This window comes from Xenopus laevis, chromosome 2S (genome assembly GCF_017654675.1).
Source record: "Xenopus laevis strain J_2021 chromosome 2S, Xenopus_laevis_v10.1, whole genome shotgun sequence".
NCBI classification, from domain to species: domain Eukaryota; kingdom Metazoa; phylum Chordata; class Amphibia; order Anura; family Pipidae; genus Xenopus; species Xenopus laevis.
Window position 1 is genome coordinate 41861687 of NC_054374.1, and position 140000 is coordinate 42001686.

Sequence of the window (140000 nt, forward strand, 5' to 3'; positions counted from 1 at the left end):
GGTCTGGAGGAGTTATGCTTATAAAAGTGAATTGTTTACTATAGATTACCATACACAAACAACGTAGAGTTTATTTTCCCCCATTCTGGCAGCTCTTCTGTTTGAGAAGGATGTGAGGTCTTTTAATATACATGGTATTTATAATGCCAACTTCTACATTGCTTTACAGAGATTGTTCATCATACATTTCAGTCCCTGCCACAGTGGAGCATACAAGCTATCTATTACATTTACACTACAGTCAGTTCTATCAGGAACCAATTACTTGTATGTTTTTGAGTAAAATCCATGCAGCCAGAAGAAGAACATATAAACACTTCGGAATCAAACCTTAGCTCTATAGGTATCAGTGTCAACCCTTGATGGTATCCGTTATCTGGAAGCCCGTTATCCAGAAAGCTCCAAATTATGGAAAGACTGTCTCCCATAGACTCCGTTTTATCCAATTTTAATGATTTTATTTTATTCTCTAATAATAATAAAACAGTATATGGTACTTGATCCCAACTAAGATATAATTAATCCCTTTTGGAAGCAGAACCAGCCTGTTGGGTTTATTTAATGTTTACATGATTTTCTAGTGGACTTAAGTTACGAAGATCCAACTTATGGAGATATCCGTTATGCGGAAAACTTCAGGTCCTGATCATACTGGATAACAGATCTCATACCTGTACTGGTATGGTGGTTACATTTTACCATTGGGTTTGTAGGTTTGATTCCAGCCAGGGCATAAGGAGTTTTTATGTTTTCCATGGGCTTGCCTAGTTTTCCTCCCACACAGAATAATTAGATCTTGATTAAAAAAAACCTACCATAGTACTTGAAAGGGATGTATAATCGCTGTAAAGAGCTATGGAATATGTTGGCATTAGACATATGACAGATGATGAATAAAAGGAATGGTTTATATTTCTTTAAGTGAAGCAATTATGTTGCAAGTGTTTTTTATGAACCAAGCTTTCTTGAACTGATACAATAACATTTTTGTAAAACAGGGCCACACAGAAAAAGTTAATGAAAAAACACCCAGGAGGATAACTAGATGATGTAATTATAAATAAGTATAAATAATCATAAATAGTGTGAAAATACTAGTGTCAATAATAGGCATTAGTAATAAGTGCTATACCTGCTGTCATCAGCCTTTCTTTAACAAAAAACGCCTATCAGGCCTTGGCAAAAGGTAACTTAATAGTACAGTGTGTACTTTTTATAAACAAACCTCCATGTGCTCTAAACCACAGAATGTTATTTTTAAGGGCATCTATCACATCAATATTGTTTCCTAACAGGATGTAATAACTTACCCTGGTGGTCTAGTGGGAGGTGGTCTGCAGGGACGCCCGCCATGCTGCTGCTCCTCTAAAGGTTCTGTTTCTTAAGGCTCCCACAGCGCACAACTTTCCCTATGTGTGGGCGCATGCATGCTGGTGTCATTGGCTCAAAGTTTAAAAGTATATAAAGCCACAGAATGTATTTTTTCTTGCCCATTATAGGTTCTAACTTTGTGAGTTCTTGGTGCTTCTGTGCTGTTATCCTGCCTGATATCTGGTTCCTGTTGTGACCCCTGCCTGTTTTTGACGATTCTGACTTCTGTTTCCTGACCCCTGCCTGGTAACCGACTCTGCTGTATCCGTATCCCTTCTGATTGATCTCCTGGTTTGACCCTTGCCTGCCTGACTCCGCTTGTACTCTGCCTGCCCCGACCCGGCCTGATTTGACTACGCTTTCTGTCTACGCCTTGTACAGTGACCTTCTACCCAAAAGACTTTGCCTTACAGTCGTGCCCCTTTGCTTGTTCAGAACCCTTCGCTTGGCACCGCTCTTAATAAGACCTGCGGCATCCGATTAGCCGAGGGCTCCTCCTGAGGTGAAAGGCGGCTGTTAAAGGCAGAAGCAAGAGCCAAGAACAGGGTGCTTAGCATTGGTTCTGAATTTAGGGTGACGACCGTGACACAGGAGTATTTACCAAAAAAAAAACTTTGTTAGTATTATGCCCCCCCCACACTGAAAGGAAGGTCCTGATGCAGGCAGTCATGTTATAGGCATGTGTGTGCCCAAATATGGCTGCATGCACCGGGAGTATCCTACCAGTGCAAATAGCAATGGAGGGGGTATTCTGGAAAAAACTATTGTTCTCCCAAGTGGAGGTTGTGGGTTGTTAGTCCACACCTCTGGTGAGGGAAACAATTTTGATTTAATAGGTACCCTTTAATTTCTTAATGTCAATTAAGGCACTATGGGGGGTGAAAATCTAAATGTAGTTTGGTTACTGTAATAGTAAATGCCCTATAGGTCTCAAACTTATTTATCTGTGCTAACTTTTGTATTAACATTACTGTATACATTTTTTTGGTTTATTTTAAACAATGTTGCTGTTTCTGCACACTGTTCAATTACTTAAAAAAAAACATAAGCCCAGGCGAGTTGCAGCTACCCCTGATTTAGAGGTAGATGACCATTTTGCTGCTAGAACTGCAATATGAGTACCAACATGGAGCAGCAAGCAACCTCTTTGATTCTAAAAATAAACTTCTGATCCATTTCTGATGCAGAAAGAGAATGAATGAGGTAGGGGCAATTTTACTGGTTATTACTTCTAATTTTTCCTAAATGTTTTATAGCCTAGTCATGACTATCCCAAAATATTCAAATCACACTTGTTTTGTAGGTGGCAGGTATGTTTGTCCCAAAACATTTTTATTTCTAATTTGTCATAAAGTTATTTTCAACCAACCAAAGATCTATTTTTTATTTTAACACATCTGACAGCTTTGTCATATGTATCTCTTAACTGGATACTTCTCATCTGGTGTACTGGGATAGCAATTAGTGTTTCTGAATGAGAAAGCTAAGGGGCAGTGGTAAGGCCATTCTCTTGGCTAATACTAATTGGAACGTATTAATAGGCAGGGCCGGCCTTAGGCCTATTGGACCAATTGGGCCCAATAGGGCCCCGCACCTCTGGGGGCCCCGCACCAGAGGGCAGCACAGATAGTATTTCCCCCAGCACATGATGCTGCCTGGCCTGCCCCCAACTTTGAGAGTCCAGCCCATCCCCAAATCCATAGGTCCAGCCCACCCCCAACTATGATAAGCCAGCCTATGCCCCAACTCCATAGGTCTAGCCCGCCTCCAACTTTGATAGGCCCTGCCTGCCCCCAATCCAACCAAGCCTGCCCCCAAGCTGAATCGGCCCAGCCTGCCACAAACTAATTGGTCCAGTCCACTCTCCTATTTCCTCCCTCTCTCTCTTACCCTGTGTGCCCCTTTTATGTGCCCCTATTTCATCCCTCTCACTCTCTTACCTTGTCTGCCCCTTTCCTTTCTATTTTGTGCCTGTATGCCCTTATTTTCCTAAATACTTGTCGTGTCAGTAGCCAGCAACACTTTGTCTAGGGGCCCCGCCAACATGGTTCCAATTGGGCCCCACATTTGATAGGACCAGCCCTGTTAATAGGCCAAACATTATAATGAGTTTTCAAACTGTAAACCTAGAATTCAATTATCAGATGCTTGAGGGTCAGTCAGCCCAAAAGCTGGTACATTTCTCTAAACATTGAGTGGCAACACAAAGTAACAAGATTGAGATAAAATGTCCCTATGGATTAGTATTACTTGTTTTAACTTATTTAAAGCCCAGAACCATATTTACCTTCTAAGATGTACAGAAAGCATAACTATGAAAGGCTGGATCACAGATCACAGATATACAGCACCTCCAATACTCAGTCCTCTTACACAAAATCATTTCTGCCTGCGTTCCCCAGCAGGGGATTTTTCCTGTGTTCCAGCACAGGGAAATTTGATGTGTTCCAATTGCATTTGGCACTTGCCTGTGCCACAATGTGTATGATCTAATTCTAATAGTAAATACAGGCCTGCACTCGAACACAGAAAAAATCCACCGCAGGGAATGCCAGCAGAACAGTTGCATTTTTCTAAGGGGTCAGGTAAGTCTGACTGACTATTTGGTAACGTTTGTCCTTGGATAAATCTAGGGTTTAAGGCTACTGGGATAAAACTGGAATTGGTCAACTAATGGTGATGTTCAATACATTACCAGATACATGACATACAATGATGTAACTTTGTGCCAAAGTAATCCCTTTCCTCTATATACCAGTGTTCTACAACCTCTTCATTTAGAATAAGTTATTCCATTCCTTATCTAGCATTTTTGTTTTGTCTAAGTAATAATTATGTGCCTTTGGCCATGATGAGATCCAAACTCTAGTCCCATTCCTGGTAAAGTATTCTATTACCTATCATTGCTTCTGTTCAAGTCACATTTATTTTTAGGGGGGAATTTACATTGTTTTATTTAAATGTTGTTTTATCCTCCATTTAACAAAAACATACATGCACACATGTATATTAAACAATCTAAGCTTTTCTTATTGTGGGGAATAGGAGTGCCTAGTAGCCTAGCTATCTGTATACATAGCAGTTAGGCCTCTCTGATCTATATTCCCCTGTCCCCCTGTTCCAAAGACTGCTTTGGGTTTGATTCTAAATTCTATAGGGTATTCTGCTCCAATTTATTTTTTATCTAGAGAAGAGTGAGAAGAATGTCTACCTACTAAAGTGCTGTGGTAACTAATGCAGTCCTTGATCCAATGGAAAAATCAACCTGCCTGATCTACATTTGGTCAGATGAACCCTCAACACAGGCAGAAAAGCTGCCTAATCAGTCTAAGGGACCCAAATTGCCATGTAAAAGCTGCCCCTGTATGGCCACCTTTAAGCCTTTGAAGTACATTATTTCCTATTCTGTAACATTTTCACTGCATGCTCCACCTAGTGGCAACATGCACAGTATATTAATATAAAATAATGCTTAATAGTATAAAGCAGTCTATCATAATAATAAAATCGATACATCTGATTAATCCATTCCACTTTTCCATGCATTCCCCCCCCCCCCCCCAAACATAGGATATAATCTCTTAAACACTGTCAATGAAACAAAACAGGCTGGCATTTCAGACAAGTCATGAGAGATACAATTACTGTAGTTTCAAGTTGTAGAAAACGATCTAAATTTATTTGCAATCCAAAGAAAAAAGAGAAAACAGTGTTATCAATGACAAAACACCTGAAGTAAAGGTGGTCACTAATGACCTTTTGTACATACTGGATGTGCACATCTAGATGCATGCTGATGCTGAAACTGACTTGTGTGTCAGCAATTCCATCACCATGTCCCCAACACGTCCCAATAGTACTTGGTTATACTGTAAATATTGACTGTTGATTAGTTTATCACCTTCTGCCTGCCTGCTCGATTCAGCTTGAACTCTGTCTTTCCTGACCTCGGCCTGTTTTGGATTTGATGCCCTCCTGCATCTCCCCCACTACACTCAGCTCTAGGTCAACCTTACACACTGCTTTGTTCATGGTGAGGAGCAAGAGATGCTCTCTTCTTCATTGAGAGCTGCAAACATTTTTTGGCTACATGCACTTTGTGAACACATCCTACAACACCCTTTTTACCAGATGTGACAGTATAATTACTACAGAAAATGTATAATGCGTATATTAAGCCCTGATAAGCCAGTATCATTACTAAATAATACAGCATTTTAAACCAGTATAATTATGGAAAATATGCATATAATCAAACAGATAATAAGCATATTAACCCAAAAGGTTCCACTATAATTGCTACAGAAAATGGATAATCTGCATATTAATCTGAGATGTCAGTGTAATTACTGTAGATAATGGATAATCTGCATATTAACCTTGAGATTTGCAGAGATTTCTACAGACATATAATGACTGTAGAAATGGTCAGTGAGCATTCCATTGAGAAATGGATAGATTGAAAGCATTAACTCTCCTACACTTGCAAACGCCAAAGTTATTTTTTTCTTCTGCTCCCATGTTGCTTGCCTCTCTCTCTCTCTCTCTCCTCCTCACTCTGCCCAGCTCATTTTAAATATCCAAGATGGCTGTGCATTCCATGGTGACAGGTAGCTAAAAAGAACCGATGACAAGCAGGGCAACGTGGGCTGTGAGCTGTCATGTATACAAAAATCACAAAATTCCTGGGGGAGGCAAGGTGGGCACTCTTCTTTTCCCAATTCCAATTTCATATAACCTACAAGCCTGGTTTAAAAAATCGAAAGCAGATGTTTGTCTCATTGCTTAATAAGGAGAAAGCATCAGCTGTTTCAGATACTATTCTGTAAAATGTTCATGTTACAGATGATTTTTTGTCACGTTCGGCACCCTAAATCCAGAACCGATGCTAAGCTCCCTGGTCTCGGCTCTTGCTTCTGCATTTAACAGCCGCCTTTCTCCTTGGGAGGAGCCCTCAGCTAATTGGATGCCGCCAGGTCTTACTAAGAGAGGAGCAGAGCTAAAGGTTCTGGACGAGCAAAGGGGCATGATCGTTTCACAAAGACACTGGAAATGGAAGATTATACAGCTTGGAAGGCAGGCCAGATAACTCAGCATGGAACAAGCAGGCCGGGCCAGCACAAGCAGAGCTAAGAATAGTCAGACAGGCCAGAATCAGGAATGGAGAGCGTAGAATAGTCAGACAGGCCGGAATCAGGATTGAAGAGCGTAGAATAAACAGGCAGGTAATGGTCAGATAGGAGAGTTCAGAATAAACAGCCAGGCAAGGGTCAGGATACAGAGTTCGGAATAGTCAGGCAAGGCAAGGGTCAATAACCAGAAGATCAATAGAATACACATAGCAATAGCACCAGGAACAAACTAATTGAACCTACCAACAGGCAAGGTCTATAGCACTGAATTCCCCTTAAGTACTATTTGAATTTTGCGCCATTGCATGATGATGTCATCACGCCGGAGCATAAACCCGGAAGCGCGTGGCCACGCACACCTTAGGGGAACCGGTGCTGGAGGAAGACAGACACATGCGGCAGGCGTCCCTGCTAGAGATGCCCCGTCGGACAGTAGCCCACCAGGGAGAGCCACTGGACACGTGTATCATTGGAAAAGAGCCGACCGATATCGGCAGAAGACTTGGATATCGGTCTGCTCGTTGATCGGGCTGGATGGAAAATTTTGATCGGGGGCCTTTGAAGGCACCCAAACATCGGCCATTGTTAGTGCTGAATCGTCAGATACAGGTAGAATTCTACTATTTCTACCTGTATATCTGACGATTCAGCTCTACACGTGTGTATTGAAACAAACAATCTTTCTTGGTAGGATCTTTTCCAAGCAATTTCATAATTGTTACGTCTATGCCCACCTTTATCCAGCAGTTAAGCATCGGCGGGGCAGCCAATCAATCACTAGCGAGCAGGACGTCCAGGGCCGCTGAACTTTGAAGGAGATCAAAACAAGACGGAGAAGAGAAAGACAGAAAGCAGGTGTATCTCAAAGCAGGTACAAACATTTTTATCGACATATTACAAAATTATTTTATTTAGTGATAAGATTTTAAAAATTGACTTTAGATCCCCTTTATAGGAAAAGTAAAGTTACTATGATTGCGGGGTGCCAAATGTGAGGCACATCCAGTGATTATAATAGCTTCCCTAATACACCAGGCCGGTGCTCCTGTTTGCTCAAACTGTACGAGCCCAGAATACTTTCTACAAGCACCACAAGAGTGATCTTTTTCTTCCTTCTATGGATGATTCGGGGCCTCTGGCCACGCTAAAGGTGGCCATAGATGTTACAATTATGATCTTTCCTGGAAAAGATCTTTCCAAGAAAGATTGTTTGTTTCAATACAGACGTGTAGAGCTATATCTTCAGATACACAGGTAGAAACAATAGAATTCTATCTGTATTTGACTATTCAGCAATAACAATCTGCAATGTTCAAATGTTCATAGGCACCCGATCAAAATTTTCCGGCCAGCCGATCTACAAGTCGACTGTTATCCAAATCTTCTGCCAATATCGGTCGGCTCTTTTCCCACCATACATACACCGAATAGTGTATGCAAATTAATTTTGTACGAAATTATCTGTGCCTCTATGGCCTCCTTAAAGCAGATTAATAACCCAAATGTTGCCTCTAAAAATTACCAGGAGTGGTTTAATGCCACCCATTATAACCTTAGGGGAGCTGCCACCTGAGGCAAGATTCTCACCTTGGCTTATGGTGCTTCCTTCTTTCTTCTTGTGCACCTGATTCTAAGAAGAAACAGAGACCCTGCTCTACTGAAGTAACCCTGGGCCAGTGCAGTTGTCAGTTAACATGACCTGGGGTATAAGGTAAATTATTTTATTCACTGTGGGGTGCTTAATATTTGGCGCTCCACAGGTGATTATATCTTTCCTTTCTCCTTAGTTCATTCATGACCATCCCATGGCAGGTCATTTTGGTATTCAGAAAACCTTAGATATGCTTTGACTTCTTTGTGATGGCCCTCTATTGTCAAGCAGAAATCCCACTTCAAAACATATCCAATTTGCACTACAGTCAGACTGCAACTGGAGACTGTGGTGTGGACAAATTATCAGCAATCTGTGATGCTTTCCCAACATTTAATTTTGATCATTTGTGCACAGCATAGTGTTGTATTTAGCTGTAAGAAATCCTTTACTTGTTATATAACAGTATTTCAAATATTAATTTTTTTTTAATTAATATTATTTTATATACGGTTTAGAAAAGTATTTTTAGAAAGACTGGTCATTTTTACGAAACCCTTATAAGTTGCGCAATCTTTTCCTAAACTCTAATCTTACCATTTATTAATTGTTTATTTTTCAGCACCCTAAAATGTACCTTTCATTGTAGTATTGAGTGGTTGTTTTGTAAATAAAATGTTTTAAACTGACAGAGATGCTAAGAAGAGGCTCACAGCTTTGTTTATAACAATACAGCATGGAAAACTTTCCATAACTTTACAGAGGTCTGTGTCTTTTCTCTCAACACCACTCCTGCATCCCATGAGCTTTCCAGATTTGTTCATTTTAGAACCTTCTTTTTTTCTGTGCCAAACAGCTAATACTACTCCATTATAGAAAAACTCACACCCATAGTAGGTGTTGGTGAGTAAGAACCCAGGTTTAATCAAACTAGCACAACAACACAAAGGCTTAACCAAGACATCTGTATGTTGGCAAGACCACTTATAGCTACTAATTGGAATCATACCAGTTATCCATTTGTACTCAAAAGTAAAAATCTCATAAATAATGGCTAATAAAAAATATCACTATATCCTATTTTTTCATTAGGTATTTATTAGTGATGAATGAACTTTCGCCCCTGATATGGTTTTGAGGAGCCATGCGGTCTGCATTCATGATACAGCAGGAAAAACTGTGTAAGTAGTTTTAGCTACTCCCCCTCTTGGTGACATCTGTGCTGCTGCTACTGGTGTTGTGTTGTCTACAAATATTTTTCTTTTGGTGGGACCTGGCTGTCACTCAAGGTGGGTCATACTGTCTGCCTATTCTGGTGGTTATTGATCTTATGGGTTAAACCCGAATAAAATAACAAACGATACCAACTGATAAGTTTCTTTTAGAAATATTTATTGTGAGGTCCTTGAAGGTGAATGTTGCACACGGCTTGTTATATCTAGTGGAGAGTAGTTAAATCTATCAAAACACAATAATAAGCAACATTGTAGTTTGCTAACCTGGTGTTATCAGTTCATCTTAAAGACTGCAAACATAGTTTCAATTCGGACTACTGCAATAGGATAAGGGTATCCTTTTCTAAACCATACAACGAATTGAAACCAAATTATTCTTTTGAGGGAAGTGTTGAAATTATAGAGGTGTAGTAATTGATACAGTTACAAAACAAGGTTCTTTTCTTCTCCTTTTTTATATAATTGACTCATACCTTGTGTGGCTGTAGAGTCTGAGCATTTAATTACTCATTGCAAGAGTTAACCTTTTCCTTCTAATAAAATACTGTCTGCCTATGGCTGTTTGTCTGTCTGCCATCTGTAAAAGCTGGCTGGTAAAATGGACGAGAGCACAATGCTACAGTCCTACTGCCTATTCTGCTTTTCTAAAAAGTATAGAAGGCACCTTCATTTACACAAATAATAGTCTCAATCTTTGTCTATACTGTTGAGACCTACTACTAATAGCCACATCACCAAAGCATTATAAAGAGACTCACCGCGTATATGAGGAGGCCCAGGTGCTCTGCCCGAGCCTTCAGCCAAATGGATCGGAAATCACCATATTGTTTGCAGGGTAGGCACTCAAAGAGTGATCCTACAGCCAGTTGTAGTAAAAAAAGGTCTTTATTGAAGTACACTTGTACTGGTCTTTCACTGCCTACCCTACAAACAATATGGTGATACTTATAGCCACACTCTAATGTCATGCTGACTATATTCATATGTGTATTGAAAGCTTTTCGAATGTTTTGAACGCTGACTGGAATTTGATTTCTATTTTTTGAATAGCAGATGCATAAATTAGTCTAATAGTGTCTATGTATATGTAAAAGTAATAGAAAATCGATGGACATACAAAGAAATAAGATAAAAATCCTATCTCACTAATATTTTGCCTAATTTTCTGGGGTCAAATGTTAAGTTAATATATAAGGGGAAATATAATTAGGTGAATTCAAATGGGAAAATGAAGAGATAAGTTTTGCCCACCTAGTAATTACCCTTATAGCTTAGTATGTCATATTAATGGTTCCATTAGTAATTAACAGACTTTTTCAAGGATATTGTTGTTAACTGTACTCAAACCTGGTTTGGGAGCTGCTATTTTAGCATTATTTGATAACTAATATACAGTTGTGAGAAGCTGAGAAGTACTTAATTTATTGTCTGGGGCAGAGCTTGGACTATTTTATATAACAATCCTGTGTAAGACTATTTTAAATTAGTAATTTAGAACTTTGATAAAATCAGAGTGGTGAAGCAGGTGCAAGTGCACATGGAATGCTCTGAGAGACCATCAGTGCAGCAGCTGTGGTGCGTAGAGGTGATTGGGCAATAAGTACAATGGAGAGTTCTGCAAAGGGTGGAGGGATGTAAACATTTGCCCTGCTGTCAGTGGGGTTTAACATTTTGCTTACATTTGCCAACTATATAGGTGGTTATAGATCACATTTAAATCTTTTTCTTTTTTTTTAAGTATTTATGTATTTAACATATTTAAATACATTTTAAATCCATATGTATGTATTTAAAGGGGTAGTTCAAATTTAGGTTAACTTTTAGTATGTTTTAGTCATGGTTAATTCTAAGCAAATTTTCAATTGCCCTTCATTTTTTCTTTTTTATATATTTTTTTTAATTATTTGCCTTCTTCTGAATGCTTTCCAGTTTTCAAATAGGGGCCATTGACCCCCATCTAAAAACAAATGCTCTTTAAGGCTACACATTTATTGTTATTGCTACTTTTTATTACTCATATTTCTATTCAGGCCTCTCCTATTCATATATCAAATCAATGCATGGTTGCTAGGGGAATTTGTCCCCTATCTAGAGGAATTTTATTCCCCTTCTGAGGCAAATGTGTTTGAAAGTTTAACCTCATAAGTGTAGTCTTCTTTCTAGGATGTATTGGTGGTGTTGCAGGAGTGGTGGCTGACACTCACACGGTTAAAAAAAATCCAGAAAAGAAGAATTTACTGTGCAAGTTGGCAGGAGAAGGGTGTGAATGTTTTAACAAAAAAATAATAAACTCTTCTTTGTGTCTCCTGGATCCATTTGAAGAGAATCATGTGTGCGAACAGTGGTCACGAGTGAGTGCACGTGGATCATAGGTTGCACGCTAGTGTACAGACATTGTGAGTTGTGCACCGAAGAGTGTGCATGTGACAGCGGGGCCCAACATTTTTTACTGGGAGGCACTGGGACAGAGAGTTACACCCCTGTCTGTAAGCAAATAAGGATCCATTGCATCAATAGTGAAGCTCTTGACTTGGCAGCAGATTAAAGATATAAAATCCCTTTAAATCTGAACTTTTTACAGCTTTAATCTTTAAAGATTTTATAGGCTATTTGGATTAATGCTCACTATGTGATTTTATGCAGGAAAGGCAAATTGTACCCAAGTGTAGTTTGGAATGAACGTGTATGTGTGTATCTTGCTATGAAAGGTCTGTGAATGTTAGAACAAAAATTCTGTTGAGTTAGACCTGACATTTTTCGTACCACGGCGATAGTTGTTTAATCGATCAGACAGGCTAGAAGATTTCTTTAGGCTAACGATAATTTTTCTGCAGGTATGGGATCCGTTATCCGGAAACTCTTTATCCAGAAAGCTCCGAATTATGGAAAGGCCATCTCCCATAGACCCCATTTTATCCAAATAATTCACATTTTTAAAAATAATTTCATTTCTGCTCTGTAATAATAAAACATTACCTTCTACTTGATCTCAACTAAGATATAATTAATTATCATTGGAAACAAAACCAGCCTATTTGGGTTTATTTAATGTTAACAGGATTGTCTAAGCAATCCAAATTACAGAAAGATCCATTATCCAGAAAACCCCAGGTGCTGAGCATTATGGATATCTGATGATATCAATGGATGACTCACTAGAATTTGTCAGACATAACTTTTGTACGGTTGCTGTCATGCCCAGAGAATAATCATCTGTTTGTTTACTAATTTATTTAATCTGAATGGTTAGTGGCAGGTCAGAAGATTGGGAGGTTCGATAATTCGTCAAATACAAGGCTAAAATCTGCATGTCTATGGCCAGCTTTATTTAGGCTTACCAGTGCCTGACCTAATAGGGAACTGCATGTCAGGGAGCCGGGAGATCCCTCCAGGGAGGTAGTCAGGATCGAGGAGGAAGCCCTCTTGAGGGAGCAAGGTTGCGGTGTCCAAATTAGTCTGGGGATGATAAGCGGAGGAGAACTGGAGAGTAATACCCAGATCTTTGCACAGGGAACGCCAAAACTTAGCATTAAACTGAGAACCTCTGTCAGAGACCACTTCCACAGGAAAACCATGCAGACGGAAAATATACTGGATGAAGAGCTGAGACAACTCCACAGCAAAGGGAAGCTTCCGCAGGGGAATGAAATGGGCCATCTTGCTAAAGCGGTCAATCACCACCTAAATCACAGTGTTTCCACTAGAGGGGGGAAGTTCAACAATAAAGTCCATTGCTAAATGAGTCCATGGACGAGATGGGATAGGCAATGGTTGTAATAACCCACTGGGGCGAGAATGGCTAGTTTTGGATGTGGCAAAAACGGTACAGCCAGCAACAAAGTCTTTGACATCTTTACGAATAGTCGGCCACCAGACTAAACGTCTAAGGAGTTCAAGAGTCTTTTCAGGACCAGGGTGTCCTGCTTGCTTGGAGCAGTGGGTTTGTTGAAGAATAGGAAGACGTAACTCGGAGGGAACAAAAGCCATCCCAATGGGAGTATCTGGAGGAGCAGAAGACTGTCCAGCCAAGATTCGTTCGGCAAATTGGGGAAATAGAGATGCAATAATCTTGGTGGGGGGAATAATAGGTTCAAGTCTTTCTGGTAGACGATCGCCCGAAGCGAAACTTCTGGAAAGCGCATCGGCCTTCCGATTCTTGGAGCCAGGATGATAGGTCAGAACAAAGTTAAAGCGGGAGAAGAACAGGGCCCACCTGGCCTGACGAGGATTCAGTCTCTTGAGAGAATGTGTCACGGCCGGCACCCAATACCAGAACTAGAGCCAAGCACCGTGGTCAGAGCTCTCTTCACCAGTATGTGTGACCACTTTTGGGCTTCGGGAAGGCCCTCCGCCTACTGGGGTGCCACCTGGACTTATGAGTGGGCAAGGCTAGAGTTCTGGCAGGCAATGGGGCACGGCAGGTATCTAGAGTCTTTTGGGCCGAGGATCACGGTTACAGGCAAGGTTGAGGCAGAGAGGATAGTCAGACAGGCTGGGTCGAGGCAGGCAGATAGCAAGGATCGTCAGGCAGGCAAGGGTCAAAACCGGGTATCAAGCAGAAGGGGTTCAGGCAATAGAGTAGTCGGGTAACAGGCACAGGTCAGGATTCAGATGGGAGCGTCATCAGGAAACAGGCAGAGGTCAAAAACCGGATAACTAGCAGAATAAACACGGACAAACAGCACAAGGCTTCAGGCAAAACCACAGGATAAATCCTATCACGGGCAACCAGCAGTATCAATGAATGGCTTAAATACATTTTGAATTTCGCGCCATTGCGCGCTGACGTCATTACGCCAGCGCGCCTGCGCCTTTAAATAATGCGCATGCGCGCCGCGCGCGCACTAGGACCCGGAAGCCGACGGAGAAGGAGCGCGGCGGCGTGGCGGCCGTCCACGCCGCCGCGACTCAGGTAATTTACTTACATTACCCCCCTCTCTAGGGGGGGCCACTGGACCCCCAGGCTTCCCAGGAAACTTAATATGAAATTGCCTCCTGAGGCGGTCAGCCTTGATGTCATCAACTGAGACCCAGGAGTTCTCCTCAGGACCAAATCCCTTCCATCTAGTGAGGTACTGGAGTTTGTTACGTACCAAACGGGAATCAAGGAACTCCTGGATCTCAAATTCAGGCTGACCGTCAACTTGCACTGGAGGAGGAACAGAAACAAGGCGGGTGTTAGAAGCAGGTTTTAGTAGCGAGACATGAAAGGAATCAGAAATTTTGAAATTAACAGGTAACTTAAGACGAACAGAAGAAGGGTTGATAACAGAAGTGATGGGATATGGACCAATGAAACGGGGACCCAATTTTAGGGAAGGAACTTTCAATTTAATGTTCTTGGTGGAGAGCCACACCAAGTCTCCCACCTTATATTGGGGTGCCTCCCTACGTCTCCTATCGGCAGCCCTCTTCTGAGAGGATGTAGCCGTCTTAAGAGAGTTGTGAACTTGTGACCAGACTTTAGAAAACTGTTCGACAGAGGAGTTGGCAGATGGAACAGAGGAACCAGACCCTGAAAAAGAAAATGCCTTGGGGTGCAACCCATTAACAATAAAAAACGGAGACTCCCCAGTGGAGGAGTGTGAAGCATTATTGTAGGCAAATTCTGCCCAGGGTAACAATTCTGCCCAAAAGACTGATTCTCAGAGACATAGCACCTTAGAAATTGTTCTAAGGTCTGATTTACCCTTTCAGTTTGCCCGTTGGTTTGTGGGTGATAAGCAGTAGAAAAAGAAAGATTAATCCCCACTAAAGAGCAAAATGCTCGCCAAAACTTGGAGACAAACTGAACCCCTCTGTCAGAAACAATATTAACAGGAAAACCATGTAACTTGAATATGTGCTGAATAAAAAGCTCAGATAAAGTTTTAGCGGAAGGGAGATGTGGAAGTGCGATAAAATGACCCATTTTGCTAAATCTGTCCACGACCACCCAAATTACTGTTTTCCCCACTATAAAATCCATCGAAAGATGGGTCCACGGTCTCTCAGGAATAGGCAGGGGAATGAGTAATCCCTGGGACAAATTTTTAGAAGATTTAGAGCGTTGGCAAACAGGGCAAGAGTCTACAAACGATTTTACATCTTGCTTGAAAGTTGGCCACCACACACTTCTGGACAACAAAGATGTAGTTTTACTTACACCGGAGTGTCCTGTCATTTTGGAATCATGAACCTCTCTTAACACCTGTTCTCTGAGATTTTCAGGAACAAAAAGCCTCCCCTCAGGAGTGTTGGAGGGAGCATCAGTTTGAACAGAGGACAATAAGGAAGAGAGGTCAGATTCCAATGTGGCTACAATACATTCACTTGGGATAATAGAAGAATTATCATCTGAGTCAGAACAGATTGAGTCGAAGCTCCTAGAGAGAGCATCTGCCTTGATGTTCTTTGTACCAGGTCTAAAGGTTAAAGAAAAATCAAACCTGGTGAAGAACAGAGCCCACCTAGCCTCTCTAGGGTTTAATCGCTTAGCTGACTCAATATAGAGCAAATTCTTATGGTCAGTATAGACCGTAATCTGGTGTTTAGCCCCCTCCAGTAGGTGCCGCCATTCCTCAAAGGCCCACTTGACTGCCAACAATTCACGATTCCCTATATCATAGTTTACCTCAGCGGGCAGGAACTTCCTAGAGAAGAACGCACAGGGATGCAATTTGTTGGTAGTCGGGTGCCTTTGGGAAAGAACCGCCCCTGCTCCTACCTCAGAAGCATCTACCTCCACAATGAAAGGTAAAGCAGTATCAGGATGGCGTAGAATTGGGGCGGAACTGAATTCCCTCTTGAGGGTTTCAAAAGCTTGAATAGCTTCAGGGGGCCACATGCTGGGATCAGCACCTTTTTTGGTTAAATTAGTGATGGGCGCCACTATGACAGAAAAGTTTTTGATGAATTGCCTGTAATAATTTGCGAACCCCAAGAATCTCTGGGTTGCACGCAGTGAAAGGGGTTGAGTCCAATCCAGGACAGCTCTCACCTTGCCCGGATCCATTTCAAGACCCTTATAAGAAATGTTGAACCCCAGAAATTGGACAGAGGTTACCTCGAATGTGCATTTCTCCAACTTAGCATACAGACAATTCACCCTTAACCTACGTAATACCTCACAGACATGAATGCGATGTTCGCAAAGGTTTGCAGAAAAAATTAGTATGTCGTCAAGATAAACCACAACATATACCCCCAACAGGTCCCGGAAGATGTCATTGACAAATTCCTGAAACACTGCTGGGGCGTTACATAGACCAAAGGGCATTACGAGGTACTCATAGTGGCCATCCCTGGTATTGAAAGCAGTTTTCCACTCATCCCCCTCCCTGATCCGTATGAGATTGTAAGCTCCCCTCAGGTCTAATTTGGAGAAGATTTTAGCATCCTTGACCTGGTCAAACAATTCAGAGATAAGGGGTAAGGGATAGCGGTTTTTCACAGTGATCTTGTTCAAGCCCCTATAATCAATACAGGGGCGTAAACCACCGTCTTTCTTGCCTACAAAGAAAAACCCTGCCCCCGCAGGGGAACTGGAAGGCCTAATAAACCCTCTATCAAGGTTCTCTTGAATATACTCTCTCATTGCCTGGGCCTCAGGCAATGAAAGGGGAAAGGTTCTGCCTCGAGGGGGAGATGATCCCGGAAGCAGATCAATAGGGCAGTCATACTGCCGATGTGGGGGTAGTGTCTCAGCTGCCTTTTTGGAAAATACGTCAGAATAGGCAGTGTAGGCAGATGGTAACCCCTCAAGGATGGTATTACCCACTACAGATGGAGTACACACCCCACTATAACCAGAACCCCACTGAATAACCTCCCTAGTAACCCAATCTATCAGAGGGTTATGCCTCTGGAGCCAGGGTAAACCCAGAATGAGAGGTCAGGAAGCTCCCTCAATGAGGTACAAAGCTATTTCTTCAGAATGCAGATTACTTATACACAAGCACAGGTTGATGGTCTTTTGGGAAACCACCCCAGACCCCAAGGGTCTTTTGTCTACAGCAAGGATTCTCATGGGCGGATTAAGGGCAACCAGTGGAATTTTGAATTTTGCAGCAAAAGCCGCGTCCAAGAAATTACCCTCTGCCCCAGAATCAATGAAAGCCGACACTTTGATAGTGCCCGTAGGCCAGGTCAATTTAACTGGTAATAGAACCTTAGAGGCAGATTGGGGAGAGGAAACGCCTGCACCCAAATGGAGCTCCCCTTCTCCATTTAGGCTTGGGCGTTTCCCGGCCTCTTGGTGCATTGATTGAGAAAGTGACCCTTCTCCCCACAATAAATACACAGCCCAAGGGACCGCCTGCGTGCCTTTGCCTCAGGAGTAAGGTGTGAGATGCCTAGCTACATAGGCTCCTCCTGAGGTTGAGACACAGAGGGGTTTGAAAACTTAGCACTATGAACATGTTTATACCCAACATAAGTATCCTGTTCATCCCTATTCACCCTTTGTCTCCTATCTATCTGGATGGCCAAAGACATAAGGTCATCCAGACTAGAAGATAGGGGATAGTTAACAAGGCTGTCTTTGACAGATTTGGCCAGACCAATGCGAAACTGACTCCGTAGAGCCGTATCATTCCACCCCGTTTCCACCGCCCACCTACGAAACTCAGTACAATAAGTTTCCACCTCCCGTTTACCTTGACGTAATTTACGAATCGCGGAGTCGGCCGAAGAGGCGCGATCCGGGTCATCGTATAGAATAGCCATAGAACGGAAGAACTGGTCTAAAGAAAAACGGGCAGGATCGGTGGCTGGCAGTCTAAGTGCCCAGATTTGGGGGTCACCCACTAATAGGGTCATAACGAATCTGACCTTTTCCTCATCAGAGGGAAAAGAATGGGGAAAAAAGCTGAGGTACAGCTTGCAGGCTTCTTGAAAAACAAAAAACTGGGTTCTGTCCCCACCGAACTTGGCAGGAAATGCGATCTTGGGTTCCTGGGGTCTGGATGTAGAACCCCTATCTGGCGGGGAACCCACAGAGGATGTAGGAACAGAACTAGCTGACTGCTGCGAGGATCCCAGCTGGCGGGTTAGATTATGGAACCCCTGGAGCAGATAATTTTGCTTTTGCTCCTGGTCCTCCATTCGTTGCAGCAAAGTAGTAAGCAACAGATCAGTGGATGTTGGGAGAGGAGCAGCAGCAGCAGCAGCTTCAATGTGATCGTCGTCCTCCATGGCCCGTGATAATGTCACGGCCGGCACCCAATACCAGAACTAGAGCCAAGCACCGTGGTCAGAGCTCTCTTCACCAGTATGTGTGACCACTTTTGGGCTTCGGGAAGGCCCTCCGCCTACTGGGGTGCCACCTGGACTTATGAGTGGGCAAGGCTAGAGTTCTGGCAGGCAATGGGGCACGGCAGGTATCTAGAGTCTTTTGGGCCGAGGATCACGGTTACAGGCAAGGATGAGGCAGAGAGGATAGTCAGACAGGCTGGGTCGAGGCAGGCAGATAGCAAGGATCGTCAGGCAGGCAAGGGTCAAAACCGGGTATCAAGCAGAAGGGGTTCAGGCAATAGAGTAGTCGGGTAACAGGCACAGGTCAGGATTCAGATGGGAGCGTCGTCAGGAAACAGGCAGAGGTCAAAAACCGGATAACTAGCAGAATAAACACGGACAAACAGCACAAGGCTTCAGGCAAAACCACAGGATAAATCCTATCACGGGCAACCAGCAGTATCAATGAATGGCTTAAATACATTTTGAATTTCGCGCCATTGCGCGCTGACGTCATTACGCCAGCGCGCCTTTAAATAATGCGCGCCGCGCGCGCACTAGGACCCGGAAGCCGACGGAGAAGGAGCGCGGCGGCGTGGCGGCCGTCCACGCCGCCGCGACTCAGGTAATTTACTTACAGAATGTATGAACTCCAAGTTCTTATGATCAGTATAAATCGTGACCGGAATTGAAGAACCCTCTAGGAGGTGACGCCACTCTTCAAGAGCAAGTTTGACTGCCCGAAGTTCTTGATTCCCTACATCGTAATTCTGTTCTGCAGGAGAAAACTTTCTGGAGAAAAAGGCACAGGGGTGCAACTTCCCATCAGCAGAATGTCTCTGGGATAGAATAGCCCCAGCACCTACTTCAGATGCATCCACCTCAATGCAAAAGGGTAACTTAGGATCCGGATGATCCGGACTGGGGCAGAAGAAAATGCGTCCTTTAGGGCCTGAAAAGCTTCTACAGCAACTGGAGGCCAAGACCTGGGATTACCCCCTTTTCGGATGAGAGTAAGGATAGGTGCAATACGGGATGAGAACCCCCTGATGAATTGCCGGTAGTAGTTGGCAAATCCGATGAACCTTTGAATAGCCTTGGTGCTCAAGGGAAGGGGCCACTCTTGGATTGCTGACACCTTAATGGGATCCATCTTGAAACCTTCTGGAGAGATGATATAACCCAAGAAAGGAATCTTAGACAACTCAAAGACAGATTTCTCCAACTTGGCGAAGAGATCAGGATGTCATTCAGGTACACGACCACAGACTTTCCCAAGAGATCCCGGAAGATGTCATTCACGAGCTCTTGAAAGACAGCGGGAGCATTACAGAGGCCAAAGGGCATTACGAGATATTCATAGTGCCCATCCCGAGTGTTGAATGCCGTCTTCCATTCGTCCCCTTCACGGATGCGGATGAGGTTGTACGCCCCACGGAGATCTAATTTAGTGAAAATTTTAGCCCCTTTCAATCGGTCAAAGAGTTCAGCAATCAGAGGCAAGGGGTACCGGTTTTTAACAGTGATTTTATTAAGGCCCCGGTAGTCAATGCAAGGACGAAGGCCCCCATCCTTCTTTTCCACGAAGAAGAAACCTGCCCCGGCAGGGGAAGTAGAAGGGCGGATAAACCCCCGCTGGAGATTCTCCTGAATATAATCTTTCATAGCGGAAGTCTCCGCTGGAGAAAGAGGATAGGTGCGGCCTCTAGGGGGCATGGTTCCAGGCAGAAGATCGATAGGACAATCGTATGGTCGATGTGGAGGGAGGAATTCTGCAGACTTCTTACAGAAAACATCGGAGAATTCCTTGTAGAAGGAGGGTAGAGTCTTCAGAACAGACGTAGAGATATTTACCCTCTGGAGGGGTTCAGCAGGAAGACAGTGCTGCTGGCAGAATGGACTCCAACGCGAAATCTGCCCTGCGGACCAATCAATGGTGGGATTATGCAGGCGCAGCCAAGGAAGACCCAAAACAACTGGAAAGGAGGGGCAGGAAATAATTAGGAACGATAGTCTTTCTTTATGCAAAGTCCCAACCTGCACAGGCAATTCCCCAGTCGTCATGGAAATAAACTCAGCCTCCAGGGGTCTGTCGTCAATGGCAGTGACACGAAGAGGAGTAGACAAAGGAAATAAGGGAACTTCCATATATTTGGCAAATAGAGCGTCCATGAAGTTCCCAGCAGCTCCAGAATCAATGAACGCTGATCCGACAATGGTCTTAGTGGCCAGACGAATCTGTAAAGGAAGGAGAAACCTGTGAGTGTTCTCTTGAGACTTCGGAGTAGTGCCCCCTACATGAGTTACCCTAGATATACCTCGGGGAACAGAACTCATAGGCTTCACCGGACAAGAGTTCGCAAAATGAGATTGTCCACCACAATACAGACATAGGCCAGCCATCCGTCTTCGGAGTCTTTCTTGCTCAGAAAGACGAGCTCTTCCAACTTGCATAGGCTCCTCCGAGGGAGAAGTAGAAGCTTGAGTAGCTGGAGTAAGCAAGAGAGGTCTTTGGAAGCGGGGTGCCAACAAGGGTTGAAATTTTTTACTGCGCTCCTTCTCTACTAGATGCTCTCTGAGACGAGTGTCCACCTTAATGGATAGCGCAATCAGATCTTCCAGCAGGTCAGGGAACTCCCTGGAGACAAGATCATCTTTAATACGGATAGACAGACCTTGATAGAATACGGCCTTATAGGCATCGTCGTTCCAGGAAGTCTCAGCCATCAAAGTTCTAAAGTCAATAGCATAGTCACTGACACTGCGGTTTCCCTGTCGGAGTTGCAGAAGACGAGAAGGGGCATTTGTGACCCGACCCGGGGCATCAAACACAGTACGAAATGCTTGAAGAAAAGCCTTGGCATCAAAAGTCAGTGGAGAATTCTTCTCCCAAAGAGATGTTGCCCACTCAAGCGGTTTGCCCACCAAACGAGACATCACATACCCCACCTTGGAACGTTCATTGGGGAAGTGCGAGGGTTGAAACTCGAACTGGATCTGGCACTGTGTAGCGAAACCTCTGCAGGCCTGTGGGTCCCCACTGAAGCGAGGAGGAGGCGGAATACGAGGCTCACCAGACGAGAAACCTGTGCTAGACGAGACGACCGTCATGGGAGGATTTTCAACCGCTTGGGAAGCAGGAGGCGCTGGAGGCACCCGGGAGAGAAGGGTATCGAGTGCCTGTCCTATGCAGTACTGCTGGGCTTCATATTCCTCCATGCGGGATGCCAGTCCACGGAGCGCTCGTCCGACATCAGGCGTAGCTTCCTCAGTAGGATCCATGGCCCAAGTATAATATCAGGGAGCCGGGAGATCCCTCCAGGGAGGTAGTCAGGATCGAGGAGGAAGCCCTCTTGAGGGAGCAAGGGCGCGGTGTCCAAAGGGTTAATCCAAAGAGTAGTCAGAATCCAGGCAAGAGTTCAGGGGCAGGCAGATAACAGCAAAGTCCAAAGTCCAGGCAGCGGTCAAGATAAGTAATCAGGAACAGTATTAGCAATATCAGCACACAGGAAACCCAGGATACACTTAGGAAATGTATTCCTATACTTGGGCGCCATTCTGGCATCTAGATAGCGTTTTTATTTTGAATTTGGCGCCATTGTGGCGTCATTTGCGTCCTTGCGCCGACGTCGGCGCGTTGACGTCATCGCGCCGGCGCCGCTACCCACGTGGCGGCCATGGGCGCCACCATTTTGGGAGCGACGCCGGCAGGGGAGGACGCGCCGCCCGGAGCTCCAGGACCTGCTCCGGGCGGCGATCGTGACACTGCAGATGCAGCCATAATTATCTCAAACTCTAATTGGTCATAACTTAGTTAGTAAGAATATGAGAACCATTGTTGTGTAAGGTGTCTGCAGTACAGCAAATAACACGATGATTGGCACCAAGTGGATTTTAAATCCCCTAGAACCTGCTGTGGGCAATGAAGTTTAAAGGGATTTAATGCCATTGTCTGTCATGTTCAACATGCAGTTTGTTGGAAGAAAGTGCAAATGGTTTGTGAATTTTCAGTTACAAGGGTTGAAGCCTTGGGTGGCATTAATGTTCAGTTGTATAAACCTGCTAATTTAACCTGTTGTGAATGTGTATGTACTGTTTAAGATCCTGGAAGAATTCCAGTTGTCTATTTTGGTTGAGAAACATTTAGATACAATTTCTAATGTCTCTTTAGGATTTGTTTGTTTATATTCTTCTGGAAAAATATAATTCCAGCTAGGATCATTAAAGCATGGAATTTGTGTTTTTACAGCCTTGGGTACTTCACAAAAAATAACGAAGAAATTGCACATTGGCCAAAGATATCAATTCCATTACCATTACCAATTCCATTACCGTTCGTGTCTCTGATATCAGAGATATCAGAGAGACATAAATGTTAATTACTGTATTGAAAACAAAACACTTTATTTATGCATATCATTAGCATCAGAGTGTTAACACACAGGTGCACTTGGTGCACTTATCCAGGTGGTAGAGGGATAAACCTGTATTGTTAAAGTTTGATTTTGTGTAAACTTGTGAAAATGGTAGATAATCCTCTAGAAATGTATTATAAAATTTCTAGTTAGGTTGGATTGTCCCATGTCTCATGTATGTGCATAGGCAGAGCCCTTTCTTGCAATCAATTTAAAAACATACAACAGACCCTGTTTGTACTGAATCAAGTACATGTTTATTTCTCTATGTGACCCTCAAGGCAGTGTGAGCTTAGGGCTACAATAAGTAACCAACCTGTGTAACAACTTTTTCCATGAATTTGTAAATACAGTCTGTTACAATACGTATAACTGTAAAACAACTTTAGCTCATGTGTTATTCTTAACAAGAAACCCACACCTTAGTCTGGGAAAACAAATTATTTGGAATTTGAAATCCTAAGAATAACTCAGGGTCATATCTTCATAATACAGGAACTTGTGACACATTTGGGTCTCACCCACAGATATCACCCCTACTGGGGGAAGTGATAACCCTCAGTTCAGTGGAAGGGAACTGGGGAAGCAAGGTGGTACTCTGATCTCCTTCTGAGTTTCACTGTCTGTGTTTATTGGGATGTTAACCAACCAGATGCGTTATATCGGTGCTGTGCATCATTTTACATACAGTAGATTAATTCTCATACCGCTCATATGTTCAATGTCTTCACAAATAAGTCTACAGAACCCTTGAGCACAAAAAAGCCCTTCAAGAGCCACATCCAGCTTTCAGGCCTCAAATCGGACAATCCTGATCCTGATTATCACTTAAGTCCTTCTCCCACTGGGGGCTTATATTCTGATATCAAAGCTATACTATCACATTATTTCATCAGAAGCTAGTTTACCTACAGGAAGGTTTTGGCATGTGCAAGAAAACCTAAGCACCCAATGGAAACCTACGTGGAAATAGGTAGGGCAATTAAATCCCATGTTAGTGCCTTGGGCAAAGTCGAACCCAGACTCCAGTGCTGCAAGGCAGCAGTGCTAATCACTGTGACACACTACTATTAACTGTATATTTGTTTAGTTACCATCTCTTGTATGTTTTTTGGGAATCAAAAGTGCGGTAAAGTGTTATGCCACATTATGCTGAATAAGGTTATAGAAAATATCAAGGCCATTGAAGCTTTACTAAGGAATATTGCAGAAACAAGGTGGAATTGTTAGGAAAGATAAGGATATGAAGATCCAAATTAATGAAAGATCACTTATCTGGAAACCCCCAGGTCCAGCGCTTTCTGGGTAACAGGTCCCATACCTGTACTAATAGATTCAGTACATAATTAAGAATATTTTAGAAATGAAGTATAAATTATTTTGATAAAAGTGTAAACTTGATGGATGTGTAACTTTTTTGCAAATCTTTATGTATTTGAAATGTCTTAGGCTTTGTAGGGGCAGGGAGTTTTATTCAAACCAATGTAAGTTCTAAAATCACAGTATGTTTTCATATGAACTACATATAAACTGACATTGCCCACAATACATGGTTTCAAGGCTTATAAAATGCAATACACATCCAAATCCACCTATGATCAAAGGGCTCAATAGCGCTTTTTAATTATTGGTAGCCAAGAAAGCAAATCTGGTTAAAGGAAAACTATACCCCCCAAACAATGTAGGTCTCTATAAAAAGATATTGCATAAAACAGCTCATATGTAAAACCCTGCTTCATGTAAATAAACCATTTTCATAATAATATACTTTTCTAGTAGTATGTGCCATTGGGTAATCATAAATAGAAAATTGCCATTTTAAAAAATAAGGGCCGCCCCCAGGGATCGTAGGATTCACTGTACTCACACACATACCAACAAACTATACATGTTAGGTCACATGAGCCAATTAACAGACAGAGTTGTGTATTTTGCTTCCACACTTCTTCCTGTTACAGTTAAAGTTGAAGTATTTCTGGTCAGGTGATCTCTGCTTAAGTGTTCATTTTGGGGGTATAGTTTTCGTTTAATGGGTACAAACATGCAACAATTAAAATGTTATTAATGTGCTTGGTTGCAAAGAGGTTTGCACTCAATGCGGGTCTTGTACTTAACTTGCTTGTACTTAATTTTACTTAACAACTAAGAAAGGGTGTCCTGGACATGAAGCACCCATAATTGTAGTCTCTTTATGACTACTGAATAGAAAGTGATGATGGACGTTGATGGAAATGTGCACTATTCATTAGCAGGAGCAAATTTTTGCATGACAGTGGCAGGTACAATAATTGTACATGCTTAACACATGGCAATTAGCTCCAGTGTTTGCACCCTGCTGTATATGTCTAAAATACAGTATGTAGTCATACATGAGATTATTTGCAGTTTGTTTCTTTACTCTTAAAATGGAAACCATGGGGCAAATTCACTAAAAAGGGCAAATTTTCGCCAGCGACCGTTTCGCCACATTCTGCACCACTTTGCCAGGCGCAAATTCATTACCACTAAGCTAATTCAATAAAATGTGAAGTTGCGTCTCAGCAGCTGAACGCTGGCTAATGTTTGTCAGCGTTACTTTGGCTGGGCGAACATTTTTCAAATTCAGCAAATTTTTGATAATGTTCATTTCTGCCTGGCGAAACTTCACTAGCACTTTTACACTTAGGTTAATTTGAATAGGGCAGGTACCTAAAAGTTATACGTCTTTATTAGTAATGTTGGTACAAATGCTTGAAGTGGCCACTTTTTCAAACACATGTCCAATGAGATGAGCCATAATAAAGACAGAAGAGATCCTCTAATGCCCTAGATATGAGCGCACCCTTAAACAAATGTTGCATGCCCCTCAAATTTTTCAAAAAAATTGTTCACACATAAATAGTTCTGATTTTTCATAGAATAAGATTAAGGAGGATGTAGCTTTGTTTTATCAGTTCGCCTGGTCTGAGGTGGCGAAGTAAACTCTGACGAAAGAGGTAGCATTCAGTAGCATCTCAGTGAATTTTCAGAGTTACGCCCGTTCGCTAGAGTGAAAAGTCACCTGGCGATAGAGTAAGAACAAATGTTAGCGACGGTCTCGCTCGCTAGCGAATTGTCCTCTATGCCTGTTAGTGAATTGGCAAAGTCCCTGCAGATAGGATTTCTGGCGAATTTTTGCTAGTGTCGGACACTTCGCCCTTAGTGAATCTGCCCCCTTATTTCATAGATCAGAATAAAACAGCAACTTATATGTGGTCATGTTTTCTGAATATGTATTTGTCCATTGAATGAATGTAGGGTTGCCACCTGGCCAGTATTTTACCAGCCTGGCCGGTAAAAATTATGGTTGATCCCAATGTTATTAACAGGGAAAAAAGATAAATATATAGCAAGGCCGGTATTTTTTTCCAGAAAAGGTGGCAACCCTAAATGAATGTGAGTACAGAGTATTAGGATCATGTGTTAAGGGTGTATTACACTGATTAGCAACTACAGTGAATGCTGTAATGCAATTTTTGGTTTCTTAAAAAAACAGATCTGTAATAAGGAACTGCATTACAGCCACCAGTGTAGTGATATGTAAGTGTTGCAGTAATTTTTCCTCTATAGTTTCAATCCACCCGCATTACACAAATACCAACTTTGCATAAACATCACCAGCCAATATACAGGAATTCCTTAATTTATTTAACATTTGCCTTACCATGATTTCTATGATGAAAAACAGTCTAGATATCTTCTAATCTAAGCACAATCAGCAAAATTGCAACGATGACAAAAGAGCACTGTTATATTCCTGTTTAGGAAAAGCTTGAAGAAAACTTTAAATGCTGCATTTTCCCTGGTTTTGCAAAGATAAATTTATGTATTCATCTTACAGAAGCTCTTAAGGGAACATGTGCAGGGGTAAAAACAGATCAAGGAACCAACAGTCTGCTAGTTTGATTTAATTAGATATACTGTAAATTGCCACTCTCCATGTTAATACACAAATAGCTATCACTTGCTCAATGGCTGTAAAACAAGAAAATAATATAAAGAAAAAACATGTCCTTTAAACAATCTTTAGAGTAGTCAGATGGATGTGCTTGAAATGTCTGGTGTCAAATACCAGAAGCCATTCAAGGAAAAACAGTAGCAAGTTTACTTCCCGGAAACCTAAAGTAAGGGGGTTCAGCGTAGGATAGGTCTGAACCTTACACTTTGCATTGATATGGTTACAAGAAAATATTACTATGTCAGATCATCATCGGACTGGTGCATTGGGGGCACACCTGGGCTGCAACATCAAGGACTCTTGTCAAAACCACCAGGGCCCCCTCCTAGCATCCACTCACTTATGCTACTCACTGGGGTGCAAAAGACATTAGTGGGGCAATCGTTAGGCACTATAGTTTCTACATCTATGGAGGAAGCAGACCCCTATCCTATGTGCTAAGGGATTTGCTTCCTCTATAGCTAAGCCACTATAGCTAAGCCATAATACATATTTTGGCATATTACGGAGCTGTAAGAAACAATTGCAAAACAATTGGATGAAGGCTCAAGAACAGGATGTAGCATTTTGGAGGTCCCTAAAATTAATATGCAGTGTAGCCTAGTAACAGCTAATAATGCCACTGAGCAAGTAATATCGAGTACACAGAATGAAGCAACTAATATATTAGAGGCTCTGTACACAATCACAAAATGTCACCTAAATTAGATCTGGGAGGGGGACTGAGAAGTATAAAAAGCTGAGCTGCCATATGCTTAGAGTCAGTCACTCCAGTATGGCGTGAGTCATTTCGACTGGGGTCCTTGCAGCAAAAACGGACGCCGGTGTCAAAAATGTATGCCGGCGTTAAAAACGAGACGCCCGCGCCGTTTTGCAAATTTTTCACAAAAAGCCCCAAATTCGCCCATCACTATACATGTGGTGTTAAAATATGATTATACAGGTATCACTACCAATATTAACTGGCCCCTGCATTGTTTACCTCAAATATAGACTGTAGAATTCTGCATTATTCACACCTGTAATCCACGCTTGTAACACCTCTATTGTTCACACCCCTAAAACCCTGTATCATTCACAGCTGTACAGCCCTGTGCTGTTCTCTCCTCAGACCCAAACTGAAAGGACCCACATTGTTCACCTGTTCACACCTTATAAAAACTGCTGGGGGCACCAGCATGTCACTGTATGTAGCACATTATGAACTTTAAGTGGCCCTGATAGGTTTCCCTATCTATTGTTGTATTCTGCCTTCCCCATGCTCCTTGTTTGTGTGTCATACTTTGTTTGCCCTATGCTCCTTGTGTGTTCCATATTCTGCCTGCCCTATGCTCCTTGTGTGTGCCATACTCTGCCTGCCCTATACTCCCTGTGTGTGCCATACTCTGCCTTCCCTATGCTCCCTTTTTGTGCCATACTCTGCCTGCCCTACATTCCTTGTGTGCCATACTTTGCCTGCCCCATGCTCCCTGTGTGTGCCAAACTCATCCTACCTTACGCTGCCTGTGTGTGTCATACCCTGCCTGCCCTTCTCTGCCTGTGGGAGGTGAGTCTGGTGGGGGTTTGTTAGCATTTGGAAAAATCATGCTCCTTGTTTGTGTGTCATACTTTGTTTGCCCTATGCTCCTTGTGTGTTCCATATTCTGCCTGCCCTATGCTCCTTGTGTGTGCCATACTCTGCCTGCCCTATACTCCCTGTGTGTGCCATACTCTGCCTTCCCTATGCTCCCTTTTTGTGCCATACTCTGCCTGCCCTACATTCCTTGTGTGCCATACTTTGCCTGCCCCATGCTCCCTGTGTGTGCCAAACTCATCCTACCTTACGCTGCCTGTGTGTGTCATACCCTGCCTGCCCTTCTCTGCCTGTGGGAGGTGAGCCTGGTGGGGGTTTGTTAGCATTTGGAAAAAGTTGTTGGGGGTTCTAAGGTGTAATGTGCTGGGGGTGCTGCATTATCCACACAGGAGGAGGAGGAATGTGGATTTAAGGGAATGTATTAATGAACTCTTTTTTTACTTATGTGTGTTGCCCCCCTGCAGTGAGCACTAACAATTTGTTTTTTTTTGGTGTGCTATCACCATTAATGTGCATATGGTCTTAGACGTTAATGTGATGACATGGGTGTGGTATAAAAAAGGGGAGTGGTTAACACTGGCTTTATTTATTTGCCCTCCAACACATAGGCCAGAAAAATGTTGGCACTCGGTACCACTAAAGTTGGACAGCACTGACCTACAGTATACAGTATGTTAGCATATAAACAACACCAACGAGCTGAAAGTGCAGTGTGGGCACCAAACAATAATGCTAATAATATTTGGGGGCAGATGGACTGGGGTGTCCTCCAACAGTTAATGACATATAAGTACAACAGGAATGGGACTTATCCCCCTGCCCATGTGACCCCAAATTCCTCAATTGTAAATAAGTACTACCAAATAGATAAAAGGCAATATTTATTATTCAACACTATGCCGATATCAAATTAAAACCAATTAAAATAAAACTAAGCAGCGCTGCATGTGCAAGAGGGATCCCTTGTAATGGTCTCTAAATATACCACAGCATGAATGGCAATTTATATATTGAAATGTAAAAGTAGCATGTCTGGAACCAAGAACGGAGCGCTCCAATAATAAACCACAATCTCAGTTTGTTGAGAGAATAAACAGTCCCAGGCAATCCGGTATTGATGTTCAATTAGTTGTGGCCAAAACAAGGTATTCAAATATCCCCAGGTCTAGAAAGTGCCAAATTCGCCAAATATGTGTGGGGCACCCCTCTAACACGAGTCTCTTCAAAATAGTAAGCTGCGGCCAGGTCAAAAGTGCCGGGACTGCCGCAGCTTACTATCACGGAACTGCAGTGGAGACTACACCACACGTTATCTCACGGACTCATAGTGGGGCCGCTCTTGGACTTCCGCTTGGTCGGTAATATCTTTACATTTATTGAGCGGGTCACGCTGGGAGATATTAATATCCTCGGATACGCCATTGAGGCGTTCGTTGGTTAATCCAAATGTCTGCATCTACCCACACTTGATTGGGTCCTCCGTGAAGGCTCTGGCATACACTGCGGGTGCATTCCCCTCTCCTGATACTTAACGGTGCAAATACACTGACATTTTGAAGAGACTCGTGTTAGAGGGGTGCCCCACACATATTTGGCGAATTTGGCACTTTCTAGACCTGGGGATATTTGAATACCTTGTTTTGGCCACAACTAATTGAACATCAATACCGGATTGCCTGGGACTGTTTATTCTCTCAACAAACTGAGATTGTGGTTTATTATTGGAGCGCTCCGTTCTTGGTTCCAGACATGCTACTTTTACATTTCAATATATAAATTGCCATTCATGCTGTGGTATATTTAGAGACCATTACAAGGGATCCCTCTTGCACATGCAGCGCTGCTTAGTTTTATTTTAATTGGTTTTAATTTGATATCGGCATAGTGTTGAATAATAAATATTGCCTTTTATCTATTTGGTAGTACTTATTTACAATTGAGGAATTTGGGGTCACATGGGCAGGGGGATAAGTCCCATTCCTGTCGTGTTTATATGTCAGTATGTTAGCATGTATGAAAGCATTTAGGATATTAACACTGTTTATGTAAGCCTACAGAAGCGCGTTAATGGCACTGGCATAACATGCAGGTCTGCTTCCTCTATAGTTAAGAAAATCCCCCTTCAGCGGTTGCTTGTTTACCTTTTTAAACGCAAGTGGCTGGGGAGCAGGGCCACAACTGGATGAGGCGGATGAATGGAGTCTCAGGCTGAAGGTGCGACGTGCTTTGTTTTCACTGGGGCCCGACGCAACTTTGTTACACCGCTGGTTAACAGGCAAGACCCTATTAATACATAGGCCCCCAAGGACCCTCACTGCCATCAGATTTGCTGCTTAATGCAACAACTGGGCTGCAGGGAATCAGTGAAAAGGGGCACAGTTGTTGGTCTGCAGGAACAAAGTACAGCACCAAACCGAAATGTGTCTTTGGTAACAGCCTCTGGTTAAGGATATACAATTTTTATACTATTCTAAATAGGAAGTAACTAAAACTTAGGAAATACTTTGTATGCTATTACCCATAGGCATTACCCAGCTTAATCCGATATTGCTAAACTGTTTATCAACTAATTCCATTCTTCAAATATGGTCATTGTGAGGCCACGAAGAACTGAGAAATTTTATATGCTAATATTTTAAAAGATTTTAAGAATACCTGTGACCGGGTCACATTTGATAGTAAATTCATATGTTTTATTATATACAATTTACAAATATAGAGAATACATAATATTAATTAAATATGTAAATAGGTTTATTCAATTCTAAGAAGAAGCTATTCTGAGGGCTTTTGTCATTACTGTTATTGATACTTCAACATACCTTTGTCAATTTAAAGAATAAGCAAAGTATCTTGTGTGGCTGTGTCCTTAAAGAAGTAAAATAAAAGGGGAGAAAAAAATAGAAAGCAGAGAAATTTGGCATCTTCAAGTTGAGTGAAGTAAGTTTTTGGCCTGGAGCTGAGATGAGGTCATAGAATACACTTCCCTCTTCCCTGAAGTGCAGTGATATAGACAGAGAACCTAATCCACTGGAACAGGAATAATCTCCCTCTGTCATTTATCAAATGCTTGGCTGGACGTGGACCATTCCTCGTCGTTGGGCAGCAAGTTCATACCATGCATCTTCTCTTTCAGGACATATGACTTTATCCTAAGCCAGAATATTCAGGCATGATGCTTTTATCTATTCCTCTGTAAAAGCAATTATCCTGCTGGATGCTTCCAAGGATAAAATGAAGCCAAACCTTCTGAGGTGGCTGAAATAAGATTCTGCAAATCCTCCCCTGTTAAATAAAGTCTCTGAACTACTTAAAACAATATCTTTGCAGATGCCTAATGCTGCAGTCGCCTTTAGCCAGCCCTTAATAACCGGAAGCACTTTGAATCATCACTTTTCTAAATTAACTACTTATCCCACCACAAGGAAAAAACTGTCCTTCAGATTTCAGCTCTTAGGGCTTATTAACCAAGTGCATGGCAGGGTGCAAAGGGCAAAATGAGCACAAAAGGCCAGGTTTTTGGATATTTGCACCATACCCTGTACTTCACAGAATGGCTGCAAGTCTTTGTGCTTCAAAACAGTGATCCGCATCCAGAGAAGGAACTAAGGAGTAGGGCACAATGGTACTGGGCCACTGGCATGTACAGTACCTCTTCTGTCTGCTTGCCTACTCCTCATTCCGGCCTTCTGCAACTCCAGCAGTTAATGCAGTCTGTACATCTGAAGTTAGGTCTTCATGTGGTGAATCATCAAGCGAGGGGGATCGGAAGGAGGTGTGGTTTACAAGTAGGTGTTGCCAGAGGGGGGAGCTGTTGATGATGATGTCCATTGTGTGGGAGGGAGGGGGAGGACACTCAAAGATGGAAGATTGTGTTAGGTTGGGGTGTCCAACATTTTTTACCCATGAGCCATATTCAAATGTAAAAGGAGTTGGAGAGCAACATAACATGCAGAAAATTCCTAGGGTGGCAAATAACGTCTGTGATTGGTTATTTGGTAGCCCCTATGTGGACTGGCAGCCTACAGGTAGATCTGGTTGGCAGTACATCTGTTTTTTATGCAACTAAAACTTTGCTCCAAGACAGGAATTCAAAATAAGCACTTGCTTCGAGGCCACTGGGTGCAACATTCAAGGGTTTGGTGATCAACATGTTGCTGGGGAGCCACTGGTCGTGGATCACTGCATAACTGCAAATAAGCCCCTGCAACAGGAGAATAAATAAATGACTCTTGTCTACTAAAATATATACTTCTTGTCTGCTAAAACAAAAAGAATTAAGCAAGGTTTTTATAGTGATGTCACTTTAGGTGCCTAGGCCCCCATGCAACAGAAAAAAAATTCAGAAGCCTCACTCCACCTCATCAACAAAATCTTGCAGGGCCACCATCAGAAACACCCACCACCACAGGCCCTACCCTAGACCCCACACACCACAGTAAAAAAGCCATTCAAACATGGGAGCTAGGCACCCCTTTCAAGTTAAAAATACAATCGGTGGTCATGGGCCCAATACAAAATTTTAAAAAAACAACGATGGCCAGGAACTCCCCCATACAAGTAAAAAAAAACATTGGTGGTCAGGGCGCCCATAGAATATTGTTTAAAAAATTGGTGACAGGGGCCTATAGAGGATTAAAATAATACACTGGTGGCCAGGTCTCCCCCTACAAGTTAAAAAAAAAATTGGTGGCCAGGGACCCCTCTACAAGTGAAAAAAATGATTGGTGGCCACGGCCCCCTCTACAAGTTAAACAAAAATCTTTGGTGATCAAGCACCCCCTCTACAAGTGAAAAAATTACCCCCCCCACAAGTTAAAAAAAAAAACTGGTGGCCAGGGTTCCCCCTACATTTTGATAAAAAACATTGGTGGACAGGGTTCCACCATACTTACTTCATTAACAGTCCCCAGTGCTGTCCGAGAAATGCAGACTTCAAAAGGGAGGGCGAGAACTTAGGTGCCTCTTTCTGTACTGCCGATTGGTCACTGAAGTCTAAGTCCCGGTACAGCAGCACAGGGATTGGATGGGTCAAGTTTGAAATCCCCCTCCAGCCTATCCAATCCAGCTTTGCCGGGACTTAGTCTTCAGTGACCAATCAGCAATAAAGAAAAGTTGCTAGCATGAAAATGATGCAGGCGTGTGAGCTCCTGCCCTCCTTTCTTATGTCTGCAGCCTGGCTGAACAAGTACAGTAGGGCCGGGCCCCCCCCTAAGCCACAAAGACCCACAGTGCCCTGGACAACTGTCCCCCCCCTGATGGCAGCTCTGAAATCTTGACTCATCTGTGACATGAAATACTGCATTTGAGTTAGCAGTAAGGAAAAGGTGTGCCATGGGCTATTTAAATGGGTTCTTTCTTTAGATAAGTTTAAATGCCATTAAAAGCAGCATTTGTCCGTCTGTTTCCATTTTTTTGTACTCCTAGCGCTGACTCTTGAAACAATATTGTCACTAGGTTTAGTGTGTGTGCGACATAACCACTTAATCACGCAAAATTTCCTTGGAGGGTATTTTCATTCGATTGCCTGAATTGAATCCTTTACCTGCAGGGCATTCAAGGTTGTCTCCTTTAATGCAGACAACAAAATGACCCATGTGTCAGACGAAAGGAACAGAAAGGGATAAACAACCACTACTTTAACTGCAATTAAGGGGGATAAGCACTTTCTGGATCTATACAGGGCATGGTAAAGGTTTCAATTAAGCCAAAGTATAGCGCATCTAGTATGGAGGTAGGGTTTTATTTTCGAATTAGCGGCATGTATAGATTTGGGGGCTAAGTAGTATAGTTCAAAACTAGGCATAGCCAGACCTAATTGGGAGTTCAGGTGAGTCTGGTAGGCTCTGGCTACTATTGCCGTTTTATGGGCCCAGACACAATCTGATTGGATGCAATCATTTATTTGTAGAGTGACTTTAGAAATATAGTGAATCACTATAAGTGTGGTATGTATGATATTTCCTGCAGGCATGAAGCTCTAAATCATATATTTATCATTCTGTTTAAACTGCCTTTCCAATGGACCTTGAGTGCTCCTTTCCTTAAGGTGAGTACAAAAAAGCATTGTCACATGTTTAATAATATTTTAGCAATTGGGCAGTGTTACATAGGAGTTCATTTGTGAAATTTCAATTTATCTTACTAGAACAAAACATATGGCAGCTCAGAGAAGTATTAAAACATTCTATAAATACCCAGTAGTGTTTCATGCTTCAGGATTTAAAAATTGCTTACTTTCCCTGACCTAATACTGTTTAATGTGACGTTTCCACCATAAAACCAACGAAGGCCTTGCCATCTTGTGTTGGCTCCTGCTAATTCCCCAAGTATTGGATGAAAGCATTGTACACAATAAGCAATCATTTCTACATCTAATCAAAAGAAAATCAATCTGATATAAACCATAACTTAAATATGTATTCTTTATAAGATGTTACAGATAAATGCGGGATTTTGTGAGAATGATGGTCACCATCTCAAGTAAGAGGATTATTTATTACTATAGTATTTCCAAATAGACATGTGAAACTGCACAGCAGAGAAATGTATAACAAAGGCAACTACATGATAAACAAAGCCAGAATTAAGAAGAAGTGGATAAGAGGGTGCGTGGCTTGACGTTTTCCTGAATGGCAGCATAGTAACAGAGCTCTGCAGCTACAAGATCCCTGTGAACAGATCAAACCTGCATTTTGAATCCAAAAACGATGGGAAAGCATGGTAAGACACCAAATCAACCCTCTAAAGCAAAATCTAGCAAAATCGCTAGGGATTTGCTGGAGTCTGATGAGCTATTTGATCCAGACTGTAATGATCAGTTAAAATTCAAGATGGCGGCCGCAAAGAAAAGAGAACAGATTCAACCCAGAAGTCAGCCCATGGAACTGCCTAACATAAAAGAGGGCTATGCTGACCGTTCTGAATCAGAGGAGGAAGATATCCGCTCCTATTTAAAGTGCCTTCCATCCAAGTCAGAGATTAAAAATATGTTACAAAAATAGACGGGTTTCGATTCCCCTTTTTTCTTTCTGTACCCTTTGGAAAATTTAAAAATTTAATAAAAAAAAAGAAGTGGATAAGAGCAGTAATTAAATGGAAGCATTGAATAAACTAGGAAAGGAAAAGTGAGAGGGCATTATGGTTTTTCTGCAATCCTTAATATTATTAGATCCTCCTATTTAATATCTAAGCCGCATTACAATAATGGTGAAACTGGCACATAAAACATGAACAAAGCTCCTGAGTTCTGCAGTGGTATCATTTCCCTCAACAGAACACAGGCTTGTTGTTGATGATCACTTTATTATTTTACAGTGTGCGGTTTCCTTTTATTATGCGGAAATAAGAGCCCAAACGAAAGAGTGCTTTGTTACAATGGATTTGCTTTGCCAGCAGGGAGTGATGTACTTACCTCCAAGCATAAAACATTTTAATCATTAGTTAACCATAATACTCCCTGCACTAATTTACTGCTAAAGTAGGTCCAGCCTGCAGCGAAACTGTGAACTCCAGTAATCTGACTCTGGGAGTTGAAGTATCAGATCAAACCATGGTGTAATGTTAAAAAGCCTAAGTGGCCTTCAGAAAGGTTTTAGGCCAGTAAACTTGCCCTGAGACTGGTAACTGCCCCAAGCATCTCCAGCTGTAGAGACAATGTTATTCCTTTCTTGGCTTTTAGAACACGGACAGTTGTTATATTAAAATATAAGCATATTATTACTGTCTGTTTCCTGTACATATAGGTAGGGATGTAGTAAAATCTCATAGAATACCCCTAGTAGAGCTAAGAAGCACTGACCACAAATCTCACAATAAATGCAGTCCAGCACCAACTAGTTTGGCGACAAAAGAGTGGTAGAGGCCAATGCATTTTTGCCTTGGGCGATTTCAGCTATCTCCCAAAATTGGAAATAGCTGAAATCATTGGCAGTAAAGCACATTGCTCTGTTCTGAAGTCACCCGAAGTTGCCTTGGGAGGAAACTTTGAGCGACTTTGCGATATACGTTTTACAGTCGGAAATTTCATTTATTTCCAACGGAGACACATTTTTGGGAGATTTGCCGCCTGCAGTTGTGCATAAATAATCGCAAGCTACAAATCTTCCTGCTGGCCACAGCCCTTAGGTAACTTTAAGTATGTAATACTGTAGAATGGTCAATTCTTAGCAGCTCGTCAGTCACTTTTTGGTTTTTTTTATAGAAAATTTGCCTCCTTCAAGCTTTCAAATCTTTGTCACTGACCCTGGCAGCTAAAACACTATTGATTTGTGAGGCTACATTTTTATTGTTACTTTTTATTAACGGTATGTGTGTTTCTATTCAGGAACCTTCAATTCATATTCAAGTCTCTTATTCAAACCACAGCTTCATTGCTACGGTAATATGGACCCAAGCAACCAAATAGCTTCTGTAATTCCCAACTGGAGAGGTTCTGAACAAAAAGCTAAATAATGCAAAAAACTCATTAATGCAATACAAAATATTACATGTTTATTACTTGGTTTCCGCTACTTTTCCATACCCTTAAATGTACTGTAAGCCTTTCCTGCCAGAGTCCCTACAACAGATTTTAGGGTTCCCAACAGGCCCAGATTTGTGGAAAGACTACAAAAGCCCTGGCCTAGGACGGCAGAATTTTAGAACAGCATGCCGCCTAGTTGTATCTGAATGGGTTCTGAAGCAATGGGGACATGCAGAATATTTGCTAGCTCTTTAAATCTCCTGTGCGACAATTTCCAGTGCTCCAGACTCAACAAGATAAGACTTGCTCATGCCTGCTCGCACACATGAAGGTGGAGCGACAAGTGGTCCCAGCCCAGTGTCACCAGATGTGTAAATAGGGGCCTGTTACCCAGAATTGGGGTCCTACATATTATTTTTGCTCTGCAATACAGAAACTTTAAGTTATATAGTTGTCCTTGTTCCTTTAAAGCTTGTGAAGATTTACACTTTCACTATTCGTGGTGTGTTACAGTAGTTCCTATTGCAACACTGTGAATGCACATGTTGAGAATAAAGAACATGATTTCTAACTTCTTGAAGTAATAATATAGTGAATAAAGTACTCCCTTTTGTAAAATATAAGGATATTATAAGTTACCGAGGAGTTTCATGACCATATAAAAACACGAGGCCGAAGGCCGAGTGTTTTTATACAGGTCATGGAACTCCGAGGTAACTTCTAATATCCTCATATTTTACAACTGGGGGTACTTTATTTATTATAATACACAAATTTTAGTGAGTCATGTGACAGAAATGACATCACTACTCACCGTTTATAACTGATGACATCACTACTCACCGTTTATAAGGATATAATTTACAGGATATTCATGGCTTTTGTGTATTATAAAGGTGTTAAAGTGACACTATATCAATAAATTATGACACTTGACAAAAACACCAGTTTTATATGTAGGTGGTATATTCAGAGCTGACTCGCTAAAATCTTTTAACACATTCAACATGTTCATGTTTGGCAAGCACAAGCCTCTGCATTAATTGAGTCTATGTATGAGATTCATTAGGTTGCTTTGAAAAGCAACACTATGGCAAGCTCTTACCACAAATATGCTTATAAATATAGCTTCAAGAGCAAAATCTTACATGCCTCTGTATCTTATTTGATAGAGAAAAATAAAGCTCTTCAATAAAAAAAAAGTTGAACACATTGTGAAGAACATCAGCTCTTTGTATTCACTGCAACACAACTCAGTAAAGATCAATGCATACTCTCCTCAGATCAGAAAGAGACAGCTCCAGGGGTCAGTCTCTAGGCCCTGTATCAGTTATGACAGGAGACCCATCTTAAATATTGTTAAGTCTGTTCCTCTTAGGCTAAATTCAATACAAAGGAATACAATACAAAAAATTTTTATTAGTGGCCTTTTACCAGACAGGGCTGCCATCAGGGGGGCACAGGGGGTACAAGTGTACCGGGCCCAGGCCGAAGCCGTGCTGCCCTTTCCGAAGTCCCGAAAAGCCGAAGTGCCGAAGTGGCAAAAATGACCCAAAGTCACGAAAACAGCCGACATTGAAGTCCTGAAGCGGCGAAAAGACCCAAAGTCACGATAGGAGGCGAAGTTGAAGTCCTGAAGCCAAAAGTTCAATTCTACTGGCCACCAATGTATTATTTTAATACTCTATAGGCCCCTGCCACCAATGTTTTTTTAAAAAAAATATTCTTTGGGGCCCCAATTCTTTTAACTTTTTTTTTTTACTTCTAAGGGGGGAACTGGCACCAATGTTTTTTAAAAAACCTTTTATGTGGGGCCCTGGTCACCAATTTTTTTTTAACTTGTAGGGGAGCCCTGACCACCAATTATTTAAAAAAAAAAACGTTTATGGGGGGGCCTTGGCACCACAGTTTTTTTTTAAACTTATAAGGGGGCCCTAACCATAGGACCTGTTATCCAGAATGCCCAGGACCACAGGGCTTTCTGGATAATGGATCTTTCTGGACTGGATTTTCATACCTTAAATATACTAGAAAATCATGTAAACATTAAATCAACTCAACTGGCTGGTTTTGCTTCCAATAAGGATTAATCATATCTTATTACAGAGAGAAAAAAATAAATAATTTCAAAAACATGAATTATTTGATGAAAATTGAGTCTATGTGCGATGGTCTTCATGTAATTTGGAGCTTTCTGGATAATGGGTTCCCAGATAATGGATCCCATACCTATTATATTAGCTTTGCAGGAAAATATGAAGGTATGGTGATCCTTTAAAGGTAAAAAGACCCAGTAATTATTTTGAGCAACAGTTTTCAGTTTTGTAGGCCGTGTCCCCTATCTACATTTACTAAATAAATTTAAGGCAGTACTAAAACAGATAGTGTGGCTTTTGGAGGCAGCATTGAAGATTTTGGAACAAAAAAAGCAAAACAATAGCTTCAATAGGCAAGGCATGATCTGCAAGTAAAGTATTTCTAGATGAAAAACACAATTTTCAAAAACAAACAATGCATTGTAACTGACCAAACATTAGTATTAAATACTTTTAATATTTTGATGTGTTTTACATTAGATTCTGAGCATTCTGCATTATAGAAGCCATAAATTTAAAATTGTATTTCAGTTTTTCTATATAGAACTTAAAGAATAAGGAAAGTGACCAGGGTGCTAATTTGTCATGGGCTTATACGCTACTCCTACTGTACGTATCTTACACTGATAATTTTATTTTAAATGAGTAATTGCAGTGCCATAAGATAAAGTGAAATTTGGAAAGTAATCTTGCTACAGCCCACAGAGATATTGGTGCCATTCTGTCTGCTAAATTTATCACCTTTCAACAAGGAAACTTCATACCATACTGTATCTCCTGTGCACACACTTTGTCTACCTTATAGTCCAAGATGGGTTTTAGACAAGGGAATCTCTACTGTCTGCCTAATAAGAGGCCATGTTATACTTGTGAGTATCTCACAAATGGAGGGAGGATGCTACTAGCATTGTGTGAGGCATGAGGGGCTTTACTTAAAATGTTTTATCACCCAAGATGCTGCAACTTAGTGATCTGGGAAACAAGGCACTGCAATTTAGGGCTGGCAGAGCTAGGTTAGTGGAGTAATTTGTGGCTTTGCAAAGCAGGCAGGGGGGTCAGCTCTCTGGTGGGTACTGCACCAAAGAGTGAGTGTATAGCATAGTCTTGGGTACAACCGCTGGCATGCCAATGAGCTTGATGGACGAAGCTGTAAACCTGCAGGGCATAGATACTATTTTGCAGGTAACAAATCTATCAAAGTAAAACTGGAAGACAGCTGGAAGAGGCTGGAATAAAAGAGAACCCATGTGAGAGACTGGGCAAAGAGAGAGAGCTATATATTCAGTGTCAGTGCTTTATCAGTGCATGCACAATGTATGCCCTGCATAAGACAGGCACACCTGGGAAACCTTGCAGAAGAAGAGTGAGGGATCAGCTACACGGCTGTGAAATATGTCCAACCAGTGGGGTCCAATGTCTACATGATAGGGTCTCCCACAAGGAAATAAATTATTAATGCCCAATAACTATGTTTTTGTATGAATTCAAAACTATATTTATATTATTGCAATGTTCTGCTTGTGGCACTTCCCATTTACACAATCAAAACGTTTGTTTTGGGTGAAATGTCGCCCATGGGGAGAGCAGTTTAACAGGAGGAACATAGTTCCTTGTGTGCCATCAACCTAAAGAAGATAACTGTGCTCTCCTCATGATAAATATGCTGTACGTTGGAAACAAATAGGAAGAAATACATCATAACCACAAGAGGATGCTAGGTTGTGTCAGAAAGAGAGATTATTCACATTATTAACTTTATAGCAGAGTTTTGTGTTTAAAGGATTTTCATTGTCCCATGCATTTTTTTTCTATAGGTAACACTTCTCTATGTAGCCAGCAAGCCACACCTTAAAATGAGGCCACTTTGCTATTGTAAATCAGATGATTAAAGGGCCAGTAACAGCATAAAGATTAAAAGTACTTAACATACATTTTGCTACACTGCACAATACCTTTTTTTTAAAAAAACATGCTAATTAAAGAACTAAACTCCATTGTTGCAGTGGAGGAAGCCCTGTCAGTCTGCAATAAACCTATTAACAACACAATAGTTTTATTTCTTAATTGTGATAAACAGGGATCAGATCAATCACACTGCTCTAAACACCAGGCATTTACAGAAGCATAGGAGCTGATTCATCAACTATCATTTATCTCTGAGGAATTGTGACACTGGGTAGATTAAACGAGGGTAGAAATCTGCCTGTCACTGCTGGTGACAGTGTTTGCCATTACTTTCACTGGCACACAGCCTGATTGGTGACAGTCGTTTCACTGGTGGAGAAAATGATTGGTGTGTCTCATGGGCCTTAAGGTGGCCATAGACGCAAAGATCCGCTCATTTGGCAACATCGCCAAACAAGCGGATCTTTCCCCGATATGCCATTAACGAGCATGGCTATATCGGGGGTAATCTGATTACGATGCGCAATGGGCTCCGGACCGGACGAAAGATGTCGGCATATGCCACACACGATCCGAAAATCATACGAATCCTCGATTGTGGTGGATCTATCATGCATTCCACAGCAAGGAACCGCATAGAGAAAAACAGCCTTTGAAAGAATTTGTATTGAGTTTGCCGAAAGGAAGCACCAAACCACGGTTGATCTTTTGTAAAAGACACACACAGGTAAAAAGATTAAAAATTTTTCTTACTGGGGCTACCCAACATATGGGATCCCACAGTGTTTTAAAGGAGACATATAGGATATGTAAATAAAACCCTAATTTTGTAGGCAATAATGGGTAATATATGATGCTCATTTTACTTGGGGCTAAAAATTAATATTAACTTCTAAAATACCCCCTTTAATGGAGATCCCTATAGTTCTGCTACTGTCCATGTTTCAAATGAAGGGTAGGTATGTCCTAACAGTCACTACCAGAAGTACAGTTGGAGGGGGACAGCCAATCACAGCCCTGCAGTCACACAAGCAAAGACATGCTTCAGTTCCCTACCAGGGCAGCTTAGTTGCTGATTGGTTCCTGTCCTACAGTGCAGTGTGCCGAGTTGTGCCTGCTCCCCTGCACAGCCTGGGAAAAGAGGCAGCAGGAAGTAAAAGAGATAGGTGGGACTAGTAGGGTTTTGACAGAAATATTCAATAAATCAACCTTAAACACTACTTTTTTAAGCACACTCCTTCTATATTTAGGAGTATAATACACTGGTATTTAAACCTTTACATCTCCTTTACAACATAGGCTTAATTTAGTGCCCACCCTTGGCACAAAACATGCCAGGCTTAATTATGTCCTAAATAAACATTTTCTAATTTTTATACATCATTTTGGCTCCTCTTTTTCAAGTAACAGTAAGTCTCTCCCAACTTTTGCTTTAATGTAAAAGGTAAAACACACCCTCAACCCTGGATTTGTTAACACAGGTTTGCGTCTCCCCTTTAAGTGAACCAGAGAGAACCTTTAGACTAAAAAGTGCTGAATGCAATAAAGAAAATGCTTCTTCTGCATGAAAATGCCCATAAATATATTTATAGTTTCTGTGAAGGTATGTCATATTTCGCATGTCTCTGTGATTGTGATAAAATGCCCCTTTTCATTTTGCCATGTTTTAGTAAGAAGCACTCTGGAAGGAAATTAATCTGTAAACCTGGGAGTTTCTGGTGGGTAACAGGTAAGTGGGATAGGTGAGGTGGAACCATAAGGAAAGTGAAATCACACTGAGAGGTAACATGCTGAAAGTCAGCAAGCGATGCTCACGAAAATATACAGCAGCAAATCCACGGTAAATTAACCATGAAATTAAATGAAGACAAATAGCCCATCTGGATATGCGTGAGATCATTTTTACCTAACTTAACTTACTAACATTACTCTCTAGATTATTTACTGAGAGAGGACATGTCCTCTACTGCTGGCAGCTTAGTAAGCGAAGAACCAATTAGAAATTCCATACTAATGCACACTAGTACAACTGCCAAGGTGGCCTCTATCCAAGGGACAATATAAACATTATTACAATTCAAGTGTTTGGGTTAATTTAGCAATAAACTCCTGTTCTGCAAAACCCCTGTTGACTTTGCAGAATAAATGAAGGGAATAGCACAGGCAGGGGCGTAACTACAGAGGAAGCAGACCCTGAGGCTGCAGGGAGGCCCAGTAGGTATAGGGGCCCCATGAGGCCCTAATTCACATACAATTTCCATAAATATTGGTAGAACAGGTCAACCTCTAGACATTTTGGAGGCCTCAAAAATAATTTTGCAGTGGGGCACAGTAATTTAGTTACGCCACTGGACACAGGATAATTATATACTTCCCTAGTAGTATTTGCCATTGGATAATCCCATATAAAAACAACCACTGCCATTTTAGAGTTCTAAACCTATTTAGGGCCCTTAAGGTGGCCATACACGGGCCGATAAAAGCTGCCGACAGACCGTGTCGGCAGCTTATTGGCCCGTGTATGGGGGCCCCCGACGGGCTTCCCCGATCGAGATCTGGCCGAAAGTCGGCCAGATCTCGATCGGATGGGATTAAAAATCCCGTCGGATCGCGGCCGCATCTGTTCGTTGATGCGGTCCCGCGATCCGACCGCCCGTTTGGTGAACGCTAGGATCCGATCGTTGGGCCCTAGGGCCCACAATCGGATCAGCCCGATATTGCCCACCTCAAGGTGGGCATATCGGAGGGAGATCCGCTCGTTTGGCGACATCGCCAAACGAGCGGATCTATCCGTGTATGGCCACCTTTACACAAGGGCATTTTAGGATGTATTTCACTGCAGCCTCAGCACAGGACTTAAGGTAGCCCATTATTTTTAATGCAGGCTGTACTGATGTCTACAAAACACAGGTGACATGCTGCAGGTTATGTCTCACTTGCAATTGGTGGTTCAGCAACCTTAATAAACAATAGTGGGTCCTGTCATAGAACACATAAAAATGCTGCCATGCAGCAATGCATTAACCCCCTGTAACTAAGAGCTCTTAGGATTGGAAATTACCCCCTGTGAACACACATAGGAGAGCACTGAACCCTTTGTGTTCTAGGTCTATGGGCTGGCTGTTTAGGCATTGTCTAGAACATTAACCAGATTGTGGCACCTGAAGAACTACAACTCTCAGCATCTGCCTCCAGCTTTTATGAAAAAACAGGCTTTGCGTTGGCCAGAGCCATTGAGACCTGCATCACATTAAGGACTCTTGCATTTGAGTGTTTCACACCTGCAATTGGCAGTCCCCAGCAGCAAGTGAGTACAAATACATAGCAAACACTGGCCTGCGTTAAGGCCTGAAAAAGCCCACAAAGAAACGCTGAATACAAAATCTGGGATCCTTGCATGCAGGAATGTGAGCAGCAGTCACTGAACATTAGCCTTCTGAATGTATACACCATCCCTGTTATAAATAACTAAAGGATAGGATTGCTGACATAAGGATGTGCCCACACTTTGCCTTTAATAGTGATCTTAGGCACTGCTGAACATTAAATTACAAGGCATCTAGCTTTACCAAGTGACTTCAATTGCACATTGTTCATTCTGCAAGATGAATACAGGAAAACAGATTAGCCTTTGCAAAGAAAGTGCAACTTCTGTAAAAAAAAGATTTCAAATTAAAACAAACAACATAATTTGATATGCATGGGAATATTTGAATATAAAGTCAATGTTTCCTTCAGCAAACAAGGCTGGGGTTATCTTTATATTTCTACCCCACACACAAATCCTAATATTCTCAGAGAAATTAAATAAAATAATCCATGAACATATTCGTTTTTCCCATTAAAGTTTTGGGGGCAAGGAAAGCCATAGTGGAGAATTATAAAAGTCTGGGGGTCATTTATCAACACTGGGCAAATTTGCCTGGGGCAGTAACCCGTGGCAACCAATCAGATTGCTGTATTCACTGTTCTACTTGCAGCTGGCTGATTGGTTGCAATGTGTAACTGCCCATCAGAGTTGCCAGGTTTGCAGTTTTCCAGCCAAATTGGGCTACTAATTTAAAGCCCAGGCGGATTTTAAAACTAGCCATGGTATGGATTTCGGCTACTTTTTGGGGCTTTGGCTGGTTTGCACTTTGGAAACCAGCCAAAGTGTTTTTCATGCCCTAATGTGCCGAGCCTGCATCTACCAGTGAATGTTTGGGTAATGTAGTTTTTGTTTAACAATTTGCAGTCTGACAAGTTTAATGTAAGACTACAATACCCAGCATGCAAGGGACTGACTTGTGTAGAAGTCGGGAGTTACCAGATTTTGGGCTCTGTACCCCAATCTCTCATCACTCTTAAGTGATGACTTTCCGATGACTTTACTCAATTTCAGACAATTCTGGGGCAAAAAACTGCAGGCCACCATCATGTTTTACCAATATTTATTGAAATTGTATATATATATTAAGGCCTTATGGGGCCCTATACCTCCTGGGCCCCCCTCTGCAGTTATGCCCCCTGGTGATGGGCAAATCTTTCCCATTTTGCCTCATGGGAAAATTTGAAATATATTTTTTCATTGTGCTATTTTTGTGCTACTTTGTATAGCCTCTTGGCTAGTTTTGTAGCCGACTTGGTTGGTTTTGAAAATGGTGTTTTTGTACAAGTGTTGATAAATGAGTGTCAGCGGAGAGGTTGCATTCACCTCACCCCCTTCCCCTTTGCTAAAGATAAGGAGTCTGTTTATTTTGGCACAGCCTAGTTACACAGGAGAGAAGACAAGATTGCAGTTGAACTCCCCCCACACCCTCCCCGTTGTAAGCATCTCCCTCCAGCTGCTCTGAATCAGACATCAGCATGCAGGGAGGGAAGAAGTCAGTCGGTCTGTGCTAAGGAAACAGCAGCGGTACCTGTCCTTTCACACCTACAAGAGCAGGAGGGTGGAAGTCAGTGAAAAGGGAGAGTAGCACCACCCAGTCGCAGGCTCACTGACACCTACACAAGCAGTAGCGCCGGCACATTGACACCTGCAGCAGGAGGAGGAGGCGCAGAACTAAGTTGCCGCTGTAGAGCAAGTGATCCCTGTGCGAATAGCGACTGCAGCTTTGCTCTAGTACTGAATGCTGCTCTGTGAAGGTCTGTAGGGGTTGGCCCATAGTGCCGCAGATCTCCCATCACCCTGTCCACTGGAAACGATCATTTTTGTTTGAAGCCCACACAGAGCGACAGTCCATTAGAGTTGCGTCAGTCGCACCTGAGATCATAACTACGAGGCTGCGCGCACGATGCTCTGTCGATCTACTACTTATCGCACCAGCTCAGTTTAAACAATCGCATCGAGGCCGCTAATTAGACTTTCCAAGCGGTCCTCATGGAGCCCGCGCTAGAGGTGTCGGGATGGCCCTGCGCTGGGCGCAAGAGCGATGACAATGCGGTGTTACACGGCGCCATGCTGGAACTGCGCTCCGAGATGAACAACTTCAGGCACGGGGTAGAGCGGCAGCTGGAGGACGTGCTAAGACTTGCCGGGCCGCTTTCTAGGTCGGTCACTGATCTGCAGTGCGAGAACCGGCGGCTCCGGGAGCAAGTGGACAGGTTGAGCCGACAGGTGGAGCTGCTGAGTCGGGCTGCGGGGCTAAATGAGGAAGGACCGACCCGCTTCTCTAGCCACGCCCTGCTGTCACTGTCCCCAAAGGTGCAGGTGAGTGGGAACGTCACTTCCTGGCACTGGCCGAGAAACACTTCCAATAGGATAGATAGACCATTTAGCTTGGGGCCTAGTATTACAGGTGGCCAGTGGTTGAGAAAAAGAAATATCAAAGGGCCAATAATATTATTTCATAATAATTTTTTTTTATATATATTATTTTTAATATTATTTATTTTATTATTATTTTCAGTATATAGCTCATACCCAAAAAAAAAATTTCCGCATGTAGCGCAGCAATTTTTTGACCACACCCTTTCTGTGGCCACACCCCCTAATTACCATGTTTGTTTTACAAAATTTGGTAGGTTATGAAAGTGAAAATATTTCTCCTTATCTAAACTGTGTTTTTGTGTCTCAAAATTGTTACAAAGTATCTTATTTGCACCTGTTAGCTGTTCTGGGCTCTCTGCTAAAAGCCAATTAAGTGAGAAACTTTGTTTCTTTTTCTGGCTGTTCAGTGCAGAGAAAAGAGGGACAAATCCAGTACAAATGAGGGACTGCGGGTTGAGCTGTCAAAAGAGGGACTGTCCCTCGGAAAAAGGGACAGTTGGGAGGTATGTATAGCTGTTTGCCAGGGCCTCCTCTTTTCTCTTAACTCCTGGTTAGGAAACTTTCAGTTGTCAGTTGGCTCCATCCAACTCTTCTTCTGATTCTTTTCAGCTCTCAAATGGGGGTCACTGACCCCATCTAAAAAACGAACGCTCTGTAAGGCTACAAATGTATTGTTATTGCTACTTTTTATTACTCGTTGTTCTATTCAGGCCTCTCCTATTCATATTCCAGTCTCTTATTCAAATCCCTGTGTGGTTAATAGGGTAATTTGGACCCTAGCAACCAGATGGCTGAAATTACAAACTAGAGAGATGCTGAATTAAAAGCTAAATAACTCAAAAACCACAAGTAGTAAAAAATGAAAACCAATTGCAAATTGTCTCCGAATATCACTCTCTACACCATGTTAACCGTTAATTCAAAGCTGGAGAACCCATTTAAAACCCCAGTTATTTATCAATGGGTGAAAGTGAAAGTTTATCCTTTGAAAAATCCGCCTTCCAAAATCCCATAGAAATGAATGGAGAGTGGCAGAATTTCACTCTAAAGGACTGTGGCAATCTCTAAACTTAACTTTTTCATAAATATACCCCCTAGCCCTGCTCTAGATCATGCTATGGGAAGATGCTGGGAGTTGGACATCAACAAGCTGGAGGGCTGCAGGTTAATCACCCATGGTTTTCTTTTCTATGTGTTATAGAACACCACAGCTAGGGTTTCTTTAGATTGCTTATTTAATAGGAACAAGTGGACATGCTCATGGTTGATAGGCATTCATAAAGCTCATGTGTTTGTGTTACTGGCCCTTTAAATTTCACCTGCTGCAAGTATACTCTGAGTGAGACAGCTCCGCTGAAAGGTACTAGACTGTAAATTGTTATTGGACTATATTCTAAGGGGCAGATTTACAAAATTCGAGTGAAGAATTCGAATGTAAAAAACTTCGAATTTCGAAGTATTTTTTGGGTACTTCGACCATCGAATTGGTTAAATTCGTTCGAATTCGAACGATTCGAAGTAAAAATCGTTCGACTATTCGACCATTCGATAATCGAAGTACTGTCTCTTTAAAAAATACTTCGACCACCTACTTCGGTAGATAAAACCTACCGAAGTCAATGTTAGCCTATGGGGAAGGTCCCCATAGGCTTGCCTGTGATTTTTTGATCGAAGGATTTTCCTTCGATCGTTGGATTAAAATCCTTCGAATCGTTCGATTCGAAGGATTTAATCGTTCGATCGAACGAAAAATCCTTCGATCGTACGATCGCAGGATTTGCGCAAAATCGTTCGACTTCGATATTCGAAGTCGAACGATTTTAGTTCCCAGTCGAATATCGAGGGTTAATTAACCCTCGATATTCGACTATTGATGAATCGGCCCCTAAGTGTTAACCACAAGTTTAAATTCCCTCTATGAAATATTTAGTGGCTCAGTGGTTCCCTTATCTTTCTTGAACTTTTTCAGTTTGATCCCAGCCAGAGCACCATCTGAAGTAGTTTGTGTGTTCTGTCTGTGTGGGTTTAATTGGGGTACTCCTGCTTTCTCCCACACTCCAAAGCATATTGGCACATTAATTGGCTTCTGATGTGAATGATCTATAATCCCTGTAAAACCTTGCAGATTAAGCTGGAACTCAATAAATGAAGGATAAAATATATTGTAATATAGCTAAGCAATGTCATTTTACTAGTCTATATTAGTGCTTCCAAAGGCAGACTATAGATCAGAGACTGAATAATGTCTCCATGGATTGTTGTGGGTTTTGCAAATAATTTTATAATAAATATTTTGCCCATGCAAAAAATCAAAGATATTACTACATTTTTTTAAATTTTTGTGATATGGACAGGTCAGATACGTATTATGGCTTAAAATATAACATATGTTTAGTAAGCAAACAGGGAGACAGAATGAAACAGAACCACAGAACAGCTATGACTACATACAATTACAATCCCACACTTTAAACTGACTGTAGAACAAGGCTGGCTTCCTGCTGATTGTCAGCGAGACTTTCCCAGTAGTAGGTCTCATGCATTCACATACCGAAACATGTTGCTACTGAACCTGGAAGGTATTTGTTTTCTGGGAAATGCAAACTGTAAACAAAAGAAAAGAGAATATAAGCATTTAGGTTAAATGTGCACCTGCACTGGTCCAGTTTCTAGTTAATCAGTATGCAGGCGAGAAATACTAAATACGCAGGGGTAGCTAGCAATTATTATACCTGGGAAGGTATAGCTTTTATCTGCCTGATTGCATTCCTAAATATGAGTGGGAAATATTTGTTTCCATCAAAGAGGTACTGCATAGTCTACAGCACCAACCGTTTTCAGTCACTAGGCGTTCTCTTCTATCAGTGTCCATGGTAAAAGACTGAATTGAAAGTTGAATAGTAAAAAATGTCCATTCAGTTCACAGTAAATCCCTATATCCCTACACGTTACTATCCGTTTCAGGGAGATTTAATGACCTATATATTTCCCTTTGGACTATATTCCTGTGCCCCACTGTTTATTAAATGCTGAAGATACATAGAAAATTTGTATGCTAACATATATTCTATTCAAATCACCCAGTGATCCTTCCATCATATGCATGCAACAACCATCTTTGCAAAACATTTGTGTACTCAGGAAGGAAGCCGTTCAAGTCATAACAAAAGTATTGGTATCTCTTCTTACTACTGCTACAGATAAAATAAATTGTCTAGTAGTTCTGCATGCCTTTAAATTTGCTGAGTTCAATTAATGTGTATAATATTTAGACAAAAACCCAATCATGTTCTTTCATGTTATCGTGATTTCAATAATGCTGACATTATTGTATGCTGGTGAGTGAAGGGTGAGCACCTTGTGTACCTATTGGTGAATAGCACGGGCTTTCCTATACAATCACACTTGCTTTCAAAATCTCTCCATTACTACAGTGGGAGAGTCACTTAATAAATAAATTGACAGTGCCTTGCTTAGCCCAAACTAGCCTTTATTCCGCCCTCAGTAAATAGTGGTGGGGCAAGTGGTTTCACTTCCAAACTTATCTTTATAAAATAGGAGCACAGTTTAAAAGAAATTGTTACAAGTCATTTGTGCATGATGTGTGGTACATGAGCCTATAGGTACTGTGAAGCACATAGCTGAGGCACACATGTAAATCTGTATATTATATCTTTTCCCTTTCACTGACCACACCTCGCTCTGGTGCCAGCAGTACACAGACTGGTTTTGTATTGGGCAAGCTTAGGTGTGCAGGCAAGTTCAGAGCAAATGCATTATGAGTAGCGATGAGCAAAATTTTTCACCAAGTTTTGCCACGAAAATGACGCCCATAGAAAAATAATTGTCATGCCACCGCATGTGTCAAAAAAGAAAAAACATTTGTAGCCCATAGACTTCAATGTATTTTGCCGATTTTTGCTGTTTCCCTAATTTTCTGCAAACAGGTCAGTTTTGCCCATCAATAATTATGAGCACTTGCAAGGGTTGTTGGTAAATGGAATAGGTGAACATAGTTACCACTTGGGTGAGAACTATTCCTGAAAAGACTGATACTTCAGTAATATCCAGCCACACAGACTAAAGCTGGCCATAGACACAAAGATCTGATCGTACGAATCGAGGATTCGTACGATTTTCAGACCGTATGTGGAGAGTCCCGACATCTTTCGTCCGGCGGAGATCAGTCGTTTAGTCGATCGGACAGGTTAAAAGATTTCTGTCGGCTGCCGATAATATCTCTGCATGTATTGCCGATCGTACGATTTTCAGAGGGCGACTGTCACTAGCTTTCGTCAAACATAACTTTCGTACGATTGCTGTCAGGGGCAGAACATCAGCTGATCTGTTCTTTTGTACTTTATTTGATCTGAATGGTTAGTGGCAGGTCGGGAGATGGGAAAGTCCAATCGTACAATGATTCACACAATCGGATCTTTGCGTCTATGGCCAGCTTAAAGGATTTTAGATGCGTAAAAGGGCTACTGTTATTATAGACAAGTTTGCAAGTAGCTCTATCTATGGTACATAAGAGAGAGCACTGTCAGAGAATATGGATGTCTGCTTGCTCTGGCATAGAGCAAACTCAATATTGTGTGCCATAATTAAATGATGTCTTATGCATGTTAAAGGGGTTTTGCACCCTTAAATTAACTTAGTATGATGTTATGACTGTTATTCTAAGTAGGGATGCAACAAATCCACTATATTGGGTTCGGCCAAACCCCCGAATCCTTTGCGAAAGAGTTGACCGAACCGAATCCTAATTTGCATATACAAATTAGTGGTGGGAAGGGAAAAACATTTGTAACTTCCTTGTTTTGTGACAGAAGTCACGCGATTTCCCTCCCTGCTCCTAAAGGTAGCCATAGACGCAAAGATCCACTCGTTTGGCGACATCGCGGAGCGGATCTTTCCCCGATATGCCATTAACGAGCATGGCTACATTGGGGGTAATCTGATTGTTAGGCTGAACGATCCGATTACGATGTGCAATGGTCTCCGGCAGGATCAGTCGGGTCAAAATCAAACCTGAGCGATCGACCAAACGACCGATCTCTGCCGGGCGAAAGCTGTCGGCACTCCCCACACACGATCCGAAAATTGTACGAATCCTCGATTCGTACAATAGGATCTGTGTGTCTGTGGCCACCTTAATTTGCATATGCAAATTCTGATTCATCCCGCAGAAGGATTTGGCCGAATCCAAATGCTGCTGAAAAAGACTGAATCCCGAACCGAATCCTGGATTCAGTGCATCCCTGATTCTAAGACAACTTGCAATTGGTTTTCATCTTTTATTTGTGTTTTTGTTTTAAGTTATTCAGCTTTTTATACGGCAGCTCTTCAGTTTGCAATTTCAGCAAACTAGTTTCTAGGGTTCAAATTCCCTAGCAACCATGCTCTGATTTGAATAGGAGAGAGCCTGAATAGAAAGATGAATAATAAAAGTAGAGATAACAAATGTGTAGCCTTAAGAATCAAAAGGCAAATATTTCAAAAACTATATTTAAAAAAAGTTTCTTAGAATTAGCCATTCTGTTCCATTGTAAAGGTTAACTTAATGGGAAGTACCTACTTGAGTTTCAGTACTACAACTGGATATCCCAGAATTTCTTATTCCATCATTACAAGATACTGAATAGAAATAATTTTGTGCATTTTTTGAAAGGGAAACTGAGGGATAAATAACAGTTTTTAATAAAAACTTAATCAGTTGTGATTGTATGAGTGATGTTTTGTCCATTTCATGCTGTGAAAATAAATACTTGCAGTTTCTGAGATTAGTGTCTTCAAAATACAGCCTATATGACCTGATGTGTTTTGTCATGTATGATAAGTTATCTTTTTGGTATTTTTGTTATGGACAACAGATTTTCAGTGCTTTTGCCACAGGCACTACTTAAATGTACTTTTCCCAGCAAGTGAAATGCTGCCTTATTAAACTCAAGGGACAGAAACTCACCAGATGTAGCTATGAAACCATCATGCAACTCTTTTACATTTGGGGAATCTGAGCCTGATGCATCCCAGGTGCAAAATGCTGATTCATCTGTGAATCTGTGAGGGGTCCAGAGCCTGCAGAACATATAACATTTAAATCCTACCACATAAACATTCAAATTAAAAAAGTATTAGCATTTTAAGCCCACTATTATTTTTTAACAACCCCCCCCATACATAAATTTGAGAAACCCTTTTTATCTTTACTGTGTCTCCATGATTTATTAGTGGACACTGTAAATTGAGCTTATCTAACTGTACAACTGTATTAAGTTCTCACTGTGAGGAACACATTTAGTAGCAGCAGGGGGTTGAGGTGGGGGATAAATTGAACAGAGATCAGTCTTTGTGGGGGCTTTGTAAAAGATTATTTATTTTGTACAGCTGATTGTATGAAGTGTTGTACATATAGTCCTTCAGGTAAAATGTGGTCCTGCCCCATGAATAGGGTTGCCACTTGGCCAGTAAAAGTGATGGTTGGTCCCAATGTTATTAATAGGGGAAAAAAAAATTTATATATATCAGCCAAGCAGATCCGCACTCACTTAGTTAACCCTTTCGTGGTCCGCCCGGGTGCCGCTCCTGGGATCCAGATAAACATAGAAAAGAACGGTAGCGCACTCCAGGGACTTGAATAGAAATATAATTTATTAGAACATGGTATACCATGTTCTAATAAATTATATTTCTATTCAAGTCCCTGGAGTGCGCTACCGTTCTTTTCTATGTTTTTATATATATATATATATATATATATATATATATATATATATATGAACAGATCCGGCCTGGTGCACTCCCAGCCAACTTGGTCCAATGCCTGGGTGCAGGCTTCCACAAAATTATATATACAAATATTAACAAACCGCACTCCAGGGTCTTTGTCCTCTGTGCAAAAAGGTGAGACTTTATTTCAACGTTTCGGCTCCATAATTCGGGCCGTCATCAGGAAGTCCTGATGACGGCCCGAATTATGGAGCCGAAACGTTGAAATAAAGTCTCACCTTTTTGCACAGAGGACAAAGACCCTGGAGTGCGGTTTGTTAATATTTGTGTGTATATATATATATATATATATATATATATATATATATATATATATATATATATATATATATATATATATATATATATATATAGGAAGGCCTGTATTTTTTCCTAAAAAAGGTGGCAACCCTACCCATGAAGCTTGCAGTCTACATGACCCAATTGTGACTGAGGCTCAGGAGTATTTGAAGAGTATTTTTTCATGCAATATTTGGGCAGAATCCATTTACCAGTGCAGTAAGCTTCTTTTAAATCCTGTCAATAGGCTTCTTAAAAACTAAGGAAGTATGCAAATTAGTGCTAGGAAAAGAGAGTGGTAAAACATTTTCACTTCATTGTTTGTGTGATGAAAAGTCACATGACAGGATTTGGATTCGGTTTGACCAGGCACTTGGATACAGATGAATCTGAATCCTTCTGAAAAAAGCCGAATCCTGCCTAAGGGTAAGGCCAGACGAGGAGATTCGGGGAGATTTTGTTGCCTGGCGACTTATCGCCACGTCTTTTGAGCGACGAATACCCCCCCGAACTGGGGCGCATCACCGCGTGTGCATTAGCGCAGGCGATTTTGCACTGTAGCCTATGGGGAAAAGACCTGAGGCAGTTCGGGGAGATAGTCGCGCAAAAGACGTGGCGATAAGTTGCCAGGCGACAATCTCCCCGAATCTCCTCATCTGGCCTTACCCTAAATCCCAAACCAAATCCTGGATTCAGCGTATCCCTACTTAACAAAGATAGTTTGTGCAGGATGCAAAAATAAGAGAAAAGATGAAGTTACCACACCAAGTATATAAGTAAAGTCCAAAGACAGTAAATACACATGGGAAGAGTCTCACAGTTCACCCCAGTAGAGGGTGTGTGGAACAAGCTCAAAAATGGAAAAATTGTGTGAGACCCCAAGAAAATCGGGGAGAAGTTAAAAAAATGAATGCGATATAAAGAAAAAACGCATTTAGTGCCTATTGCGGCATTTACTCGTTGACTTTTCTCTGATTTTTTTTTGTAAATTACAAAGAATCTGGGGTAAAAACTATTTTTATCAAAAATCCATGGCAACATATTGAATGTTTGCGTTTATTATTATTATTATAGCTCCACTACACCATTAAAATGTTGATTTGACTGGAGAAGGATAAGCTTTCATCAGGTTTAACAAGGTTACATTTAAGTGTATATGCAAATCAATAATGATATTTTTCCTCACCCATTAAGGTAAAACTACACGGGAGATTTTGATCAAATTTTGTGGGTGAAATTTTTATTTGATCTTGCCATGCAACACCGCAAGATTTGTAGGAAGCTAAAAAATCTGATCCCCCTTCAGTGAGAATCCGGCCTTGATTTGCACTAAGGCCCAGATTAAGAGTCGGCATGCTTCCCTGCCATACAGATGATTTGTACAAAGTACAAAGATAGGATGCACATGCGCGCAATCCTTCTGGAGGGGGCGACAGAGGACCCCATGACTCAGGGCACCCTCCGGGCAAATCCCGCTCTGGCTAGAACGTAAAGTCGGATCAGATAAAGTTGTATGATGTCGTTTTTTCATGCATATACATCCGACAGTCAGTGTATTTCAGTGGAAAAAAAAGTTGGTCAGACACCATCAGATTTTATCTTTTTAGATGAATACGCTGCATGCTGCGTTCTCATTCGTCCGTTCTGTCACATCGGATGGAAACTTTTTCATTGTAGTTTACACACCCGATTCTTGTATCAGTCCTATTATATTTTGACCCCAGCAACAACATCTGACGTGAAGGATGCGATCTGTTGATCTGATATCCATCCTACTAAAACATATGGTAAGTTAATTTCTGCTTTACCTTGTCTATACATTTCATCCATTGACTCCCCCCAACTCCGATCAGTAAACATTTTAGCAAATAATTGCTCTCCTGCACAGAGTTTACATACAGTGCCATACTGGTTAATATATAATCACCCTGTATCAGCCAAAGACTGCCGGGGGAGGTGCTGAGTATTGTAGTCGAACAAAAGATGGGGGGCCTGTAGAGGCCCTTCTCTGATATAAGAGGCTTTGTTTTGTGACTTTGTATGATACAACACATCTGAGGGTGAAAAGGGGAGGGAAGAATGCTGTAATATACACACAGACATTTGACTAAGTACCCAGAGCTATGCAGGGCAATTTAGACCATTAAGTAGCCCCATATGGAATTGCCTTCTTATATCTTTCACTGCTGGACACTTGCTCTGGAATGTCTTCCTTCCTCCCCCCTTTCATGACATTGTTAAAAATAGCTGACCACTTTTAAGTAGCCTGCTTGCCCAGTTATTGTGTCAGACTATCTTGCGGAGAGAGCCCAAGTAGGAGCCTTATCCTGTCATGTCCTGCAGGGTTCTGGTAAGCCTTGTGTGATTTATTCTGTGTGTGTGTTCGCTGCATTCATTTCTTTTCGCTTAAAGATAACTATGGACCATGAAGGCTCATGGGTTTGAGAATCTTGTAACCAGTTGCTTATTGGTTTTTTCTCAAATATGACTAGAGACCCCAGAGATATAGTAAGGGGGGAAGTTGTGTAACCTGTTGGGGAGGCAATTATGTCTCTGTCCAAAAATAAGCCAATGTCAATTTGATCATCACATGGAGCTGTATAATTGCTGCCCCTTTCTTGCACTGGAGAATATGATCTCTGTGAATTTGTGTTTCTTTTACTTTAGGGTAATGTCGCACTGTGAGATTAGGGGAGATTTAGTCGCCCGTCTACTAATCGCCTCTTCTTTGGGGCGACTGATCTCCCCCAACTGCTTCCCCCTGTCTTCCGCCTGCTAGAATGATTAAACGCCTGCGGCATAGCACTCGTGATGCTTCGTTTTCCAAAGTCGCCCGAAGTTTCCTCGTGAGGCAACTTTGGGCGACTTCGGAAAACGAAACGCCAAGATTGCCATGCCGCAGGCGTTTTTTCATTCTAGCAGACTGAAGACAGGGGGAAGCATTTTGCGGCGACTAAATCTCACCGAATCTCGAGGTGTGAACTTACCCTTACAAAAGCAAGTGAACTTTGTTTCTCCCGTGATATCAGAAAAAAAAGTTAATAAGAACCCGGGGGGGGGGGGGCATAGGTTTGAACTAAATAAATGTTATTACAGATTGTTCTCATGAGTTCTTGTTATCACAACCTGTAACTCTTTTAAGTTGTATTTGTTTAAAGTAAAAATAGATTAAGCGGGTATTTTCTTCGTTAGATGGCAGAACAGATAGAATATGCGCATGCAGTTTGAAATAACACGTAATTTTGTAACCTTTAATTACTGTTATAAAGGTTAAAAGGTTAACATGATCTAAGGGGTATAGTTGTGAGTGAAGGGGCCTCCACCCAAAACGTTTTTATTTTTTTAATTTTAACCATCTTTCCAATATACATTTGTTAAAAGTTATTTGTAAATGTAATTGCTGTTGAGAGCAGTATCTGTGTTGTTATATTAGCTGGCTTTTTTGCGTATGACTCCTGAAGCTGTGTGCATTGGGGTATTATCCTGCTGAAAGAAAATAAACTGTTGCTGCAGGCCAGGAGTCATGGAAATATCATAGTACATTGGAGCATGAACATTTACTTTAAATGGAACTAAAGACCTTAGCGGAACCATAAAACAATTCCAATATAAATAAATAAAATTGTATGTATATAATATATTTTTGGCTGCCAGGGCACCATTGGATAGTTGCAAAGAGAAAAGCAAACATTGATAAATTCAAAAACTATAAAAAAAAAAAAAAAAGACATTGATTTGTTGCTAATAATAGGATATTATGAACAAATACATTGAAGCCCAGTGTCCCCTTGTCACTTGTGTGTGACATTTGGTACTGCCAGTGACTGACTCTTTCTCTCTCTCTCTCTCTCTCTCTATCTATCTATCTATCTATCTCTTGTGTTTGTGTGTGATAAATTATTTAAATGTTATTTTTGGAGGCATAACAATTAAACAAAAAAACCTTAGGAATTTTACGCCTCCAATAAGGATTCATTATATCTTAGTTAAGATCAAATATCAGGCACAGTTTTATTATTATTACATAACATTTTTAAAATGTTAAATATTTGATTAAAATACTATCTATGGGAGATGGGCTTCTGTAATTTGGAGTATTCTGGATAATGGGTTCTGGATGATGGATCCTATGCTTGCACTGTCAATACATTTGCCAGCAGGCTCATGATCAGGATAATTATAATCCACTCACATATGTAGACCTATCTTAAACCTGATTCTGTCACTGAGGTGGATGCTAGAGATCCTGCAGCCTGAGTGAATTTTTGTTTTTTAACTACCATCTTCATCTGCTGTTTGTTGTTGCAACCTGGTGCAACTCCTCTGTGATGGTCGGTTTAGGTAAAAATATCTGCATTGCATGCTTTGGAATAGCAAGGGAAAGACTAGGGGGCCATAAAATGGAAGAACCAATCACACTATGGTCACGGTAGTTAGAAAGGGACATTTGTAATATGATCTGACTTTTGGATTGGCCAGTGGAACAAGCAGACCGAATTCCCATTGGGATGTTCCCTATGCACCTGTCCCATATTAAACCCCCCTCCCTCCCTTACCAATGAAAGGGATCTCCCCAGTCACCAGCCAAGGGCCTGCTTGTTACTAAGTAAACATGATACTGTACTGCTTGCATTGGCTAAAATGCCTTTGTAGTAGAACCAGTTCCTAACATTTTACGGAAGGTTAGCTGGTGTTGGTAGTTCAGCAACATCAGAACGGCATTGGTACATTATATTCTCATTCCAGGCTTTATTTCAGACCACACTGTGTGAAAATCAGCATTATGCATTAACTTTTAATTCAGTTTACAAGGCGTTTTATACACATTGAGTACCTGACTTCTGAATAAATATGTTTGTAGCGACTTAAGTTAACATGGGTTAGCTACTCACAGAGTGTGTGTGTGTGTGTGTGTGTGTCTATATATATATATATATATATATGTTAATGTAGTTTCTATTCTTATTCAGTGCAAGTATTTTTGTCTCTGAATGTATTTTTGCAGCTGTTGGATTTCTGGTTTCTTGTGCTGCTTTTATTTGCCACCTTTTCGATGACTTCACTTGTTTTGTCTTGGCTTTCCCATATGGCCTACCTCATATATAAAGCCTTGTTTACATTGATAAGTTTGTGCAAAACAGACGCTGAATCCATGTTGTGTTGCTTTGCCGTGCAAGTTTATGGCTAGACAGGAAGCAAATGGGCAGCATCACATGAAGAGCCAAATGCTTCAAGCAGATGCCTTTCTTATGTGTTGCTTTGGCAATAACACATACATGCTGTAGTTTGATGTCGTACAGAACAAAAATGTTTTTTTTTTCCCAGCAAAAAGCAAATTGCTCATATTAGAGATACATGGTCACCCTCGGGTGCCTATATATTTGAAAAGTTTTTTCAAAATGAAATTAAAAAAAAAATTAAGACTTTGTGCTTTAATCTGGCGGAGGTGATGGCTACAGGACCCAGTCTGGGAGAGCCAGAAATTGTGTTATTTGCGGATTTGATGTCATGTGCACCATACCCATGACATCATTCCACATGTTTGGAGGGGTGCTGTAAGGTCCGGTGCCTCAATAGGCAAAATACAACCCTAGGCCCAAGGGTAAATCTTTTTCCGAAAACCCTTAGTTATGACACTGATGGATATATACCGTATTTGTGAAGCATACATGACCACTTATGTAAACTACACATTACATAAAGGTAGTGTATGCTTCCTAAGATACAGCAATTCCAGCGCTGGACTGGGTTGGCTGGACACCAGGAAAAAAAACTGGGCACTGATTGAGGCCACAAGCAGAAGTTATGGTTGGGGGGGTGGCATTAGGTTTAACACTTTGTGTAGTTGGTAGCTGGGGTGGGAGGCCCCTGAGGTGACAGCTCTGGCAGGTCCCGGAGAACCCAGTCTAACACTGAGCAAATCTAAGCAATGCAAATATCTTTTCCAGCAACTGGGCCACCACAACTGCCTATTTCTTAACAAGTGATGTTTAAATTAGGCCTTTTTATTTCGAGTACATAAAGGTGCAAACAGCCTTTCACAGACTGTCTATGGCATCTTACAGCATCCATCTCAAGTGGGATGTGCCAGAATCTACAAGTGACCTGCATACCTCCCGATGTTTTGGAAATAGAAAGAGGGACAAAATTTTTTGGCGCACAGAGCGAATCGACATTTTTTGACCATGCACATTTTGTGGCCACACCCCCTAATTACCATGTTGATTTTACAAAATTTGGCAGGATATTAAAGATTGAACACATTTCTGTGGTTTTTATGGGTTATTACAGTTTTGCTAATGACGGTGAATTGCCCTTTAAGCTGCAAGTTATCGTTTCCCCAATAGACCTGCTTATCTTAAATTGTTACGATTGCTCCTTTGCTCATCTTAAATTGTTACAAAAGTATCTATAAGTGCACCTGTTATGTAGTCTGGGCTGTTCTCCAGAGAAACATATCTTTTTCTGGCTGTTCAGTGTTCAGGAGATCAAAGAGAAAGTCGGGACATTTCAGTAAAAATCCGGGACTGCGGGTTGAGCTGTCAAAATAGGGACTGTGCCGCGTAAAACGGGACAGTTGGGAAGTATGAACCTGTCTCGCCATGACTGGTAAATAAATTTGCAGTTAGACCATTGGTATGGGTGGTGAAAGCGCTGCTGTGCAGTTAAGGGTTCCAAGGTTTGATTCAAGCCAAAACAATACCTACAAATAGTTTGTATGTTCTCCCCATGCTTGCGTGGGTTTGTTTTGATTGATTTATTGGTTTGTGATAAAACTGTCCATAGTGTGTGTGAATGTGTAAACACAACAGAAAATGCCTCTGTTGCTAGGGAATAATAATAACAATGACTGTATTTAAGAGTATTATTTTGACACCCTCTAAAAAATACCTGATAATCGGAGTTCTCTATTAATAGGGCTTTAGCTCAAACTTTAAATCATTTACATTTGTTTTAATAGCTTCTTGTAAAATAAATGTATTCTAAAATTCCATAAGTAACTTTTCTTGTTGGGAAATCTAAGATATTCACTATGTTATTTTGTGGGTATTTGGATCAGTGAGTAATTATTGACATTTTAATATAGCCTGTTATCTCCCTACTAAAGTGCTGTGACTGTACACTGAAGCATATGTTAAGCAATTAGTTTATTTGCTTTGTGTAAAACCCACCAGGCAGCAGATCTGGCAGTGGTGCAGTTCCAATGGACGAGTCTGTTAGGTGCAGAAATCTCCTCTCCTGATGCCTCCCAATAGATCATGTTTCAGATACAAAGTTTACCCAGCCTATTGTCACATTGTTATATTCTTCAATGATGTACACCCCTTTCATCTGTTAATATGGAACTTATTCTACTGAATGGCCATGCAGCAATTTCCCACTGGACTATATTTAACTCTGAAGTTTGTACAAAAGTGTTGTGTTATGGGGATGATAGGACAATACATTTTTAGATTTTTTTCGTCCAAGCCTCCCTCCCATTCAGTGTTTGCTCAGATCCCCCATAGGGTCAGGTCACACAGGCAGATTCATAGAGATTAGTCGCCTGGTGACAAATCTCCTCTTTTTTGGGGCGACTAATCTCCCCTGCCTTCCTGCCGGCTAAAATGTCAATTGACGGCGGGATGGCACTCGGAGCGATTAGTTTGCCTCACGAGGAAACTTCGGGCGACTTCGGAAAAGGAATTGATCCAAGTGCCATCCCGCCGGCGATTTACATTTGTATCAAATTCTAATCTGATACTAATATTAAGTAAAACTGCAAGAATATTTCTATAAGAATCTTTAAATGAATCCAGTGTTTTCAAATGTTTTCACTTCACAGCGTGTTGAGAGGGATCACCACAGGGATCCTAAGGTAGCAGAAATGAGTAAAGGAAAGTTAATAAAATCAATAAAGAAGAACATTTTATGGGAAGAGACTTAGAGACCTTTAGATCAGTAGGGTCGCTGGAAAGCTGATGCTTACATAGACTGGTAGCTCTGCTATTTGGAAGCTTAGACAGATTACTGGCCCATGAAAAGACTTCTATAGGCAGGTAGGGTCATTGTGAAGGAAGCATTAGGTCCCCTGTGTGGAGGATTCGTGCTGGGTAAACTGAGCAACATAATGACTGAAAAGGTGTCAGACCTATGTCCACTCATAGAATAAATACAAAATAAAACAATGTTTTTGTGTAAAAATTTTAATTTTAAGCAACTTTACGCCATACTGTACATTAAAGAAGAAGGTAGAACACTTAAACACTCAATAATTTAAAATGTATTTATAAATATTATAGCTGGTTGGGTGGTGCTTCTTTTCTGGGAAAAAAATGCATTGGCCTGGGTTCGTAATAAGGAAACTCTGTGCCACCTGGGCATACCTTACTTAGGGGTGAACGTGTGCAGTAGAGTGATTTTGGAAAATGTACTCTAAAATCAAAGAATTTTTAAATAATACATATTAGAATGTATTTTCTTTTCTTATACCATGTACTTTCAGATTAGTGATCTCAGCTAATAATAAAAGTCATCATTCTCACAGATCTTACATATTGTTTTTATTTTTCCATCTTTAGTTTTTTTTTCTTTTTTTTTTTAACAGAGAAATCACATTGTTTTTGTTTGTGATCATTCATGCCAGGAACAGGCTGAAAATAGTAGCGTGTCTGCTGCCTCTGCATGCTACAGTCAATGTACATTCCAAACACACCCACATCACTGAAATCAAGCTTTTTAAACTTTTGACTTTTCAATCTGAATCTTTTTCGTGCTACCATATTTTGATGTGATTTGCATGGAAAAAAGAATCAGATTTATAACCTTAGGGACAGCAGACCAAGTGGCTGTTGGTGGTCCAAAAAAGATATCACCCAGTGTTTGTCGTAACTAGTGATTGGTTTCAAAAATTTTTTTCACTGTTGTGTGGGTAAATGCAAATTGTCCTAAACATGTTTTTCGTTATAGCAGAACATCACATGTCATTATGTTGGTATATGGCCTGCTTAAATCTTGTCCTTCAGAACATGGGGAAGGATGTCGGCTGACCTGGAAGTAGCAGGAAACCATCACTACTCTACAGCCCCTTTGCGAACTTGTCAGACTGAGATGTATGAGCCGTATTAAAAATAATGGTGAGGCTTGGCCTGTGCACCACAGTTTTTAGACTGGTTATTGCTCTGTGACAGCAGTTACATTTCCCGACTCTTCTAAATTTAATGTGAATGTAAATACGGATCGAAATTACCCTCACGACCAGGCAGTGGTTTGAATGAGAGCCTGAAAAATGAATAGAGAGGACCTAAATGGAAAGATTAGTAATTGAAAGTAACAAATAACAATACAATTCTAGCCTCACAGGGCAATTGTTTTTTTGGCTGCCTGGGGCTGTGATCCCTAGCTGGAAAAAGGCTGTAGTAAAATGGATATAATTTTAAAAAATTAAAAAAATGAAGACCAGTTAAAAAATTGATAAGGATTAGTCTTTCTGTAACATACTAACTCCATATATAATAAAAGGCAAAGAGTTTGCCTAGGAGCAGTAATCCATGTAGCCAATAAGATGCCTTTCTTTTTAACAGATGTAGGTGTAAAGACATATTGCAACCTTTGCACCTTATGTTATCTTATGTATGTAATCCCATTATAATTAACATAAAGGTGAACCACCTCTTTAAACAGCCATATGTAGTTCATTCAGCTAGACCCTTTTTAGTGATGCTTATATGGAGGCATTAGGGTTGCCACCTGGTATTTGAAAGGGCTTTCCAGGTGAAAACCAAATTAGGAAATCCAGACAGGACATTGAAGTTAATGGCATGGCGATTAGCCACATCATAATCTATCGCTTTACCAAAAATATGGCAACCCTAGGAGGAATGGGGGATTCCCAGGCAGATGTATTGATCCCAGAGCACAGATAACAAAGAGATAGAAGGAAAAAGCAACATGATATAAAGTGGAAAGAAATAGTAGAATCTGTTTAGCTATCAATCTATATGTCATCAAATTCTAGATGATCCCGGATGTTAAGTGCCCATTTTTTTAAGGGTCCCAGAAAGATGAATGAAAAGGAGAGTTATGCTATTGGGTGGAGATAATTCCATCCGACTGTGTGCAATGCCAAGAAAATCATAAAAATGCCTCTATATTTTTATACAAGAACTATTGGCAGTGGAGAAGAGCAAAAGTGCATACTGTAAGGCGTTTACATATAGTGGAATAGACTAAATAGTACATATATTGAGAGTAGCTATCAAGCCAAAAGTATGGCTGAAAATCTTTGTTTTGGTTCTAGCAGCAAACACTATTTGCACTGAATTTTTTTATATGTATAGGTGTAAAATAGGTTGATGCAGTGAACAAATGAATCAGCAGCCACCATCTATGGGCTGACAGGTTTTCGTGTGGCTGGAAATTTACTGGTAAAAATGATGGTTGATGCTAACGTTATTAATAGGGAAAATGCTTAAAAAAATATTGGAATGCCATCATTCTTTCCCCAGAAAAGCTGGCAACCCTAGCTGACAGTGCCAAGTTTAAACCATGTGTTTAAGGGGGTTAGAAGGGGTCGTGAGCCCTTAAGCAATTGCTTAAAGGAGTTTTTTTTAGGCTTTAATAAGGTAAGAACCTTACAGAGAAAGAGTCATAAGAAATAGGCAAATAATGCAAAAAATATAAAAAACAAAAACAAGAATGCCACGTTGCTTAGAATTGGCCATTCTATAACATATGAAAAGTTAACGTAAAGGGTAACCACTCCTTTAATAACAGAATAGGGACATTCACTTGACCCATTGCAGCAGTCCATGCATACTGCAGCAATCTGAGCAGCTTATTAGGCACATACATTTGTTGGCACAAATGGTTAATCGTGGCGTCAGTGAGACATGCAAAGCTCTAGTACATGAGCACCTCTGTCACCAGGTGTTTTTGCTAAATAAATCTCACTCTTTCAAGCATTTTCAGAATGGCATTTTTATTTGTGCTGACAAGTTTTCCCAGCTTTGTACACTAAGCATTTTTCTAAAATAGGGTCAAGAAATCTGTGCAATGTTTTTACTGCTGGCCTGTCATGTTGCTGCAGCGTAACTCTTGTTTAATACCTGAGAAAAGATGGGGCTCATAAAGTGCTGATCTAACAGCAGCTGGACGAACGCAAAGCTTCCATCTCATAATTTATACTAGAAATAAATAATACATTTTGAACTCAAAAACTATTATTCTAAAAGACAGAAGAAAAGTACATTTTTCCAAAATATTTAAGTTATTGGCAAATATAGCGCTCCTTTTCATCGCTTGGGATGTAAACAGTCTGGTTGTAACAAAATGGGTTCAAACGTAAACTGCATATTGCAAATAGTCTGCTGACCTAGACAGCTGTTGGCTGGAGCCTTTCCCATTGGTTGCTGGTGACATCATCTCACCACAGCTGGCTCTTGGCTACAACTCCCTTGAGGCCCCCAGCTTGCAGCTGTAATGGCTCCCACCATGGGAGATGGCTGATCTTTTGGATCTGCTCGTGTGATTAATAGTGTGTTTTTGCTAAGGCCAATAGAGAGTGATTTCCTCCCAATCTTTTGTTGAGTGGTTACTTTTTGTATGTTATAAAATGGCTAATTCTAAGCAACATTTTCAGTTGGCCTTCATTGTTTCTTTTTTTATATATTTTTTTGAATTATTTGCCTTCTTATTTCTGACTCTTTCCAGCTTTCAAATGGAATCCTCTTTTAAGTCATATCCAGTCTCTTGATCAAATCAATGCATGGTTGCTAGTGTAATTCGGATCTTTGAATCAATTGTCTTAGAATATCGATTGCTACATCATTTTAAATGTTAATTAAAGGTAAACAACCCCTTTAAGATATTATCATAAGCTTTCAAGGGTTATGGTTCTTTAAAGAATGTAGACAAATCACATCAACAGCTACTTTATCAAATATACATTATTAAGTACTAAACAAGATCATTACTAAAGGCCTATTAACTGTTACCTATGTACTACACAGGGTATATCAGCAGTTTTTTAATTGCAGCCACAGAGGAGTTTGTAATCCTCCTTTTGACCACCACACACTGGTAGTGCAGCTTGAGGTGAATGAATGAAATTCCTGCCGGGTTATCCCATCACCATGCAACTTGTCCCTATCGCACCAAGCTGTAGGAAAGTGGAGTAGAACATGTGAGTGAAAGAGATTAGAGCATTAAATAATTAAATCGAGAGTTAAAGTGAAGGGAGAATATATAAGCAGAAGATATAATCTTATTCGCAGCGGAGAAAGTCCTTTGTATACTGCTGTAAGTAGGCAAAGAGCTCGACCCTTTAGAATCACTCCTGAACACACCTCCTGTATTTTTATCTTGTGAGTACTCCTGACCCTAGGGCCCAACTATTGGATCATAACAACAGGGAGGAGTGAGGACCAAAGCAACAAACCTGTCCTATCGATACCTGCCTGATATCGGGACAGAAATCGATCAAGTTAAGCAGTCGGAGGGCCCCGGTCTGTCCGCAGCTTTCATCTGCCCAGCTATAGAGTGCAGTACAGTGAAACTGTGCTTTCACACATGATCTCTCATCAGCCATCCAACACTTGTTGAACCACAACTCAGACTATTGGATGCATTTGAACTGTAAGCAATGTAATATGCTTTATTCAGCTATAACCCCCAAAACACAACGTCATAACTATCTATACAGCAGACCACGTGGTCGCATTGGGGGATCTGCTGTACTGTAGTCCCCCCCCCTCTGGCCTTTGTCTTACTTTAAATATAGTGGTGTGCTGTGAGGTCCAGGAGGTACGATGCTAGCGGGGGGGGGGGAGTTTCCACCTGGCCCCCTTAGAAGATTTTTTTGCAGGCGTGGTTTGACCAAGTGCGCCACTGCACTCTGTAGTACACTGCTGAGTGCTGGGAGTTAACTAGTGCCATTTTGTTTATGCATTTAACCTGGGGGCCATGCTGGATTGTTGAACTTCAATGCTGCACTATAAATTTAGATTGATCATGACCACTAGAGTTTTGCTGTGGAACCTGCAGGAGTCAATAAAATTGTTCTTTGTGCTCATGGACGACTAGAAGGTGGACATCTACGAATAATTATCATGATCAACCTGTCACCACTCAGTGTTCATCAGCCAGGGTGCTTTAAATCAGGAGCGAGATGGTTGCTTTGTCCACCATGTTTTCCATGGGCAGATAAAACACCCCTTGAAACCACTGGCCTAAGTTCCAACTGCAATTAGACCACCTTCTGGTAATGTTACAAGGATTGATTTATGAGTTCATGACTACATGACAAGCCCTAAAATATATGCTGTGACTGAACCAGGTTAAATGCTTCTCCATGTTAATGTCTAACCTCCCTTTCATTTTAGCTGTAGAGGTGCCTATAATGTGATTTATTTCCTGTGTTCCCTGCATATGAGGAGTATATTTAACTGCATTGTTTTTATTCAATGTAAAGTTGGTTATATTGTGCAGAACATCAAATAATGTATGACTACTGTCTCTTCTTCCTTTCCCATATTTTGAAATACAAAGTGTTTTTCCGTGCAGTACTTGTCACCTGTGAATCTGCACCTGTCATGTACCTGGGGCATTTTTTCCACCCAGTAAAGTCAATGTAAAAGTTCCTATTAAAAATGCATGGGAAGCAAGCAAATGCGTGTGCTAAAAACAAAATAACTTTTCCAGCATTTGTTCCCCCAGGCAGTTAAGTTTAGGAGCAAGTCAGGGATTAAATTGCAAGGTAGCTTTTCAAAGAGCTGGTTTTGTTAAAATGTAATGTACTGTGTAATTAAGCAAATTGTATTAAATTAGGGAAAAAAAACAATATACTAAATGTTTATATGCTAGTAAACCTACCTCCTAAACATCATGTTTGTACTATAAAGTCATTCAGCACTTCATTGATCATATATAAAATGTCCTTTATATATCTATCAGTCTCTTGTTGGTGCAGAATTAAACAATTATAGTCAGTGCCAATGCTAAAGTACCCTTTCTAGCACATACTTTAAAAGGTATCTTTTTTTTATTTTTTATATATAATATGTATGTATGTGTGTGTGTATATATATATATATATATATATATATATATATATATATATATATATATATATATATATATATATATATATATATATATATATATATATATATATAAACACAATGAGGGACAAAAAGGATATATTTCTTAAATGTGTTTCAGCTGCCATGGCTAGAGATCTCTATAGGTCGGAGAGTGTGCTGATTGTTAGAGCTCATTTAGGAAGAGGTACGTGATAACTGCACTGTTTATAACCATGGCTGTCACAGTCACCAGATCTCAACCCAGATGATTTATTGGAGATATTGGGGCAGCACTTGAGACAAAGGAAATTCTTATGGAAACATGACGTTGCCTTCCAAGTAATGTTCCAGACACTTGAAGAATGTTTTTCCATGGCGTGTTCATATTATTCTAGGGTCTTTTGCTGGGCCACCACCCTATTAAGATGTGTTGGGATAGTGTTTCCTTTTGTTACTTTTTTTTTGTTCTGTTACCTGTAACAAATAGACAACACGTCCATGTTAATAGACACCATAATACTTAACTGAATCGTTAAACCAAATCTACTGGAGGACTCATTTAAGCAAATCTGCTGAAGCAGTGCTGTGTGCATGACACATTTTTAGAATATCCTAATACAGAGGAAATAGAATATAGGCAATTATTTTTTGAAATAGGGTATTTAAATAATCTTTTTAAATAATTGTCCTAATTTTGTGGTATAAAAATCTAAAGCAGTAACCATTTTGCTAGACAAGCTCAGCATGGAGCTTCAATGTTTTTTTTTATCAATTATAATGGTTTATGTGGTGCAGACACATTTATATAGAACTTTGCAGAGATTTGTAGCATGTGGGTGGAAACCAGAGTATGGGAAGGAAGATACCCACTCTTTGCAGATATTGCAATTTAACGCAGGACCCCAGTGCTGCAGTGCTAACTACTGTACTAAGAGGCCTATTTATCAAAGGCTGAGGTTTTATAGGGTTTTGAAACCATGATCAAACTAATTTTCTCTAAAACTACAAATGCCACAAAGGTTATTAAAAGAAAAGCACAATAAAAAAAAAAGCTGAACAATGCTAAAAAATAAGAATACCTTGAAAACCCTGAACATTTTTAGTTTTTCAGGCAAATACTAGTGAAAAAAGAAACCTAAAACCTCTAAATTGATTAAAAATGATGACTTTAGGACCTGGACATCTTCTACCTGGCAATTGTTTTCATTAACATTAGTCGTGCATTTTCACACAATCTCGAATTCCTGATTTGTGGAGAGTCATGTAAGGTTATAAACTCACAAACCAAACAGAATTTTTATAAAGGGTACAATAACCTTACATGCATATTCTTCACTTTTTTCCACAAATAAAAATCATTCCAAAAAAAAAATATATGCAGAGGAGTACATAGAATAGAGTTTGTGTGTTATTCAAATTTATAATCAACTTATAAACTCACAAACCAAACAGAATTTTTATAAAGGGTACAATAACCTTACATGCATATTCTTCACTTTTTTCCACAAATAAAAATCATTCCAAAAAAAAAATATATGCAGAGGAGTACATAGAATAGAGTTTGTGTGTTATTCAAATTTATAATCAACTTATAAACTCACAAACCAAACAGAATTTTTATAAAGGGTACAATAAGTTGATTATAAATTTAAATAACACACAAACTCTATTCTATGTACTCCTCTGCATATATTTTTTTTTTTGGAATGATTTTTATTTGTGGAAAAAAGTGAAGAATATGCAAAAGTATGATACCATCCACCAGTACCCACATGCAGCCAGTTATCTGCCCACCTTTCACTAGCCTTAAATAAAAATATACATACAGTATACACATATCTGTATTTTTTTTTGCGGGTCAATTTGAGATTAAATATAATTTGAAAATGTCAGAATATTGGAAGGTCAATTTGTGGGCTACCTATTGCCCAAATCCCCGTCTAGCTGAATGGATGATGTTTCTCGTGGTATGATGTCCATATGCTAGACTTTGTGTATTTTGCACAGTGGTGCAGATAAAACTGGTACCTTAAGAATCCAGATCTGTCTGTCCGTCTGTTTCAGTGTTAATTTTTCTGTAATAGTACATTTACTGTGAAATTGCATATGTTTAATATCTCGTTTGAGACTAATGACTAAGTTGCAATGGCATTTTCAGGGCAATATTAAACCTCCAGTCCAACATGGTACATTTCTGTCATACATTTGGCAGCGCAGTGTTGAGTGGAAAGGTTTTTCTTTTCAGGGGTAAATGTTTCCACATTACCTCTCTCAGGGAGATTTCTGTCTTTGCCTTTTAACCAGGCTTGTTCATGTTGTTTTGGAAGCTTCATTGTGCCAGCTTTCAAGCTGTGGAGCTGACTGCCCTTGAGGAACTTGTAGGCTCAGCCTAAAGGCCAGTTAAGGAGAAATTTCTGGATACCTATGTATCTTTCTGTTAGACACTCCTGAATGCTTGAGGTCAGTTAAGGTGAGATTGGGGTTAAAATGTTTATTTGCTACCCTAGTAATTCTTTGAACTATGACCAGAGATGGTTTTTCCACATTTTTTGTAACCCTCATGAACTTAGGAGACCCCAACCAAATAATGGAAGTCCAAGGAAGAGTCTGAACTGTGTTTTTATGAATGCATGGTAACAACCATGGCTTTCATTTGTTCAATACAGCACTCAGTATCCTCAGAAAACCTATAGAAATGATAGTTTACAACTGCTGAAGTCAGTTTAGGACACACAGCATGATGACTGTACTTCTAGTGAATTTTATTTTACAGCTAGGGGGGTTTTTATTAAGCACCAAATTTTTCTAGTCGGACTCTTAAAGGTGAAATACCATTCTTTCGGAGAAAAAAAAATGTTCGGGGTTTTATTAAAGTCCGATGGTCTTAAAAGTCCAATGAAAAAAGTACTCCAACTCCTGAGAAGGAAATGTAAAAGTAAATGGCAGATGTTCCTTTAACAAATGGAAGATTTTCGTAGTTACACTGGGTTTCCCGAAAAAACGTAGCTTTCGGTCGATTTTATGTAGGTTTCGAGCGCAAAATCCGGAAAATTATAGGATTCAGATTTTTTTATCATGACTTTTTCCGCACAAGAAAATTTTGGGAAAAAAATTAACGAATTGGGGGAAAGGTCAGTGCAGATTTGATTGGAGTGGTTTTCAGAAAAAGTGAGAATTTGATATTGATAAATAACTCTCTCTATACAAATATTGGCATAGAATCTATTATGCAGAATGTTTGGGAACTGGGGGTTTAAAGATAAGGAATCTTTTTGTAATTTGGAACGCCATTCTGTAAATAATAAATTAATCATAATTTGGGCTCAGGCAGCTTAGTTAGAAACAAAAACAAGATTCTGTTTCCTTATTACAAGGAAGATGATAGTTAATTAAATAAATATATATATATATATATATATATATATATATATATATATATATATATATATATATATATATATATATACAGTATATGTGTGTGTTTGTATATAATTACCAGATCTGCACTGAGCCATCTCTTGTCATGTAAAGCATCTTTTGCTTTAAGTTTGTTTGGCTGATGGCAAGTGTTTCAGCATTTATAGGGAGCAGTACTAATAGAGCAGAGCTTTGTCTCATGGGCTCAGCACACCACTTAAAGATGTTATGACATTAAGCCCAGTGTTGCAGCCTTGCTATAAATCTGCTGGAGCCCTGTTTCCATATAAAAAGATTTGGAGCACAGAAGAAATTCTGCATGCACAACAATATTGAGTTAATGATTGCTAAGGGGTCACTGAGGGGCAGGGGAATGTGGTTTATAATGTGTCAATCCAAACACAAACATGACCTGGATATACAAGTACAGGTATGGTATCGGTTATCCGGAAACTCGTTATCCAGAAAGCTCCGAATTACTGAAAGGCTGCCTCCCATAGACTCCATTATAATCAAATAATCCAAATTTTAAAAAATGATTCCCTTTTTCTCTGTAGTAATAAAATAGTGCCATGTACTTCATACAGACTAAGGTGTAATTAATCCTTATTAGAAGGGTTTATTTAATATATACGTGATTTTCTGGTAGACTTTGATATGGTATAAAAATGATCTTTCGTCTTAATGGACAATCGATCCGGAAACCTTGATGTATCGTGTGGTGATCCCCGGAAATAACGTCACAGCAGTCGTTCTCAGCTGGGGTCAAGTATTCTGCCTCCCTCTACAATGGCCGGTGGTTTATTATACACCAAGGCAAAAGGTGGTCTTACAATATATCCAATCAATGAGCATGTTATGCTATGAATCAATTGGTGGAACCAGCACACAGACACATGTCCATAGAAGAGGGGGGGGGGGGGGTAGACTTCCCTAGGCAAACAAAAGACACCAGGACAAAAGGCACTTCCCCCGGTAATATACATATACAGAGACTCAGTGATCTTAGCATGGCTTGTACTGATCTTGTAAAAGTACACCTTTGTTCAGTGGCCCGTATTCCTCAATCCCAACCGGCGCCACACCCGGCATGCTGCAGTCATGATCAACACAAATCGGATGGGAATCGGAATGATCGGGCGACTGTGCAAAGGTCGGTCGTAAAGACGCTTATCCCGCATCGGTGGCGGCCATATGGCGAAATATGAAAAATTTCCACGTCAACTTGAGGTAAGAAGATCCAAAAATCCAGCCTAACTGAGGAACAAGGCTACGACCATGAGTTATTTGTTGCCACTGTTCCCAGTGTTTGCTTATCTTAAATTGTTACAAAAGTATCAAAGTGCACTTGCCATGTATTCTGCGCTATCTGCCAAAAGCCAATTACGTTTTAGAAACTTTGTATCTTATTTTGGCTGTTCAGTGCAGGAGATCAAAGAGAAAGTCGGGACATTTCAGTAACTCCCTGTGGGTTGAGCTGTTAAAATTGGGGCTTTCCACGGAAAACGGGACAGTTGGGAGTTGGGTTAGGCTTTAGTGTGTAATTGGATTCAGTGTTAGGAAAATGTAAAAGTGAACATTCAAAGTTACTCTCTTCACTATTTCCGCATAAATGCAACCATATTCTTTGACATAGGCATTTTATTTTAGAGCTATTATCAGCATCACAAGTATCAGTTGTTTGGTTCCCCAATGGGTGCAACAGTAATAATAAAAATGTGATATGTGTTGACAAGAGGCTGACATTATCAGTTAGGCAGAGGAGCCTGGCTCCAGCTGCTGGGCTGCTTTCCAAACAGAAGCGCCAGTGGATGTGGGAGGCGGACATTTGTGGTATGCACTGTCTGATATAGTACCTACAGAGATACACTTAGGGCTGGGGAGGCACTTGCAAAAAAGGGAAAAGTAGGCTTTCTTTATCAGTAAGGTTTGCATTTGCTTTATATTTCTATATTAATCTTCACTTGCCATTCTCTTCTGTGTTGATAGTTCTATGAAAAACAAAACCCATATATTACGTCTAAAGTATTGCCTTATAAATGGTGCTTAGTGATTTCATTAAGGCTCGCTTATACTTGTGTATTATAAGGAATGGTATCAAATTATTTTTAAGGGTATAGGAAGTTATATGTTTAAATTTCATAGCCTGTTCGTCATATCTTTAAAATTGTCATGGGACTCCTTGGTGATGTCTGATTATGTTTTATAATACATGACTACAAAAAGCCAAATGTAGGTATCCATATAAGCAGTTTCTGTACTCTTAACCATAACAGCTACCAGTTAAATCTCATCCTTAAGTTTCAGGAAACCACATTCTAGGATGGCGAGATTGTTAGACTTGTTTAGCTTTACAGAGTTACTACTTTTGGATAAAACTTTTCTCTGACTCTTACATGAAGGACATATATACCAAGGTCGGCAAGCTTGACAAAGGGTCAGGTGTGACCCGAAACGTTGCTGTAATGCCCTAAAGGGTTCCAATAAAGGCATTTTTTTTTTTTTAAAGGAGTGGTGCTGTTTCATCCTGTAACCAAGGTCGACAAGGTGCCATGTATAATAGTTGGCAGTCAGTATTCAAGGTTGTATAAACCTAGCCCAACTGAGGAACAAGGAAATAATTTACTGTGAGTTATGTGTTGCCGCTGGTCAGAACATTCAGCTGCTTCCTATCTCCGCAGAATGAGCTTTTACTGCCAGATTCACTTTATTGGTGCAGAACTACTATAGCTTTTGATGGGTCTTTCTTATTCATTTCTCTTGTTGTATTAAAAGTCAGTCCTGTTTCTGTGCTTCTGTAAGATTACAGAAGCACTTCTGGAGATTATACCAAAGTGCTGGTACATTTGTAATCAAAACCAGCTTTTCTGTAGCTAAAGTGTTACAAATTCAAGTCTCTACGTGAATGTATTTTTATGTTGCATGTAAGGGAAGAGCTGTAACCTAAATTCTGAAGGTGACACCAGCAGGACAGCTTGTGAGGTATTGGGAGTAGAAGGGGAACAGAATGTTCCTGGCTTCACATTGTCTGTGATGGGAATAGGTATAGCAGCAAGCAGTCCTTTTATTTGTCTCAGACATGGCCCATATCTTCTCACTTTAGCATGGTCGTTTGACCTATTTATTCCATGATTGGCTGAGAAAACCTTTTGATACATTTGTACAAAAATTAAAAAAGATAACTCGTGGGCACTTTTTGGTGTACACTACTAAATTGCACCGAAAGAAACACTGAGGCCTTCCCATTGCTATTGGAAGGTGTGACCAATTTTTGCAGCAATGCGGTAATCCATGGCAGCCAATCAGATTTTAACTTTCGTTGTTCATCTTGTAGCTTGCTGAACAAAGATAATCACAGGTTGGTTGATGTGGATTACTATCCAGTTGAAAATTTGCCAATGTTAGTCCACAGTTTTTCTTTTTGGCCAAAAAAATATTAGCTGATGCCACAGGGCTGATTATTAAATTGGATGCTAAGCTGGAGAAAATGCACAGGATACATAGCAGATAATACACCATTGTATTGAACGGGACTTATCTGTTATTTGCTACTTAACCTGTGCCCTTTTTCCACCTTGAATGGTTGTCCCCATGACTACACAGTAGCTTATTTATATTAACTATAGTAGTCTATCTAAAGCAAACACACAGCTTTCACCAGTGCATGCTAACAGTATATTATATGTTAATTACTTTAAAAAGCTTTAATTTTTTTGTGTTACTGTTCCTTTAATCTGAAGGAGATCTAGTAATTGCTTTATGTTTTCTGTAATGTCATTGAATGCAAACAAGAGATTTGGATAATAATACAGTGTATATATTAGCTTACACTAGTAAGGAAAATCCACTGTACTTTTAAGTTGTGTAGGCTTCTGTCTTTTAATTTATGTAGCCCTGCAACAGATAGACAGTATTTGTATTCATTAAATTATTACACATAGCTCAAAGCCTACAAAGAATTGCATTACAGAATTGTGTGGTACTGACTTCTATGAATAGAGCACTGTTTGATTGTATTCAACAGAATTATTGTTCTAACAATGAGAATGAATATTGTTATGGATTTGTTTGCAGTTACCAGTTGATTAGCTATGAGTGATTTAGGTAATTGTTTATAGATTAAAAAGATGATTATGGAGTTTTGGGATTTAATGAGAAACTATTCTATTGAAGTAAATGGGTCTTTTTACTTAATACGTCAGATGTTTTTGTACTTATGAAAAGTTGCCATGCTGTATTTATGTACTAGCAGTAATAGCATGCATTTTGTTATGACAATTTCATGAACCACATGGAAAACTCTCATTTTACAAAAAAGACCCTGGCTGGAATCAAACATATGATCCTAGTGCTGCAAGCAACAGTGTTAAATGGATTTTTCACCTTCCAAACACTTTTTCTAGTTCACTTGTTTTCAGATTGTTCACCATAAATAAAGACTTTTTTCAGTTGCTTTCCATCTTTTATTTCTTACTGTTTCCCCAAAATTTAGGTTTAAAGTTTAATGTTCCTGTCTCTAATGTTCGAGTCTGGCAGCACAGTATTCCAGGAGCATTCTGAACTCCTCCGTTCGATTGAAATGAGGGGCTTGCATTTTATAGGGGATACTTTAAGCGGTTGTTTACCTTTCAAACTCATTTTTTCAGTTTGGTTATTTTCAGCAGTGGGTGAGTGGATTCTCCACCTGCAATCCTTATGGCCCTATCCTAAAGCTTAAAGGGGAACTATTGCGAAAATTTAAATTTAATATAAGTTTCAGCATACTGAAATAAGATGTTTTCTAAATATAATCAATCAAATTCTGTATCATTTCTGAAATAATTAAGTAAATCTTCACTATTCCACGCTCAGAATCTGTTTCTCTTCTGTCTTCATGCAGGAGTTGGGTGTTAGATAGTCATTGACAGTTATATCCAATATATGTTATAGGGGGGCTCCTTTTGCCTAGAAGATGTATTAGAGCTCACTCTATTAAAATCACCAGAAATCCTGTCTCTCTACATGCAGGATTTGTGAAAAAGGCAGTTATTTTGTTAGATTTTGTTTGTACTCAAATCAGCTGCTAGGAAAGGGAGCCCCTCTATAAGATATATTGGATCTGTCAATGAATATCTGACACCCAACTGCTGCAAGAAGACAGAATGAAGAGGGACAGTGAAGATAAACTTGATTATTTCAGAAATAATGCAGAATATTTATTTGATTGAATTATTTCAGTACGATGAAGCTTATATTAAATATTCATTTTGCAGGTTCCCCTTTAATGTCTCTGGTAGTTATGTGCAGGCCAGGTCGAAACAGTTGGGACCTGTGGGTCTGGTGTATTCAAGCCAATGTCCGCATTTAATTTTCAGGTCACAGGCAGGTTCTTTGTTCTGTTCACCCTAACTATGACCTTGCTATGCCGGCTTCTGATTCCTGCGGCTTCAATTTATAGGAGAACTAATGTATGAATTTAGAACAGTTTCCAGAACAAGGTCAAGAATGAAACTTTAAACTTCAATATTAGAAAAATAGTCACAAATAGTAAATAAAAAATAACTGGAAAAAAGTCTTTATTTCTGGTGAAATAGCTGAAAACAACTGAACTGGAAAAAGTGTTGTATGATGAACAACCCCTTTAAAGCTGATCATACGAATCATGTTTTGTACGATTTTCGGGCCATGTGTGGAGTGTCCCGACATTTTTCATGAGATGGCAATCGGTCGCTCAGTTGATCGGACAGGTTAGAAAATTTCAGTCGGCTACCGATAATATCTCTGCATGTATTGCCGATCTGACAATATCAGTGGGAGACTGTCACCAGCTTTTGTCGGACATAACTTTCGTACGATTGCTGTCAGGGCCAGAACATTGTCTGATCTGTTCTTTTACTACTTTAGTTGATCTGAATGGTTAGTGGCAGGTCGGGAGATGTTACCAAACGATCGTTCGTCCGATATGAAGGTAAATCTGCACATCTATGGCCAGCTTAAGTCAGAATTTACACCAGACAAAGCTACAATGCTGTGCCTCTGTCCTGATGGATCCTAGGTACATCTCTTTCGCCCATTTATTAAAAACAACCGCAACAAATCCGCTCCTTGGTGTTTATCTAAGAGATGCTGCTCTGTTGTTTGCCTTACGAATGGGTACACAGATTTAGTGAGGACCAGAGCATGTCATGCACTCTCCCAGCACATATATATGACCTTTGTGATAACCTTGACTGTTTACTTTTTCTGTTTCTGAAGTGCCATGTATCCAAGTGATGCTGTTTACATAAGAAGTGCAAGACATCCTTTCTGTATGGAACGTATAACAGCAGTCATGAATTCTGTTGTGTGTTACAATTGTGTGCAGAAAGCATATTTCTACTGTATGATGGTACCAGTAGGTACTTGTTACAGCAACTTTATATATACAGGGCTGTATCCCATAAAATGTGTTTTAAACAGATCATTTTCCTCCCTTTAGTGTAAATGCATTTTAACTGAATTCCGTTGCTTGGTTTCAAAACACAGCAAGCTTTTTTATAATCAAACATTGGCTGGTGTTTTCTGCTTGATGTATGTTGAAGTGTAAATACAATGAAGGTGATGTAGCCTCACTCACATTTCTTTCACTTAGAGCCTTTAAGTTATTTTATAGTGTTTGGTTTCTGCCTTACATGCCTTGAGATAAGAAGCTTGCATATTTCTGCCATGTGTTAATGTATTGTGACATCCTGTATAAGATGAAAAGAGAGGGAGAGTACATAGGTTAAAATGTCCCTGACTCAGTGTTTTCATAGCTATATAGCTATATAATTATTTGCCTTTTTCTTCTGATTCTTTCCAACTTTCAAATGGGGGTCAATGACCCCCTCTAAAAACAAATGCTTTGTACGGCTACACATTTGTTATTATTGCTACTTTTTAATACTCCTCTTTCTATTCAGTTGCTCTCCTATTCATATTCCAGTCTCATGGTTGCTAGGGTAATATGGACCCCTAGCAGCCAGATTGCTGAAATTGCAAACTGGAGAGCTGCTAAAAAGCTAAATAACCCAAAAACCACACACATAATAAAAAATTAAAACCAATTGCAAAATGCCTTAGAATATCACTCTCTATATTATATTAAAAGTTAACTCAAAGGTGAACAACCCCTTTAAGAAGGGGGAATGCTAGTATTTATTGGGCAGAAAAGTAGTCCATACACTTTCAGTATGCCTGAAAGGTGTATTTAGAAATCAGTACTGTAATAGAGATTAAAGGGACAGTAAAACCAAAAAATTAAAGTGCTTTAAAGTAATGAGAATATCATGTACTATTGCACTGCACTGGTAAAACTGATCTGTTTGCTTCAGAAACACTACTATAGTTCATATAAACAAGCTGATGCAATGGCGGAAATTGAAAAAAGGCTATATGGCACAGTTTAAATAGTGGATAACTGATGACACCATTATGTTCTACAGAGCTTATCTGCTTATCTACCAGAGGTTTCTGGGTATCCTTTAGTGTAGGGGGCCTAGCAGGTTTTCTTACTCTTGTTGTTTTGGGTCCTGTGATATCTAGTTCACTACTGAAGATGTCTGCAGATGCAACTGCTCTGTAGCTGCTGGAAGAACTATTTCATACACCTGTTAAATTCAGAAAAATCGCTTTGCAGGCTGCAATTCATACCAGTTTCTCACATTTGATGCATTTTTGAGCAGGATCTTTATCCAAAAACTGATGCAAATGAAAGTTGAGTCCCCAGGCGTTACATGATAATAGAGACTCACATGGCTTTCATACAGGTCATAGAAATCCTAGCTGACTTCTTATATCTTAATTTTTTCTAAAAACTGACTAAAATTGTGCAAATATGTGACTAAGTATAACTGAAGTCATCCGTGAGCAATGTTCTCAAGAAAGTTTCCAGGTTATTTGTGGCTCTTGTGTTTTTATAGTAATAATAATGCATTCTAGCAAGCAAACTTTGTTTAAAAGAAAATCATGTATAGGGTTAAAGACGGATGGGAGCAGTACAATAGCCTTAGTTTGGCTTATGTCAGGAAAGCAATGTATGTTTTGTCATCTGTTATGTAGGATCTGAATAGTGTAAGATGATATGCTTGCTTATATTGTGTTAGGAGGAGGTATAACATTCACTAACTACAATCGGATTATAATTCAACTTTTGCTCCTTTTCTTTTAATGATTCTGTAACGGCTAGAATGTTCACTTGTTAGAACTACAGCATTGGAACTGCCATTCGTTTTAATAATTAGCCTGTATTGACCCCCACAGCATATTTCTCTAATTATTCTTGTGACTGATGCCCATGTAATTATTTGTTTAACTTCTCCACTATGAAGTTTAGCTTCATTAGACATTTTAAATCCTTAGCAATAAATCCAATGTGAGTTTTTTTGCCTAAGCCTCTGAGGACTTGCTATTGATGAATTTGACATAATCTGTACCCTCGTGCCTTTAATGTGATTGCTAATCGCCAGAATTAATGTTTGCTTTGATTTCTTGGCAGACTACTGTGCCAGAGGCAGAGAATGATGTGGAAACTACATGCACTACGGCCTCCGTGGTGGTGGAAAATGGACATAAATCACTTCCAGGTATGTACACAACAAACTATGCAATAGAATAAAGAGGGAAGTTATTTTCATTAAACCAATTTTTTTTGATTTAGATAATACTTAATTCTTCTTAACCATTGACGCTGTGAATGAGACCAGGCCAGAACTATCAATAGTGTAGTCAGTGCAGTGGAACTTGGACCCAAAAATTTCATGGGGCTATCTAAGTCTGAAAGTAGTGATAGTTGTGGTTTTGAATCAATTGTTTCTTGGGTTAGGGCTACTTGGGGACCGAAATCAGCTAGCTGAAATACACTGGCTGATTTCTGCCCTAACACAGGCAGTAGCCTCCTCTCTTTTTTTCTGCTTTGAATTGACTTGGGATGAACAGACTTGGTGAGAACCGTGATTCTCTGCAATAAGAGACAAAATTTGTCAGTCTTTTTGCGATGAACTGATTCAATGCAGAAAAGAAGGGAGGTTACTGCTCTGTTAGGGCTGAAATCAGCCAGTGTATTTCAACTAACTGATTTCAGCCCCATGTGGCCATAGTCTTAGGCTTTAACCATTGCCTTTAACAATGAGCTCTATGAGTTAACATAGGCTTTGCAAGCTATGTGGGAGCCAGGTTTTGGTTCATAAAACTTTTTAGATTTCTTGTCAACTTTTTCTTAGAACTCTGAAATGCTAACTCTGCTATAATTTCTGGAGTACTAAAAGCATCAATTAAGCTTTCTTCTAAATCACCCTTTTAAACAATGGCATGTGGTGCTATTTTTGGTGCTTTCCCTGCCGATTTTTTTTGTTTGTTTGTTTGTTTTGTTTTTGGTTCAAAGGCAATTCTCATAGATAACAATTGGGACTGATTTTCACTGTACTTCCTGGGTTTGTAAAATAAACAGTTTTACAAGCAATTGTTTTAATTGTTACCTCCAAATGCCCAGCAGTCTGCATTTTCAAGCAACAGTAAACTAAATAACCAATTAAAGGAAAACTATACCCCCCAAACAATGTAGGTCTCTATAAAAAGATATTGCATAAAACAGTTCATGTGTAAAATCCTGCTTCATGTAAATAAACCATTTTCATAATAATATACTTTTCTAGTAGTATGTGCCATTGGGTAAACATAAATAGAAAATTGCCATTTTAAAAAATAAGGGCCGCCCCCTGGGATCGTAGGATTCACTGTACTCACAAACATACCAACAAACCATGCATGTTAGGTCACATGAGCCAATTAACAGACAGAGTTGTGTCTTTTGCTTCCACACTTCTTCCTGTTACAGTTAGAGCTGGAGTATTTCTGGTCAGGTGATCTCTGAGACAGCACACAGACCATCACGAAATGGTGGCTCAAGGCAAGAGATGTAAAAGGGCAATATTTACTTAAATATATATTCCAGTTTGGTAAGATTCTTTAATATGCCACTTAATATGATATGAACTATCTGTTGCTTAAGTGTTCATTTTGGGGGTATAGTTTTCCTTTAAGGAGATCTTGTGGGTAATTCACATAGAGGGCAATAAGGTGGATTATGGGTGTTTTGTCTCGGGGTCACTGTATTTGCAAAAAAATCATCCATACAGATTCCATATTGGCATACAAGTATCCATGTATGTACAGTACAGCCACCTTTTCTACTGGAAATATAAACTACTGCTGTGCCTAGTATAGGGTAAACATAAAATTACCTTGACGTGATTGTATTCATGTTCTTTTACTGTATTCATTCATAACTATTTGGAACAGGTCTCATCTGTGTATTTATGTTTATCATTATAGGTGGCAGCAGCTTTGGTTGCTCTCATAACAATGGAAATCAACCCTTGTTGTCATGGTTGCTGCTACTTATTAATGGAAATCAGAAGGCTATGCCCTATAGGCCCAAACAACACGTAAAACATTACTAAGACCATCTTGTTAATTGTTGACTTTGTACATCTTTATTACTCTTAGATAAAGACAAAATCTCTCCGGATAGTAGCACTGTAGCACCTGTCTCCAACCCGCGCACCCCCTCGCCAACCCCCGACGTGAGAATGCCACACATGCCCGTTACTGCTGTGAAAAAAGTGGTTGGAGAAGCGCCTCCCAGTGTAAGCAATGGCAGCAGCCGCCAGTATGGACAGGAACCCAAAAGTTCAACAGAGGCATCGCCAAAGCAAAGCAATACACCAAGTAAGTAAATTGGTTGTGTGTGTGTTTGACCTTGAAGACTCACTCCTGGATAATGTAGCCCTTTTGTGAGATATAAAGATGTTAAAAGGCCCTGAACTGTAAGTTAAGTTCTACTTTGCACCATAACAATATGGTGATTAAAAGTTGATCTAGGGACTAGTCCAATTGCCATCTTGGAGTCAGGAAGGAATTTTTCCCCCTCTGAAGCAAATTGGAGAGGCTTCACTGGGGTTCTTTGCCTTCCTCTGGATAAACTAGCAGTTAGGCAGGTTAAATATAGACTTAAAAGGTTGAACTTGATGGACGTCTTTTTTTTCAACCTGACTTACTATTTTACAATATTGCAATCCTGCTTGAGATAGTGATATTTTGTTACACTCTGGACATCACTTTTAATAGAAAAATAAAATGTGCTCCTTGTTAAAGAGGCCCTATCATCCTTGTTCAACATGAATTCAATAAAATAGGTCTTGTTATGAACATACTGCGTGAGGTTGCGACGCATCAAACAATGGGTTTACATTACATAAATTCAATGTTTACTTTTATCAAGGTCACTACCACTTGAGAACCACAAGGTAACTACTCCTGAAAGCCAAATTAGTGAGGTTATTTATACAGTGGTGATCCCTTATCTGGAAACCCATTATCCAGAAACCTCTGAATTACAGAAAGGCCGTCTTCCATAGACTCCATTTTAACCCACATTTTTAAAAATGATTTCCATTTTCTCTGTAATAATAAAACAGTAGCTTGTACTTGTTTACATGATTTTCTTATTAGACTTAAGGTATGAAGATCCAAATTATAGAAAGATCCGTTATCCGGAAAACCCCAGGTCCGGAGCATTCTGGATAACTTCTCCCATACCTGTATAAAATGTTTTTTTTTTAAACTTTTGCAATTTTTGAATTATTTAACTGCAATTAAGCTGCTGACACAAGCCGGGGGGAATAGGTTTGAATGGAGTAGAAAGAGAAATCATATAAAAACAGAAGATGTAAAGAGAAACTGCACAGCTGTTAATTGCTTTGATCTCTTTGCTAGCAAACTTTAATCTCTGTGTGAATTTCTTTATAATGATAGGAATACTTTGCATACTCAAGTACAAATACATTCCCTCAATGTGGAGAGACCCTGGTAATTCCTATCACATTTCCCTATCACAGGCAGTTCACTTGAAGTCCTGTCAGGGTCTTCTTCGAAATTGCATGTCTAGGGGGGGTTTTGCCAAAAGGCAAGGTTAGAACCCTTATGCGTACTTTACAAAAAGTGCATAGATAATAATGATTTGATTATCCACATATTGATTATCACCTATGATTAAGTACTGGTAAGTACGAAACGCGCAAGGTGGATCGTTGAGGGGCAGTATGCAAACTAATTAATTATGTGAATTGAGTGAAACTGGATTTTTATGTAAAGTACACATAATTGGTTCCTTGGGAACTGGGGCAATATCCCAGTAGTATATTGCCCAATATAGACTGGCAGTTATATACTCTCCCACGAAATCCTCTTTGAATATAAAAAAGGATAGAACCCTGGCTTAGGTGGCACATTGCCAGGGGCAGCAGTTGCGTTCTCAGCACTAGGTATGCTGCCTATTCACATAGCACGAAGGAGGCCACAACATCCGCAGTACTGTGCTGCAACTTTTTATTCAAATTCCAGAACATGTTTCGAGTCTCCAAGGATCCTTTTTCAAGTGTCCTTGTCTACTCGAAACATGTTGTGGAATAAAAAGTTGCAGCACAGTACTGCGGATGTTGTGGCCTCCTTCGTGCTATGTGAATTGTCTAATTTTTGGCCTATACGGTTTAACCTAATAAGAGGAGAGCCCACAAGATAAGAATTTAAGGGACGAGCTGAGAAAACTACACAATAGGGATGCTGCCTCCCTTACCCTGCTTCAAGCACAAGGGCAGCTGCAGGGCAGAATTTCATTATTTGGAGCCCTTAGTCATCATCATCATCATTTACTTCTATAGCGCTGTCAAGATACGCAGTGCTTTATAGTCCTCCAGCTAGGCCTGGGCCTTTGTGGCTTTGCCTCAAATCCAGGACTGGGCAGCTGACTGAGCATTGCTACTGTGCATGTCCTTGTCTTTTCTAAAACCTCATTGATTTAAGGCACATGCCTGAAAAAAAAAATCTGGAACATATCAGTCACTTTTCACTATCTAGTCCCATTTCATTTAAGCAAACAGAGATTGAATATTAAATCCTTGTACATGTCTGTGTCTTAAATGTATCCCATAAAAGCTGCCAGAGACAAGAATGGGCCTGAAATTGCTTAACCGCTTATATCAGTGCGGCAGCCAGTTAGTTATTTGAAACATTGATGTGAATGTCTACTTGTCCTTTAATAACCACAATGCCGGCGCATTCTCCCCAACCCCTCCACCGTTTCTCATTGTAAGATATGCTTGACTGATACTATTTAAGTTAGACAGAAATGTTTGCAGTGTATTTTTTCAAGCAACCCGAGCATGCAATGTTGTAATGCAGAATGATGATTAATTCTGTGTCTGCTTGGCTGAATCACATCGCATTCCTTTGAGAAACCTCTCCTGTCAATGGCAGTGCAACTTGCTACATTGTTGCGAGCCCCTGTCTGCAGCTCTGATGTTTGGTTAGGAGTTAGCTAAACAACACTGACCTAAGCTGCTATAATTGCACACATTATCAATCATGTCCCCTTTCTGCCATTCTGCTTAGCCATGTCGCTGGCTGGAGGCAAACTCAGTCTTGGGAAATCTGAGAGGCAGATCTGTCTTAGCAACTTTCCAGGAACAAATGTGAAGCAGTGACGTACTTGTCGGGTACATTAACTCTTTGTCACTCACTCTCTGGTGTCACAGTGGTCAAAGTATGCTTGCATTATCAATCAGGATTTAAATAGCAAAGCACACAAGTGATGTTTGCCTGGACTTCTTTCAACCCTCCCCCCCAACCCAACCCGTTAAACCATAAGATCGAGCTTTAAAAGAATATAAACAAACAAAACAACATTTTCCTAATGAAAGAAAATGTAATTCTAACATTGCAATATAAATTTATTGAAAAGTAAATATAATTGCTATTGTATTTTGCTGGTCCTTTGTGCATTACTGGTTCTGTCTTTTGAAACAATGTATCAGAGGTAAGCCTTGAATGCAGTAGTATTATTATTGTTATTAATAACAATATATTCATATATTCACAAAGTGCCAACATATTCCACAGTGCTGTACAATAACTGGGTGTATACAGTGAACAAGCCGCTTGCATTCAAAAATACGACCAACATATTCTGCAACACTGTAAAATGGGCGTATACATGAAACCGTGCAACCAATACAATAGGAAAATAAACAATTTTCAAATATCTGTTAAAGGGGAAGGAAAGGCATAGTCACTGGGGGTGGCGGTGTCACTTTTATGTGATTATAATAGCTAACCTCAGACCCTGGGGGTTTGGGAAATACTTTGCTAAAAAAAAAAAAAAAAAAAAATTGCTGGCCCAGTCGTTTATCCTAGTGAGCAACTTTCTGCAATCTTTCTTTTTGTGGGATTGTTGGTGATGCCCTAGATGGGCATGAATTCACTTTTCTCATCAATGTTCAGATTTTATAGTAGGGGGCTAAAAAATTGCCATTGATCAACCATTGTCAACCACAAGCCAGCAGACAGTAAAGGACACACAGATCCTACTTTCGATATTAGATTTACAGATAACTTTACTGACTTTTTAATGAATTCATATATATTAATTCATTTACAACTTCTTTCAATCTGAAAAAAAAAATATTTCGGGATTTATATTCCCTTTAAATATAAGCCCTGTGTCCAGCTTATACCCTCTAACCTGCTAACAATTTTAAGTTTCATAAAAATACCAGAGTGATTTTACAAGGGTCACTAAACAAACTATAGGTAATATTTAATTACCTAAATACCTAAATACCTAGGTTACCTTGTAAATCACAGAATTACAACTTTCTATAAAAACCATGTGCACAACTGCAAGGAGGATGCTGGGAACTGTAGTTCTACAATAGAAAGTCATGCTAATGGAATCCTATCCCTGCATTCCTGACACAGGTGGACGATAGAGGAAGGCATTTAAGCCCTTTTTATTCTCAGCTAGCTGGCAGCGCTAAGGAATTCATTACAAAGAAACTTATAGGGTTGACTGCAAGGGATACATTTTACTGATAAAGGAAATTGGTTGGATAAAACTTTTCTATGCAATGTTTTACAAGCATTCTTTTTCCAACAGGTTATTTGGTTTAGGTTTGTTCTGCTTAACCTTAAAGGGATACTGTCATGGGAAAATACATTTTTTTTCAAAATTAATCAGTTAAAGGGATCCTGTCATTTTAATTATAAAATTAGAATTTTTTTGTTTATATAAGAGACTCTGTGGGAGATGGCCTTCCCATAATTCCCAGAGTTTTCTAAATAACAGGTTTTTGGATAAGGGATTCCTTTAAAGGAGAAGCATAGCTACATACAATTTCAGGTTGACTGTCTTTTTGTTTTCCTGCTGACTTCCCTTTCTGCTTTGCCCCTCTTCATTTGCATTGTGACATTCAGAGCATCGTCACTGACCATAGCAACCAGAAAGAGGTTTAAACAGAAAAGAATTTTCATTATAGAATTCAGGGGAAAGAGGAAATCGGTATAAATAGGAAGATTTGGGAATCTGAATCTAAAAACAAAACAGAATTTAAATTGACATGGTACTGTTGTGTACAGCTCACAAATACATTTTATATACATCAAAATATATATTTGTTTCCTGGTTTGGCTTTTGCAGTTGCTCTTGATGCCTCTATGTTCTTCCGATTAGCCTCTGTCTGTACTGTGTGGAACAAATGTTAATTTTTTTTTATTTTTCATCATATAAGGAGGCATCCTCTAGAAGAGAAAAGGGCAGGATTAAGGCAGATCAGCAAATGTTAGGTCTCAACTGTTGGGTAGGTGTGACCTACTTTGCTTACTTTCCAGATGTCAGCCTGTTTGTGTTGACATTGCTAGACTCAGAAAGGTTTATCTGTAAAGACTTTGCAAATATATTCCGGTATTAATTACTTATTTCTATGTATAGTAGATGTTGGATGAACTTTCCTTTTCTTTCTGACCTGTTATATTGAGTATAAAAGTACTTTATTGTATGCACCTCTTTGCTTTTGTACTTTTGCCAGGTGCTGTAAGGACATGGAATGCCAGCATTGTCAGGACAATGGGTGTCTCCAACAGCTCAGGTAAGGATCCTCTGTTTTATATGTGCTGTAAGGCAAGGCCTTATTAAGTAACATATGAACTGGGCTCCCATATGATGCACATTTCTTTATGTGTGGTGGTTAGTATTTTACCAGCACATAATCCTTGCCCTGAAGTAATACATTTGTAAAGTAAGGGTGTATTCCTCTGTTTGTAAACCCCCCAAAAGCCTGCTTGTTACATCATAGGAGTACAGACAATTGCTATTTAGTCCATTACTCCACTGACACTGTTTGCCAGCAATGATATTTTTGTCAAATAAAGTGGGCCGCTGCATAAGAAAATTTAGTTCTAAGCAACTTGAGTAGCTGACCTTTACATAATTTATTGGATTTTGCATCTGATGCATGCAGTGTCAAGATAAGCATTTAATTATTAGTACACAATCTTATTTTGTGCAGTTCTGCTTCTATAGTAGTGCAGGTATTAGAAACTTTCAGCAACGTTATTTTTATTACTTTGCAAACTAAAACACAAGGTGTAGGGTTGGGCAAGATCAGCAGTCAACAATGTGAGAGATGTTGAGTATTGTGTTTAGCAAGTGGTGTGTTTACTGCAGTAATGCTAGGCTAGATGAGAGTAAAGGTGGCCATAGACTCACAAATAATATCATACAAAAAAAATTTTTTGTACGATATACGTGCATGTATGGTGGGAAAAGAGCCAACCAATATCAGCAGAAGACTTAAATATCAGTCGGCTCTTCGATCGGGCTGGACAGAAAATTTTAATCGGTGCCTTTGAAGACATCCAAACATCGCCCATTGTAGATGCTGAATTGTCAGATACAGGTAGAATTCTATTGTTTCTACCTGTATATCAGCTCTACATGTGTGTATTGAAACAAACAATCTTTCTTGAAAAAATCTTTTCCAGGAAAGATCGTAATTGTTAGGTCTATGGCCACCTTTAGCTTCTTTGAAGATGTATTTTAAGGTATTGTTTAACAGCAGATAGATTGGGAAAGATTGGTTGGAATGTGGGGAAATTCCAGAGAAAATATTATGGAGGGGAGTTTTTACAGTATCTGAAGAGGAAGGCTAATTAGTAGAGTTACAATAGTCAATACATGATATAATGAGAGTGTAAATATGTATGTTGGTGTCATCTTGGATGATAACTGATCATATTTTCGAAATATTACGTAAGTGAGAGTGACATGATTTAGGTCTAGATTAGATACAAGGAGTAAAGGATCGCAGAATCTAAAGCAGAAACTACCACTCACTGAGCTACCACACCCCCTCAAAAAAAATGTTTAGAAGGGCCCAGTGCGCAGAGCAACCCTCCCCTCCCCCACCCCCTCCATACTCACTTGCACGGCAGCAGATGTGTTTGTTAATTTCAAGACACAAAAGTGCCCACCAAAGGAGGAACCTGGAGTATGAGTCCACCTATCCCCCGGCCCCCCCGCAACTGTGGGGTCTACTCGTTCTATTGTTATGCCACTGTTACAAACAAGGGAAAGTTGTGCTTACCACTAATTTTTAAAACCATTAGGCGGGGGTTCAATGAGGCTGTGACCACAAAATACATATAGACAAATACAAGAGTCCTCTGCACTCAACCCATTATCAATATATTTAAGACAGAGACATTTTGTGCATACTGCTACTGAGAATGCCTTACCCTTTAAACAAAACAGGGATTGTTTGTCCATATATTGCAATATATTTATGCTGGCCAACTACGTCAAAGTCATCCCATATCTGGCCAGTCCTATGCTCAATTTTCATCTGATTCATTAAGAATTCTATTGCTTCATTATACATTTTACAAAGGGACTATGTTTTACCTGCAACTTACTAGCTGCTTTTAAAGTAAAACTTGGCTGCCCTTTTGTTAGACACCAGTTGGATCACCTGACCATAGTTGGGAAGGGTGGGAGCTACAACATGGAGCTGGTGACTGCTCCTGTATAACTATAACAAACAAACAAGGGAAAGTTGTGCTCACCACTAATTTTTAAAACCATTAGGCGGGGGTGCAATGAGGCTGTGACCACAAAATACATATAGACACATACAAGAGTCCTCCGCCAGATATGGGATGACTTTGACGTAGTTGGCCATTTTCAGTAGCAGTATGCACAAAATGTCTCTGTCTTAAATATATTGATAATGGGTTGAGTGCAGAGAACTCTTGTATTTGTCTATATGCCACTGTTACATCAGATAGCAATCTACAATGTAGTTTACTGAAAACCTTTTAATATCAGTTACATTTTTTTTAGATGTGCAACTACATCCTACTTGTATCATATACTGTAATCTGTTGCTGCATGGACAGCCAGCAGAAGCCACCGTGTACCTAAAACAATAAAATCTGATTCATTAGTGGGGTACAGGTTGGATAACATTGTTTACAAAATGATTGTGTATCTGGTTGAGCCAGTGTTGAATGCGTCTTGTAGGAACATATCTGAAGTGTTTCATTTTCTGCTTGTTTTTCTCTCTCCAGAAAAAACTGTATCTGCAACAAAGACAACTCAAAGCTACAGCATGGCAAGTTCTACAGTGAGCAGTGAGAGGTAAATATCCCCATATATACATACATACTGACGTGTGTATGTATGTGTGTGTGTGTGTGTGTGTGTGTGTGTGTGTATATATATATATATACATACTGTATATGCACTTAGGAGAACTAAATTATATGTGTGGCGGGAGTGTATTATGCATTTTTAATCAAGTGTCTGAGCATAGCTGAGATGCTGCTACAGAATTTAATTTATGCCCTAATTGTAGCTGTGATATAATACCACAGCTATACAAATGTGGCCCTTTGCGAATCTAAAGGTCTGCTTAGTAGACCATTTTTAATGCCCTAGAGGGATCACTGTCTTGGACTGGCCCACCAGGATGCCAGGAAAATTCCCAGTGGGCCCAGTTGTCAGTGGGCCCTCCTACTGCTATTCATTTGGCTTATTTGTGGCCACTCCCTGTTTCTGTACGAAAACAAAAGGAAAAAATAAATGGAAGGATAGATATAACCATGTATAATAGATGGAAGGATAGATGTAAAGAAAAGACTAGGACAATAAAGAGGTTGAATGAGGAGGAAAAATAGTGTGAAGAGTGGGCCTGTGGTCTAAAGTATTCTGGTGGGCCCCTGGCATCTGTTTGACACTGCCTTGATTTCATCCCTGTAAATTATCGAACAGCATTGGCAGTTAAATTGGCAAGTGTACAAATACATCATATATAGTATTTTACTAGAAGTCTATAAAGTGAGAGAATAGCAGGAATTTACAACTCTTGGTTTGCTAATAGTAAGTGGCTTTGATGGATGCTAGGAGTTGTACTTACAAAACTAAATCTGGGATATAGGTAGCAGATTTCTTTACATTCTTGGTCAAGAACATGGTGCAAATAGTGGAGTAATCAATAACGGCCAAATGACTCGCAAACTTGAACCTGACAGAGCAGGATCAGTTAAAGGTTTTTGAATGTTTGCTATAGGTTACTGTCCATCAGCATAGGAGGACAATAATATTACAAGCCACACCCAACCCAGACTCACAGCTTGCTTTTTTTAAGCTCTATGTTTCATACCTGATTTTATTCTTAGTTGCGTTCTGTGCAGCCCAACAAGCTACTTGCAAGCCAACATAAAGCCAGAGTCTACTGAATCTTAGCTTGGATGTGATAACATCGTAGATTAGAATGCCATCATTAAATAAAGGTTAAAAACTGATACAAAGTTTATATTGTGACCCAACCCTATATGCTCTTCAGCAAATGTGATCCTAACTTACTGTTGGAAAGCAATAATGGCAAGAAGTGGAAGTTTAGGTCACAAATAAGTTAAAACATACTGTGTAATATACTCTCTAGCTCTGATTAATAGATATCCCCGAACGACCTCTTTTTACTTTTGTAATACCAACCCTGTCTCTGTTATCTTAATACCCAGACAAGAACGATCAAATAAAAGCAAGCATAAATCATAACAGTCTCATTGATATTCCACCTTTATTATGATTTTTACTGGGGATGTTTCTTTTGGTACTACAAAGTATATAGGGTTGGGTTCTTGCAGAACTGAAGGTGAATGTGTTCTGAAATGAGCAACATGTAGACTCATATTCAAAGTAAATGCAATAAAAAGTGGTGTAAAAAAAGCTCAGTAATCTCTTGACTTGTTAACACAAGTGTGTGACCAATTCTCCTAACCCTGTTGGACCAGATTCCTGCCACAAAAGAAATACATTTGTCTGACTGTAAAGACACCAGGCACCGAAAATCAAAACAAAATATCATTATGGGAGAAAGAAAAGAAAAAAAAAGTACACACAAAACATCCTCTAATTTAAACTTGTTCTTCTGGATGTTCGAAATGTCTGCATGGCTCCCACCCTGTGACAACTGAAAGTGTAACAAATGCTTTGACTTTGATTGATAGCTTTGTCTGAAGTTCGAGTGTTGCCAAAAAAATTCAGGGATTATTTAAGGCTAATGGAAAATGGGTCATTTTCTCCACTGGCCGATCTCCTGCCTTCCGCTCCCTGTATGTGTTTGCATTGATAGGCTTGGGAAAGGGACAAGTGCATTTGATGTAATAAATTAAACACAGTTGTACCCTGTATGGGCTATGATGGATGCAAGGATACCCTGGTATTGAAAGCGTTTTGGAGCTGATGGTAAGGTTTCCATAATGGACTGCCAAAACACACAACTGACTATCATCAAGTGAATCATACTAAAATAGTGTTGTTGTGTGCCAGAAGTGATCACGTACAAATGTAGTAAGAAAACCACTGGTTTAAACATAGTGTATATTAACTAGATTCCACATGAGGGAATCTCTCCCAGTGCCACACATAGGTCTGGACTGAGAATTAAAATAGGCCCTGGCATTTCAGGTACAGAGAGGCCCAATCAGCCCACACAGAGGCCCAAACAGCCTCCACCAGCCCACTAAATACTGACTTTCTATGGCTCCTTATAGCACCCGCAGATTGCCAGTCCGGGCCTGGACACACAAGTTCTGTGAAAAAAGCTGCAGGTAAAAAAACATGGCAATTTGTGTTGTCCAAAATAAATATGGAGTAACATTTGTGGAATAAATGTTGTGGTACATATAGGAATTTTAATTGTCCTCTAATGCAGACTTTTTTTTACTATGGCCCAAAGCAGTTTAAAGTGAGGCCCAGTCTGAACGCCAGTTAGTATAAAATTTGGCATAAATAATCATCCCTCTCATCCATTGTTTATATAGAACAATGGATGTTAATCAACACTTTACAGTGGTTGTTCATCATTCACACAATTTCCAGCCCCAGTGGAGCTTACAATCTCGGTTCCCTTTCAGACATACAAAAACTAGTCATTAGGAGCTAGTTAACCTTGTTTGTGGTGTGTGTGAGGAAACCAACACAGACATGGAGAATGCACAAACACACATACGGGCATATTTATCAAAGAGTGAAGTTCGAGATCACCACAGTCTGCTAGAGTCAAATTCCGCCACTCTCCATTCATTTCCATGGGATTTTTAAAAGATTATTTATCAATGGGTGAAAAGGAAAGTTCATCCTTTGATAAATACGTTTTTCAAAATGCTATAGAAATGAATGGAGAGTAGTGGAATTTCACACTAACTGTGGTGATTTCTAACTTCACTCATTGATAAATATGCCCCCTAGTCTGTGAATAATGTGTTTAAATGCACCAACAGGTGGGGTCATGATGTAGTGCACGAGTCTGACTATTTTGGCTAGGGTCTGAAACAAGTACCTTATTTATTGCAATATTTATTTATATATGTAGGGAATAATGTACACCCTGTTGTAAAATATATAGGTCATGGAATTCTGTTTTAGCGAGTCAAGTTACACAAATTACATCACTAAACAATGATTATAACTGATGACATCACAATATGCTAACCACTGACCACATACTCCATATTGCCCTTGCTTTTTTAGATATTCTGGGAAGCCAATACTGCCCTTGCTCTTCTTCCAGAACAATAGCGGAGAATGTTTTATGCAACAGACGTTGTTGCTTCATATTTACGCCTGTGCATCAGGCAGTTTGATTAACATTCTAGGGAAAAAAAGCAATGGGGGATAAGCTTGTAAATTATTCTGCAACAAACAGGCCTTGGTTTGTGGCGAGGCCACAAAGGCCTGGGCCTAGGGTGGCAAAATTTTAGGTATAGCATTCTGCCCAGCCGCATCCCTAAGGAGCACTCGAGACTCAAAGCTCCCCAGTGCTCTTCTGCTCAAGATCATGCTCATACACGAACGAGAAGGAAGTTTCGCCCCTAAAGGGCAGATCTAGGATCATGCGGGCCAGAGAGCGGGGGTGCACACGTGAGCGAAGCGCCAGGTGTGGGACATGCAACCTTGGGGAGCTGTTTCGGATTTGTGGAAAGGCCACCTAGGCCCGGGCATGCTGCCGAACCATGCACACATTGGTTCAAAAACACTGGGGATGCGCTAGAGATACAATCATTTTTTAAATCTCCTGTGCGCCAATCCCCATTGTTCCTGTCCAGATGATGACAATTTGCACAAATAAAGGGGAGGGGACAGGGGCGACAAACATCAGTGGGCCTAGGGGCGTCCACTGTGTAAATCCGGCCCTGGCAACAAATTTACACTGGTTTTAGTGAAATCTGTGTGACTCTTCAAAAGAAAATAATGGAAAATATCATTGGAAAATACTGTGACTAAAATGCAAAATAATGAGCACTGTTGTCGCCAGGTGGGAACTATATGATGGCCAAGACCAGCTAGTAACATACAGTGTCTGTGTAAACAAAATGCTCTTGAAAAATTTGACAATTTTAATGTCAGCCTTTTATGTTCTGAAACCCTTCATTTTCTTTAGTAATTTATCTTCTGTTACTTCCTAACTGCTCCACCTTTTGCATTCCCCGTCATTTTCTGTCATTCTTCAAGATATTTTTACTAGCAGGACAATTATACCTGCAATGCCAAAACAATTCTGTTCAACACGAGTATTTCTATTGTACAGAACTGCGACTGCCATGTTTCCACCCAAAGAGCTTCTACTAGTAGAAAAACATAGGAAACATTGACACGTTAAAAGCATTACCTCAGGAACATTATGATCTGCTCATCTGAAATCTTTACACACAGATTATATGTGGCTCGTTGCAAATGATTTTGTATATCAGAGTTTGTCAGCTTGTGTATGCAAATGCAAAGGTAACTGAGGTGCATTCAAAATAGGTTTGGGATAGGGTTGGAAGTCAAAGAATGTGATTTTGTTGCTCAGAGCCCTGACCTCAACCCAACTGTATTTTTGGGATGAATTTAAATATAGCCTTCAAGTAAACCCTGGAATATAGCCTGCAAGTCAACCCACATCCCCATTATCAGTGCTCAACCTTACTAATGGTGTTTGTGGCACAATGGAAGCAAATGCCACAAACAATGTTGCTAAATGAACCTTCCTGGAGGAGTAGAGGCAGTGAGAAGTCCAGCATCATATTAATACTATAGGTTTTGAAATAAAGTGTAAAAGCAAGATTAAAGTAACTTTGGCCCTATACTGTATGTCTTGAGATTTCAGGGCAGTTTTAGAAAACTGGTCTGAATGGTTCCCCATATATGAATCTCTGCTCCCAGCAGGCTGACCAGCTTCCAGTTTGCTTGGGATGTAAAATTGCAGTTAAGCTCCTGGTTCCTGTGCCTGTCATTCTTTTCCTGCTCTGTGGAATGTTTACTGGAAATCACACGGAAAGTTTGAGTGACACCCTTATGGAACCCTTGAGCAATGCAGCAAGTGTTGATTTTCCGTTGTTACGTCTCAGGTTTTGTGAAACTTTCCAGTCTGTAATTTGGTAAAATTGGAACAAAAACCTCCCATTATCTCAGTTCTGTTGGACGACACCTTTAACCAATCCGTTGTGCAGTATTAAACAAATACTGTCATCACACCATTATTTCCATTTTGCATTGTTTTTTTTTTTTAGCAAATTGATCTAAATCTTTGCTTTCAAATACTAGCGCTTTTTAAAAGTATTTTATCCCACCCTCCACTCCTATAGCTAAATGAGACACCTGTCTAGATAATATTGTAGTTAATGTAAATTCATTTATCGATTAAGGGCTAGTCCACACGGGGAGATAGCGACGCGTTTGCGGTCGCGGTGACAAAGCGCCGCGACAGTCGCCGCGACCGGCGCAGGCGACAGTTTTGTATGGGCGCCTATGTAAAAATGCCTGTGCTAACCACACGAGGCGATGCGCTTTTCAACAGTCGCCTGAAAAAGGCGAGGCATTTTCAGGCGACTGTTGAAAAGCGCATCGCCTCGTGTGGTTAGCACAGGCGTTTTTACATAGGCGCCCATACAAAACTGTCGCCTGCGCCGGTTGCGGCGACTGTCGCGGCGCTTTGTCGCGGCGACCGCAAACGCGTCGCTATCTCCCCGTGTGGACTAGCCCTAACAGTTCAGCTGTGTCTTTTGAGGTCCCAATGAATGTCATGGGGCTGTTATTGTCAGGTGCTTTATCCCATGAAAGGAGATTTACTACTGGGTCGATGAAGTGTCCATGTGTCAAGGTCCTTAATGCAGAACTGTGGGACTGATTGGCACCTTCCTCCAGAGGAAACAAAGTAGTAGATGGGGGAATGCTATTTGAAGGCACTATAATATGAAATTCTTTTTTTTTACTGTAAGAAATGATACTGAAAACTCAGACTGAAGTGCAGTTAAGGTGAGATTTGTGGTTTTGCTGCGGTTACTTGCTGTTGTACAACATAGATATTCTTGGATGTAAAGCAGGATGACTCTTATAAAACTATTTTATAAAGTGAGATTGAGGGAATCTCTCTGAACAAATAGGCATGAACCAAAAATGTCTGAAAACCACCACATTCAATTTATATTAAAACAATTCTGTCAATGATGGAAATCATTATTGCAGACACCTTGTATTTTTAATTGACCTTCCAATCATGCTTTTTGCTCAGTGTTGCCTTGTTCAGAATCTCCAACCCAGTAAAAGGGCCTGTCTTCTGGAACTGAAACTAATAAAACATATTCCTGAAGCAGTGTTATAAATAGATTAGCGAAGGAAATCCACAAGCTTACAGTTTCTTGTTAGGAAAGTCACCTTTGGAAAGGTTTGGGCTCAACCAGCCTTCTGAAAAACGAATGCAGCAGTAGGTAGCTTTTTCCACATCTCCATGTCACAGATAAATAGTCTTTTTGTATTTGAATCCATTAACTGTAGGATATTTATTTATTGGCTATGCCATATTACTTTCTCTGCTAAGGTGCAATGAAATGTCATCCATACAACCTTGTGTCTACATGAAAAAAATGCTTGAATTAATTAAACCATAACATTTAAGCAAAGAGTTTGAGACATGGTGTTTACTTGTACTCCATCATTCTTGTTTACTTGTACATCATTCAGCTCTATGACAATTCGGGGGGGGAGCAGCTGCAGCAGTAGGGCATAATGTTTAATTGTCAAGAGGTGGAGGGGGATGCAGCAGGATTGTGGGTTGCGTGCATGGTGAAGAAGTTGAGTGAAAAGTATTTTTTTTGCTGGAGGGCCTATGGAGGTTGAATTATGCCCTGAAATTATTCAAAGTCTTGAAAACTATTTCAAAGGCAAGAAATCAGCATTGTGTCTGAGGCATAGCAGCTTCAAAGCACCACTAATGTTAACATTCAGAAGTGATTAGAGGAGATTAATTAAACTCTCTGGTGGACCTTTATGTATATAGCACTTTGCCAGCTGGCCCACAGAACTATAAAAAGTGTCATTCAGCGCTTCATAAATCAGGGGATGTCAGTTGAAGTGACTGCTCTCATTTCTATTGATACACAACACAATGCTTTTCCTGCACTGATTTCAGGCGGTTGACTGTTTGGTGGTGAAAGAATACAGGATATTTTGTAGCTCACAGGTGCAAAAAAAAAAACACTTGGGGGCAGATTTACATAGGGTCGAATATCGAGGGTTAATTAACCCTCAATATTCGACTGCCGAATGTAAATCCTTCGAATATCGAAGTCGAAGGATTTACTGCAATTAGTTCGATCGAATGAAAAATCCTTCGAATCATTCGTTTTGAAGGATTTTAATCCATCGATCGAACGATTTTTCTTTGATCAGAAAATTGTTACAAAGCCTATGGTGACCTTCCCCATAGGCTTACATGGCACCTCGGAAGGTTTTAGGTGGCGAACTAGGGGGTCGAAGTTTTTTTTTAAAGAGACAGTACTACTACTACTACTAGTAGTCGAACGATTTTTAGTTTAATTCGTTTGATTCTAAGTTGTAGTCGAAGGTCGAAGTAGCCAAAAAAATCATTCAAAGTTTTTTTTATTCTATTCCTTCACTCTAGCTAAGTAAATGGGCCCCCTAGAATGCGTGGAAAATTTATTTTTCGTTTGTTCCTGCACTTATATGTATATTTTGTTTGCCAGTTGCATGATTTGTGCAGTATGTTTTCCCCTGGATACTTTCTGAATAGTATATTTTGCAGAAGAATGGACATTGTTTAAAATGGAGGAATTGAACAGTGTGGCGGAATAATGCTTTATAAGAACCCTAACAAATAGTTATTTTTACATTGAATAGTGAAGTCCAAGGACAAATGGTTCAGTAAAAATTTATATTGAAAATCAGTATGAGCATAAAACCAACTGTTATCCGATTAGATTGGTAGATACAGTAGCTGATACAAGCTAATAATTAGGCTGTATCGGTGGCCCACTATAGGGTTGCCCCCTTTTTCTTGAAAAAAATACCAGTTTTCCTATGTTTTTATTTATCTGCTCTATTAATAATATTGGCATCAAGCACAATTTACCGGGCAGGTATCATTCCTAGTATGTTAACATAACCCATAATGGCATTTAGGTTAGATGGGTAGTTTATTATGGTGGCATGGCATATACTGAGTTGAAGATAAGAAATGGTTCGGTTATGATGGGTAGGGGATGATGGTGGCATGGAGACTTGATTTGGCATAGTGATTTATAGTAATAGGATGCAACTGGAAATTAAAGATGATGATATGCTGTGTTGAGTGGTTTTGTATTGTATTTTGCTCCAAAATGTTAAAATAAGGGTGTTTTGGGATGGATAGGTCATTAAAGATGTGGAATGATGTATTTTTAGTTGAAGTAATTGAATGATATGTAATGATAATAATACATATTCATAGCTTGAATGAGGTGAGCCTGGTTCAAAATGTTGGTTTGTACTAATGAGTTGATGGAAAGGGGATCTGTAAAGATTAGGACATCTTAGTATGTTGGCATTGTGAACCTTAAGGATGGTATACTGTCCATTTAATAAATGTGCTTCAATCTTCAATTAAATGTGCTTCAATCATTGCCTTTGAAGAGATATTAGTTATTGAACTAACTATATCAAGGTTGGCATCTGCAATAAATGAGCATGGGTTTTCCCTGCTAGAAATAACCAATGTTGTGCCAATGATTTCTCTTCACACTGAATTTGAGGTTGCCAACGCCTCCTTCATTGAGCACCTGGGACTCAGATCAGGAAGGCCAGGGTTTGCGAGGATAATTTCTTCTCTATTCCTTTGGCATCTTAGTATAGCCAACAGTAGAAACAATTGGCATAATTCTAGAAGCAAATGTGTTTTTATTAATAATCAAAATTCTTTTATTTCAGTTCTGACAGATACTTTGATGTTACTCCCAAATCCCACTCTCCACCACCAGTCATCAGCTGCCAAGCTGAGAAGAAACGGGACCTGGTAAGATCCCAGACATTACCACGTTCTGCCGGCACCCAAGTACGCAAGGCTTTCTTTGAGAAGTTTGATCAAGACAGTGCCAAGTAAGAACTATATCTTATTCTCTGCTCCTACAGATAACTTGAGTCTTTGGTAAGGCGCTGCAGAATGAAATTGATGGTATCCAATCACTGCAGTATTTTGTTGGTGTACCATTTTGCACAAGGTGTCAGTTGTGCTGGTTGACAACATACTCAATGACAATAGCCAATACACTGGGCCTTTAGGGGCCTATTTACCAACAATTGAATTTCTTTTCTTTTTCTCCACGAATCTCAATTTTTTTTTAATTTTTCTGTATTTCTTTTAACTCCAAAAATTTGAGATTTATTACAACCACAAACAACTCTAATGCAAAACTGTGCCATGCATGGCCGGAACTAGGGCTAGGCAGAAGAGGCATCTGCCTAGGGTGAAATTATGGGGGCGGGATGCTGGGCAGGTACCTGTTAAAGGGTCTTCTGCCTAACCCTAGTCCATATTTGCTCCCCTCTGCTGCTCTTCCTTCCCTTCTGTCTCTCTCCCCTCTGTGGCTCTCCTTTGTCCTCCTCTTGCTGCTCTCCCCCTCCCTCCCACACAGATCTTTTGATAACTTTCATGCAATCATGGTTTTTAAGAAATGTTAAATTCACTGAAATTCGGCCTTTAATAAATAGGCCTCTTAGAGTTAAAAGCTGTTATAGAAAGTTACTTTTCCTAAACCAACAACAAAGAGGCCTCTCCCATATTAAGAAAGGGAGCCCTATTGCCACCCATAATCTTCTTTGAAAGGTTTTGCCCGATTCTGCACATGCAGAATGGAACCAGTTCATGTGTGAATGTGCAGTAGACTTCTCTGTGTATGTGATTTGCATGCATAGGGGCAGAAACCAGTGTTTTTTTTATTATGAGGAAATAAGTGGAGGGAACCACTCAAATGTTTGATGACTTAAATATGGTGCATGTCATATGGTGTTATATCAAATAACTTAAGGAATAGAGGAACCCAGTGTGATTACATTTTACAGGTACCGAAAGGAAATGTATTAACACTAGAAAGAAGTACAGTAATGTTTGTAGCTATGCTGTTTATTGTAGTGAGAGTTCTAGTATAATACCAGTAGTGAGAAATCAAATTGAACTAGTTGATAGCATGAACATTGTGGTGTACTTATCCTACTGAGAAGTAATGTACAAGTATCTAGAAAATAGATTGTACTTACCATAAAACCAGTGAGTTAAAAATAAAGTATTATGCATATAAGCATGTTTCTCTTCCTTGAAAATTAAAATATTCTCAGATATTAAGGTTCTGACCCTTAAGAGAAAGTACAAATATATGAACCTGCCAGACAGTGTTTTTTCCCAAGGAGCTTCCTGCCATCAAAGTCAGCTGGACTAGTAAAAATAAGATTGATTTCCTAGCTGTCTGCACAACTGCACAGCAAATATTACATTCTGTCAGCAGCTTTTTTTATTGAAAGGTACAATTGTCTCCTAACGGCTCATACTTAGATTTATATGTCTTGTTTCTCGAGCATTGTTATGTACTGTTGAAGTAAAAGTGTAGAGTTTGTACCTTCTTACCATATATATATATTATCTTCTTAATTTAATTACAACATAATATTGTGTTCTACATGTTCAACCCTTATATTAGAGTGCTTTAGAGCTTATCCTTCAAAAGTGGATCAAACTTGCCCCCCCCCACACAAAAAAATTATGTAAGATTTTTACATGCACTGTATTGGCAAATTTACTCTGCAAATAGTATGTTTCTTCCACTGCACCTATAAGCTGCTATGTTGGCTGGCCACCAGAGGGTTAATTGGTTGATTCACACCTTGTCTTAGGACCCTACTCAGCACAATTATTGTCATATGTCAATTAGACACAGCTTTAAAATCTTATACTATGTCAATTAGACACAGCTTTAAAATCTTATACAGTACCATCCTTGTTCAACGTGAGTGCAATGAACTGGGCTTGTACCAAACTCTTTGCCTATTGTTTTAATCACAAATAATCTATAGTTTTTGTTAATTTTTGAGCTAAACCAGACAACTAAGAAAACTGAAGCTTCTCCATTTTAGATTTCCATTGTACTCAAGAGTTAAACCATTGAAGAGTTAAAAAAAAACACAGTTTTGATTGTAGAAATTGTTGAATTGTGCTTTCATGTAACCAACCTTTCATTCAAACACACTAAGATGTAATACTGTTGATTTTATTGTATCTCTAATAATTAGATTTGCTTCTTTATTGATGTTTATAGGGGCAAGGGAGAATCCAAGGTGAAACTAAAGCGCTCTCAGAGTTTTGGTGTTTCCAGCGCAACCAGCATTAAGCAGATTCTACTGGAATGGTGCCGTTCCAAAACTATTGGCTACAAGGTAATATCAAACAAACTAATAATACTTTAGTTCCCTTTAATCATCATATAATAAAAGTGTTATTGCATGTCTCTACACTACAATCGCATATATCAGTACCTACGTTGGGCCAGATGGACTGCACAGTAGGGGAATCATAAAATTTCTTGTCTTCGGGTAGTTGTAACTTGAGGCTCCTTTATGTTACCAATTTGGAAAAATTACTTTTGTGTGTTTACAAAGCAGCATTCAGGGTCCACCAGGCTGTGACCACCAATGCTTCCCTTACAACATCAATGGGCCCCCCTCCAAACATCCACCCAGTCACTACCTTCGTGATATTGCATCCTTAACTCTCTATAGCCACAACTCTGCACTCGCACAATGGATCATAATATATATAGACAGAATATGGGTGGCCTCTGGCACACTCAAGGCACAGTCTGTGACTTACACTGTATAGAGGTACAGGTTCAAGTGCAATGTGTTCATGCTTCAGCAACAGTGTCTTTATCATGGTAGATGAGCCCTAATGTGTACTATGTGCACATTTAAATTTTTTAATTATACTGTACTTAAACAATGGCAGCTTTAAAATCTTTTGTGTCCTGGATGCTACTTAGATTTGCAATCCCCCAGGTATATCAAACAGATGGCACAAGGGAGCCTTTGTTCCTTTCAGCAAAAAAAATGAAGGTTTGTTTCATATCCTTATAAATTTGCATTTAAGGACAGCACAGTAATTCACTGTTTATACAGATAAGTTAAGAAAATTACTGGCCAGTGCTCTGAGGCTGTCTTGTGATCTCCTGAAATGGCAGGGGCTGAGTGTGGGCACTGATGCAGTACATATTCGCTTATTAAAGCCCATGCCATCCTTAAGTAAACTGATCTGAAATAACATATCTAAAGGTTCCTAAGATGCACTTAAATACAGGACAAAAGATCAGCCGTTGTAAGGATGTTAATGGGTACCAAAGCAATTTTTCTTTTTCATCTATAATTCCTCTGCCCACTGAAGACTAGCTATTTATTATTAAAAATTCCAGTTTTAAAGGAGACCTTGTGTTAATAATACTATATTTCAAGGAGCATAAAATAGATTCGTTATTAAAAATGAAAGTAAAGTATTAGGTTCTTGCTTTCATCCAACAGTATGAATCATTTATGTGTATGCCCTTTAATCTTTATATAAAAAAGAATCACCCTGCAACCTTCAAATAAATCATGATTTAATGCACTTCTTTGTGAGGACAATTTGGCCAACTCAACACAGAAAGATTGAAATCTTTCATCAAGGCCTTTAACCATATTCCAAAATGGTTTCTATGGAGTCCAGTTTGACTTTCCATTCCTGTCTTTCCTTTTTCTGTCTGACCTTTTCTATTTTCAACCTCTTTACTATGGTGTCTTTTGGGGTTCTAATTGTTAAAATCAATGGCTGATATTGTATTTATTTGTCTGTCTGCTGTAAATGTTTTATTCTTTCATTACTCTTGTATAAGTATTTAAAGAAGATGAACAGAAGGATTCTAGAGAGAAAGTTTAGCTCCACAAAGTCACTGAAACTTTAATTTTTTGGGGGGTTGCCTTCATTTTGCCAGTTTCTATTTAAAATCAGTACAGATTTGTGTTGAAGATTTAGAAATATAAAATGATGTGCCTGGTTCTGCAATGCTTGTTGTGTTTGAAGGCAGAATGTGTATGTATTCCACTAGGCACACCAGTTTTTAGTGTCATGTAAAGTTGATTATGGATAATTCTAAAAATTTATGTAAATGTAATGCATTAATTTCAGCTGCAACTGGACATATCATCCCTCCTACCTAACTTTGGGCTGTTGTTTGTATTTCAGAACATTGAGCTACAGAACTTCTCATCCAGCTGGAACAATGGAATGGCTTTTTGCGCCCTGGTTCACTCATTCTTCCCAGAAGCCTTTGACTATGATGCTTTGGAGCCTAGCAACGCCAAGCATAATTTTGAGCAAGGTTTCTCCACAGCAGAGTAAGGAACATGTTCCATAAATTCCTTATGCTAAGCTCTCAGATGTCTGTAGCTTTATATGGGCTTCCATAATTCAGTTTATTCACAACTTAATGCTGTTCCCTCCTGTGAAAACATTTTTAATAATATTGATGGTTTTCATCTCCTTAACAGCTTCCCTACCTAAATTTCTTTGTCTGAGGAAAGGAATTTTGCATACAATGTAATAACTTGCAGGAATGACTGATTATAGACCTATCTAAAAATCTCAAACTTTAATCCAAAGTACAGCTCTTGGGAGAAGATTGGGTTTGTACAGGTGTCTTTACTATTGTCCATTTTAAAGCAAGGAACTGTTTTTAGATGTACATTATCTTCACTTGTTTGATTCCGTGATGTGACACATTGAAATAGACTTATGTTTGAGATCTTCTATTATTATTGTTAATTAAAACAATAAATACTTTAGTGCTACTTGCTCTATCTACAGGATTATAGTTTGGTATGTTAGATGGCTAAGAAGTGAGCTATAAAACGCATCTGAATGCAGTGTTTGATAGATGGTTGTCAGCCCTGTTCCTTATTCCAAAGCATTCTCCATATTGCTGTATTTCTTTGTTGGATTTTTGTCAGTGTTTTTTATTTTTTCTTTCCCTTTTCTTTTTTAGCTTGAAGTAAGCCAGGCATCTTTTATCTCATAATTTTTTTTCATGCTTTAAATGTTTGTTAGTTTATTGTAACTCTACCAGCATACAGCACACACTAGTATAGTATAAAGATTGTTGAAAAGAAGCAGTTCAGTGACAGGTGCCAACTCCAATAACCTGTTCAATAAATATTCATATTCCATGACTTCCTGTATGGTCAGATTACAAGGAGATAATATTGTACTGGCCATATCAACTCCAGCTGCTGCATTTTACCTTCTGGTTGGCTGAGTTAAGCAGTGCATATGATCTATAAATGTTCACATTTTTGTATCATTTAAACATGGGTCTGAATGAAAGTGATTGATGTAACAAAGCAAGACTTTTGGTCAACACTCAGTTTTCCAGCACCATCTATATAACCAAATGCATCTGTGCTGTAGTCTTACATATTGCCCTGGTCTTCTTCATGCTACATACAGAATTGTAATTGCTTTACAGCCCATTACACAGCATTGCAGATATATTGGTACTTTATTGCCAATTCCATGAAAGGAGATAAGTAAAAGCTGCTTGAAGCAAGTTAGAAAAAGGTTTTTACTATTTCCATTAGGGACAGAACAGACTGCTTGTCAGTTCTACTAATTTCCTTGTTTGACATTAGACTAAATAAAGTTAATAAATGAATATGGAAGTGTTTCATGAAGCACTGTTTATGTTCAAACTCACTCTTTAATATAAAGCATATGGCACATTGATTCATGTTACTTTGTGTTGGGACTTTTCCTAGCATCCAAGGGCAGTCAGTGGCTTTTCTGCATTTGCTGAAGGGCTGCAGGTGGAACTGCCCAGCTTTATGTGTGAGATGGAACACAGCTCATGCATTTGCTAACTAGCAGCTGGCACAAACTTAAAGTTCCAGTCACTTAAAGATGCAACATCGCATTTACAGAGTTGAAATATGAAGGCATTTATTTACGGCCTTGGCACAAGCAAACGTTCAGGTTGGAAAAATTAAGTCATCTGGCTTTTTTATCAGTCTTAATTCTGACCTGGCCAAGGAAGATGTACCAATAACTTCTCTAGGGCTGTGTAAATGTCTGCAGAAACGTCAGTCTTTTCATAACTGGCAATGTAAAATGTTATTGTGCCTACATAAATTGACCCAGTCAGTTCCAGGCACAGATAAAGATTTATTTTCTAGGGTAGTTAAGGAGTCACAATATACTTTATAATTATATCATTAAACCCATAAATTTAATGGTTGGAGTTTATGTTGAACAATCCCACTCCCATGCTGTTTAGGATGAATCACCACCATGAATACAGTGAACTTTTTTCCTACTGTAGAAAAATAAATAATTAAAATTAAGTGCATAATTATGTTCTAAAACAATTTTTGGCTTCATGTGGGTGCCCTGAGAAAACAATTAGGTATAATGTCCTGAGCACCCATTAATTAATTTATTTACAATTCTGTCATTATTAACCCCCACTTTATCTGTTTAACTCATACTTTTATCTGTTTAGCAGGCTTCTGTTTTGCTTTTGTCAGCACTGCTATTGTGCCATCTATACAATTGTACCAACACACAAGCCACTGTCTGCTGTCTCCAATACTGACCTTCAGTTATTATCTGAATACTTAGAACTGAAACATTCACATACAAAGGATCATTTGTATGCCAGATGCATCAATTACGTTTTCCCCAAAATCATTTTGGTGGGGGAGAACTGAAATGGGACATAGAATTTATATACCACTATATCAAAACTTGTTTAGCCAATCTGTATACAGATATATGCTGGAAAACATGTTTACACTACTTTGAGTTTTGGTTTTATAGCATGGTGACACATAAACACGACCATCTGTCCTGAGGATATATGATGCCAGTGTTATTAATAGTTGATCAAAATACCAGATGTAGCAAGGCAAGTCATTTTTCCAGAAAAGGTGGAAACAATAGTTCTTCCCTAACATTGCATTTGTAATGCAGTAGAACAATCATTTTACCTTTTTCAGGGGACCAGAAAAAAATAGTGTAAAATCAGGGAAATGTATTATGCATAATATATAGGTGGGACGACAAAACAACAATGTAAAATGGGGGAAAACTTAAAATCAGGGGATGTAAAATAGAGGTTTCACTGTATATCCCTAAGTACCACTGTCACTGGAGAACTACAGGCTGACTCCTCTGTCCTTCATGTACAAAACAAATCATGGATAAATAGGTAAACAAATTATCACTGAAAACTCCCAGACCTGCCAAACAAAACTGAAACACTTCCAGTAAATAGGTTTTACCCACTTAATTTGGACCTCCCATTGATTCAATACAAGGACCTCTCCAAGTTCTCATATGCATTATTCTCTCTATGCATTATTCTCTACTAGAGCCTTTCTATCTGTTATCAGCTTTCTTATATCTGCCAGCTGAGAATGCCGGAGCCTATAGTGTACAACAGCTGGAAATCTGTATTTAACAGCTGTACTGCACAGAATGTCACAGTGCACATTATGTTACAGTATGAACTTGGTTAACTCACGTAATCATTCTTCCTTTTTGAACACGCACCCCCAAGCACAGTTATTGCGTTAGAGTTATAGGAATATTTTCACAGTGACCTAATCCCACCCCCCTCCACCTCCTGAGAGAAGAATCATTATTGTGCTATGTGTACATCTAGTGGAAGTCTAACTTAACTCATTGTGTTATGGGGCAGAAATGCAGCTTTCCCTGACCATCCAGTTGGTGCATAAATAAAAGAGTCCATTGTAATGAGATCTAGGGTTTATAGGGCAACAAATTATTTTTCTTGTAGTTAAAGCAAAGTTATCCAAACCTTCTGCCGGTCAGCAGTTCGGAAATATCAGCCCCCAAACTATACAGCAGAGTAGGCTAAACAACCTTGATTTTTGTTGGTTTTTCCCCACGGTTTGGAAACCCCAGTATCCTGCAATGCCTAGGGGCCTCTTCATCTTTCTTTCCTGCCCTGGCAGCAGGACATGCTGGGTACTTCGAGACTTGTCCATAATTCCTGTTAAGGGTTATCCAGACAGTAGATTCCTCAAAAAAGCAAAGAATCCATTGCTTTTCTCAGAATTTGTTCTTCACACATCTACATGTATCCCATACTCACACTCTTCTCAATCTCTCAGCAACATCTCTATTTAATTAAGTTACTTGGCAAAAGCCCCTGACAGATTTATGTAATTGCATCACTTCTATTTCTGTTATTATTTCAGTTGTGTTCAGTTGTGTCCCATTGTCTAGAACTATCGTAAGGTTTTACAAAGAAGCTTTGACACTAATATTGGGAGAGACAAGAGTTCATGTATTATAAATGGGCAGATCTGCCCAAATTGACCCTATGGCCAAGTGGGCATGATATTGGTCAATGTGGCTGCACATATTGATATGGCCATTGGGTGACAGAGGGATTTCTGCCCATATGTCCCCAGTTTAAAACGGATTGCCATTGCCTAAATGTTGTGATTAGATATCTAATTATTTAATTATTTGCATAATTTTTTTACCAACATATCTAATTGCAATACACAAGATTCTTATCTGTAAGGTCTTTTAAACCCCTACACAATGCACACCATTTCTACCTGTTTGTATCCAGCTTTACTCCTTTAAATCAGTCAGTACTTTCTGTTATCCAAGCACCATATTGTGCTGTAGAGCAGTAGTTCCCAACCAGTGGCTCACAAGCAACATGTTGCTCATCAACCCATTGGATGTTGCTCTCAGAGGCCCCAAACCAGGGGCTTATTTTTGAATTCTAGAAATGGAGGCAAGTTTTAATTTCATAAAAAACTAGGTGTAATGCCAAGTAGAGTCTCCTGTAGGCTGTCAGTTCATATAGGTGCTGCCAAATAGCCAATTAAAGCCTTTATTTGCCATTCCCATGGACTTTTTTCATGCTTTTGTTGCTCCCCAACTCTTTTTTGTACATTTGAATGTGGCTCATGAGTAAAAAAAAAAGGTTGAGGACCTCTGCTGTAGAGTATCCTAGAGATTTGGGACAGAATATAAGCTGACATTAGCTGTGTGTTTTAAATGCTGCTGGCATTTGACAATTTATTATGAAGCGGTAACTTGGTTCTTCCATATTATAGCCACTTAAAGACTGGGTTAATTTCCTTTCTCTTCTGTTGTTCCAGGAAATTTGCTAACTGTGAGCGTCTTATTGAGGTAGAAGACATGCTGATGATGGGAAGGAAGCCAGATCCAATGTGTGTGTTTACTTATGTGCAGTCATTGTACAACCACCTGAGACGCTTTGAGTGAGAGCTATGTCCCGACGCCTTCACATGTTTTTACATTATACAGCACCCTCTGTCCCCCACCTGCTCCTCTGCTTCTGCGACCAGCACCCGTCCGACTTGATGACAGCAAGAGAGACTCACACATGCTCCTATCTGTCTCTGCTCCACTCACACTATGGCCTGCATCAAGCAGCATTACAACAAATAAGACAAGACTATTCACAAGGTGCTGGGGACAGACTATTTTTACCAGATTGTTTACTGTTAGTACTATGTAAATGGCCTATATTGGTCCCTTATTTTAAGACTGCTGCTGTGTTTTAGTGACACTCCTGAAAGTCCACTGTCTGTTTGTACTGTGCACATGGAATCACTAGTGTTCAAATAAGACTATGGGCACTCTTCTGTTCTGTTTTCTTCTTTAGTATCCCTGTCTGGTTGCAATGGCTGGGCTTGTGCATGTAGAAGGAAGAAAATGCTAAATCATGAGTTTTCTTCTATAAATCCATGGGAATGCTGTCATACACTGTATTAAAAAGAACTAAACATTAGTGGGCTTGATGTTATGCAACTATAATGCCCCGTAGCCTTTGCCTGTCTTCATCTGTTAGTGGATCATGGGGTTGTTCCTGGAGAGCTGTGCACTGCCTATACCTGCATTAATAAGAATATGCTTACATTTAAAATGAATGAGCTCACTCCCCAAGATATACAGTTTGCCCCTTTTAATCAAAAGAGTAGAACCTTTATTTTATTATGTAGTTTTGCAGAATATAGCCCAGAATGGTATTTAGTGAACTTTCACTTTTCAATCCTTTTGTACTTGTGTGCAAAATCCGCCATAGAAATAAACGGTCGGTGGTTCAGATGTGTTACCAGAGTTTCCTAAACATAATGGATAGGTCCTATTCCAGTATGTGACACTATTGCAACTTGTGTATATTTTTAGATAGAGCTATTAATGTGCCTTATCTTAGATCTTTATATATGAGCAGGCACAGAGAATGGCTAGCTTAGTAAAGGAACACTGTATTACCATGAGTAACCCTTTCATATCTAGAGAGACACCGAATACCCCAGGCAACAGGCCACAAAGTTATAGTCTATTATTAGCATATGCAGGCAAGGATCTCTCAGCAGGAGGGATGGTATGGAGTCAAGTGCCAAGAAGGCAGTCTTCTATTTGTATCTTCTATTTGTATCTCATGGAACCTGCTGCTAGGTTCTGGTTACCTGATATAAAGTGGTTGCTACTGCAGACAAAAGCTGTTCCATGGAAACATACACATATGGATCATTCTCAGTTTAAAGCACAATCTCTCATTGTATATTGCATAAAATCAGCAGTGCATAGCCTGCATAAATTATATATATATATATATATATATATATATATATATATATATATATATATATATATATATATATATATATTTGTGATATAAGCAGAAGTAAGGTAAAGTCCTGAGTGTCTCTTGGCAAATGATTAAGACTAACTAGTAAGAGTTAATTTCACAGTGAGCGCTTTTTGATAATGGCAGTGATTTTTCAAACCTACTAGAAATAATAAAATGTTATTTTTTTTTTTCTTTACTCTCCAAGTCATTACTTTTGTTTGTCATCTGGACTTTTTAGGATTTGGCCAGGGGAGAAAAAGTCTCCATTATCGTAGACTGGGTCATTCCCTATCTAATAACATCATTAAAGAGCAGTTTCATCAGCTGCTACTAAGCTGTCTTTGCAGCCTGCTACACTTTCAAATAAACGCAGATGTGATATATATATATATATGTACAGCTATGAACAGGCTCCCTACTGTTTGGCACTCAAGGCTTCCCATCAAAGTAAAAACAAACCTGCTAGGTTAACAGGGTAGGAAAGTGAGGCCTACAAATTCCTCAATACCTCTGAAAAGGTGAAACTAAATAAACAGAACTAGCTCTACACACAGCAGATACATCAAGCCATGTGGCAGCCCCCACACAGTTAATCTGCAGATCACATGCCCTCTATAATGGAAAACATTCTCAGTGTCAATCCCTTCCTTACACCTGAAAGTAAAAACAAAGCCATTTTCATACTGCCCTTTATGTTCTATACAGCTGGGGACTGCCTGTTTGTATAAAAGCTAATTTATTTGTGGAAACCCTGATGTAACATGTAAATTCTCGGTCTATGTATCAAAAGACACAGCATGATACGAAGCTCATGTTCTAAGCAACCCTTTAGATAGATTCCAGGCCGTCTGGGTATGTATTGCTCTATGCACAACAAAAAAAACTTGGCTTGTAATAATTTCATTTGACTTATGGAGTGGATTATATAGTTTGGTGCAGTGTATTATAGTGATTTAATGTATATGTTTTTTCCCTTTTTTGCAATAAAACTCTAATGAAGCACTAGCTAATTAATCATAATGAAGCAGTTGGAAATGCTAAAATACAATCTTCTTTGATGTTCTTAACGATGTTAGTTGCAGACATCAACTTGGTATTCTAACCCTAAACTGTGCTGTATGCCTGGAAGAGACTGATTTGGTTGAAGACCACTGAGATGCACAGGGATTGTATAGGCACTGAGAGGCACAGGGATTGTATAAGCCTTTGCATATGTCCCTCTGCCTTTCCCAGGGGCACTCTGGCTACAATCTGCACATTTTGCAATGTAAACTGTAAATCTAGCAGAAAAAATAGGGCCCTTTTTAAAGGAAATGTAAACTCTATGACTGTATTATTGTTCATAATGCTCTTCTGAGCACTTATGAAATGTAAATTATTAGCCAAAATGTACAGCAGGTGGTGCTTTTATTTAAAATTCATAATGTTAGCGTTGTATAGCCTAGGGCCACACAGGCAGAAAACCTCTATCCCAAAATCTGCTGTCTGATTTCTGCCCTACCTCTATCTTGTGCACTGAATTGGCTCGGTGCGAACAGACTCAGCGGGTTTCTGCATTTTGAGCTGAAATCGGCCAAAGTCTGTTCATGCCAAGCTGACTGCGTGAAGAAGACAGAGGAGGCTACTGCACACCGTAGGGCAGAAATCAGACAGAGGAATTCTGCTAGCGGTTTTCTGCCCCCATGTAGTCATAGCCTTAAAGTGCTAACAAAAAAAATTAACTTGCAAAAGGGCTCAGAAGAGCACTTTTGCAATTTTACTTACACTTTACAACATTTTCCTTAAATAAGTTAAAAGGGAAACACCCATTTACATTATTTTTAGTATGTTACAGATATTTTCTGTACAAAAGTTTGTCTTAAATATTCATTACATATATATTTTGTTAGTTTTTTTTAATTATTAAACTTCATATCTATCCTAGTTCTTTTTGGCCTGCACTGAAAATGCTACGTAGATCTTGGGGTCACTGACCCAGGCAAACAAAAAAAAAATCTGTGACCCTAATTCTTCAGTTTCATTCTTACTTGTAATTACTGAATTCTGTTTTCAGACCCTCCCCTGTTAGTGTCGCATATCTAGAACAAAACAGCTCCCTGGTTGGCAGGACCCCTAAGAAATGAACCCCTAATAACTATATTTAATTTCAAATTAACTGCAGAAGAAAGTAAAAAAAATAAATATCAAATTGTCTTAGAGTTCTGCTGTCTAAACCGAACTAAGGGCAATGACACGTGGTGCTATTTTGAAGTGACTAAAAACACCAGAATGCCCTGCGTTAGACAATACTGAGCATTATCTTTGCTAAACGAATTACATTGCATAATAACTCAAAAATACATATGAAAGCATAAGTGATTAAGCAGAGACAATTCTCTGTATGGTCTGTGGCAGGGTATTTTCTGGCATTCTGTAGCCGCAACCAAATGCAGATGACAAGTAGCACTCAAAGTTCATTTTAAGGCGAAAAAATCAAAACTAATCAGGAATTACATTTGTACATTTACCTCGTATGAGTCCTCCTTTCCCCGTATGTGTGTGACTTTACTTATATATTCCTGTTTACGTTGGGAAGATTGTGTTTTAGCCTTTTGTTCCTTTGTAATGTTTACTTTGTGTTTACTTTGTGTTTAAAGGGTCAAAGACCCCAAAAAGAGCAAATTGTCAGTTATTAGTTTTTCACTGATTTTGGCAATGTAAAGCTTTTCTAGTACTGTATAAAACCAAATTATGAAGAGAAATGGTCATTATAGCCAACTCCAGAAATTGTGATGAAAACTTCCAACATATTGGAGCAATATATTTAAAAATAACTCATTTTGAGCACTTTTGCAGCAAACATATTTAACAGGTGAGCCCCTCTGCAGTTCAGTCCTGGCAGTGGGTGGGCAGAATGGCAAAAGTGTAAGTTACTGATGGAGAAAGCATCTTCCGATGCTTTTCTGCTCAGTTCTATTACTATCGACTTACTGGACAGAACAACAGGGTTAGCCTGTTACACATTCATGATATTAGCTGTCCTGATATCATGAAAGTAAGCAGAAAATAATGTAATTTACAAAAGTGTAAGGGAAGCACTATGAACATTTTACATAGTTGTGTGGGTACCATTGAATGCATGGATGGACAACCTGCATCTGTCCAGGTTCTTAGAACGCAGCTCTCATCATCCAACCATCATCCAGTGGAATGATGGGAGTTGTAGAGCATACACATACAGAAATTTAGCGCCAGTACTAGAAGAGCCGATTTAAATGACTTTGTGTAATATAAAGCACTGACTATAGCGTTAATCACGTTCAACTTTAATAGATTTATGTAGCCATTAATTATTTCTATTGTTTTGTACGATTTCTTACACTTTAAAACCGTCTGCTGAGATTTGATGATGTTTTAAACCTGTTTGTACAGCAGTATTACAGTTTATTACAATAAATTGTACAGTTGAAATAATCTGGCTTCTATCATTGCAACTGTGTTTGTGTGTGTTGTTAGACAAAACCACTGTACAAGCTGAAGCATTAGGTGGCTTGAATTGCCTCCAGATGGATTTGTTTAGATAATATCAAATTCCTAGCAAGTATAGTAAGAAATACATGTGACTCTTATTCATAATATGTATGTATATACTGTTATTCCCTGTCCTAGCTCAATGCACTTGCCATACCTGTACAACTGTCCACAGGGTACTCCCAAACCACTCACTCAAAAGGGACACACCTAATAGAGGGTGGTGTCTGAAGAGGACTAAAGGTCACCATATTTTCTCTTCTTAAAGGAGAAGGAAAGGTTAAAACTAAGTAAGCCTTATCAGAAAGGTCCATCTAAATATACCAGTAAACCCCAAAAGTAGTGCTGCTCTGAGTCCCCTGTCAAAAGAAACACTGCATTTCTTTCCTTCTATTGTGTACACATGGGCTTCTGTATCAGACTTCCTGCCGTCAGCTTAAACCTCATTGCCCTGGGCAAGAGCATGCTCAGTTTGCTCCTCTCCCCCCACCCCTCCCTTCTCTACTGTAATCTGAGCCCAGAGCAGGGAGAGACTCAGGCAAGAAGTGATGTCACACCATGTTAATACTGCAGCTCCTATCCTAAACAAACAGAGAGTTTCTAGAGCTTTTTACTCAGGTATGGTAAAACATTCTACAGAATAAATATAGCATTCTAGCTTGCACTATTGTGGCTAATCTATTGGCAATAAAATACCTCCGTAGCTTTCCTTCTCCTTTAAAGACCAATTTTAGTGTGATCCAACAAATCCATCAGATTATCGGGAGGTTAGTGGGCATTGAAAGATCGTGCATCTAATGATTTTTCATCCGGCATTGGTCAGAAAATCAATGGGGGCAGGTTGGAAAATGTTCATTGGTCACAGTGAAATCTATCCATTGTCTGATTGTTTGCAGGGCCAAGCAGGCAGCTGCCACAGGATAGCTATCTGCTAGAATAATAAAATTGATCTTGAAGTTCCATGACCTGCAATCAGCCTTTCACCTTTATATGGTTTTACAAATTGTTGGAGACTTATAATATCCTTCTAATAAATAAGAGCCATGACTATCTTGCAAATTACATCCTTATAAATGGTGCTTAATGCCACCCGGACGGTAAATTTATAATACCCCTAACAAAAGCCCTTGGCTCGCCCCCAATCCGCTCAAAACTTACCTTTTTTCCAACTTCTGGCCATTGCGTGCCATGGCTCCATCTCTTTTTACATCACTGTCTGCCCCTTTTACATCACAGCCCACCCCTTTTGTTCCCGCCCCCACCACCAGCTGGTGGAAATTTTATGAAAAGTTGGCAACCCTAGTTCCATGACCTGTATAAAATGATCATATTCAGATATTTTACAGCAGGGGGCATATGATTCCCTGTTATAGAACATTACAGAAAATTCAAGTAGTTTGGTCGCAGGAAAATGTAAGAAGAATGAAAAAACAGCTTGGGAGTCCTTATTGTTGATACTATTTTGATGTTGTGTATAAGACCATGTGCCTGAGGGTTATATCAGAATAATGTAAGCTCACAAGGCAGGACATGGTTTTTGAGTTGCTGATCTTGACATTTAATATTTAACTTTTGATATGAACCAACTAATGGAACTCCACTTCCCCCTAGTGGTGTCGTTAAGCATATTCAGTGTTCTCTTCTAGGGGAAGAGCACGGTGGTGCTCAAACACACTTTACTCAGTTGCTCTCTGGACCCGTTGAATGTATTTAAATGCAAAGTAATCCTGTAATAATACTCTGTAAATGCTGCATTTGTTTGCTCTAATTGTTCATTCACAATATACAGTGTTCCAATAGAGAAAGATCTTGAACACTTACTGTTTTTATGCATTTTTTTAGGGAAGATAGGGTCAGATTCAGGGCGACAAATCTCCTCTTTGGGGCGACTAATCTCCCCGAACTTACATCCTGCCAGCTAGAATGTAAATCGCAGACGGGATGGCACTCGGATCGCTTTGTTTTCTGAAGTCACCCAAAGTTTCCTTGTGTAGAAAATGAAGCTTTCTGATTGCCATCCCGCCGGCGATCTACATTCCAGCTGGCATGTTGCCCCTAAATTTTTGCCACCCTAGGCCTTTGTGGCCTTCCCACAAATCCAGACCTGGAGATAATGCAAGCATAGGGCTATTTCTTGCCCTGTACTTATATGCAGGCTGAGAAACAGCCCAGTATGATATGAGGCTTAGTTGATTTGTTAAATCTGAAAAAGGAATGGGGATGGCTTAGAGGGAACTGAAGTGAAATATTTTCTTGAGAAATACAATGGCATGAGCACAATTTGTTTTTAACATTGGACATGTACTACTTCATAATTTTTTAATTGATGATAAATGTTCCCTCTAAAGCCAGGGTACAGTCAAAGTAAAGGCGTGTGCTTCCAAATATGAAAATGTGTTCCTAGGGTTTTGGGAGGAGACAATAGCATCTGCAATATCCTCACTAATGACTTGGCGTAATTTTCTAATTGGCATATCCAATTAGTCTTAAAAAAAAAAAAGACTTCTGCCAGCATTGCCACTCTATATGCCTTTGACAAAAACCAGTTGGTAAAATGAATGTCAGGCACCTATTAAAACTTTTTTAATTCCATACTTTTGTTTTTTTCCCTTGCTCTCTCCACACATTATACAAATTTATTTACCTCTGTTTAAATAATAGTTATCCAAGACCAAGGAATTCATTATAATTGTTTTTGAATAAAGGAAGGTGCTGTTTTATTATTACAAAGAAATAATAAATCATATTTAAAAATTAGAATTATTTGCTTAAAAGAACTCTAACGTAGATGGCCTTCCCGTAATCCAGAGCTTTCTGGATAATGGGTTTCCAGGTAGATGCCACACCTGTAGAGAAATATACACAGATATTTAGTACATACACAACACACTATGCTTGGTAAAAAACTAATTTAGGTATAAAGCTCTCTCATGGTGGCCATACATGCTACAATTACAATCTTTCCCACGAACATTGGTCATATGAAAGATCTTTCATCCACTATACTAAGTTAAGAGCTGAATCATCAGATATGCAGGTAAAAATAACAAAGGGGGGGGGGGGTGACCAAGATGGTGTCGTGAGCAGACGTACCTGCCTAAAGCTCCGGGCACCTAGTGCATATACCCTGCTAATTACCCAGTCACTCCATTAATCAGGGTACTGTTCTTACTCAGAACCCTTGGCAAAGATGAGGAGGAATACCGTCAAGGCAAAACCGGAGACTGCCTCTCGCCTTGATCGCTTTGCGCACGAACAACCTCACCCGCCATCTCCCGACCAGGCCAGTCAGCCATCCTCTCCTCCAGACCCGGCCCTGGATCCGCCGGCAGCACCTCCCAAACCCACTCTGGGAGACGTATTATCCGCAATTATGGAGAGCTGTGCATCTACCACAGCACAACTGGAGGAAATCCGGATTGACCTATCCTTGTTGCGCCAGGACTTACAAAAGGTGAGGGAGCACACTATAGCCCTTGAAACCAGAGTGTCGGCAATTGATGACGCCATGCCCCCTCTCCAAACTGATATACAGGCCATGAAAATCCAACTAAAGGCAGCCATTGATAAAGCAGATGACCTAGAAAATAGGTCAAAACGCAATAACGTCAGAATAATAGGTCTGCCTGAGAGAGTGGGGGGAAATAACCCTACATTGTTTATAGAAGGCCGAAACACCTTCTCTCAAGTCCTTATTGTGGAGAGAGCCCATAAAGTCCCAACAAGACCCCCTCCACCGGGTGCTCCCCCGCACCCTTTTCTCCTAAAACTACTCAACTACAGAGATAGGGATGCGGCCCTTACAGCAGCCAGAGTGAAAGGCCCGATCTGTTACCAGGAGACAACAGTATCACTTTACCCTGACTTTTCTCCCAGGATCCAAAATCAGAGGGTCGAATTTACAGGGGTAAAGGTTCGCCTCAGAGAGGCGCAAATCAAGTACAGTATGCAATACCCTGCGCATATGTACATTCAAGATGGCGACCACGCACACTTCTTCACCTCGCCTAGAGAAGTAGAAGACTGGCTCAATCAACGAGGTATTCGCCGATCTCCCAACCGGAATCCCAGACCTGACGGCAGTGACCTCCCGGAATCCCTAATTCTGATCCAGCCTACAAGGATCTCTACAAGTTGTTTTTTCCTTTATCCATTCTGACTAACCAACAAATAATCCTACAGTTTACATAATGCCCCCCTTTTTTTCTCCCCCTCCCCCCTCTTTTTTTTTCTCTCCCCGGCCATATTGATACCCCAGTGTGGGCTATACCTGGCCTTTCCTATGGGGCAACTGGCCAATATTTCAGCTCAATGCCCGACAGCAGGCAGTTACCAAGGACAACAGCCACCCTAGACCCCCGGATAGGGACTGTTTCTTAGCAGATGTCTACAGGATAACCCCCCCCCCCCACTACAGTTCTAGATTGTTATGGGTAATAGACTCACGCGAGTTTGGGGGGTGAGTAGGGAGGGTTGGGGATGTATATATGTTGAGTTTATGTATCAATGTATTTCGCAGACTACTCACTCTATTTTGCATGACAGGTTAACTAAGCATGATGTACGCTATATGTTTTTCTCATTGATGTACCTGACGGGATGGACACTTACTCTGGTTTGGCATATACCTACAACTTTGCGCGATGGCTAATATATCGATCCTCTCTTGGAAAGTGAGGGTCCTTAACTCTAGATTAAAAGGAGCTTGATGTTTAATTACCTCAAGAGATATCCGCCCTCTATCCTTCTCCTCCAGGAGACGCACCTCACCGGGCAAAAAATTCTTGCACTTAAGAAACCATGGGTGGGATGTCACTTTCACTCCACCTTTTTATCTCATTCGAGGGGGGTTTCCATATTAATTTGCAAGGGCCTGCCATTTGAAATACTGAAGCTTCACTTTATGTCCATTATGTCAGATTCCTGATTCTACACGGACTCATCCCCAACAAACCCATTCTATTGGTCAATATATACATGCATCTGCCATTTGCTGTGTCAATTCTAGATGTAATGATGACCAAAATTTGTGAATTCCTACCTTGCCCCCTTTTTATTTTGGGTGATTTTAACTGTTGCTTGAATCCATCTTTTGATAAACTTAGCCCTGACCCCCACACATTTACTAAGCTCACCACGTGGGCAGAAGCCTTACAACTAACTGACCCTTGGAGGTGGAAATACCCACCCCAAAGAACCTTCTCCTGCCACTCCCCAATGCAGAAAAAACGTTTCTAGGATAAACCTGGTCTTCGTATCTCAGGAGCTCTTACCCGTAATTGACCAAATCCGATACCTACCAAATCCCTGTCTGACCACTACCCTCTTCAACTTACTTTACGCTGGAATCCTGAGGCCTCAGACAAACTATGGTGCTTAAGCCCTTTCTCGCTCAAAAACACTACAGTGGCCGAGGCGAATCCTCAGACCTATGGCGACAATTGGGTCCAGAATGCGGGGTCCACCTCCCCTCTGACTCTATGGGATGCTTCTAAAGCAGTCATGAGAGGAGCTCTTATGGGGGCAATTTCACAAGCGAGGAATGACACTTTAGACCTGGTTAACACAGCGGAGAATGAACTCCATAACGATCTGGGAGCACATACATTGAACCCTACCCCTGCCAACTATGCTGGTCTCCTAAGCGCCCAAAACTCTCTCTCCAGAGCCTCCATATCACTAACCAAGAAAGCCCAGAGACACTGCAAAGTGCTTTCGATAGTAACTCTCTACCTCCATAATTTACGGAAGCCCTTATAGTTGTCATCCCTAAACCGGGTAAGGATATAACTTGCTGCTCTTCATACCACCCTATATCTCTCCTAAATACAGATGCCAAAATCCTGGCTAAGGTCCTCACTTCCCGCCTCCAACGGGTAGTCCCAGACCTTATCCACCCTGATCAATCTGGCTTTATGCCTGGGCGCTCCACCAACATCAACCTTTGCAGACTCATTACCAATTTACAGATTGCCCATACTGAAACAGGCACCAGGGTAGTATCCTCTTTAGACTCTGCTAAGGCTTTTGATTCGGTGGATTGGGATTACTTATGGGAGGTCCTAGCTCGATTCGGATTTGGCCCCCAATGCATAACCTGAATCAAACTTCTCTATAGGAACCCCATGGCACGTGTGAGAGTTAATGGCCATATTTCCAACCCTTTCTCACTAACAAGAGGAACAAGGGTTGCCCTCTTTCCCCCATTGCCCTAGCAATAGAACCATTAGCAATACTAACCAGGCAGTCTCCTCTAATCAAGGGCTTAACCTATGGCACTATTCAGGAAAAAAATCTCCCTTTTTGCAGATGACCTCCTTATATATTTGGCAGATCCCAATGATTCTCTTACTGCCCTCCTCGACCTGGTCAACTGATTTGGCTCATTCTCCGGGCTACGAAAATCCGTTCTATTCCCTATTGACCCTGACTAACCTCGATCTCTACCAAACGAGACCCCGCTGGAATGAGCCACTCAATTCAAGTACCTAGGAGTGATAGTCCATACAGATCTCACCAAATATACTACCTTAAACCTCAATCCAATTTTAAACAATCTGACCAATACCTTAAATCGGTGGACTAAACTCCCTCTATCTCACTGGGGTAGGGTCAATGTCTTTAAAATGATTTACCTCCCCAAAATTCTCTACCTTCTCTTTAATGTGCCAATATTTATCCCCAAAAAGTACTTTAAAAGTATAAACCAAATCTTGATCCCCTTTCTCTGGAACAATAAAACACCCAGAATTGCTTGGTCAAAGTTGTGTGCCCCATGCGATGTGGGAGGACTGGCCCTCCCCAACTTCCACTGGTACTATATAGCTTCACAAATATATTACCTCCATTGGTGCTTTAACCCTGACCCGTATAACCCAAACTCACAGTTACAAGCTCTTGTACTATCCTCATGGGAGAGTCTTTGCAACTTTCCCTATTGGAATCCCAAGGATTCCGGCCCTCTACTGACGAAACTAACTACCCCACATAAGGCCTGGCTGATAGCCCTCAAGATCTTGGGCCATGTACCACCCATCCTATCCCCTCACCTCCCACTCTGGGGAAATTCCTATTTAAATCACTTTAGATCCTTGCAAGACTGTTTTCTGGCCAAGGCAAGGTATCAAATGCCTGAAGGACCTCCTCAAAAATCATACCTTCCCCACCTATCTCACACTGCAATAAAAGTGCCACCCAATGCAAATTATGCTTTTTAAGTACCTCCAACTACGACATACCTTCCACTCCCAATTTAGCACTCTTACTCCCCAGCAATCTTGCCTTGTCATAGAAAAATTCTTCATGATCCCAACCCAGCAAAACTAGCGTCCCAGCTCTATCAACAACTCCTTTTATCCGGCCCCAAACCTTTTTGCTTAGCACAAGAGTGGCGGACTAGCAAGATTGTAGGCCTTGAAAAAGAAAACGGGGACGAAGCAACAGAACAAATATACACTGGCCTGATATTGTTGAAAGACAAACTAATACAGTATAAAATTATGCACCATGTTTGCATAACTGCCATACGACTCAAACAGATGGGCCAAATCCCTTGTGACTCCTGTCCCAGGAGTCACCAACAGGCTGCGGATTTCTTGCATTTAATTTGGAAATGCCATCACATATTGAGCTTTTGGACGCTAGACTATCTAGCAGATAACCCTGACTTCACGAGAGTATTTACACCTACTGTTTGCCTTTTGGGGGTCCTAGAAGAGATAATTCCAGCTAAGTATGCGCGAATCTGTTTTTGTATCCTACTTTTTTATTCATTAAAAAAACTGTAGCCCTCCACTGGATGGGTAACCTCTCACCCTCTCTCAGTGTTTGGATACAATTGATTAATAGTGTAGTACCCTTATAAAAACTCACCTACGAAGTTAGGGGAACATCAATGAAGTTTGATAAAATTTGGGCTCATGGAATTACATTGACCCGACCCCTCTATAGTAAGTCTCAGTTACGTCCATCTCTTATTATTTAGTCCATCAAGGTTTTGCTATCCCAGATATCCTCGAGGCTCCCAACCTAGCCTTCAACTGTAAAGATTCACCTGTGTTTGAGAAATGTCCATCTCAACTGCTCAATAACTGTGTTGTATTATGCTTGGTGACAGCCTGTGCCTTATATCCATTCTGCCAAACTTGTATAGATTAGTCTGCGTATGTACTTATCTGTTGTATGTATGATTGATGTGTATTTAAAAAAGAAAAAAAATGTACCTTTAAAAAAATAAACAAATAAAAAAAATAACTCTTCAGCTCTATCTGATGATTCAGTACGATACCTTCAAAAGTGTCCAATCAAAATTTCATTATATATTTTTTTTATAGTTTTTTTTAAAATATTTGCCTTCCTCTTCTGACTCTTTCCACCTATCAAATGGGGGTCACTGACCCCATCTAAAAACAAACTCTGAAAGTCTACACATTTATTGTTATAGCTACTTTGTATTATCTTTATGTTCAGGCCTCTTCTATTCATATTACTAAAAGCTACTTCAATGGTGAAAAACCCTTTCAAAGGCATTTGAAAGTGCATTTTTAGAGTGCCAACACAAAGTATTCCAGAGTGCTGTAAAATAAATTGACATATATAAAGAACGTACAGACTTATATACATATCAACCAGTAAAAGGTGAATAGAGCCCTGTCCAAGAGAGCTTACAATCTAAAGGAGAAAGGTGTTGACACACAAGGTGTGTGACTGCTCTAAAACAGATGAATCTGTAATCAAAATGTCATCAAGAAAACAGACCACGTGATTGATTCCTTGAATAATCGGATCCATTGCATGCTGAAAGATTGCTGGTGCGGTTGATACTCCAAATGGTAATCGCTGGTATTGGAACAAATTCTTGTGCATGTTAATGGTAAAATACAGTATGGCTTTGAATCCAGTTCAGCTCTAGTTGTTGATAGGCATTTGATAAATCTATTTTACTAAAGTATTTACCTGCAGCAAGTCCTCTGCATGTGGTAGTGGGTAGGTTACTGGTTCTACACAGCAATTGATAGCGACCTTGTAGTCACCACAAAATCTAGATTTGTCTCATTTTTGGACACTACTATGATTGGGGCAGCCCAGCTGCTTTATTTGACACTTGACACAATACCATAACGTTCCTTTCTTTCTCAACAGGTTCTTTAAGAGCATATGGCAATGGGCTTTGCATCTGAATTTACTGTGATTGTTGCTTTTAACTATAAAGGGGTTAAAGGCAACTATCACAGAAATCCTTCCTTATAGAGATAGTCATGCTTACTTAACACCTTTTTTTTTTTTGTTGCAATGCAATTTTACTTAATTAGTTCTTGTATCTCTGATACAAATGCACCTGTATCAAGTAGTATGTTTAATGGATGCCCATCAATTTCCAGCTTTATATGTTTGCCATCACCCGCATGTATCACCACATGTAATAACGACTGTATGTACGTCCGTGTCAAATATTGCACCCTGGACCTTTGTGATTTGGTTCTGCAGACAAGAGCAATGTGACTTAACTTTCGACAATTTCTACAGGTTTCTGATTTATGTCTGCTTTCTGTTGCTCATGCAGGTTTTAACTTTTTCTGTCTGAAATGCTTCTTCATCTGTGACTGATTTTGTAGGTGGCTGTGGTGAATACGTTACAGTGGATTTAGTCATTGAAATTTTAGGAATATCGTAACTGAACAACGATTTTGCTATTTAAATTTCTGAGAGTCAAGTCTGGTTAATTCTATAGTGAAGATAATGTTACATGAAGACTTGAAAGTGAGATCTTTTAATGCAGGTTAAACTCATTATGCAGACCACATACAAATTTATTTCTCAAGGCCTGACCCATGAATTACCAGATTCACAGGAGGTTGTTTTAAATCCAGATTATATTCTGCAAACATTTCCCCAATGTTGTGGTTTCTCCCAATGTTGTGGTTTCTCCTATAAAATCTAAAGTGTTCAGCAATGATGATGGGCTCTGGTTTATAATGCTGAGAGAGGGTCTCTGTAATTCCCTCATATGGCAAACTAAGTGCATACCTCCCAACTGTCCCCATTTTTTTAGGACAGTCCCGATTTTGACAGCTCAACCCACAATGCCAGGTTTGTTACCGAATGTCCAGACTTTCTCTTTGATCTCCTGCACTGAACACCCAGAAAAAGATACAAACTTTTTAACTTAAGTTAATTTTGGCAGAGGGCCCAGAATATGTAGCAGGTGCACTTAAGATACTTTTGTAACAATTTAAAGATAAGCAAAGAAACTATTTTAACAATTTAAGATAAGCAGGTCTCTTGGGGAAACTGTGACTTGCAACTTAAAGGGCACTTCACATTCATTAGCAATATTGTTATAACTGAAAAAAACGACAACAATTTGTTCAAACTTTCATAAACTTCTAAAAACATGGTAATTTGGGGGTGTGGCCATGACCAAATGTGTGTTCCAAATCTTTATCCCTCATTCTATTTCCAAAATGCTGGGTGGTAAAGGGGGATCATTGCGTATGTGAAATAAAATTTAAAAATCTTGACACGTAAGGGGGAACCATTAAGTATGTGAAAACGTCAATACGTAAGGGGGGACAATTGTGTATGTGAAAAACGTCCAAACGTTAGGGGGGAATATTGAGTATGTGAAAACTGTAAAGACATAATGACGGACTATTGCATATGTGAAAAAAATTGAAAAATCTTGACACGTAAGGAGGAGCATCGAGTATGTGAAAAATGTCAAGATGTAAGGGAGGAAAATTGCGTATGTGAAAAATGTAAGGGGGGAGCATTGAGTATGTGAAAAATGTCGAAACATAATGGGGGACCATAGTGTATGTGAAAAATGGAAAAATGGAAAAATCTTGACACGTAAGGAGGGAGCATTGGATGTTTGAAACATGTCAAGACGTAAGGGGGGACCATTGCGTAGGTGAGAAAAATGGAAAAACCTTGATACGTAAGGAGGGAGCATTGGTTGTTGGAAACAAGTCAGGACATAAGGGGGGACCATTACGTAGGTGAGAAAAATGGAAAAATCTTGGCACGTAAGGAGGGAACATTGGATGTTTGAAATATGTCAAGACCTAAGGGGGGACCATTGCGTAGGTGAGAAAAATGGAAAAATCTTGACACTTAAGGGATGAGCATTGGATGTTTGAAACATGTCAAGACGTAAGGGTGGACCATTGTGTAGGTGAGAAAAATGGAAAAATCTTGACACGTAAGGAGGGATCATTGGTTGTTTGAAACAAGTCAGGACGTAAGGGGGGACGATTACGTAGGTGAGAAAAATGGAAAAATCTTGACACGTAAGGAGGGAGCATTGGATGTTTGAAACATAAAAAGATGTAAGGGGGGACCATTGCGTAGGTGAGAAAAATGGAAAAATCTTAAGGGATGAGCATTGGATGTTTGAAACAAGTCAGGACGTAAGGGGGGACCATTGCGTAGGTGAGAAAAATGGAAAAATCTTGGCACGTAAGGAGGGAGCATTGGTTTCAAACATGTCAAGACATAAGGGGGGACCATTGCGTAGGTGAGAAAAATCTTGGCACGTAAGGAGGGAGCATTGGTTTCAAACATGTCAAGACATAAGGGGGGACCATTGCGTAGGTGAGAAAAATGGAAAAATCTTGACACGTAAGGAGGGAGCATTGGATGTTTGAAACATGTCAAGACGTAAGGGGGGACCATTGCGTAGGTGAGAAAAATGGAAAAATCTTGACACATAAGGAGGGAGCATTGGTTGTTTGAAACATGTGAAGACGTAAGACGTAAGGGGGGACCATTGCGTAGGTGAGAAAAATGGAAAAATCTTGACACATAAGGAGGGAGCATTGGTTGTTTGAAACATGTGAAGACGTAAGACGTAAGGGGGAACCATTGCGTAGCATTGAGTATGTGAAAAATGTCGAAACATAATGGGGGACCATAGTGTATGTGAAAAATGGAAAAATGGGAAAATCTTGATACGCAAGGAGGGAGCATTGGTTGTTTGAAACATGTCAAGACGTAAGAAGGGACCATTGCGTAGGTGAGAAAAATGGAAAAATCTTGATACGTAAGGAGGGAGCATTGGTTGTTTGAAACATGTCAAGACGTAAGAGGGGACCATTGCGTAGGTGAGAAAAATGGAAAAATCTTGACACTTAAGGGATGACCATTGGATGTTTGAAACAAGTCAGGGTGTAAGGGGGGACCATTGCGTAGGTGAGAAAAATGGAAAAATCTTGATACGTAAGGAGGGAGCATTGGTTGTTTGAAACATGTCAAGACGTAAGAGGGGACCATTGCGTAGGTGAGAAAAATGGAAAAATCTTGACACTTAAGGGATGACCATTGGATGTTTGAAACAAGTCAGGGTGTAAGGGGGGACCATTGCGTAGGTGAGAAAAATGGAAAAATCTTGATACGTAAGGAGGGAGCATTGGATGTTTGAAACATGTCAAGACGTAAGGGGGGACCATTGCGTAGGTGAGAAAAATGGAAAAATCTTGGCACGTAAGGAGGGAGCATTGGTTTCAAACATGTCAAGACATAAGGGGGGACCATTGCGTAGGTGAGAAAAATGGAAAAATCTTGACACGTAAGGAGGGAGCATTGGATGTTTAAAACATGTCAAGACGTAAGTGGGGACCATTGCGTAGGTGAGAAAAATGGAAAAATCTTGACACGTAAGGAGGGAGCATTGGATGTTTAAAACATGTCAAGACGTAAGTGGGGACCATTGCATAGGTGAGAAAAATGGAAAAATCTTGACACGTAAGGAGGGAGCATTGGATGTTTAAAACATGTCAAGACGTAAGTGGGGACCATTGCGTAGGTGAGAAAAATGGAAAAATCTGGACAAGTAAGGAGGGAGCATTGGATGTTTGAAACAAGTCAGGACGTAAGGGGGGACCATTGCGTAGGTGAGGAAAATGGAAAAATCTTGACACGTAAGAGATGAGCATTGGATGTTTGAAACATGTCAAGACGTAAGGGGGGACCATTGAGTAGGTGAGAAAAATGGAACAATCTTGACACTTAAGGGATGAGCATTGGATGTTTGAAACAAGTTAGGATGTTAGGGGGGGACCATTGCGTAGGTGAGAAATATTGAGTGTTTGAAACATGTCAAGATGTAAGGGGGACAATTGCGTAGGTGGAAAAAATGGAAAAATGTGGACCCGTACAAGTGGCGGATGTTGCCAAGCAATACCAAAAGGGGTCCCAAAACCTAAAGGAGGGCAACCGCTGCAAAAAGAGCCCAATTACAAGTCTCTAGGGCCACCACAGCCTGAACAGAGTTTGCGGTCTGGGAACCCCGGTCTATATTTTAAGCGCTACCCAGAAGTGCGGTCCAACCAGAAGGGCAGTGCAGTCACGCACAACTAAAGAACTCCAATAAAACATTACAAAGTCACAGAAGATGTTAGTGTTTATGAGTCCTTTAGACCCTTCACATAAACAGGATGTCATCACAATCAGCAACCCCCTTGTAACCCCCAGAGAAATATAAGGAGTGCCAGAAAGGACAGGCCAAGCCTAAAACCTCCATACAGTACTCTGATCATCTAAATTGGGGGCAAATAAACAATAATCCTAAAACTGGCCATACAGCAAGTCCAAGACAATAATAATAACAGTAAGCAATTTACAAATTAGATAGGAACTATATATCCAAAGCCCCAAAAAGGGTAAACCACAGTGCCCTACAAATAGGGAATCAAACAAAACTATAATCTTAAAGCCCCAATACCTAATACAGAGGTTAAGATCTAGACCAGAGACTACTTGCACACCAAAATGAAAGAATAAATCTAAGCATATGCTAGCGCTCATCTTATCGAATGGAAAATAAATATACTACAATGGGCAAATACGACAAATCTAAACAGGGCGTGAGCTATACCCCAAAACAATAAAATTATGAGTCAAAATGAGTCCCAAAAATTTCTGAAAATGTTTTTAACACCAGCGGAGAAAAAACGAACGCGCCAAGATCTCGAGTCGTCAGAGCTAGCAGAAGGAGATGACCATGCTTCTGATGATGACACAATTTCAGAGGGTAACACGTTCGCTCTCAAAAACTTTACCCACAAAACATGACCTGAAAGACTTAGCGACACAGATTAAAATGGTGCTAAAGGAAGAGGCCGCAGATCTAAAATCAGAAATTGTGTCATTACATATTAGAACTTCGACTATTGAAAATTGTGCAGAGGAAACAGAACAAACAGTTGAATCAATACTTAATGTCTCCCAAGTGCAAAAAAAGCCATCCCATCTCCAACTCGCAGAGTGGAGGACCTAGACAATAGAGGAAGACGTCGCAATCTACGTATACGGGGCCTACCTGAAACGGTAGAAGCAAACGCCCTCAAACAGACAGTAACCTCACTATTTAATGCAGTGTTAAATCTACCAAAAACCAAAGAGATACATATTGAAAGGGTCCACAGAGCACTCAGACCGAAGGGGCTCCCATCTGATAAACCAAGGGATGTCATGTTGCCTACTACACTTCACAGTTAAAGAAGAAATACTTTCTAAAGCAAGGCAACAAAAACAGCTCAAAATAGAAGAAGCAGAAATTTCCATAATGCAAGACTTATCCTGCTACACTTTACAACAAAGGAGACTCCTCAAACCTCTAACAAACTTTCTAAAAGAAAAAAAAAATCTTGTATCGACGGGGATATCCATTTAACATACAGGCTACCATTGCAGGGAAGACACCTATAATTTCAATGCCTGAAGATATACATCTTTTCCTGCAGGCCTGCAATGCACCAAAAATTGACTTCTCAGAGTAGATCTAATTTGTACAGTTACCGATGCCAACGCCCTTGCCACACCAGAACCATGGAAAGCATTAGAATCCTCCAAGGCTAAAAGAAGCAGATCAAGACAAACACCGTGAAAGCCCTACACAGGAGGACCCCCACAACAGTAAAAGGGTCATCTAGTAAATTTTCCGTTCTTATGCTCCACTTTAAATTGAATTTACTCATTCATAATCCTGATAATTCCTAGCTCTTTTATGTTTTGGAGCAACTGCAGAATTCATGTTGCTCAATACCCCCCCCCCTCCAGTAATGGGCCAGACAAAGTGTCTGAAGAAAAATTTAAGGGGCAAATTCACTAAAGTGCGAATTGGCTAACGCTAGCGCAAATTCATGGACCTACTCTAGCACTACTTCGCACCCTTGCGCCAGGCTAAGTTGCGCTATGGCGAAGGGACTTAACTATGCTAATTCACTAACTTGCACATTTTACTGAATATTACCTCTTGCACCAGACTTGCCTTTGCCACCTCGGACCAGGCGAAGTGCAAAAGAGTAGATAGGGCTTGTTCAAAAAAAGTTGACATTTTTTCTAAGTCCCAAAAAACGCTGGCGTCTTACTTTTTTAAGGGTGATAGGCTGAAAAAGATTGTACATTTTTTTGGGGGTACCATCCCCCCCTACATTTCCTAACATATGGAACCTACACTATACAGTGGGCACATGTATAGGGCAAAATAACAACTCTTATTTTATGAAGCTTTCCCAGGCTTGTGTAATGTATTTGCTGCTACATATACGTCCATTGTACTTTAACTTGGCACCGTATGCAAATTAGGCATCGCTAGCGTAACTTCGCTTTGCTTGATGAATTAACACTAGAACAACTTTGCTACCTTTCGCCTCCCTGAGTGTAACTTCGGATTTTAGTGAATTAGCTGCGCTCTGGCGAAACTTCACCTGTCATAGTGCGGCGAAGGCTGCGCTAGCGCAACTCTGCAGGTTAGTGAATTTGCCCCTAAGTTCTAAGGAGAGAAGCCCATTTAAAATCTACATGATTTCTCTCAAGTTTTTTTCTATGTTCATACCTTTTGTAGGTATACGGAACTCTAGTGAATGTAATAAGTTTGAATGTAAAAAATGTTTTATTAATATAACTATTACCTTTCTCTGCAGACTTCACCCTATTACCCTACCCCAACCTGAGCATGGAGGTCAAGACAACAATAAGATAATTATAATGCCTGTTATAATTGTGCTGTATTGTAGAAATAATGGATGTTCTGTCCTCGCTATGTATTACCCTGGGGCAGTGTGTAGTTTGACATGCAGCTAGATCTTCCCCCGATCCAATAAAGAGATTAAGTTTGGAGTCTGTAGATTTTACTGTATAGGCAAGAGGAATAAGAGGTGAAACTGTAATACAATAACAGAAAATATAATAAGTAAGCTTTGCAATGAACTATCAAAACATGCAAATGAACATATATGCATATACTTGCAACATCAAAATGCTAGCTGGCATGAAATGTCTATGCAGCAATGTCTCTGGGGGGTGCTGGCAGTTTTAAAGGTGCTTGGTGCAACTATTTAGCTTACCAGCGATTCGATCATAAAGAGAGATGCAAACTGTGTCTTTTCAGCAGCATGGATGGTGTAAAATGGAGTCCTAGCTCCCACAAGGCATTGCATTAGGTCACATAGTGGCAGTACGGTAGCCTAATCAGTTCAGAATACTGCCATAAGCATTATGGAGTGGAGAATAAGTGACCTTGTGCACTTACAGAAAGTGTCCATAGGAGGGAGCACCGAGCAAATGAATTGTAGAATATGTTAGCATGATAGACGCTTACGCTGGAGACATGACACTCCCCATCTGGCATCTATAGATGCCACCACTTTATTCCTCAGGAGACAACAGTAAAGTCAGTTCAGAAACTGGTCTGAAGAACAATTTTGATTCTCCTTGTTTGGAGGTTTTGACCTCAACCTTTCGGACTCTTCCATCCTCACTTGGAAATGTTTTGGTGACCAGACCTAAGGGCCATTCGTTTCTCTGCGATTGACAGTCTTTCACAAGAACAACATCACCAAGTTTGAGATTGGGTTTGATAGTTTGCCACTTGTTTCGTGGATGTAAAGTAGAGATATATTGCTTTCTCCATCTGTCCCAGAAGGTGTTTGCGAGACACTGTACTTGTCTCCACTGGCGTTTGTACAAGTCTTTGGTGGTAAACACTCCAGAAGGAACACTAATTGTCCCAGTCTTTTGAGTAAGCAGAGTGGCTGGTGTAAGCAAGAAAGGATCTTCTGGGTCATTTGAGAAAGAAGTAAGAGGTCTGGCATTCATAATAGCTGAAGCTTCAGCCATGAATGTAATTAGAGGCTCATGGGTGAGCCTTGCAGTTCCCACTTGTAAGAATATGGAATTGAGGATCCTTCGGGCTATGCCAATCATTCTTTCCCAAGCTCCTCCCATATGAGAAGAGTGAGGTGGGTTGAATGTCCAGATGCAGTCCTGATCAGTTAGGTATCTTTCAACATCTTTAACATTGAGGTTTGAAGGAATATGTAGCTCCTTGGTTGCTCGAACAAAGTTAGTACCTCTGTCAGAACGAATGTGCTTCACGGGACCTCGTATTGCAATGAAGCGTCTCAGAGCGTTTATGAAACTTGAAGTGTCCATTGATTCAATGACCTCTATATGGACAGCTCTGATGGTCATACAAGTGAATAGGACTGCCCAAAGTTTACTGTTGGCATGTCTTCCTCTCGTGTGACGTGTGGAGACGGACCAAGGGCCGAACACATCTAATCCAACATTGGTGAAAGGTGGATCTAAGCTGAGTCTGTCAGATGGAAGATTGGCCATCTTTTGTGTTTGCAGCTTCCCACGGAGTTTACGACAAAGAATGCAATTGAAAACGATACTGTTAACGTATCTTTTTGCTCCAATTATCCACAATCCAGCCGTTCGCACGTCTCCCTCTGTAAATAGACAACCCTGATGTTTGACTTGATTGTGGTAGTGGCACACAAGCAAACTTGCAATGTGGTGGTGACCAGGGATGATTAGAGGATGTTTCTCTTCAAACTCTAATTTCATGCTTTTGAGACGGCCACCTACCCTCAATAGGCCAGTCTGGTCAAGGAATGGGTCAAGCTTCCTTAAAGTGCTATCTTTGGGAACAGGCTTTTTTCCTCTGATACAGTCACTCTCTTTGGAATAGTTCTCTTGTTGTACAGTGCGGATGATGACATATTTTGCTTTCTGAAGTTCTGCCACTGTGTAGACTTTCTGGCAGTGATGCCATCCTTTGCAGGTACTTATTTGTAGATGAAGTATGTTTGAAGGAGTGAGCTATGTGGGTTAAGCAAGTGACAGCTCGGATGAGTGATTTCCAAGTTGAGAATCTGTTAAATCTGCTGGACTTAAGTTGGTTGTCAGTGGTCGTTGTATGACATGTCAAAGGCAACAGTGAATTTCTCTCCCAAAATGATATTATATGTGATCTTAAAGATTTGGAAAGGCTGCAAAGAAAAAAAGTGGCCTGGGACTTACATTCCATGACGCTCGCTGAATATGTGAAAGTACAAAGAATCCCCAGAGGTTTGCGCTCCCATTTAAGACCCACGATGTTTGGAGGGGATGAGGCATTCCGCACGAAGTGGGAATCTATTCTCAATAAATGTTCCTTCGATTTAATGGTGGCGTTACTGGAACAAATCCAGAAAGAAACACCTAGTGTGTCGGCGCTGATTGTGGAAAAGGAACAAAAAATGCGGAACCAATATGCAGAGCGGGAGTTGTCGGAGGGACTGACTAAACTGACGGACTCCATTGCGGCGTTCCGTGCTACTCTAGAGATTCGCAAGCGGGAGAAGTTTCGCAGAGATGCGGAGGACTACAGCGCAGGTACTATCTATAAGTGGCGCAACTCACAAGAGCAGCGACAACCGATTATACGCGAGTATACCCGCACTCGCATGACAAGGAATGAGACTGGGGAGCCGTCCGCGGAAGAGCAGGCAAGGCAGAGAGGTCAAAGGTCAACAGTACCGACAACGGCTTTTTTATCCAGCTCCCAGACATCGCTGAATACAAGCGACGTAAGCGGAGAGGAGGCAGGAGGGCAAAGAACAAAAGAGAAAAAGTATGTGAAGAAACATCGGCCGCGACGGTGGTAAATATCTCAGGAGTGGAATTGAACCCAGATGAACAAAAGGTATTAAGTAAAGGCTTTTCTTTTGCATTAGTTTCTGGTCCAGACTTTTTTGAACTTGATTTGGCCTTATTCCGATTTTTCAGGACTCTGAGACTAAAAGTACAATTTGTAGATACTGAGACATCTACTAAGGACGTGGGTATTAACACTTTCTGTGCTAAAACAATGGGCTTAAAGCCAGTAAGTAATTATATGCCTGATGCTAGAAATGCCTCTGTAGAAACTTATGTCAAGATGGTGACAGCTGATATGAAAAAGCTGGAATTGATGTATAGAAAAGGGGAAATTACAGCAACTCCACCCAATTTGTCTCGCGCTGAAAATTAAGCTTTGAAAAGATTGACCAATAAAAAAGATTTAATACTCAAAGCTGCAGACAAAGGGGGTGCAGTTGTTGTAATGACTAAGGAATACTATGTTGGTGAAATTCGGATATTATTGGCAGATGAGACTACATATAAACAGCTAGCTGGTGATCCAGTTTTTGAGATTCAAAAGAAAATTCAAATGTTGGTCTCTGATGCTAGGCAATGTGAAGTGATTGATGGAGAACTGGCGGGATATTTGATACAGGACAAACCAGTGACTCCTGTGTTCTATGTCCTACCTAAAATCCACAAGAACCTTAATAGGCCACCAGGGAGACCGATAGTGGCGGGCATAGACTCTATTTTTTCCCCTTTAGCCAGATTTGTGGATACAGTTATCAGAACATATGTCACCTCGCAGACCTCATACATACAGGATACTAGTGATTTTTTGAAGAAATTGGCATTAATTGAATTGCCTAGTGATGAGGTCTGGCTGGTCACATTGGATGTGGAGAGCATCTACACCTCCATTGGCATTAATTGAATTGCCTAGTGATGAGGTCTGGCTGGTCACATTGGATGTGGAGAGCCTCTACACCTCCATCCCACATGTAGAGGCGGTCCACATGTATTTGGAACAAGAGGAGACCCTTGATGGGGCCCAAAAAAATTTTGTACTATATTGTCTTGAAATCATCTTACGATGGAACTACTTCATGTTTATGGATGAATTCTTTTTACAGATCAGGGGTACGGCCATGGGGTCGAATGTCGCCCCCTCCTATGCAAATATTTACATGGGAAAATATGAAGAAAAATTTATTTACACAAATTGGTGGTTTAAAATGCATTGTCTAAAGTGGTTGCGCTTTATTGATGATATTTTTATGCTATGGAGGGGGCCTCGTTCGTCTCTTGATCAATTTTTTTGGGAGATCAATTCAGTGTGTACATATATCAAGTTTACAGTCCATGTTGATCCAAAAGAGATAGCTTTCCTGGATACTAAAGTCTATGTGTCTGATGGCAAGTTGCAAACTGACTTATCGAAACACTCTTTTACACTTTTCTTCCTTTCATCCACTTCAGACAAAAAATTCACTTCCCAAATCCCAATTGTCCCGGGTAAAAAGGATAGTGTCAGATGAGGGACTGGCACAAATAAGAATGGAAGAGATGACTGAGAAATTTATAAGTAGAAAATATCCTAGAAAGGTGGTGCAAAGTCAAAAAGAGAGATTGGAACAATTGGATAGAAACAGTCTACTGACTAAAACAGCTAAACGAGAGATGTCCAGAATTCCGTTTGTATCGACATATAATACATTGAGTAATCAGATTGGAAAAATTCTAAAAAAACATTGGAGTGTTTTACAAACAAATCTAGGGGAGATATCTAGCTTCCAGAATCCAACGGTGATGCCTTACAAGAAAGCTCGCACTATTGGATCTCTGTTAGTGAAAGCTGACATTGGTTCGGAAATAAAATGTAAACAGATAGTGTTACATCCAATTAAAAAAGGCACTTTCCCGTGTTGTATGTGTAATTGTTGCAACAATGTTCAAAAAGGTGAAGTGATTTATCACCCGAGAAATGGAGTCCCTATTCCTATCTCTGGCCAATATACGTGTACAACTACATTTGTAGTGTATGTAATTAAATGCCCGTGTGGCTTGGTATATGTCGGACAGACATCACGTATGGCCAGGGACAGGATTAGGGAACACGAATCTGCTATTAAAAACAAAAAAATTGAACAACCTGTTGCTAGACACTTTACAAAGATGGGACATGCTGTTAATCAGTTAAAATTCCAAATAGTGGAGACAGTACAAAGGATGAGAAGGGGTGGTAACCGCCTAAAAAAATTACTGTATAGAGAAGCCTGGTGGATTCGGAAGTTAGATAGTCTGTCACCAAATGGATTGAAGATGGAATATGACTTGGTTCCTGTTTTTAGATAACTTATTGGTTTTAACATTGTTTTAATGTCCTTCCCTTTTTTCACAGTTCTTTATCTCGATACAATTTGGCTACATAGAGAATGGAACATTATAACAAGATAAGTGAAGTCTTGTATCGTTTTTGTGATATATTGTTTCTTTACCTGTACCAATGTTAATGGAGCACTAGATGGTGCTGTGTTGTTTTAGGATAAAAGGAGGAAATGTACACATGTCAATTAGCTTGATAAAGAGCCAGGTGGCTCGAAACGTTGCTCTGCTGTTGCCCTGCATGTGAGAAATAAAGGCTTTTAATTTAATCGGAGTGCTGCCCGTCTGAATTCCTAACAAAGTTATATTCGTGTGGAAGGACACGTGGGAAAAGTGCACCCGGGAACAAAATTGCAGACAAGTGAGTGCAACCTAATTTGAATTGAGTTGTATGACATGTAGACACTTGTGGATGAATTTCACCATCTGAGTTGGCATCTACTAGTTCAAATGTCTCGCTTTCAGGATTAGTTTGCTCTGTGTTGTACAAGAATGTTGGTCCTGTGAGCCAAGACGTGTCTTTAAGCTGACTTGCGGCAACAGCTCTGGTTGCATGATCTGCAGGGTTGCAGTCCGTGGGTACATAGTTCCACTGTCCTGGATGTGTGGATCGTCTGTTTCTGAGCACCCTGTTGCTGACAAAAACATAAAACCTTCTGGTTTCATTATAGATGTAGCCTAGTACTACCATGCTGTCTGTGTAGAATATAGTCTTTTTGAGTTCTATGCCTGTCTCTGTTGTGATGAGCTCTGCTAGCTCTATGGCTAGGACTGCAGCACAGAGTTCTAGTCTGGGTATAGTGTGTTCTGGGATTGGCGCCAGTTTTGCCTTGCCCATAACAAACCCAATGTGACATTGTCCATAGATATCCACAGTTTTAAGGTATGCTACAGCAGCTATGACCTTAACTGAAGCATCAGAGAACACACAAAGTCTTTGGCTTTGTACCGCTGTAGAAGGTACTGGGGCATATGGACGTGTAACACAAAGGTTGTCAAGAGCCTTTAGAGAACTTCTCCACTCTCCCCACAAATTACCTTTGTCAGGAGCCAGTGGGGTGTCCCAATCAGATGATTCCAGGGTTAAGTCTCTTAAAAGTGCTTTACCTTGTATGGTGACAGGAGCAGCGAATCCTAGGGGATCGTATAGTCTATTTATTGTGGACAGAACACCTCTGCGAGTGAAGGGTTTCTCTTCTCTGTTTACTTGGAAGGCAAAGGTATCAGACTTTAAGTCCCACAGAAGCCCAAGGCTCCATTGCACAGGTAAGGAATCAGCTCCCAAGTCTAAGTCTCTTAGATCGTTTGAATGGTCTTGGGAAGGGAAGGCTTCCATCACTGCTTTGCTATTAGAAGCTATTTTGTGGAGCCTGAGGTTGGAGCAGGCAAATGCTTCTTGTGCTCTTTTGAGAAGGCTGACTGCGGCTTCACTTGAGGATGAGGACTTTAAGCAGTCATCCACGTAGAAGTCTCTTTCTACCAATTGTGCAACATCTGACCCGTACCTTACCTCACATTCCTGAGCAGAGCGCCTGAGCCTGTAAATCGCGACTGCAGGTGATGGACTGTTGCCGAAGATGTGCACCCTCATGCGGTACTCTGCGATGTCTTTAGAAGGATCGTTATGTCTGAACCAAAGGAATCTCAGGAAATTTCTGTCTTTCTCTCTGACAAGAAAACAATGAAACATTTGTTGAATGTCAGCAATAAAGGCAATAGAGTCTTTGCGGAAACGAAGGAGAACTACCAAAAGTTTGTTATTGAGGTCAGGGCCTGCAAAGAGAACATCATTTAGGGAAACACCTTTGAATTTGGCACTGGAATCAAAGACCACTCTAATCTGTCCTGGTTTCTTTGGGTGATACACCCCAAATATTGGTAAGTACCAGCATTCCTCTGAGTCTTTGAGGGTGGGTGCTATCTCTACATGGTTATTCTCAAATATTTTTTCCATGAAAGAAAAGAAGTGATCTCTCATCTCTGGTTTTCTTTGAAAGTTGCATTTGAGAGAAGAGAAACGTCTAAGAGCTTCCTCTCTGTTATTAGGTAGGCGTTGTCTCTGAGGCCTAAAGGGTAGGGGGGCGACCCAACAGTTTGAATTGTTTTTAACTAGTTCTTGTTCCATTATTTTTAGAAAGAGTTTATCTTCAATAGACATTGCTAATTGGTTGTCCTCTCTTGTTCTCTGGAACACTGTGCATCCTAAATGATCCTGATCACTGTCGCGTGTGAAACTATCATCAGAAAGGTGGAGGGGTGTGTCCCAGGCTGGTGCTGTAAGGTTTTTCCTTTATTAGGAACTGGTTGTGGCATGGTGGAAAAATGGAGGGGCGTCCATTTTCTAATGTATTTGTGAGCATGCTGTTTACGCAGGCTGATTTGTGTACACTTCCAAGGCAAGCATCTCCAATTATGACTCATCCGAGGTCTAGCTTCTGGGCATAAGGTGCATTGTGAGGGCCATTTATCTGGTCCCTTGCTTTGTGGACCCGCAGGATATCCCTTCCAAGGAGAAGCATTATCTGAGCCTTAGGGTCGAGTTTGGGGATTAAGTGCATTATGCGTTTCAGGTGTACATGATGCTTAGCTATGTCTGGTGTAGGGATTTCAGATCTATTATCTGGGATCTGAATGCATTCTATTATAGTTGGTAAGGGTAGGCGTACCTTTCCGTCTATGGACTCTACTTGATATCCGGATGCACCATTGCAGATTTCTTGTGTGTTTGTGACAGTGCTATCATCCTCCCCGCCATGCTTGCTGGCGCTCTTGGTGTAAGGTACAGTCCATGGGGCCAGCCCAGGGTGTAAAGCTGTGTTGTGATGTGTGCTCTCACATTCTATGCATTTTACACTGACCTTACAGTCCTTGGCAATATGAGATATTGATGAACAGCACCTGTAGCAGATGTTGTTTTCCTTTAGGAAAGCTTTGCAGTCCTCTATGGACTTCTCTCTGAAGGCTCTGCATTTCAGAAGGGGGTGAGGCTTCTGGTGTAAAGGACACTGCTTACCAGGGTCTTTATTCCTTGTCTCCTCATGAGAAGGTTCTGCAGATCTGTGAAAGGAATCTAAAGAGGAAGCATTAGTTTTGTGTATTGTTACTGCTGCTTTGCGAGTATTAGGTACTGAAGGGGTGGTATGTGGCAAAGTGAAATCAAAGCTGGGGTCATTTCTCATCTTGGCTTGTTGGTATACAAAGTCCATGAATACAGTGAAAGGAGGAAATGGAACATTTCGCATTTCTTTGAATTTTGACCCGTGTGCCATCCACCGCTCTTGTAAGTTATAGGGTAATTTTTGTACTATGGGGTTAACACCTCTGGCTGTGTCTAGGAATGCAAGCCCCTGTAAGTCTCCTTCAGCTTTGGCTACTTGTAGTTCCATTAACAAGTCACTTAATTCCCTAAATTTTTGGTAACTTTTATTGGTTATTTTAGGGAAGTCATCAATTCTCTTGAAGAGTGCATTTTCTACAACCTCTGCTGAGCCATAGCACTCATTAAGTCTGTGCCAGATCATTCGGAGACCAGTCTCTAGGTGATTTATGTTAATGACTCTGATCCTTTTGGCATGCTCTGCAGACTCAGTTCCTAGGTATTTGATAAGGAGGTCGATTTCTTCACTGTATGAAAGGTCTAAGTCTCTGATAGTGTTCCGAAAGGAGGATCGCCAGGCTCTGAAGCCTTCTGGGCGGTCGTTAAACTTTACAAGTCCTTTTGTGACTAGCTCACGTCGTGCAAAGTCCATTGTTACCTGGTTACTACCAGGATAAGAGGGTAGATGAGTGTAATAGTGAGAAGGTGTTGTATAGTCATACCTGTCTGGAGGTTCTCTTTTAGGCTGGTCTGTGACATACTGCTTTAACGTAGCAGAGGAAGCTGGTGCAGGGTTAACCCTAGGCTTGGGTACCTGGCTGAAGTGGTTGCTGTAAGCAGGATCACTTTGATCGGCATAGGCTCTTTGGTGCCTTTGTGACTTGCTGCTGGCCTTTGGAGGTGTATGACGTCCTTGGCCTGGCCCTGGAGCAGCATGTTGGTCTGGTTGTTGTGCTGAAACAGAATCTGTATCCTGTTTGGAGTGCTGGTAGACGTACTCTTTGGTGCGTTGTAGTGGATCTTGGGGTTCAATCTCCAGATCAGGTACTTTGCTGAGTCTTTCACTGTCAGGGTACACAATCGTCTCTAGAGCCTCTGCTTCCACTAAGGTTGCTGCAGCTTCTTTCTCTATGGCCAGTTTTTCTAGGGATGCTTCTGAGCGTGCGCTCTTCATCCTTGCCTCAGCTTCAAGTAGTTCACTCTCTATTTTCTTTTCAGCTTCTAAGAGTGCGCTCTTTACCTTTTCAGCTTCTAAGAGTGCTCTCTTTACCTTTGTTTCTGCTTCTAGGCTTTCTCGCTCTATTTTTGCCTCCATTTCTCTCTCTGCAAAGGCGGCACAGGCCCTTGCTGCTTCTGCTTTTGGGCGGGCAATGGTGGCTGCATTGGTAACAGATGAGCGTTGAGAGGAGCCCGAGACCTGGGATCTGGTCAATAATGAGGATGTCCTTTTCTGTGACATTATGCAACACTAAATAGGCCTTTGTCTGCTTTAGCTGTAGTGGCTCCTTTGTGCTGCAATGAATTAATAGCCGTATCTGGATCACTACAATGTGATTTTATCTGCGATCGCAGCCAGATTGATCACTTGTATGGTAGCTGCTGTTTTACTGCGCATGTAGTGAGATGCAGTTCAATCCCGCCTTTGAGGTAGCGCTGTTTCACTGTTCTGTCCTCGCTGCGTATTACCCTGGGGCAGTGTGTAGTTTGACATGCAGCTAAACCTTCCCACAATCCAATAAAGAGACTAAGCTTGGAGTCTGTAGATTTTACTGGATAGGCAAGTGGAATAAGAGGTGAAACTGCAATACAATAACAGAAAATATATTAAGTAAACTTTGCAATGAACTATCAAAACATGCAAACCCTACAAATATTATAAACTATACCAGCACATACTAATACCCTACCTGGTCAGACTCTTTAACTTATATTTACAAGGCAACCCTATCCCTTCCACAACTATGATTTCCTACTTATCATTAATACCAAAGGAAGGGAAAGACCCCACCTTATGCCCCAACTATAGGCCCATAGCCTTACTAAATACTGATTTAAAACTATTCTCTAAAATACTGGCAAATCGACTAGCCCCCATTTTGCCAGGTCTGATCAACAGAGACCAAGTCGGCTTTATACTAGGCAGACAAGCAGGGGATAATAACAGGCGTACCATTGATCTGATTGAGATACTCCAGAGAAGAGGTCAACAGTCCTTGATCCTAAGCCTAGATGCCAAAAAGGCATTTGACAGACTGGACTGGACCTACTTGTTCTCTTTGCTGGAACATCTCAATCTTGCTGCCATCCATAACTTATACAGCACGCCCTCAGCCTATCTCAAGCTCCCCGGTCAATCCCGTAAACATATCCCAATCTTTAATGGTACGCGGCAAGGTTGCCCCCTATCCCCCCTGCTCTATGC

General features: G+C 40.2%; 1 protein-coding gene across 1 annotated transcript; it reads left to right on the forward strand.

Moving 5' to 3' along the window:
- The first annotated feature begins 45559 nt into the window (after positions 1–45559).
- smtnl2.S (smoothelin-like 2 S homeolog) lies at positions 45560–109484 on the forward strand. The gene is made up of 9 exons (XM_018249142.2): positions 45560–46660; positions 79760–79847; positions 81769–81990; positions 87183–87242; positions 89722–89791; positions 98903–99070; positions 101281–101398; positions 103233–103384; positions 108188–109484. Exons 1-9 carry the CDS (start codon positions 46331–46333, stop codon positions 108312–108314), a joined length of 1335 nt encoding a protein of 444 aa, XP_018104631.1. The 5' UTR covers positions 45560–46330; the 3' UTR covers positions 108315–109484.
- The last annotated feature ends 30516 nt before the right edge of the window (positions 109485–140000 follow it).

Excerpts from the sequence above, each read along its gene's own strand:
- smtnl2.S (XM_018249142.2), top strand. The coding sequence starts at position 46,331 with ATGGAGCCCGCGCTAGAGGTGTCGGGATGGCCCTGCGCTGGGCGCAAG. Across the intron at positions 89,792-98,902 it reads TCTACAGTGAGCAGTGAGAG|TTCTGACAGATACTTTGATG; the intron begins GTAAATATCCCC and ends CTTTTATTTCAG. Across the intron at positions 103,385-108,187 it reads CAAGGTTTCTCCACAGCAGA|GAAATTTGCTAACTGTGAGC; the intron begins GTAAGGAACATG and ends CTGTTGTTCCAG.